This window comes from Salmo salar, chromosome 01 (genome assembly GCF_965601325.2).
Source record: "Salmo salar chromosome 01, fSalSal1, whole genome shotgun sequence".
NCBI lineage: Eukaryota > Metazoa > Chordata > Actinopteri > Salmoniformes > Salmonidae > Salmo > Salmo salar.
This window is the reverse complement of record NC_138291.1, coordinates 69,913,523-70,057,701: the sequence shown is the minus strand read 5'-3', so window position 1 is coordinate 70,057,701 and position 144,179 is coordinate 69,913,523. Positions and strand designations below refer to the sequence as shown.

Here is a 144,179-nt window from a genome sequence, read left to right as displayed (position 1 = left end):
AAGTATAATGCCAGTTGTGGAAACCTAGTGAGTGCAGCAGCCCCAAATGCCTGTGTAATGTATTGATTGAAATGACCATGCTGTAACATGGTCAGCATGTTTCAACCAGCCTTTATGGTGTTTCCCAGTCACGTAGAGATCCTTAAACTTACTTTACTCACATTCATACCAAGTACATGCCACAGAAATACAGTTGCAGGCAAATATATTGGCACCCTTGTTTCCCAGTCATCTCTACGTGACTGGGAAACATCATAAAGGCTGGTGGAAACATGCTGACCATGTTACAGCATGGTCATTTCAATCAATACATTTCAATCAACACTCCAGAACAGTCCAGTGTTTCATCTTGAACCATTCCAGGGTGCTTTTGATGTGTGCTTGGGGTTGTTGTCCTGTTGGAAGACCCACAACCTTCAACAGACAGTTTTCTGACACTGGGTTGAACATTGCACTCCAAAACACCTTGATAATCTTCTGATTTCATGATGTATTGCACACGTTCAAGAGGCAGCAAATCAACCCAAGAGCATTATCTAACCTACATGCTTGATTGTAGGGAGGGTCTTCTTTTCTTTGAATGCTTCATTTGGTCATTGGTAAACCTGTATTTATTTAATTTTTTTACCCCTTTTTCTCCCCAATTTCATGGTATCCAATTGGTAGGGCTGGGCGATATGGCCAAAATAAACTCAGCAAAAAAAGAAACGTCCTCTCACTGTGAACTGCGTTCATTTTCAGCAACCTTAACCTTAACATGTGTAAATATTTGTATGAACATAAGATTCAACAACTGAGACATAAACTGAACAAGTTCGACAGACTAACAGAAATTGATTGTGTCCCTGAACAAAGGGGGGGGTCAACATCAAAAGTAAGTCAGTATCTGGTGTGGCCACCAGCTGCATTAAGTACTGCAGTGCATCTACTCCTCGTGGACTGCACTAGATCTGTCAGTTCTTGCTGTGAGATGTTACCCCACTCTTCCACCAAGGCACCTGCAAGTTCCTCACCTTCCGATCCAACAGGCCCCAGACGTGCTCAATGGGATTGAGATCCGGGCTCTTTGCTGGCCATGGCAGAACACTGACATTCCTGTCTTGCAGGAAATCACCCACAGAACAAGCATTATGGCTGGTGGCATTGTCATGCTGGAGGGTCATGTCAGGATGAGCCTGCAGGAAGGGTACCACATGAGGGAGGATGTCTTCCCTGTAACGCACAGCGTTGCGATTGCCTGCAATGACAACAAGCTCAGTCCGATGATGCTGTGACACACCGCCCCAGACCGTGATGGACCCTCCACCTCCAAATCGATCCCGCTCCAGAGTACAGGCCTCGGTGTAACGCTCATTCCTTTGACGATTAAACGCGAATCCGACCATCACCCCTGGTGAGACAAAACCGCAACTCGTCAGTGAAGAGCACTTTTTGCCAGTCCTGTCTGGTCAAGCGCCAGTGGGTTTGTTCCCATAGGCGACGTTGTTGCCGGTGATGTCTGGTGAGGACCTGCCTTACAACAGGCCTGCAAGCCCTCAGTCCAGCCTCTCTCAGCCTGTCTGAGCACTGATGGAGGGATTGTGCGTTCCTGGTGTTACTCGGGCAGTTGTTGTTGCCATCCTGTACCTGTCCCGCAGGTGTGATGTTCGGAAGTACCGATCCTGTGCAGGTGTTGTTACACGTGGTCTGCCACTGCCAGGACAATCAGCTGTCTGTCCTGTCTCCCTGTAGCGCTGTCTTCGGCGTCTCACAGTACAGACATTGCAATTTATTTCCCTTGCCACATCTGCAGTCCTCATGCCTCCTTGCAGCATGCCTAAGGCACGTTCACGCAGATGAGCAGGGACCCTGGGCATCTTTCTTTTGGTGTTTTTCAGAGTCAGTAGCCTCTTTAGTGTCCTAAGTTTTCATAGCTGTGACCTTAATTGCCAACCGTCTGTAAGCTGTTAGTGTCTTAACGACAGTTACACAGGTGCATACTCATTAATTGTTTATGGTTCATTGAACAAGCATGGGAAACAGTGTTTAAACCCTTTACAATGAAGATCTGTGAAGTTATTTGGATTTATTCTTGAAAGACAGGGTCCTGAAAAAGGGATGCTTATTTTTTTGCTGAGTTTATTATATCACAGTATTTTTATTGTTTTTACAAATTGGACGGTATGACTGTATTTGACGGTATTTTTAGTTTTTGAATAATAAAAGTTCTACATTTGTTTTATGAGTAGTGAGTGATCCTTGGGTGGCAACACATAGATTCTAAGTGATTTCAATGAGTCTTTCTCCATTCTGATTGTTTTATACTGTTCATTTCAACTTCAACCAAAACAAATTTCAGCACTTTTTAATAATTTCTGCATTTCCTGCACTCAATTGCAGTGGTGGAAATAGTACCCAATTGTCATACTTCAGTAAAAAATAAAGATACGTTAATAGAAAATTACTCAAGTGAAAGTCACCCAGTAAAATACTACTTGAGTAAAAGTCAAAGTATTTGGTTTTAAATATACTTTAGTGTCAAAAGTAAATGTAATTGATAAAATGTTCTTAAGGATCAAAAGTAAAAATTATATAAATAATTTCAAATTCCTTATATTAAGCAAACTAGATGGCACCATTTTCTTGTTTTTATTTATTTACGGAAAGCCAGGGGCACACTCCAACACTCAGACATAATTTACAAACAAAGCATTTTTGTTTAGTGAGTCCTCCAGATCAGAGGCAGTAGATGACCAGGGATTTTCTCTTGACAAGTGTGTGAATTGGACCATTTTCCTGTCCTGCTAAGCATTAAAAATGTAACGAGTACTTTTAGGTGTCAGGGAATATGAATGGAGTAACAACTACAGTATTTTATTTAGGAATCTAGTGAAGTAAAAGTTGTGAAAAATAAAATAGTAAAGTACAGATACCAAAAAAAAAAAACTTAAAGAAAATACTTTCAAGTACTACTTAAGTACTTTACACCACCGCTCAATTGAGGTAATTTCCCCACTGCCACGTAGGGCTGCACGATATGGGCAAATGATCTAGGACTTATTTTTAACCAAATGTTGCAATTGCAATTTGACTTGCGATTTTGAGCAAACTGTTGGAATCATGGAAATAGAATGACTATTCTAATTCTATAGTTAGAATATAATAGGGGGCACTTTAAATACAGTGTTTGAGATGACAATGAATTAAAATGCCAGGGAGGCGTTATTGTGACGGGTAGAAACTAAAGTGTTGATACGTGTTTCCTAGGGGACCCTATAAACGTTGGCTACATTGCATGTTTTCTCTTAGCTACTTCATGTAGCTAACATATTCTTGCTTTGCATATTGCTCTTTGATTTCGAATATACTGTTGCACAAACGAAATGCTGATTTAGGTCTACACCATCACTGGCATTATCAGGCTGTATTAGCTAGCTACGTTTGCACTTAGTACATTTATTAGCTAGTTAACTAGCTATTAGCATTAGCGGCTAACAATTAGCATCTCACGAGATTTAGGGCAACTTGCTAAGAAAAGACAAACTAGCTGTTTGCTGATGTAAGAAACACAAACTAATAGTGTCATTATAGAACACTAGTGGATTTATATTAAGAAGCAAAGTGAAAACAGTATTGTTGTCAACAACATTGTTGCATGTGCTGCATTGACCATGCAGACTGAACGCAACGTCTTATGGTTGAACATCAAATGCGCTCCTTGAGTGACAGGGGGTGTGACTAGGTCTGTGTGGAAAGTGGCATGGAGAGAGATGACTCAAGTAACGTTAGCGAAGTAAACTATAAAAATTGACATTACACATTGCGTATCACATTCAATAAACCAAACATTCAAATACCGGTATAGAAGGTAAAGTAAAAACCCAAACCGGTCCCTGCATCAATACCGGTATATCATAAAATACGGTATACCGCCCAGCCCTACCAATTGGTAGTTAGTCTTGTCTCATCGCTGCAACTCCGTATGGACTCGGAAGAGGCGAAGGTTTACAGCCGTGTGTCCTCCGAAACCCAACCAAGCCGCACTGCTTCTAACCAGGCCGGTCATTGGTAAACCTAAGAAGACCCCACTGCTGAAGGAGACACAAGAAAGCCTGATTTGAACTTTTCAAAAACCCACCTTAACAAGCCTAAATCCTGGGGGAAATGTTCTGTGGACTAATGAAACAAAATTAGAGCTCTTTGGCAATACAGATCAGCGCTGTGTTTACTGATGACCAAATTAAGTGTTCAATGAAAAGAACACTCCCTACAATCAAACATGGGGGAGGTTCGATATTGGTGTGGCCTTGATTTGCTGCCTCTGGTACTGGGAGCCTTGAACCTGTGGAAGACATCCATTAAATCAGCAGATTAGCAAGCTGTTTTGGAGTGCAATGTTGAGTCTGATGTTTAACCTAGTGTCCAAAAACGGAGTCTCCATTGAAGGTTGTCTGTCTTAGAACAAGACAACCCAAACACACATCAAAAAGGAATGTTTCAATAAGAGGTTTTGGAGTGGCCAGCGAAGAGTCCAGATCTGAATCACATCCATAACCTATGGCAATAGCTGAAAACAGAAGTTGGAGTCATCCTTTAATAATTGAAGAATTAGAGCAGTTTGCTGTGGGCAAAATTGCCAGTTAAAAGGTGCAACAAGCTCATTGAGTGTCTGCAGTTATCTTGGCCAAAGGCTGTTCAACCAAGTACAAGCTCCGGGGTGCCAATAAGTTTGTCCATGCGATTTGTCTAAATAAAAAATGTAAACTTAGGTTTACAAAAATACAATTGGTTCTGCAATGTTGAAAATCCAATATCAAGGTGAGGGGACCAAACTTTCTTTTATTTTTTATTTTTTCAATTTGAACTTATTTTTTAAGAAATAGGGAATTGTTCAACAGAAGTGCAAGGGTGCCAATATATTTTGCTACAACTGTACATGGAATTCAGAGACATAAAATACATTACAAACTAAATGGTTTTGTCTTCTTCCAGGTCTGTCATACGGTAGTCACACAGTTGGGTTCACTCCCCCGGCCACTCTGTCCAGAGCCGCCATCTCCCACTTCAACGCCCCAGCCCTGCACATCCACGGAGGATCCTCCCACGGCGTAGCAGTGAGTCTGCTTCACTCCTATCAGACCACCAGTGGGCATCTGAACTAGCAAAACTAAGCTATATAATCTGCACCAGGAAAAATAATGGGGATGATTTGTAGATGGATGAATGCCAGTTATTCTCTAAAATGGCGCAGACAGCATTATCAGATGGTACTAACACAAAAAGTCCCGGATCTAGATATCATGGGAGTGTGGTCGTGTACATTGATCCTTGCTGAGATGTAGCAATAGTGAAGAATGGATCTCCTACCAATACCATGGAGAAGGGCTGGTGTAAGTGGGCCATTCATTATTATGGTGGGCCATTCATCTTCATGACTATCTTATCTGGGTCACATCTTAATTTGTTTGGTACAGTATAAAGCTCCTGTGTCTGTCATCTTACATGACTAGCCTTGATGGTATTCCACGTATGCTAGTTTTATTTGTCTCCCCCCCCCCCCCCCAAGTATTCTGAGAAATAAATTGTTGTTGAACATAAGACTGTAAAAACACTGGGAAATCAGCTCCAAGTTATCTTCCCACACATAATAGAGAGTCGCGTGATCATATAGCAAGGTTTGAAATAATTGTTTTAGTCAAATATTATATCTGTTTGGGATTCTTGCAATCTACAAATTATTTGTAATTATGTTCTGGACCCCCTCTGATCATGCGCTCAAGAAAAAATTGTCCCGCTGCTGAATGTAGTTGATGATCCCCGGACTATATGAATGTTCTATCAAATGAGGTCTTTTCAATAAACGTGCCAGGAGTCAGTCTGAGCCAGCAGATTTGTATGGTGTACAGGGTTTTTTTCTGTATCAAAAAGGGGCATAGGTGGTGGGCGTGGTAATGGGTGAGGTCTGCGCAGCTGAATTTCTCGATGGCGGAGTAGAGAATTGTTCGCATTTTAAAGTTAATTTAATGCAATTCTACATATTCTGCCATGAGCTAAGAGAATGTTGCCCTTTTTAAAGCTAATTTCCTGCAATTCTATGCATTTTAACATTGGCTAATGCTGTGTTCTTATGCTCAAACATAATAACAATCAATACTGCTAAATTCATTGCTTGTGGAATTGAAGAATGCTCTTAATTTAAAACTTGTATTTCAGTTCTCACATCGTTTGGCACCTCCCTGCCTGTGTTTAATTGTCCTCCCAGTGCCTGTTATCAACTCAGGAGGTCCTCTCCCAGTGCCAGCAGGGTGGTAATGACTGTGGTGGCGGCAGGGATCAGCCCAATCTGACACAGCTCCCTGTGACCTGTGTCTCCCGTTCAACCACTCATTACCACAGGCTTTAGGAAATTCCATTCCCTCTCACTTTCCTGTTACCGCTGTTCGGGTCACTCTGTCCCATCATTCATTCCATTGCTGCGCAAAATGACCTGGGAGCAGCCTAAGGCAATATGGATTAGCCTATTAATTGCAAATTGGCACTGAAATATACCCAAGCTCTGAGTACTGAGTAGAACATTTTGTAATTACATCAGTGACTGTCTTCTGCAGAAGCCTCCGGCTCCATGTCAACATCCATCCAATTGGCGACCAGATTTTCATGCAAATATTCAAGAATCTGCATTAACAAAATATGCACATTTTCCCACCAGTGGTGTTTCCATTAAATGGATTTGTTGCGGATAATAATCAGTGCGTGATGCTGTAGTGCACACACAATTTACTTTTTCGCTTATGCTTTCATGTACAGAATAAAAATCTTAAGTTCAATATGTTTCCATCGCATTTTCAACTCTACCAATAGTTTTGTCCAAAAACTGGTCCCGTGTGGCTCAGTTGGTAGAGCATGGTGTTTGCAATGCCAGGGTTGTGGGTTCGATTCCCACGGGGGACCAGTACGGGGAAAAAATGTATGAAATGTATGCATTCACTACTGTAAGTCGCTCTGGATAAGAGCGTCTGCTAAATGACTAAAATGTAACTGTTGCGTTAAATATCAAATGTGCTCCCTCTGGTTTTAGCAGGTGCGCTCTAGCCAACAGCTCGCATATACAGTGGGGGAAGGCTAGTCTACATGATGAGATTATTATGGATAACAGCGAGAAAATTTATATTTGTCAAACAACAGTGAATGATCGATCATCATGTCACCAGAATACGACCCTCAATATTTATTGGAAAGGAGCATCAAGATCACTGTGCACTTTCACCGCCCTGTGAAGTTAATTTATTTCATCTGTAGCCTAATAAACTGCATGGTTTTCCGAGTTGTAGTGGGAGGACCACACAACATATCATCGCGTGACTCCAAGTTTACTTTGATATGATGTTTGTTCTATCAATATTTGCGCGTAAAGGCATTTCTCGCATAATTCATTTTACAATCACAAAAAGATCCCACCATGTCGAACGAACAAATTCTGTCGGCATTTATAAAATTGTACCGAAATTCCTGTTTCTATCACAGCTGCCGTGATTTTTTACATTTTTATATACGGTAGGACTTTACTTGCATAAACTGTGGATGGAAATGTGGGAGCCTAGTGTCTCTGTAAAGTGAAGCCATTCCCTGTGGTTATGGAGACCAGTTAAGTAACACTGATTTCCTGTGTCTGACTGGCTGCTGGGAGAAGTCACAGGAGTTCACCCTCCTTTCATCAGGTACCAACCAGGTCCACACTCAGGGTTGAAACAGTTTTCAGCTCAGAGATGACTTTGTGAGCTGAACACTCTGCTTCTTTTCAGTGACTTGCGATTGCCCTTTGAAAAAGTGACACAAGCACTCTTTTTTTTGTGTGTTTCCATGGTAACATTGAGTGCTCCAGAGATGAGCATTACTTTTTTTGTCAGCATGTGCCTCTGTGTGCCTCTGAAGTGTGTTGGTTTCTGGGTAGCAGCCGTCATTAGAGATCCTAGAGCTCATCAGTAGTAAGTGGTGGTGACAAGGTGCATCAGGCCAGCCACCCAGACACTCATCAAAGCCAGGGTGTATTCGCCAGCGCTTTGTCACCAGCAGTATTTGTTTCTAACTCGCCAATGCTCACGCAAGAAGGGGAACTGTTTACGGAAAGGTAATTGAAGGTGTTCGATTTAAAATAGAAACTTTTTGAGAAGGGGTGTTTTTTTTTATGAGAATTGACGTGACTGAGTGTTTCTTATCGCCCTCTGTCTTCCCTCTTTTCTTCGAAACAGAGGCCCTCCCCGAGAAGAAGCACCAGCCCAGACAAATTCAAACGTCCGACACCGCCGCCCTCCCCCAACACGCAGCCAGGGGCGCAGCCTCTGCACCCGCTCCCCCCGCCAGCCCAGCCGATGGTCCAGTCCATGTCCTCTCCTGCAGCTATGTCGCAGCATGCAGCGCATCCCCCCTCCCAGCCTTAACATGTGCTATGCCATGCTACACTACTTCGACAACCAGGGAGTTGAAACCCCACAGAGCAAGTTTCTATGAGCCGGCAGAAGACCTGAAGCAACATGGGGCGTTCTAAGGAATTTACTGACTTTAACTGCGCTTCTGGGATTTGTAGGCTGATATCTGTTCACCTTGTCTTGTACATGTTTGTTTTTTGCTTGGAACTGTTGACGATTGGAATTATTGTGGCGCTAACAACCAACACGTATGGTAACAAAGTCTTGTAGTGGTGTTTGTCGGCTGGATGTGTTGGATCCCTTCCATGTCTGCAATACCACATTCCAACTGCAGTAATGTGCACACCCCACCCTCTTGTTCAAAAGCAACTTAAGCAATTGCATCCCAGTAAGAATCGCTTAAGTAGGTAAGATGTATTGAAAAAGAAAGCTCAGCTTTAGGAGTAACCCAGATATAGGGCATTGATGATGGGAGGGAGCTAGCGCAAAGATATGTTGACTTTTTGATTCTGAAAGACACTGCTTGCCACACTGCTCGTTTAAAAAAGAAAAAAAAAAGAAAAAAGATGGACACTGGTACATAAACCACAGATAAATGTTGGCTTTTGAGGTATTCAAATGTAGTCTGAGGTGTTCCAATATATGTAGTCATGTACTCTTGCGTCTCTTTCTCTCTCTTCCACAGCTCTATCTCTGGTGTGGTTATAAAAGATTTTGTCATCCCTATGGAAATTCCTCATCAGACAAAAACGTAATGCTCTTTACACTAAATATACTGATAACATTCAAAATGAATGGTACTGTTGAATGACATTTCTATGTATGATTAAAAGCTCTTGAGAAGATGATTCTAATTTTAGTGTGTTGTACTTTGTTTTTACAATATGTGGCAACTGACTGTTGGTAATGTTTTCAGTTCTACTGGAGGTTGTCATGTGTGAACCAGTGAAAGACTGACAGTGTTTATCCTTCATTCTGCTTTATTTTTTATTTGAATACCAGCATTGAATACACACATAACCGTGGCTTATCTGAAGCATGCACTGTTCTGTAAAATCATGTGTTCCAGTCACACTTGTTTTTGGCATAAGCCTGAGCTGAACTTCACACAAGTTACGCAAGATGAACTTTTGACACTAATAAAGTAATTGACTGGAAATTATATGTTCAAAGGTGTGAATGTGTTATTGTGTCTGTGTAATGTCCTTAATGTCTTGCCCTTTGATTTCCATGATGGTTTCCAGATCAAAGTCCTAAAAACACACCCTCACTTCCAACATTCCAGTGTTTTCTTGGTGGCAGAGAACCTAGGCAATTAAATCTTACTCTGGCTTCAGCCAAATGCTATCCTACTCTGGCGAGGAACTATGTTATTCCCAATATCAGAACCACTTCAGACTGTTCAGTAATCCCCTTTCCTCTTTTAGCCGCTGTGCGTGTGATACTAGCTACATAAAAATAGCCTTGCCCGGCTTTCTCCTGTTACCCCTTAACACCCTGAACTGATGTTAATCTAGCTTCAGAAATATTTCATTTTAAGCAGCTCTCTCAATAGCTCACCTCTCGCCCCTGGCTGTGCGCCCATAACCAAACGTCAAGTCCACTTGGTTCGGACTGGTTCAAGCCAGTCAGGAGAGCGGCTTTTCATGACTCCACTCACCAGGGAGATTACTGTGATAAACATTTATGTCATTACAATAACCCCAAGAACTGGGTGGGAACTTGATCCTACAGAAATGTAGGCCTCAGGTCAGGGGTAGACCGGAGAGACTGACTCACACATTTAGGCCAAAAGAACAACCATTAAAACAATGTATGCGATAGCCATGTTGATATGATAGACACCTCTGTGTAATTTTTCATCATACAGCATGCTGTTGCAGAGCTAAGCAACTCAAACTAATCCAAGCAGGAATCCAGATTGGACTCTGAAAGGAGCCATGCTGTGAGACTCTGTGCCCTTTAATCTGGGGCTCTCGGAACCTGGTGGCAGAGCAAACACTGGCGTTTATTCAACTGTGGGGCGGCTCTTTTTTTCAACAGACCCTCCTACCCTGATTGGTTTCATGCAACTGAACAGCTGGTTGCTGCTCTTGAGGTCTCTGTTGGTGTGAATGTGGACAGATGATGCTGCGAGAAAGAGAAAATATTTAGCCTCCCTAAAGGTGTCAGTCTTGGACATCTTCCCAGAGCTGCTGGGAGATGTGTGTTAGTATGTTTTCCAACTAAAGTAATGAGGCATACATTTGCTGAAATATCATTCACCACTTCCCCTTTGACTTTTTGAAGGTCATGTCAGCAGCATAGTGGAGTTCTCCATAGCTGGTTTGGTCTAACATTGGTAGGCTACATCATGTCCAGAACAAACGCACATATAGTGCATTCGGAAAGTATTCAGACCCCTTGTATTTTTTCCACATTTCGTTATGTTACAGCCTTATTCTAAAATTGATTAAATTGCTTTTTTTCCTCATCAATCTACACGCAATACCGCATAATGACAAAGCAAAAATATGTTTTTAGACATTCTTGCAAATGTTTTAAAAATAAAAAACATCGCATTTACATCAGCATTCAGACCATTTACTCAGTACTTTGTTGAAGCCCCTTTGGCAGCGATTACAGCCTGTAGTCTTCTTGGGTATAACGCTACAAGCTTGGGACACCTGTATTTGGGGAGTTTCTTCCATTCTTCTCTGCAGATCCCCTCAAGCTTTGTCAGGTTGGATGGGGAGCGTCTCTGAAAAGCTATTTTCAGTTCTCTCCAGAGATGTTCAATAGGGTTAAAGTCCGGGCTCTTGCTGGGCCACTCAAGGACATTCAGAGACTTGTCCTGAAGCCACTGCATTGTCTTGGCTGTGTGCTTAGGGTCGTTGTCCTGTTGGAAGGTGAACCTTTGCCTGAGTGCTCTGGAGCAGGTTTTCATCAATGATCTCTCTACTTGGCTCTGTCCCTCGATCCTGACTAGTCAGCCAATCCCTGCAGCTGAAAAACATCCCCACATCCCCAGAACCTCCGTCCCAGTCTCAAATCTCTCGAAGACTGAAACAGGTTTCCCTCAAGAATATCCCTGTATTTAGCGCCATCCATCATTCCTTCAATTCTGACCAGTTTCCCAGTCCCTGCCGATGAAAAACATCCCCACAGCATGATACTGCCACCACCATGCTTCACTGTGGGGATGATGTTCTCGGTGTGATGAGAGGTGTTGGGTTTGTGCCAGCCATAGCGTTTTCCTTGATGGCCAAAATGCTCAATTTTAGTCTCATCTGACCAGAGTACCTTGTTCCATATGTTTGGGGAGTCTCCCACATGCCTTTTGGTGAACAGCAAATGTGTTTTCTTATTGTTTTCTTTAAGCAATGGCTTTTTTCTGGCCAGTCTTCCGTAAAGACCAGCTCTGTCGAGTGTACGGCTTAAAGTGGTCCTATGGAAAGATACTCCAATCTCCACTGTGGAGCTTTGCAGCTCCTTCAGGGTTATGTTTGGTCTCTGTGTTGCCTCTCTGATTAATGCCCTCCTTGCCTGGTCCGTGAGTTTTGGTGGGCGGCCCTCTCTTGGCAGGTTTGTTGTGGTGCCATATTCTTTCCATAAAAAAAAAAAAAAAAAGATTTAATGGTGCTCCGTGGGATGTTCAAAGTTTCTGATATTTTTTTATAACCCAACCCTGATCTGTATTTCTCCACAACTTTGTCCCTGACCTGTTTGGAGAGCTCCTTGGTCTTCATGGTGCCGCTTGCTTGGTGGTGCCCCTTGCTTAGTGGTGTTGCAGACTCTGGGGCCTTTCAGAACAGGTGTATATATACTGAGATCATGTGACACTTAAATAAAGGTCACCTGTGTGCAATCTAACTAATTATGTGACTTCTGAAGGTAATTGGTTGCACCAGATCTTTTTTAGGGGCTTCAAAGGGGGTGAATACATATACACGCACCACTTTTCCGTAGTTTATTTGTATTGCATTTTTTGAAACAAGTAATTTTTTTCATTTCACTTCACCAATTTGGACTATTTTGTGTATGTCCATTACATGAAATCCAAGTAAAATCTATTTAAATTACAGGTTGTAATGCAACAAAATAGGAAAAATGCCAAGGGGGATGAATACCTTTGCAAGGCACTGTACCTTGTCACAACACAACTGATTGGCTCGAACACATTAAGTAGGAAAGAAATTCCACAAATTAACTTTTAATAAGGCACACCTGTTAATTGAAATGCATTCCAGGTGACTACCTCATGAAGCTGGTTGAGAGAATGCTAAGAGTGTGCAAAGATATCAAGGCAAAGGGTGGCTACTTTGAAGAATCTCAAATATAAAGTATATTTTGATGTGTTTAACACTGTTTTGGTTACTACATGATTCCATATGTGTAATTTCATAGTTTTGATGTAATCACTATTATTCAGTATTAAAAAATAATGAGTAGGTGTGTCCAAACGTTTGACTGGTACTGTATGTAGCTATTTCTGTTTTTCATACCACAAATATCAAGTCCTTATATACTGTATATGGCCCATATGCAGGCTTGGGTAGGTTAGTTTCTAAATGTAATCAGTTACCTGTCCACATTTTTTTTATCAGTAACGTACCTTTGGGATTTCTCAAACTAAGTAATGGAATCTGATTACTTTTTTTATTTTACTAGGCAAGTCAGTTAAGAACAAATTCTTATTTTCAATGATGGCCTAGGAACAGTGGGTTAACTGCCTGTTCAGGGGCAGAACGACAGATTTTGTTAGCTCGGGGATTTGAATTAGCAACCTTTTTTACGGTTGCTAGTCCAGTACTCTAACCACTAGGCTACCCTGCCGCCCCGCTTTTAAGAGGCCTTAGGATACAAAAAGCAAACTTGCTCTTTTTTTCAACACTTACTTGAATGTCATTGATAAAGCAGAAAGGTTTAATGTATTTTTGTGTCCAACATCTTTTCTGAATTTAAAACTAATCCAAGAAGGAATCATCGAGGTTTTCATAAGTACACTCCATGACGAAAAGTATGTGGACACCTGCTTGTCGAAGATCTTTTTCCAAAATCATAAGCATTAATATGGAGTTGGTCCCCCTTCGCTGCTATAACAGCCTCCACTCTTCTGGGAAGGCTTTCCACTAGATTTTTGGAATATCCCTGGGGTGACTTGCTTCCATCCAGACACAAGAGCATTAGTGAGGTTGGGCACTGACGTTGGGCGATTAGTCCTGGCTCGCAGTCGGCATTCCAATTCATCCCAAAGGTCTTCGATGGGGTTGAGGTCAGGGCTATGTGCAGGCCAGTCAAGTTCTTCCACACCGATCTCTACAAAACATTTCTGTATGGACCTTGCTTTGTGCACGGGTGCATTGTCATGCTGAAACAGGAAAGCCCTTCCCCAAACTGCTGCCACAAAGTTGGAAGCATAGAATCATCTAGAATGTCATTGTATGCTGTAGCGTTCAGTTTTCCCTTCTCTGGAACCATTAAAAACAGCCCCAGACCATCATTCCTCTTCCACCAAACTTTACAGTTGGCACTATGAATTCGGGCAGGTTGCGTTCTCCTATCATCCGCCAAACCCAGATTCATCTGTCAGACTGAATGTTTTGTAGAGATCGGTGTGGAAGAATTTGACTGGCTTGCACATAGCCCTGACCTCAACCCCATCGAAGACCTTTGGGATGAATTGGAACGCCGACTGCGAGCCAGGACTAACCGCCCAACATCAGTGCCCAACCTCACTAATGCTCTTGTTTCTGGGGCGGCAGCGTAGCCTAGTGGTTAGAGCGTTGGATTAATAACCGAAAGGTTGCAAGTTTGAATCCCCGAGCTGACAAGGTACAAATCTGTTGTTCTGCCCCTGAACAAGGCAGTTAACCCACTGTTCCTAGGCTGTCATTGAAAATAAGAATTTGTTCTTAACTGACTTGCCTAGTTAAATAAAGGTAAAATATAAATAAAGTGTTTCCAGAGTCCAATGGCGGTGAGCTTTATGACACTCCAGCTGACGCTTGGCATTCCGCATGATCTTAGGCTTGTGTGCAGCTGCTCAGCCATGGAAACCCATTTCATGAAGCTCCCGACGAAGAGTTCTTGTGCTGACGTTGCTTCCAGAGAACTCAGTAGTGAGTGTTGCAACTGAGGACAGACGATTTTTACGCGCTTCAGCGGTCCCATTCTGTGAGCTTGTGTGGCCTACCACTTCACGGCTGAGCCGTTGTTGCTCCTAGACGTATTTACTCCACAATAACAGTACTTACAGTTGACCGGGGAATCTCTAGCAGGGCAGCAATTTGACGAACTGACTTGTTTGAAAGGTGGCATCCTATGACGGTGCCATGTTGAACGCCACTGAGCTCTTCAGTAAGGCCACTCTACTGATAATGTTAATCTATGGAGATTGCATGGCTGTGTGCTCGATTTTATACACCTGTCAGCAACAGGTGTGGCTGAAATTGCCGAATACACTCATTTGAAGGGGTGTCCACATACTGTTGTATATATAGTGTATCTGTAATCTGTTTTTTAAAAAAAATTGCAGATAATGTAACTGATTACAGTTTGTTTTTTTGCAATTTCAGATTACATGTAACTGATCAGATGTAATCAGTCTGCCCATATGTAAGGACTTAATATATATATATAGTGCATTCAGAAAGTATTCACACCCCTTCACTATTTCCACATTTTATTAGTTACAGCCTTATTCTAAAATGGATTTTAAAAATTGTATCTATCTACCCATAATGACAAAGCAAAAACATTTTTTCTTTTAGAAAGGTTTGCTAATTTATAAACAATAAAAAACAGATACCTTATTTACATAAGTATTCAGACCCTTTACTTTGAAACTCTAAATTTAGCTCAGGTGCATCATGGTTCCATTGATCATCCTTGAGATGTTTCTACAACTTGATTGGAGTCCACCTGTGGCAAATTCAATTGATTGGACATGATTTGGAAAGTCACACACCTATCTATATAAGGTCCCACAGTTGAAAGTCCATGTCAGAGCAAAAACCAAGTGATGAGGTCAAAGGAATTGTCTGTAGAGCTCAGAGAGAGACAGGATTGTGTCGAGGCTAAGGTATGGGGAAGGGTACTAAAACATTTCTCCAGCATTGAAGGTCCCCAAGAACACAGTGGCCTCCATCAGTCTTAAATGGAAGAAGTTTGAAACCACCAAGACTCTTCCTAGAGCTGGCCGCCCGACCAAACTGAGCAATTGGGGGAGAAGGGCCTTGGTCAGGGAGGTGACCAAGAACCCCACACACTCTGACAGAGCTCCAGAGTTCCTCTGTGGAGATGGGAGAACCTTCTAGAAGGACAACCATCTCTGCAGCACTCCACCAATCAGGCCTTTATGTTAGAGCCACTCACCAGTAAAAGGCAATTGACAACCAGCTTGGAGTTTTCCAAAAGACACCTGAAGGACAAGATTCTCTGGTCTGATGAAACCAAGATTGAACTCTTTGGCCTGAATGCCAAGCGTCACGTCTGGAGGAAACCTGGCACCATCCCTACGGTGAAGCATGGTGGTGGCAGCATCATGCTGTGGGGATGTTTTTCCATCGGCAGGGGCTGGGAGACTAGTCAGGTTCGAGGGAAAGATGAGCGGAGCAAAGTACAGAGAGATCCTTGACGAAAACTTGCTCCAGAGCGCTCAGGACCTCAGACTGGTGCGAAAATTCACTTTCAAACAGGACAACGACCCTAAGCACACAGTTAAGACAACGCAGGAGTGGCTTCCGGACAAGTCTATGAATGTCCTTGAGTAGCCCAGCCAGAGCCGGACTTGAACCCGATTGAACATCTCTAGAGAGACCTGAAAATAGCTGTGCAGCGAAACTCCCCATCCAACCTGACAGATCATGAGAGGATCTGCAGAGAAGAATGGGAGAAACTCCACAAATACAGGTGTGCCAAGCTTGTAGTGTCATACCCAAGAAGACTAGAGGCTGTAATCGCTGCCAAATGGGCTTCAACAAAGTATTGCGTAAAGGGTCTGAATACTTACGTAAAAAAAAAATTATGTTTTTGCTTTGTCATTATGGGGTATTGTGTGTAGTGATGACAAAAAAAACAATTGAATACATTTTAGAATAAGGCTGTAATGTATCAAAATGTAGAAAAAGTCAAGGGGTCTGAATAATTACCGAATACACTGTATCTGCGTTTCTATTAACCTGGTTACCAGTCTGTTTCTGCTAACATTAAACTCCTTGTAGTCTGTGTTAGATGCCAAACATGCATATTACACGGAGTACAAGGTGTAGAATAGCTAAACAGACTGGTACCCAGGCTATGTTTGTATGATATGGGTAATGTAACCATCAATATTTCTCCATTCATACCTATAGGCTAGTCAGAGATCAATATTTGAGTATAACATGATTTTATTTTATTTGATTATTGCTGAATAGAACTACATAAAATATATATTTTAAAGCTTTATTGAACTCATTGATATAGTTTATTAAGTCAGTACAGTTAGCTCTTTCAGGAAACCCTGGTCAGAAGTAACATACTGTATCATTGCAATACCATAGAAGAATGCAATTAACTGTATTTCACACTCTGTGGTTCCCTCTCTTTTCAAGAAGGGGATTACGAATTCCAAGTCGTCCTGTAAGATCTCTCAGAGTTTGACTGTGGGAAACTGTATCCAAATTCCTTGGGAACATTGGGTACCACAGTGTGAAAAACCCTGCCTGTCCTTTCCTCAGTCCCGGACTCAGAAATAATAAAACAATTTCTCCAAAAGTACAGAACAGAAGGGCATGATCTGTCAGACATGAAAGGCATAGCTCCACTCTTCCCAAATTCCTCAGGAGTCAGGACTGTATTAACTATAAATCTGATAAATACAGTTGCTCTATAACACAGAATGGAGCTGTAAGCCTACTGGCCTCTGATGTGGTACAATAGTTGCACTATTGTGCATTCAATTCGTAGTGAGCTAAGGAAAGCATTTTCTCTTGAAGGACAATAAAATATACAGATATCATAAGGTGAATGCACCAATTTGTAAGTCGCTCTGGATAAGAGCGTCTGCTAAATGACGTAAATGTAAATGTAAGTCGGAAGTTTACGTACACCTTAGCCAAATACATTTAAACTCAGTTTTTCACAATTCCTCTCATTTAATCCTAGTAAAAATGCCCTGTTTTAGGTCAGTTATGATCACCATTTTATTTTAAGAATGTGAAATAATAGTAGAGAGAATGATTTATTTCAGCTTTTATTTCTTTCAGCACATTCCCAGTGGGTCAGAAGTTTACATACACTCAATTAGTATTTGGTAGCATTGCCTTTATATTGTTTAACTTGGGTCAAAGGTTTTGGGTAGCCTTCCACAAGCTTCCCACAATAAGTTGGGTAAATGTTGGCCCATGCCTCCTGACAGAGCTGGTGTAACTGAGTCAGGTTGGTAGGCCTCCTTGCTCGCACATGCTTTTTCAGTTCTGCCCTCAAATCTTCTATAGGGTTGAGGTCAGGGCTTTGTGATGGCCACTCCAATACCTTGAATTTGTTATCCTTAAGCCATTTTGCCACAACTTTGGAAGTATGCTTGGGGTCATGGTCCATTTGGAAGAGCCCTTTGCGACCAAGCTTTAACTTCCTGACTGATGTCTTGAGATGTTGCTTCAATATATCCACATAATTTTAATTCCTAATGATGCCATCTATTTTGTGAAGTGCACCAGTCCCTCCTGCAGCAAAGCACCCCCACAACATGATGCTGCCACCCCGTGCTTCACGGTTGGGATGGGTGTTCTTCGGCTTGCAAGCATCCCCCTTTTTCCTCCAAACATAACGATGATCACTATGGCCAAACAGTTCTATTTTGTTTCATCAGACCAGAGGACATTTCTCCAAAAAGTACGATCTTTGTCCCCATGTGCAGTTGGACACCGTAGTCTGGCTTTTTTATGGCGGTTTTGGAGCAGTGGCTTCTTCCTTGCTGAGCGGCCTTTCAGGTTATGTCGATATAGGACTCGTTTTACTGTGGATATTTATACTTTTGTACCTGTTTCCTCCAGCATCTTCACAAGGTCCTTTGCCGTTGTTCTGGGATTGATTCGCACTTTTCGCACCAAAGTATGTTAATCTCTAGGAGACAGAACGCGTCTCCTTCCTGAGCGGTATGACGGCTGCGTGGTCCCATGGTGTTTATACCTGCGTACTATTGTTTATACAGGTGAACGTGGTACCTTGAGGGGTTTGGAAATTGCTCCCAAGAATGATCCAGAGTTGTGGAGGTCTATAATATTTTTCTGAGGTCTTGGCTGATTCATTTTAATTTTCCCATGATGTCAAGCAAAGAGGCACTGAGTTTGAAGATAGGCCTTGAAATACATTCACAGGTACACCTCCAATTGAGTCAAATTATGTCAATTAGCCTATCAGAAGCTTCTAAAGCCATCATTTTCTGGGATTTTCCAAGCTGTTTAAAGGCTCAGTCAACTTAGTGTATGTAAACTTCTGACCCACGGGAATTGTGATACAGTGAATTATAAGTGAAATAATCTGTCTGTAAACAATTGTGGGAAAAATTACTTGTGTCATGCACAAAGTAGATGTCCTAACCGACTTGCCAAAACTATAGTTTGTTATCAAGACATTTTTGGAGTGTTGAAACCGAGTTTTAATGACTCCAACCTAAGTGTATGTAAACTTCTGACTTCAACTGTAATTGTCATGAATCAAATGTAATGTAGTTGCTTGCAATTAAGTTCAAACATCTAAAGTTACATTTGAAGTACACCGCATGTCAATCTAAATGATTTACATAACTTTAGAGTGTCTCTGCTGGTCAAATTAGCTGGATGTTGCTTTTTTTACCTGAAGCAAATTACTCCATTCAGGTGTGAGGCTGGTCCACTGTGTGGAGGAAATCCCCATCAGGTAATCTATTGATATAATGTTGATGGTAAGGGCAAGAAATAGTCTTCAACCAATAAAACAGCCTACAATAAAATTGCATTCCCCATAATTTAAAAAAAATCACTGGGTTATATGGCAGCTAAGAGAAATAAAAAAGCGACGACATTTTAAAAAGCCCAGTTTGGCAACCTGGACCACCTACATGTAACATGGTCAATTTAAATCCAGAAAACAAATCTGTATGATATGTTGCATTTCATATGGTATGTATTAATTTGTGGCTGTCCATCATCCATTTCATATGTTAAACTACGAATTGCAATATGTTACGAATTGCAATTCGCACAATTTGTTGCGAATTTGCAAAACTTATGTTAGTTAGGGTTAGATTAAAAACCTCAGGACGGTAGCTCTACAGGAACAGGGTTGGAAAGCTTTTGCTCTAGTCTATGAGATCAGGCTGAGTAGGCCTATGTAACCTATTGTAGGCCTATGGCAATATGATGTAGCCTAGGGCTATAATGACGATATGATGTTGTTGATGTATTACACAAAGAAGCTGGATGTGGAGTTGGGCTGGCATGGTTACACGTGTTCTGCGGTTGTGAGGCCGGTTGGACGTACTGCCAAATTCTCTAAAACAACTTTGGTGGCGACTTATGGTGGAGAAATTAACATTACATTTTCTGGCAACAGCTCTGGTGGATGTTCCTACAGTCAGCATGCCAATTGCACACTCCCTCAAAACTTGAGACATCTGTGCAATTGAGTTGTGTGAAAAAAATGCATATTTTAGAGTGGCCTTTTATTGTCCCCAACAATGAGATGATTGTGGACTACAGGAAATGGAGGACCGAGCACACCCCATTCTCATCGACAGGGCTGTAATGGAGCAGGTTGAGAGCTTCAAGTTCCTTGGTGTCCACATCACCAAGCACACCAAGACAGTCGTGAAGAGGGCACGACAAAACCTTTTCCCCCTCTGGAGACTGAAAAGATTTGGCATGGGTCCTCAGATCCTCAAAAGGTTCTACAGCTGCACCATCGAGAGCATACTGACTGGTTGCATCACTGCCTGTTATGGCAACTGCTCAGCCTCCGACCGCAAGGCACTACAGAGGGTAGTGCGTACGGCTCAGTACATCACTGGGGCCAAGCTTCCTGCCATCCAGGACATCTATACCAGGCAGTGTCAGAGGAAGGCCCTAACAATTGTCAAAAACTCCAACTCTGTTCTCTTTGCTACCGCACAGCAAGCAGTACCGGTGCACCTGTGTAATGATAATGCTGTTTAATTAGCTTCTTGATATGCCACACCTGTCAGGTGGATGGATTATCTTGGCAAAGGAGAAATGCTCACTAACAGATGTAAACAAATGTGTGCCATTTTTGGGGGGAGAAATAAGCTTTTTGTGCATATGGAACATTTCTGGGATCTTTTATTTCAGCTCATGAAACATGGGACCAACACTTTACATGTTGTGTTTATATTTTTGTTCAGGATAAAATGTGTGAGCTACAGTTCATCTCAAAGTACATCCCCATCCAACCTGGCCTCAGAGCATTTTGTATTATTCTGTACGTAAATCCGAGACACTGGATTTAGTATAACATGTTACATTTCGTATGGTATGTATTCATTTATGAACGTCCATCACTCATTTCGTACATTTCGAATTATATGTTACGAATTTGCTAAACATACAATATGTTACGAATTTTCAAAACGTACAGTATGTTAAGAATTTGCTAAATGTATGATATGTTACGAATTTTCAAAATATGCAATATGTTAACAATTTTGGAAGAATTTACAATATGTTCCAAATTTGAAAAAAGTTGGATATGTAATGAAGCTAGCTGGCTAACATTAGCTAGGCTAGGGATTAAGGTTAGGGGAAGGGCTAACTGAAAGGTTTAAGGTTAGGGTTAGCTAAAAGGGTTAGGGGAAGGGTTAGCTGAAATGCTAAAGTTGTCCTTGATGAGATTTGAACTTGCAACTGTAGCGGGTTTCTTATGCACCACAGGAGAACCAAGAAATCAAGAGCGACACCACGGCTGTCTTTTAGGCTTTTATGTTGATCTGCAATAGTATTGTGAAAAGACAGGACAGGAACACATCAGTCTCCATTGCACCACCTGACAAGTTGTTCTTTCTCTCTCAGTGTTTTCTCAGACTCTCACAATCACACTCATACATAAAGCCATAATGTATAGTATAAAATAATAACCAGTCCTTAATACAAAGAATGTATAATCTTAATTCTTAGACAATAGAACCATACCTGCAATAGTATTGTGAAAAGACAGGACAGGAACACATCAGTCTCCAATGCACCACCTGACAAGTTGTTCTACACAGGAGCATGAAGAAAGGTAAAATACATATCCTGTCTTACATCCCCAATACATTGCTAGGTGCTTTCAGTGTTGATAGTAGCAAAATACAACAACTCATGTACAAAACCACTGCAACACAAACAAGTTACAACGTAAAATCGCCTTAGAGGGCAAAAACTACATCCCCCATAATGCTACACCATCACTAGTTGGCAGCTCAGCTAGCCGTCTGCATCACAGAAAGAAAGGCATGCTAGCTAGCAACACTGAAAGCACTCTGTAACTATATTAATAACAACAATAAAACTCTGAAAGTTACGTGTTTCGATAGTCTCACATCCCCTTATAACAATATCTACAGCATTAACCTTGGGACGTTTTATTTATTTCACGTTACGGACTTCTACAAAGGAGTAATCTGCAACCCGTACCTTTCTCTCTCAGTGTTTTCTCAGACTGAGGAGAGCGGGAGCTATGGGTAGTACCAGGGTGTTAGTAGGTGACGTAAGCACCCAGATAAAATAAAATAAATTTAATGAAACAAAACCTGAAGAAATTAACATCATTCAGCTACTGTAGCTGCCTACCTAACATCAACAGGCATCACCAGTAGCGCAACAATTAAAATTAGAAACCAAAAGTAAAGTTCCTGGCGATCATAGCGATCTGACTCCCCCCTTCTGTCTGAACTTGGAATATTCCTGTTCGCGGGCTTTGGCCACTGACCCTCAACCTGATTGTTCTGTTCTGCGTTGTGTACTATTCTAATAATTTGAAGTTTGCTGGAATAACCATTTTAACTCTACTACACAACCTTGGTTACTTGACGTTCACATTATAAGTCCACCCCTCCACCCTGACCAACCACCCTACCTTCGATTTTGCCTTAAGCAACAATGTCATATGTAACCATATCAAATGTAACCTATCATATTCATTTGAGTGTACCGGATGTACGTTCACTATGTTATGTCAAGTCTATGAGACCAGGCTTTATCACCATCAGGTTCCAGCGGCCACACGCGCTCCGTGCAAATTGATGTTAGGCTACTTGCCAACAAGTAACCGGTTCTGACTGGACCAGACGCAATATTAACAATGTTCCCGGTAAATATTGCTCAGACTTCACACTCAGGGATCACTGGCAAAATAACTTCCTTCTGCGCTAACTCCGGAGGATCCCTTTACTTGTCGTTTAGACTGTGTCTATTATGTATAGATTAAAGTGCATATATAAAACTTGTATTCACTGTAAAGAGAAAAGAAACAGCTATTTTTCATTTGCGATAACAAATAATTTCTCCGTTTAGTTTTTACAAATTCAAAGATGTTTTTACACTATTTGTGAAGAAACATTCAATCTGATTTGACTTGAAATACTTTGAAGCGCTTTCTGATCATCACAGGTAGGCTAATTACAAATGTTAACTTGTATAATTGATAGGCTAATCGATAGCCTATGCATGCAGTTGAAGAACATGTCCCCCACCCCACCTATGTCCACTATTATCACGATGCATACAATGTAGTCTATCATTATTCAATTGATGGGCCTATTATCAAAAAGAAGAAAACGTATCCGTATTCAGTTGCGTATAGTCTGTGGCAGTGTGTACTGTACGCTCTCTAGCTCCACACAGTCGCACATGATGAAGATGAAGCAGAGTTTCCTCAACGTTGGTAGCACACAAATCCGGACCAGCAAAAACAGCTTTGAACCGGTTTGGTCTCCGGCAACAAAGCTATAGGCTATAAAACGAATACTGTGCGCGTAGCTAATGCTGCTGGGGGACCCGGGTCTGCCTCACCGGACCTCAGATATAGCCTAGCGGGCGCTCGGCATCAGCCTGTGTTGTCGTATATATTTTTTTCGATTTCGATTCAATACATAGTTATTATCGGGATACCAACCATCCTTCATGGCAACTCCCTGTAGGCAAACGCGCACGTATCCTGCAGTTGCATGTTGTGCTTGTGGCTGTTATTTTTTTTATGTTGTTGAGGTAAGTCGCATGTATTTCCTTATGTTAATAAAATAACAATCGTCTACTATAGCACAACATTATAACATAGTAGGGCTATGGCTAAATACAGCGTCATATATGTTGTAGGCTATGTAATGGGTGATTAAGTGCCAACGAATATCTCGTAAATGCAAGCAAAAAACATTGTTTAATAAAGAAAATATCTAGCTATGTGTAGTTGGCACAGTGTTCCACCATATAATGATGTTTATTGAAAATTGATAGATGCGCAACTTTTGTCGCGCTCCTTGTTTTTAAAAACAGGAAGAGAGAGAGAGAGGATGCTGCAGTAGTGCACCGACAGCTCAATTTGTTCTCTGGAACAAATTATTCATCAAAGATAAAAACATGTTTCCGTCAGCACAGGAAACAGGGTGCGCCTCTAAAAGTTCAGTTTTTCGTGCCAGAACTTAGACAAAGGGCAGGTTAATTAAAGTAGGCAGTCCAGACACCAAACTCCCCTCCTTCAAGGTGTGGTCTGCGAGGGCACAAAACAGGCAGCGCAGGATGGGAAGGTTGCACTCTGTTTAGGAAGTACAGTAAAACAGGTGACCTGCCTTGTAGACCAGGCAAGAGCAGCATCAACATCAAGACATGAGTGTGCGTTTGGCATGTATCTACTACTTTAGAACTCAACTTATGACATGTATCTCTTCCTTGATCATGATCCCTGTTTCCAAACTTGCATGTGATTTATTTTGTCTGTATTCTCGTGCATTTGGTCAATTGCTTGTCTATTGCGCTTGTTTTTAAAACTTTTTGCTCTTTTTCTGTTTTCCCCAGGAACCCTCCCTGTTGAAGTTGTAAGATCCAAGCAGACAGCATGAGTCCTCATACCTCAAAGAAAGCGCTGGATGGAGGTTGGGGATGGGTGATCATTGTGGCCTGCTTCATGGCCCAGTTCCTGGCCTACGGCTCCCCCCAGTCGGTGGGCGTCCTGTACCCAGAGTGGCTCCACGCCTTCCAGGAGGGGAAAGGCATGACGGCATGGGTTGGCTCCTTGGTCTCTGGAGTGGGACTCATAGCCAGTGAGTATTCTCCGAACACCTTTGTTTAGATACTGTATAGGTATAGGCTAATGCTCTCATCCAAAGACAGAGCTCACTGTGCTTTACTGCAGAATTCTGTATTTTATAAAATGTAGATTTTTTTAACATTCATTTATTCAACTCAGCATCTGAACATCTGTTTAAGAATTCCATATTGATTTACTTGGCATGGCTATGAATTGATATGCTTAGCAGCATGTCAGTGGTTAGACCTGAATTTACTTATCTATGCACTTTACAGTTGCAGCTACATTGTCTCCTTTAGAGTCTCACCTAGTATGCACCTGTTGCATAATTAATGATGTCACTGATACAGAACCAGACAAAAGAATGGTCCAATGTCTCCATAAACACATACAGTGATGTGGCATTATGGGTAAAGTAACAGACCAGTTTTTATCTAACCAAGTTATCTTGTTTGGAGGGCAGAGTGGCACATACGATGGGAAAATAAGTATTTTACCTGGTACATATCAACAGTTGTGAAAGTGCAGTGCTGACTTGTTCTAAGTAGATGAAGAAAACTGCAATATTGGTGGCACTTTGGTGCGCTTAGTTGAGGTTATTGGTTGATAAGTAATTTACATTTATATCATTTAGCAGACGCTCTTATCCAGAGCGACTTAGGAACTAAGGGCACAGTCAGATTTTTCCCCTCACCGACTAAGGGATTCGAACCAGCGACCTATCGTTTAGTGGCCCAACGCTCTTGAACGCTAGGCTACCTGCCGCCCCACAGTCAGCCCTGTCATACCTGCAGAAGGAGCCCTTAAGTAGCTGTGACCATACAGAGAGTGTGTGTGGGAAAGAGAAAATGATAATAGGAAATATACATTTACATTTACGTCATTTAGCAGACGCTCTTATCCAGAGCGACTTACAAAGCTTTCAACAGTTTCATTCATTTGGAATGACCAGGGGACACAGGAGGACAGTTCACTGCATGTCTGCAAGCTGTATTCATAGATCAGAGAGATCACGGTCTTGGTTTACATTTACCGCCAGGCTAAGCCTCCCTTCACTTTGTCGCCTTTCCAGAGGTCAGTGAAATGTCATGACTAGACAGATTGCTCCCAGTACACGTGTGGGAATTGGCAGCTGGGCTATGCAGCCTTATACCGTGGGCTGTTTTAACTGGTGGTGAAACGGAAAGGAGGTGGAGACAGGGTTCAACAAGACGTGATTGGCTATTCTTTACGCACACCCTTGGGTTGTCAGTGGTCTGATTAGTAATTCAATATGTCTCCGCACAACAAGTGACGTGCATAATAAGGACGGTCACATTTAAGACTCAGGTTATCACCACCATCTGTCTCCTCTATCCAAAGTTTGACTGATTCACTGTACTAAAACAAAATAGTCAATTCAATGTGCATCAGACACACAAGGACCTATACATACAGTGCAGTGTATAGCTTTGGAAACTAAATGGATTGGGCTGCATTTGACTTGGCACAATGCTAGGAAATCATAGCAGTCTTTAATGAGTTGGCAGCAGATTACGGGTTAGTGAGGTGATACCGTCTCAGGCCCGACGCCAGGATAAAGTGACTAAGGGGGCAGTTGAAATCGGTGAGAGGGCAAAACATTTTTATATTGAATTCTGCCTGTATCGAGCTATACTACAAACAAAGTTTGAATGCCGAGACTCAGACCATTGATTGAGTGCTTTTGAAGTGACAGGCTACAGATTTCGTGCCAACTTATCTCTGCCAAGTACCCCTGACTGCAGTGTGCAGTTCTGGGCTGGGCTCAATGTGGGCAGAGTCAAACATTTGACCCCACCCACCTGTTTCTTTGTTGTTGTTGTCCATCTGAGGGTTGACAGTCACACACTGAATACAAACACGTTTGTGCAAGGCACACGTTAAATACAAACGCATTTCATTTTTGAAGATCGTAAGAAATATTATATAAGGTGGTACCAGAACATGTTGTAACACTTTTTGCTTGATGCTATGAGACAAGCCACTGATATTGTTGCAGTGAACAGACTTGTAATGTCATGTAATGTTAAAATTGTTGATAAATGTTATATTATTTCAATGTGTATATACACACAGTTACTACCTATCCTTATTTATAATGCGATTTACTTTCCTCATTAGAATGGAGACAGACTATACCATATAGACAAGCTGAATGTGCTTTGCACATTAAGTTATACCAGCTCCAGTAAAGAGATCAGAGACTCGGGTGACTTCTATGTCATCTTTACTAAACACAATTAACAATTGAAACAATTAACACAGCAGACAAAAACAAGGTTTGACCACTCCTCAAAAATGGCTTCACTCCTGCTCCTCAAGAGGCAAAGACAGTCATTTTCTTGTTGTCAACTGCCTCCACATAGAACATCTCATAATCTCTCTGTAACATGAATGGTTCCTTGAGGAGAATATTTTCCTCTTCATCCAGGCCATCATACAACTGTAGTTCTTTAAGCGGTCTTCCCAGTCCATCCCAATTACACCAGGGAAGGAAACAGTGCCTTTAAACGTTTGGCGTTCTCACCACCTTGCTGCCTCTAGGGTGTCCCTTAGAAGAACATCTGATTCATTGAAGAATAAATATTAATATTGGGCGATCAAGACAAAATTACACCCCACTTTCATGCAAACAAAAGCCACTATTACTAAAGGGGTTTTCAGTGTTATCTATAACTACTCAACAAGTCATCACAACTGTTATATCTTGCCATGCATCAAGCCTTCAGCATCACACACAGTAGACTACATACCCAGTTCACAACTCCCAGTGCATTTTGTTTTCAGTATCGTCTAGAAAGAAAAACAGATTGTGGTCATTAAGTAATGTAAGGGAACCTCTAGGGATGTCTGTACAAGAATGCACCTTACTTTAGCTAATAGCCTATACAGTACCTGATCCTGCAGAGCGGGATGCTGATGTGACATGCTGTGACTTCTTGGGGGGGTGCGCGTCTTCAACATCATCCTGAAATATTGGAGGGGGGGGGGGGGGTGTTTAAGTCTTTAAACATTGGTTTAAGATTATACCACTCATCATATGACACCTACCTGTGGTGCGTTTTGTTTTTGCAGCCTTTTTTCATCTTTCAACCTCTCTTCTTCAGACCTGAATGACACATTCAATATATTCAGGTCAGCCTGGCTATAGTGAAACAAGTGACTTTAAGGATGCTAATGAAACGTTTTTATAATGTTCAAGACTTACGGCATTGGAAAGTTCTGCAGGAGAACTAGGCACCACCAACATTTTTAAATCTACCAATGATCAACAACCAACTTGACAGAGCTTGAACAATGAAAAAAATAATGTGCAAATATTGTAAAATCCAGGTGTGCAAAGCTCTTAGAGACTTACCCAGAAAGTCACAGCTGTAATCGCTGCCAAATGTGATTCGAAACATGTATTGACTCTTATCTAATCAAGATATTAGTTATTTTTTTATTACACTTTTATTTTTTTTTACATTTCTTCCACTTTGACATTTGAGTATTTTGTGTAGATCGTTGAAAAAAATGACAAATATTTTAATCCTACTTTGTAAAACAACAAAATGTGGAAAAAGTAAGGGGGCGTGAATACTTTCTGAAGGCACTGTAAGATATATTTCTGTAACTCGGTGTGCTTTTAAATTCGATATGGTGTGAGGATGATGACGAACGAGCATCACAGGCTGTCCTTTTGCCTGACCCTTTACCTCTGCTGAGGTGTCTAATAATTAGCTAGTGCCGCTTTCAGGCTTAAGGGGACCACGTTGTAAACATATGAGGAGAACGAATAGGGTCCCAAGCCTAGCCAACAACATGCCTATGATAGAGACTTAGGAACAGAGACGAACACTGTCCTATATAGGGAGTGATAAGGTCAAAATAATATCAGGGCAGAAAAGGGGACCATGTCACATGGTTAAAGTTGATACATCACGTTTTCCTGCCATGAAATAGTCCAACATGTACGGTACACCTTGACCGGTATCACTTTCCTTTTTGCTGCTTTTGTATTGTTTAGGAAAGCCATCTTTTGCTAACACCACATGCATCCTGAATGCACCATATTAATTCCATCATGCGTCTTTTTTTTGTGTCGTCATCTCATTTTTGCTACTCCCTAACTCACTGAGTCTATTCAACAATGTACCCTCAACTCTCCCACACACACACACTGAATTCACACTTCCTCTCTGCCCTATTTTCTCCCCTAGGTCCTGTCTGCAGTGCCTGTGTGGATAACTTTGGGGCGCGCCCTGTGACTATCTTCAGTGGGGTCATGGTGGCAGGGGGCCTGATGCTCAGTGCCTTCGCCCCAAACGTCCAGTTCCTCATCTTCTCTTACGGGATTGTCGTCGGTAAGTGAGAAGCTCGTAAATGGTCTTTTTTCTGCTGAAGCAAGTCTGCGGTTTGTGTGATCCACTATTAGATATAGGATTAGCCTTGCAAGTGTGAGAACAATTATAGGAAGTTGCTTGTTTACTCTGTGGTTTTGTTGGAAGTGAATTGTGTTTTTAACTCATCATTACATAAAAATATTACACAGTTAAGCAATAACACAAGTCAATGATAGATAAGACACATAAGAATTGAATAGGTTAATGTCTATGCTCCAGCACACATGCACTGTGAGGGTATATGTAGAATGTATTCAGAGATATAAAAATAGGGTAGAGTCGGATTTGCCATGTGACTGATGCCTCCCCCAAACAGTTTGAATGCACCCATCGTAGCTCATTATCTAACACCCAGTGACAGCTGTGCCATGCTAAGGGGGAAAGAGACCAATAGACGGCCACTGCCTGTGGCATTGGCCTGAGAGAGAGGCCATGCATATTTGAAGAAAGGTGTCTATTTTTAGACCATCCCTTAAACGTGACACATGTATGGCTCAGTACTCTCTCATCACTTTTCTGCCCAGTCATCCTTTGCTGATGAAATTACTGTTGGGGTGATTTTACACTAAACAAAAGTAATTTGTATGGTTAATATGTAACATATTTATCACATAACAGATTTTAAACATGGTGAATTTACTGTATGTTATTACATGACTAAGATGGCCTTACACAAGTCCCACAGTTTCACATTAATGTACACAGTTTACTGTGCAAGGCTTTGCTCAGAACATTAAATGTCTTCTTCAACATGGTAAAAATAAGGTACTGTAGCTACATGCTCCTCTAAAATGTGCTAATGAAAATACCTCTGTTGTTTTTGTTGTCCACAGGTCTTGGCTGCGGTCTTGTCTATGCTGCCACATTGACCATCACCTGTCAGTACTTTGACAAGAGACGTGGCCTCGCCCTCGGCATAGTCACCACAGGTACTTCAGCCCCCCTCTTCGCTCACTGGGTTCACACCAAGTCTCCATGCTCAGTTCTTTCATGTTTCAGAAGCTGGAAGTCTTGGAATGCCAAGGTAAACATTCTAGTCTAGAAACACTGTAGCCTTGTGATTAGGGAAGTGGACTGGTGACAAGAAGAACACTGGTAATACAACACAGTTCTGGGGCATTCTGTGTTTGTCCCCTTGAGGGAGGGTAGCTTTAGGCAATGATGTTCCACTAAGCAAGGCTTTTATTAAATGAATATTAATGAATGTCTAAGGGCTTATTCTTGGAATGTCAACACTAAATCGTTCCCTTCTCATTTAGGCACAAGTGTGGGAGGGTTCCTCTATGCCACGACTCAGAATGAGCTGATTGTTCTCTTTGGCCTGGAAGGCTGTCTGCTGATCATCGGGGCCTTGGCCCTCAACCTCATGGCCTGTGCCGGCTTCATGAGGCCCCTGAACATGCCTGGCTACTACCTCAAACAGAAGGCTGCTCTGGAGCGCACAAAGGAGCAGCTCTTCAAGAAACCGCCTGCTGACGACCTCAAGACCACACCGGGCACTGGCGAGAAAAACCTGGCGGTCAAGGATCACCTGATCACCATCGACGCCAAAGACATCACCACACCTGACAACAAAGGGGAGTTCATGGCAGGTTTAGCCATTGTGAAAATTATCAAGAAGAAGCGTCAGGCTTACTCAAAGTACATGCACTCCACGGCTGACTTCCTGCATGACAGAAACTTCATGGCCCTCTGCATAGCTATATTCCTGTTCAGCCTAGGAGCCTTCCCTCCGGTCCTCTTCATGGAGGACGTGGCCCAGAGTGAGGGCCTCATCGACGAGGTCAGAATCATCCCCCTGGTCTCTATTGTAGCCATCACTACCGGTGTGGGCAAGCTGACCCTGGGCATGCTAGCAGACATAAGGTGGATCAACAGTGTGTTCCTGTACGCCTTCACCCTGCTGGGGACCGGGACGGCCCTTCTCCTCATCCCCATCTCCAAGAGCTACGTAGGCCTGCAGGTCCTCTCAGCTGTGGTGGGCTTCTTCTCTGGGAACTGGTCCCTAACGTCATACATCACTACCAAGATCGTGGGCCTGGACAAACTGACCCAAGCCCATGGGATCCTCATGTTCTTTGGTGGATTTGGGATCATGCTTGGGCCCCCTGTTGTTGGTAAGAAAGATCCCACTTCTGACACCATTGGTCAACATTGCTGAGTGTGTGTGGTCCACATTTACAGTTGTTAGGTTAGAGCTTGTACAGGTTCATATTCATGCTTTTACAGAAAATATGTCCATATGTCAAAACATTTTTACAGATGATGTAATCTTAATGTGTGAGTGAGAATGTGGAACTCAGGATGTTGGCCATTAGCTAGTCTTTTGCTGACTCATATTGTCGAGAGATTTTGCTGAAATTGTTGTTTTTTTCCTCTCCTCTTCTTCCTGTTCCAGGGTGGTTCTTTGACTGGACCCAGTCCTATGACCTGGCCTTCTACTTCAGTGGAGGCTCTGTGCTCCTGGGTGGAGTCACACTCTTTCTGTGTGCTCTGCCCTGCTGGGACAAAAAGAAGGCTGACATCGACAGGCCCGACATTCAGTACGCCAGCAACTGTGACAAAGTTGCCTCTGTAGCCTGAACACTAACTTTCACATCGACCTTGCTCTCAGCGATTTTTGCTGATAAGCTCTATACCCTTCAAGAGGTTTCTTTTTCCCTGGTGCCAGATTTCACAGATGTGTACCTGAGAAGAGCTTTGAAGTAGGCCTTTTCTGTACATCTTTATTGTGTTTTTAAGACTTCTTACATTAAACTACAGAATTTTGAAAGATGCCTATGTTGAACATTTTAATAATGGCCTCATTTTAAGAGGCCTATTCAACAAAATTGTTTCTAAACAAATTAATACAATAGATTATGTTTACTTAGAATAAATGTTGTTTTTTACATTTCTGGATCTTTACTTGGGTCAAATGGAAAAGGCATTTTCTTCTGGTGACCCTGTGGAGAAATACAAACCAACAATGGCCTGTGAAGATGTTGGTTGAAAACACAAAAGGCTGTTCAAATATCTCAGCATATTGAAATGTATAACCATGTAAAATTTAAATTCAAAAGAATTTCCCAGGTATTTACTGGAAAAATACAGGGATTGGAAAAAAACGAGGGAATGCACTTTAATGTACTCTTTTCAATTCTAGCCGCACAAACTTTTTGTTTCTATCTTACCAAAGCACCAGGATGGTGGACGCCTGTCAACACATTATGCCTGATGAATACAAGTCTTGCTTTTTAAGTTCATTGGCATTGTACTGTATTTTACTTGTACTGTCCAAACTTTTTTTGTTTGAGTTAAGGAGGTACTAAACACCTCACTTTGTCTTAACCGAACTAAGAACTTGCTGAATAATATTCTGTGCAAATACCAGAGACTGTACAGGAATAAGGTCCAGTTCCTTAAACTAGTTTATTGGTTCTTTGTGGCATGACCCCTTTCCTGCATTTGTTCACCAGGCTGGTCCTATTCATAATGTTTTAATGTGTTTTTTGCGTCTGTGCATGTTTTTGTACATTTTTTTTTGTACTATATTTTGTACGTTTCTTCAACTCTTTCAATGTTTATAAGCAACTTTGTATACATTTATGCACTGAACCAGTCCCAGATATGCATTGTATGTAAAGATGTCATTCATTATTGCCATTATGATTTTGTTAACAAATATAATTGTAATACCTGCTTTGTTAGTCACTTGAAGATCCCATTTAAAAAGTTAAATAAACCACAACATATTTCAGTTTATATTCTTCCTCAAATCTAAGACTACTGGGATATTGTTTTATTCTTAGTCAAGCTTCTTTGTAAAAGTATTTACAGGGTTGAAATGAAATACAAAATATCTGCGATCCAAAAAGGTTAGAAACAGTAGAACTGTCACTTTATATGATGTTGATCCACTCTGTCTTATTCTTTTTTTAATGTCAGTGTTACAGTATTTATGTTTGCAATATTTCGCTCTTTCTATTTTGTTATTTTCAACAAAAAAGTTCCAATAAATGAAATTCAATATTGTGATTCTAGATGTTTTTTAATGCTTGTCTGACTAACATAAAATATGATTCACTGAAGACCTTTCTTCTTGACTTCAACACATGTGGCGAACATTTTGGTGGTATTTAGAGAGTGAGCACATATGTAAACTCTAGACATTCCTTGGAAAGTTTGACCTAATTCAGTCCTTTGGCAGTGCAACATCCTCCTAGGGATGGACCAAAATGTACAGAATGGTTGCCTGGAAGGAAATGGGGGAGGGACATGCTTTTATATTTCAGACAAGGGGAGGGTTTAGTCTTTTTTCAAATCTAGTCCGGGGGAGGGTCATGTAATTTGTAATGAATAAAATGTTTATAATTCTCAGTGTTTTAGAATTAGTTGCTTATTAGGCTATATATATTGAGGTGTGCCCAATGCCGCCCCCCATCTCTGATTCTCCGCTGGGAACGCAATATCATATGTGCCTATAGGATATTTAATGTGATCTCAATCAAATGATCCATACATAGCCTTGGCTGTATATAGGCTTTAAAGTGCGTGCTCCGAGTAGCACAGAGCAAAGTAATATTTCTTGCTGGGATGGTGTAAATACAACTAGGTTGCATTACACAGCAGTGGCTATTCCAACCCTGAGCCCCGGTCTGCTCTGTTCTGTTCTTGCTGATCAAAGAACATTTGTGTGTGCTGCCTAACCAATGGCTGTGCTGTGTAGACCTATGGCAGCAGTTCAGGAGGAGAGTCAACAGCTTCTTCCCAAAAATATTTTAGGCCTAGTAAAAAAAAACAGCACTATCTTGCTCATGGACTAGCCTATAGCCTGTGTACTATAGAGCCACAGTGGTGGTGTCATAATACCCATAAAACCTAGCGGTCAAACAGGAAAATGGTTCCAATCATTTTTCCACCATTCATTTTTCCCATAGGGAATTTAAGAAAACCTCAATAAGGGCTGTGTTTTGTGTAGACTTACCCTGGCATGATGTTTTGATAACCACGTAAATCTCTCTGGGACAAGGTGACCTTTATCAATATCTTCACCTGTATGGTAGAGAAACAATTGGAATCATTTCCTTGTTTGACCGCTAGGATTTATGGGTATTATAACTCATACTGTGGTACTCTATTCAGTTTGAGAAGGAGAGGCTTAGATGAAAAGGAGGACCTGAGGTCAACTGTAATAGCATGTTACTACTGTAATTGATTTTATTCAAAACAACATGTTTCTTGCCAATTATGCATTTCTCATAGTTAATGAATTTACAATAATCCAGATTCTACGTACTTACATTGTGGTGCTGAAACTTGAAGCAGCAGCTGCAGCCAATCAATCGGAAATGACAGCTCATGGTGCTGAAAGTAGGCAAATTTGAGTAGGCATAATTCATTTCAAGCTTCTTAATTTTAATTAGACTACAAACAAAGGTGCTTTTTGTTGGAGCCTATTTCTTCTTATTTAATACTTAAGAAATGGGTCTATATACCTGTTTGACGAGGCTGATATATCTGTCACGGTTGTCGTAGGATGAAGGAGCGAACCAAAGCGCAGCGTGTGTATCGTTCCACATTTTCTTTATTAAACTGTGAAACTATGCAATACATACAAATAAACAAAACACCGTGACGAAGCATTACAACATACACTTACTCAAAAAAACAATCTCCCACAAACCCAGGTGGGAAAAACAACTACTTAAGTATGATCTCCAATTAGAAACAACGATGACCAGCTGCCTCTAATTGGAGATCATCCCAAAAAATCACAACATAGAAATACAAAACTAGAACATAACAACATAGAAAATCTAAACTTGAAAAAAAAAACTGTATTAGAAAAAAAACCTGTCACGCCCTGGCCTACTCTACCATAGAAAATAACAGCTTTCTATGGTCAGGAAGTGACAATATCCATAGATTTGTCAGTCTATTCCTCCACCCACCATGCACTCTTTAAATAGCCTACCTCTGTGTCAGTGAGGGGCTGTTGAGTTAAAACAGGGACTCAAATTGAGGGTGTATGAGAAGGCATGCTATAGGCCTAACTTTTTTTAAAGAAAATGGCAAAAAGCAGAGGCCTACCCCTTGTTAGTTTTAGATTTTGAAGAAAATAAAACGATCCGATTATATAAAGTGATCTATAACAGCGCTTTGGTCTGCGATGCTTTATGCTAGTGTAACCGGTGTGTAACCGACACAAACAGTACAACGTTTCAGTTTAGGAGAAAACTGACTACAGTCTGACTGGGACAGAAAATGTAATGCATCCTCCGAAGAATCCCCATAGTTACAGTATGCCTACTTGTCACATGACAAACAAGTAAACATAGAAGTCTAATTAGCTAGCCAATGCCCACAGTGAAAGGTCTGATTTCGTCTGATGTTAGTGTAAAGCTATATTTCTTAAATGTATGTGCATATCGACACGCGCGGGTGATGGAAAACATATGTAACGTTAATTGAAGAGGCCTTCCAAGAAGAAAAACTATGTGTAGAAATGGAGTGTTGCTGTTTGCTGACTTGATGGGAGTAAGCGCCTCGATATCTCTTCGTGTACAGTTTAGTAATGTACAGTGCAATTCTACAGCGCAATTCAGTATTGAATATAGCTTGTTAGTGAATGAACGACAGGCAAGCAAAAACTGAATTTTCAGTGCATGCATCACCCGAACAGCATCAGCTGTTGCACATTGCAGGAAATATAGTAAAGTTTGTGAAATTTTCACAATTTTCCCATTGAGCAGACAGCAGTAACCCAGAGAGATTATGCTTCTTTGGGCTAGGGGGCAGTATTTTGATGTCTGGATGACAAGCGTGCTCAAAGTAAACTGCCTGTTACTCAGGCCCAGAAGCTAGGATATGCATATAATTGGTAGATTTGGATAGAAAACACTCGGAAGTTTTTAAATCTGTTAAAATGATGTCTGTGAGTGAGATTTTGTTTATGTGAGTGGTTTTCCATTGAAAGCCTACTGACTATATAATGGGTTCAGGCCCAGATTGCAGTTCCTATGGCTTCCACTAGATGTCAACAGTCTTTAGACCTGGTTTCAGGCTTGTTTTCTGAAAAATGAAGAAGAATGAGACCTTTTGGTCAGGGGACTATGGAATCATGCAGTACTGGTTTGTGCGTGTGACTGTGAGCATGCTCTTCGTTGTTTTTCCTTTCTATTGAATACGCTATTGTCCGGTTGAAATATTATAGATTATTTAGGTAATTGACAACCTGAGGATTAATTATAAACATCGTTTGACATGTTTCAACGAACTTTATCGGTACTATTAGGATGTATTTGTCTGCATGTTTTGACCGCCTTTGAGCTAGTGAATTACTGAACAAAACGTGCCAACAAAACAGAGTTTTTGGGATATAAAGAGAGACTTTATCGAACCAAACGGTCATTTATTGTGGAGCTGGGACCCTTGTGATTGCAACCAGATGAAGATCTTCAAAGGTAAGTGATTCATTTTATCGCTATTTCTGACTTTCGTGACTCCTCTACTTGGTTGGAAAATGTTTGTATGCTTTTGTAAGCGGGGCGCTGTCAGATAATCGCATGGTATGCTTTCGCCGTAAAGCCTTTTTGAAATCTGACAAAGCGGCTGGATTAACAAGAAGTTTATCTTTTAACCGATGTATAGCACTTGTATTTTCGTGAATGTTTATTATTACTATTTCTGCAATTTGAATTTGGCGCTCTGCAATTTCACCGGATCTTGTCGAGGTGGGTCGCTAGCGGCACGCCTTGCCCAAAGAGGTTTTAACATGGCTGTTGATTTGAAGAAAGTTACAATTTAGGGAATTACAACTGTGGCATACCTGACTTGGTTCTCAGCCTGACAGGTATGGAATTATGCTTTGAAATATGGGCAACTTAGTCATGCACAGATTTTATCACTCAGTTATCAACTGTATATTAAGCCATATACAGTTCCTTCAGAAAGCATTCACACCTGTTGACTTTTCCACATTTTGTTGTGTTACAAAGTGGGATTAAAATGTCATTTTTTTGTCAACGATCTACACAAAATACTCAAATGTCAAAGTGGAACAAAAATATAGTCAAACATTTCTAAAAAAAAATGCATGAAAAATAATATATCTTGATTAGATAAGTATTCAACCCCTTGAGTCAGTAGATGTTAGAATCACCCTTGGCAGTCTCTAAGAGCTTTCCACACCTGGAATTGTAACATTTGCCCATTATTCTTTATAAAATTCTTCAATCTCTTTCAAATTGGTTGTTGATCATTGGTAGATAACCATTTTCATGTCTTGCCGTAAATTTGAAAGTAAATTAAAGTCAAAACTGCAACTCAACCCCTCGGGAACATTCACTGTCTTCTTGCTAAGCAACTCCAGTGTAGATTTGGCCTTGTGTTTTAAGTTATTGTCCTGCGTAAAGGTGAATTCATCTCCCAGTGTCATGACTTCCGCCGAAGTCGGCTCCTCTCCTTGTTTGGGCAGCGTTCAGCGGTCCGAACAAGCAGGTACCCCGGTCCGAGGGGTCGAGGAGAGCGTCCGAGAACACTTGGCGATGCTGTAACATCTCGGCGCCACGATGGATCGCGTTGTCCAGACCATGGAATGCTGGGAGAGGCAGGGAGTCTCTCCAGCGCCTCGACCAGCACAACCGGGGTTACCACTACCCGTCCCTCCTGTTTCCGGTCCCAGTGGGATGCGTCTCGCCCTTCCCAGGGAGTATGATGGGACGGCAGCACAGTGCCAGGGGTTCCTCTTACAACTGGACCTATACCTGGCCACCGTTCACCCGGCTCCCTCGGGAAGGGAGAGAGTGTCCGCCCTCATCTCGTGCCTCTCGGGGAGAGCTCTGGAGTGGGCAAACACCGTGTGGGGAGAAGGAGATGCGGCGTTGGACCACTTTGAGGAGTTCGCCTGCCGCTTCTGGGCAGTTTTTTGGGCTGTTTACAGATGGGCTATCTACAGGTGCAGTGATCTGTGAGCTGCTCTGACAGCTGGTGCTTAAAGCTAGTGAGGGAAATATGAGTCTCCAGCTTCAGTGATTTTTGCTGTTCGTTCCAGTCATTGGCAGCAGAGAACTGGAAGGAAAGGCGACCAAAGGAGGTATTGGCTTTGGGGGTGACCAGAGAGATATACCTGCTGGAGCGAGTGCTACGAGTGGGTGCTGCTATGGTGACCAGTGAGCTGAGATAAGGCGGGGCTTTACCTAGCAGAGACTTCTAGATAACCTGTAGCCAGTGGGTTTGGCGACGAGTATGAAGCGAGGGCCAACCAACGAGAGCGTACAGGTCACAGTGGTGGGTGGTGTATGGGGCTTTGGTGACAAAACGGATGGCACTGTGATAGACTGCATCCAATTTGTTGAGTAGAGTGTTGGAGGCTATTTTATAGATGACATCGCCGTGGTCGAGGATCGGTAGGATGGTCAGTTTTACGAGGGGATGTTTGGCAGCATGAGTGAAGGATGCTTTGTTGCGATATAAGAAGCCGATTCTAGATTTAATTTTGGATTGTAGATGCTTAATGTGCGTCTGGAAAGAGAGTTTACAGTCTAACCAGACACCTAGGTATTAGTAGTTGTCCACGTATTCTAAGTCAGAGCCGTCCAGAGTAGTGATGCTGGACGGGCGGACAGGTGCTGGCAGGGATCGATTGAATAGCATGCATTTAGTTTTACTTGCATTTAAGAGCAGTTGGAGGCCACGGAAGGAGAGTTGTATGGCATTGAAGCGCATCTGGAGGTTAGTTACCACAGTGTCCAAAGAAGGACCAGAAGTATAGAGAATAGTGTCATCTGTGTAGAGGTGGATCAGAGAATCACCAGCAGCAAGAGCGACATCATTGATGTATACAGAGAAGAGAGTTGGCCCACGAATTGAACCCTGTGGCACCCCCATAGAGACTGCCAGAGAAGTAGTTGGTTAACCAGGCGAGACAATCATTTGAGAAACCAAGGCTGTCGAGTCTGCCAATAAGAATGTGGGGATTGACAGAGCCGAAAGCCTTTTCCAGGTCGATGAATACGGCTGCACAGTAATGTCTCTTATCGATGGCGGTTATGATATCGTTTAGAACCTTGAGCGTGGCTGAGGTGCACCCATGACCAGCTCTGAAACCAGATTTCATAGGGAAGAAGGTACGGTGGGATTTGAAATGGTCGGTAATCTGTTTGTTAACTTGGCTTTCGAAGAGCTTAGAAAGACAGGGTAGGATAGATATAGGTCTGTAGCAGTTTGGGTCTAGAGTGTCACCCCCTTTGAAGAGGGGGATGACCACGGCAGCTTTCCTATCTTTGGGAATCTCAGACGATACGAAATAGAGGTTGAACAGGCTAGTAATAGGGGTTGCAACAATTTCGGCAGACAATTTTAGAAAGAGAGGGTCCAGATTGTCTAGCCCAGCTGATTTGTAGGGGTCCAGATTTTGCAGCTCTTTCAGAACATCAGCTATCTGGATTTGGGTGAAGGAGAAATGGTGGGGGCTTGGACGGGTTGCTGTGGAGGGTGCCGGGCAGTTGACCGGGGTAGCGGTAGCCAGGTGGAAAGCATGGCCAGCCGTAGAGAAATGCTTATTGAAATTCTCAATTATAGTGGATTTATTGGTGGTAACAGTGTTTCCTATCCTCAGAGCAGTGGGCAGCTGGGAGGGGAATTCTTATTCTCCATGGACTTTACAGTGTCCCAGAACTTTTTTGAGTTTGTACTACAGGATGCAAATTTCTGTTTGAAAAAGCTAGCCTTAGCTGTCCTAACTGCCTGTGTATATTTGTTCCTAACTTCCCTGAAAAGTTGCATATCACGGGGGCTATTCGATGCTAATGCAGAACGCCACAGGATGTTTTTGTGCTGGTCAAGGGCAGACAGGTCTGGAGTGAACCAAGGACTATATCTATTCCTGGTTCAATTTTTTTTGAATGGAGCATTCTTGTTTAAGATGGTAAGGAAGGCACTTTTAAAGAATAACCAGGCATCCTCTACTGACTGGATGAGGTCAATGTCATTCCAGGATACCCCGGCCAGGTCGATTAGAAAGGCCTGCTCGCAGAAGTGTTTTTGGGAGCGTTTGACAGTGATGAGGGGTGGTCGTTTGATTGCAGACCCATTACGGATGCAGGCAATGAGGCAGTGATTGCTGAGATCTTGATTGAAAACAGCAGAGGTGTATTTGGAGGGCGAGTTAGTTAGGATGATATCTATGAGGGTGCCTGTGTTTACGGATTTGGGGTTGTACCTGGTAGGTTCATTGATCATTTGTGTGAGATTGAGGGCATCAAGCTTAGATTTTAGGATGGCCGGGGTGTTAAGCATGTCCCAGTTTAGGTCACCTAGTAGCACGAGCTCAGAAGATAGATGGGGGGCAATCAATTCACATATGGTGTCGAGGGCACATCTGGGGGCAGAGGGTGGTCTATAGCAAGTGGCAACACTAATTTGTAAACATTTCGAAAACATAATTACATATTATGGGGTATTGTGTGTGTATACCAGTGACACAACATCTCAATTGAATCCATTTCAAAATCAGGCTGTAACACAAAAAAATGGAAAAAGTCAAGGGGTGTGAATAATTTCTGAAAGCACTGTAGATTGAATCCAGGTTACAGTTTCCGTATGAAATGTGTGTTTCTGCTAACCTATAGCTGACATAAGGGGTGAGAGGCAGAATGTTAATCGATCACAGTATAACCTTTGGTCCCCACAAACATGCTTCCCACCATTGTCTGCAAATTTTGCTTCATGATGTGGGTTAAAGAACTCGCAATATGCAACACTTGTGTTTACATGCACCTCAACCACTAGTTTGAAAATAAGATTATGGCATGTTAGGACCTCTATATCTGTCGGTGTCAGAGGAAGGCCCAGAAAATTGCCAAGACTTCAGCCATCCAAGCCATAAACTGTTCACTCTGCTACCGCCTGGAAAACGGTACCAGAGCATCGGTTCTCGGACCAACAGGCTCCGAGACAGCTTCTACCCACAAGCCATAAAAATGCTAAATAGCCATAAGACTACTAAATAGTTCATTAAATGTTAACCCGAACTAAAAAAGTGGCCTCTCACAGCTAATCAAATCACAAATCAGCCTGTGGAGAACCTGGCCTCAGTCTTTGGACCCTGTATATTTAAGTGAGTCATTGCCAATGCCAACCCTATTCATCATATAATAAATCAACCCAGAGACATATTCAGGTCACTCTACAAAGATGAAATTATCAGTCACAATAGCTGTCTTAATAAAAGAGACTTAAACATTCTTACACTGTTTTTGATAGGTTAGTAACCTACACAACTGCAGTCCTAGTTGAGGTAAACATTAGTGTATAATAATTAAACATGAGTGCCAGTTCCAATCCTCCCAATTGCGCAATTGGTAACTGGAAGTGTTGTTGGGGAGTTGGAAGAGTTGTGGAGTGGGGCGATAGAGCAGGACAGGCGATGGATGACAGAAGTTCTAGTACAGCTGTACCTCTCCTATTTACAGAGCTCTGCCGTCTGTGTAAACAAACATGACCCCCGGAGATCTTCCTGTCCTGTCATGCCTCTGCCCCGACGCAGTGGAAAGACTTATTTATATCAGTTAACGTCCCCCCTTTCCCTCCCCACTCTCCCCTCCTTCCTCTCCTACGTCTGTCTGAGTACTGGAAATAAGAGGGATGTGTCTGGCCAGCAGAGTTTGTTGTCAAAGTGTACATTTTGCCAAGCAAAATAAAATTACAGCTGATTGAAGTAGGGAGGGAAATGAGGAGGAAAGGGAGGTGTGTATGAAGTCCTGGCCAGACATCCTGCACTGTCTACCTGCCAGGGCGGGACTGTTAAGAAAAAGGCAGAGAGAAAGAGCAGGAGAAGAGGAGACAGGAAAGCAGGAGCAGTTTAGCGACATGACCTGCACCTGCTTCGGCTCAACACAAACAAACCTTATAAATACCCTAATGTTTCACATTCTCTTCCCTCCATGTACCGTTTACTCTTTACAGTGCCGTACGGTATGGTTCCGCTGGACCTGAGCTCCCCAAAAAATACACAAACAGATGGCAACAGCAAAAACATTATGAGAAAAACAAAAACACACCGAAATAGAAAATGTTTCCACATAAATGTATGAAGATGTTTCCGGCATTCAAGTTCTGGAAAGGTCGGACGAGCTAATCATCTCTGAAATGTAAGGCAAGTGGATGCTATTAAAAGGACTTGTTTTTTGGATATGAAAGGTCACAGTCAGAACTTGGAACTTAGACGACGTGTATACTGTTTAGCCATCAGCGTACATTGACACAGAGGCTTTATTCAAGGTCAATGGAAGGTCATTAGTCAAAACAATAATGGCCCAAGCCGGCTGCCCTGCGGTACACCACACTCAACTGAATTTGCATTAGAGGGGCTTCCATTAAAGAAAACCCTATGTGTTCTATTAGATTGGTAACTCTCAATCCATGATAAGACAGAGAATGCAAATCCATAACACTTATGTTTTTCAGCAATAGGTTATGATCAATGATATCAAAAGCTGCGCTGAATTGTAACAGCTCCCACAATCTTCTTATTATCAATTTCTTTCAGCCAATCATCAGTAATTTGTGTCAGTGCTGAGCATGTTGAGTGGTCTTCCCTATAAACATGCTGAAAGTCTATTGTTAATTTGTTTTCTGTCAAATTACATCGTAAACTCAGCAAAAAAAAGAAAAGTCCCTTTTTCAGGACCCTGTCTTTCAAAGATAATTTGTAAAAATCCAAATAACTTCACAGATCTTCATTGTAAAGGGTTTAAACACTATTTCCCATGCTTGTTCAAGGAACCATAAACAATTAATGAACATGCACCTGTGGAACGTTCGTTAAGACGCTAACAGCTTACAGACGGTAGGCAATTAAGGTCACAGTTATGAAAACTTAGGACACTAAAGAGGCCTTTCTACTACTCTGAAAAACACCAAAAGAAAGAATCCCAGGGTCCCTGCTCATCTGCGTGAACGTGCCTTAGGCATGCTGCAAGGAGGCATGAGGACTGCAGATGTGGCCAGGGAAATAAATTGCAATGTCTGTACTGTGAGACGTTTAAGACCGCACTACAGGGAGACAGGACGGACAGCTGATCATCCTCTCAGCGGCAGACCACGAGTAAAAACACCTGCACAGGATCGGTACATCCGAACATCACACCTGCGGGACAGGTACAGGATGGCAACAACAACTGCTCGAGTTACACCAGGAATGCACAATCCCTCCATCAGTGCTCAGATTGTCCGCAATAGGCTGAGAGAGGCGGGACTGAGGGCTTGTAGGCCTGTTGTAAGGCAGGTCCTCACCAGACATCACCGGCAACAACATCGCCTATGGGCACAAACCCAACGTCACTGGGCCAGACAGGACTGGAAAAAGGTGCTCTTCAATGACCAGTCGTGGTTATGTCTCACCAGGGGTGATGGTCGGATTCGTGTTTATCGTCGAAGGAATGAGCGTTACACCCAGGCCTGTACTCTGGAGCGGGATCGATTTGGAGGTGGAGGGTCCGTCATGGTCTGGGGGGGTGGGTTGCAGCATCATTGGACTGAGATTGTTGTCAGGGCTAGGGCCATTCCCCCCAGAAATGTCCGGGAACTTGCAGGTGCCTTGGTGGAAGAATGGGGTAACATCTCATTGCAAGAACTGGCTAATCTGGTGCAGTCCATGAGGAGGAGATGCACTGCAGTAATTAATGCAGCAGATACTGACTGTTACTTTTGATTTTAACCCCCCCCCCCCCCCCCCTCTTTGTTCAGGGACACATTATTCCATTTCTGTTAGTCACATGTCTGTGGAACTTGTTCAGTTTATGTCGCAGTTGTTGAATCTTGTTATGTTCATACAAATATTTACACATGTTAATTTTGCTGAAAATAAAGCAGTTGACAGTGAGGTGTTAGGTTCTTATTTTTCAGGGTAAATATCCCACGGACGCTAGAGAAGCTTTAACCAAGTTTATTCTTCCCAAAGGTTCTGTACAGCTGAAAACAGACAGCAAAAGATTTGGGACTTCACAGTTTATATGCATCCTACTTAAGACACTCCCCTTTCTCTCCAATCCTTACATTTTATGGCTCTACAGGAAGCTAATAAAGAGGGTAACAGGATTCCAAACATTTATTATTCTCTTAAGAGAATCTGTCCTCACCTCCTGACCTCAACCCCGCTTTCATCCAATACACAGATGTCCATCTGTCTCCCCCGTATCAACACATCGCTCTCCTCTCCTCCATCAAACACATTCCAAAGCCTTCTGTCTTTCTTCTGAGAACCATTCACTTCTAACATAACTCAGTCTCTTTCATTTCCTATCATTCATTTAATATCTCAATGTTCAAAGTTTAGCCGATTCCAACAAAGGGGACATATTTTTTAAATTAGTTTATTTGGTCGAACATGATTGTTTAACATTTTTTGCTAATCACCGATAACAGGCAAATTGGTCAGCTGTTTGAACCATTTAAAGGGTACTTTGCTATTATTGGGTAGTAGAATGGCCTTTGCCTCCCTCCAGGCCTGAATGCACACACACTGTCTTCTAGGCTTAAATTGAACATGTGGCAAATAGGAGTTGCAATGTATTCCGTTACCAACCTCAGTAATTTACCATCCACGTTGTCAGTACCAGATGGTTTGTCCGTATTTATAGATAGCAATAATTTTCCCCTCTTCCACAGAAATGTTGTAGAATTCAAAACTACAGTGCTTGTCTTTCATTATTTGGTCTGTTATGCATGAATATGAAGGCTCGGCGTTTTGTTGTTTGCACGTCATGCCTAAGTTTGCCAATCTTGTCAACAAAAAAGTTATTAAAGTGGTTGGCAATATCAAAGAGTTTTGTTATGAACAAGCCATCTGCCTCAATGAAGGATGGAGTTGAGTTAGCTTTTTTTGCCTTGAATTTCATTTATGGTACTCCAGAGCTTTTTACTATCATTCTTTATATAATTTATCTTTGTTCCATCGTATAGTTTCATGGTATGTTCACACTATTCTTGTGGACAGAGGGAAAAATTACCAGTTTTAAATACATTTTCTGCAATTCTAAACATTATGCCATTGTGCTACTAGAACATTTTGGAATTTTAAAGCTAATTTCTTGCAATTCTACAAACTTTCCACATCTTATGTGTGTTCATATGGTACCTCATCCTGACCAAATTCCAGAAATAAAATAATAGCGTTCTCACCTTGTCTTTATCATGAAATTCTTTGTGGGTGCTGTTCAGATGAACTTTGAGGTTGGTTGGGTTTTTCCCTTTTATCTCTGTTCCACACACACTGCCATCTTCTGAAACTACAATACATTTGCTTTTGTCCATTCCAGCAGTGTACTCAAAATAATCTCATGAGGAGCTTTGCCTTTTGCGCCTGACTACTGTTGGTGTTGGGTTTGCTGCCGCCATTGCTCACACCTATGGTTTAGGCTCATGCTCTGCGCTCACCCTTGGATTTCTTCTCTGTTAGCTAGTGATAGTGATACAGAAGCTAGGCCTATTTGAAACATTGCCATTTACCCGCCAGATTCAGAAGCTTGAAAACCCCATTAGAAAAAGGGCTTGAAAATCCCATTAGATTTATGCCCAAAGTTTAGAAGTTTCATTTTTAGTTTGTTTTGCAGTCAAATATAATAGTTTCAGTATAGTTTTAATTTTAGAAATGTTTTTCTTAATTATTTTACTTCAGTTAACTAAATAGTTTTTACAATTTTAGTTTTTATTACATTTTTGTTTACTTTAATAACCTTGGTGCAAACACTTTTCATTGCAAACTGCAGTACATGTTGAATTTCACTAGGGGGAACCATTAAGTATATTCACATGAAGCTTACCTAGGTTCATTCCCCTTTTATTTTTTTATAAAAAAATATATATAACACCTTGCGGGCTGACGCAGAATTCTATGGCACGTTATTTAATTGTCAGCCATTGTTACCATTAATGCTAGTTAGTGCTAGTTTGACCACCAGAGGGCTTCTTTGAGAAGCATTTGATAGCCTTCAATATTGGCTGTACTAGAGAATTTAAAACCCTTTTTTTTGTAAGAACATTGTATATGGGATTGATTTTAAGAAATGTAGCTTAATTAATTAGATTCATATTATAGTGTTTCTATTCCAAGAAAAAATGAAAAACGAAACCATCAGGGTTTTTCTTTTTAGGAGAATATGGCGCTGTACAACGTGATGGTCGGGAATAGGCTACAGTACTGAGAGCATAACATTTCCACACTCTAATTGTAGTCTAACCAATACCCAAATGGAGATTCAGTGAAAATAAAAATCTCATTGATTTATCAAGACCAGACCCCATGCTTGTCTCAGTGCAGTGCGAAACGACGCTGTAACAGTTGACCAAAAGTTGCTTCAAATCCTATTGCTTCTAACTTCAATATGCTTTCTAAATAAATAAGACCTACATCACTTTTAACAGCACATTACTCAACACTAGTGAGACTCATGTCGCCTCTGGAAGTCCTACAGTATATTGAAAAATATTCTTTCAATGACGTGACTCTCCGCCAATAATTCGATTTAGAGAATCGGAAGATTCTAAATTTATATCTTAGGGGCATTTTTCTATAGGGCAAATCTGATCTGTGAGAATATCTACGGGGCTTTTATATAATTTTAAATGAATTAATAATAATAATCGCTTTGTTGAAAAAATGACAATATTTTGGAGATGATTTCGTTTTCAAATAACCTAAAGTGAGCGAGAAAAAGGCCATTGAACACGTGGTGAGACATTCTTACTAATTTCTAAATAAGGCCAGTTTGTTATTTAGAATGATTTATATCTGTTTTTAGAGGGAGAGAAACCAAAAGCCCAACATCGCCTCATGGGTCTCCCGGTCGTGGACGGCATGGGAATCAAACCAGCATCCGTAGTAACAAAGTTTGCACTGTGATGCAGTGTCTTAGACCGCTGCGCCACTCGGGAGGCCCCATCTGCAAAGTTTTTTTAATGCTGATCAATTGCCTTGCACAAAGTATCAAAATACAAAGAGGTGTTGGCAAGAGTCTATTGTCCTGCTAATAGCCCATAACGGTCTATTATAATACATGGTGTCCAGGTCAGGATAACCAAAACATTTCTTTATTAAAGACTTGTTTTGATCCAAAGCCATGAATGAGTGAGTCACTCAGCTTTATGTAGGTGCCGGGGCTATATGACTGCACCATCAACTTGATTATTCAGCAGACATCACTTGCTTATATTCAGTCAACACATATATCTTAAGCATATCATGGAATGTAATTGAACATTTTAGTTTCTCTTAGAATAAAAACCTTAGTGTAACACAGTTTTAGTAAGTAATACTGACGAGTAGAAACAAAAAAAGAAGTGTATTTCTCAGGGTGTGCGCGTGCAGGACAGAGGAATAGTAATTCTTACACTATTCTTACACACACCTTCATCTTCATCATTCAGTTTATTGAAATTCAATTTTGAAGTCGTGCAAAATTATCAGTTTCGATTTGGTTTATGTCGCCCATTCATTGTCAGTTAGAGACACAGTAGCGCCTTGGGACCCAAAAGCATAATCAGTGCTCTAACTCCCCTTTGTGTTGGTCTGGAGCAATGAAGTGGTGACGCAGAGTACCGTACTAAACCACAAATTACCTCTAAATCCCGCAGCATAATCTCAAAAACATTTAGTTGAGCAACCACTGTAGCAACACATGACAACAACATGGTAGCAACACAAGATGGCAGCAGCACAACATGGTAGCAGCACAAAACATGGTACAAACATTATTGGGCACAGACAACAGCACAAAGGCAAGAAGGTAGAGACAACAATACACCTTGCAGGGCCAGCGTTATTGACGGGCCTTAGGGGGCCTGGCCTGGCCTGCCCTACTGTACCTCCTTGCCTGTTCAAATAAAATATTGAAATATTGATCATTTATTTGACCAAGATGCACGCTGACAGAAAGACGCATCAATCTCAGTTAAAGCATCTGAGTGAGTGAAACAGCACCCATCTGGCTCAGTATGTGTACACCATGGATCTGATGCTGTCTGGACCAAAAGAGTATGGCATGTCTTACTATTTCTGTCCAGACAGCATCAGATACAGTACATACAGACGGGCGTTGTTTCACTCACTTTGATGCTTTCTCCAATGATATAGTTTCATCAGAGAGGAAGAGGTGAAGCGAGAGGGCTCACCTTCGCCAAAATCTGTCCAGGGTAAGCCCAATGCTTTTCTATGGGAATAATATGCAGACCTAACCTTGTCGCCTGCCTTCCCACCTTTGGGACAAAGACTCCCATTGTTAGGGCGGAGACATGAGCATCTCATCATTATATACTGATCTCTGGTTTCACCCTCTTGCGAATTGGGAAGGAAAGTTGGCCGGTGCACTGTTAGGATGGTTGATTGCCCTAAAGTAAATTGATGTTTCGCCAAAATTATATAATTACTCCTGTGTAAATAAAATCATTCAAAATACTTTAGCTTATTTAAAAAAATAGCTGTGGATTGTTTCAAATCACAAGTGTGTTTGGGAAGCCCGCAATTTGGGTAGTGTGCATGGCATAGGTCTAGCTGATTGAGTTGTGGCTGTCAGTGAAAAGTGTCTAAAATATGTGTGAAGATAATGTGTCTTGAGTATAATGTAAAATGTTGCATCAAGGAGAAGGGGAGGTGGGTATGGCGAAGATATGGTGTGTCTGTAGAATGCATGCATATGAAGGAAAGTTCCCTTTTTGTCAATGTCTTATTTCTGATTGTCTTAACACATTTTTTCTTCGCCTCACAAATCAACAAAGTGTTTTTTTAACATCCATTGCGAATGATAGTTCCTCAGTATTTGAAAAATCTTTCAACACTCCCGGCCTCGATAATCATCAAGCCTCGGTGTGAAAGGGCAAAATATGATATAATGATCCCATATATCCATTGGAAAGCGCTTTCTGTCCTGAGCTCACTGGCGCAGGAAACTTTGAGGGCCCGGAATAGGCTAGTTGATACAATGTTGCAAGTTAGTTAGTGACTGCTTCGGGCCAGATCCTGTTGAACTTCACTAGCAATAGCTCAAGACAGATAGAAAGGGAGGCAGACAGGCTGAGAAGACATGAATGCGACTGAAAGAACCTGAATATTCGTCAGGATATTTTCTACAGTTTTGGATCACGGTGTATCAATGTGTCCATATGGCAGAGGCTAGTGCTAATAGTTTAATTTTAACTTTTAGATTTTTATCATTTGACTTCAAATTTGTATGATTAACCACGCGACAACATTATTAGGCTATTGAAATTAAACTGTTCCACAAAATGTGCATATTAAAATAATCATAACGGGCACACAGATTGGTAGAAAAAAGGGTAGGATAAAATGGAAGCTTCCCCAAACTTAAAACTCAGGAGCTGCCTATGATCTTTACAATTACACCCATTAAAAAAATTGTGGACGTTGCTAGCGCCTGCACACATAGGTGGTCCCGTGAAAAAAAAAACGGGCCGCCTATGGAAAGCAAATGCCCGTCCAACTGATTTGTTCTGGCGCCGGATCTGTCCCCTTGTGTTGTTTACAGTTATGAAGTTTACAGTATCGATATTGAATTGCATAGAGAAGCGAATCACATTTCATAGTAACGGTGTGAATGAAATAGTTGTAAATGGAATGCAATCACTGTTAGAACTCAGTCTTGATTTCCTCTGATCAGCACAGTATTTTACTGAAAACATTTGTATTGATGTTTCGTCTCCCTCCCCCTGTACAGTGTTCCATCAGAGCCCAGGATGTTGGAGAAGAAGAGTGTGTGTGTGTAATTCCCTGTTGCTCCACCTCCTGAGGCACCAATCTGTCATCTTTATCCGTCCCCCAGATCTCCAACACACCCCTCCTAGCCGGGACACCCAGTCACCACTCCTCTCAGCCCTGTCCGACTTTGAGGTGAGACATGTTATAATGAATAAAGTTTTTGTTATTCTTTTGTTTTATCCTCTTATGTTTGTTGTGTAGTAAATATTTCAGTTTTTATTTTCATTGGTGTTTTTGTTTTTTGTGAAGCACGTGTCGCATTTCATGTCTGAAATGTGCTGTATATATAAAGCTTGCTTTGATTCCCTTCCCACAGTGATTTGCACTGTGCATCTCTCCCTGGCGTCTGAGGATAGGCTTACAGAGGTTCATAATGTCCTGAGTTTTCACTAAATGGACCATGGTCCTGACCCTGAAAATATTATGTAATGTGCTGTAGATGTATTCCATCTGATAGTTCTAATCTAACCTTTATTCAGATTCACATGCTGTTGTCTTTAAGAAATGACAGGATATCCTGCTTCCCTTGACCCCTGTGGTGGGTTTCATGATGCATCATTCTACCCCAGTGAACTCCATTTACTTTGCAGCAGCACATACAGTGCCCTCCTGAATTATTGGCACCCTAAGTAAATACTGTATGAACAAAAAAGGCTGTGAAAAAATGGCATTGTTGTTTATCAGCTTGATCTTACACTAAAAATGTCAACCTTTAATTGAGTTAAAATGTTAAAAAAAAAGAATGGCATCAAGAAATAATGATTTTATTCAAAAACATACGTGTCACATTTATTGGCACCAATAGAAATTCTTACGAACAAAATCGAATTAATGTATTTTCGATTAAGATTTTACTTTCTAAAGTTCATCTGAGTCTTTGGGAACTATTACGTTGTCATCCATGACTTCCTGTTTCACTGGGGTGTACATATGAGGTGACACACAGGCTAAACTCCCTTTCTCATCCATCAACATGGGAAAGGCCAGAGAACACGCAAATGAAATTAGACAAAAGGTTGTTGACCTTCACAAATCAGGCAATGGCTATAAAAGCATAGGTCATTTAAGTTGTGTAGCTATCTCCACTTATTAAAAAATGTAAAACAACTGAAGCTGTGATGAACCTTCCTGGAAGAGGACACACTTTTATTTGACCCCAAAGCACAGTGAGAAGGATGGTTCAAGTGGCAAAAAATATGCAGAAGTTGGTTACACCTTGGGGTCATCAAGTCTCCAAAACTACAATTAGATGCCACCTCCATGCCAACAAGTTATTGGGAAGGGTTGCTAGAAGAAAGCCTCTTCTGACACCAAACCACGAACATAAGCGCCTGGAGTTTGCTGTCATTGGAACTTTGACTGGAATCAGGTTCTATGGTCTGACGAGACTAAAATATAGCTTTTTGGCAACAAAAAAACAGAGGTGGGTTTGGCGTAAAAAGAGCCATGGTCATGCAGAAAATAACCTAATCCCCACAGTGAAATATGGTGGTGGATCTGTGATGTTGTGGGGCTGTTTTACTTCCAAAGGCCATGGGAACCTTGTTAGGATACATTACATCATGGACTACATTATCAAGCACCAAGAGATTTTAGGATCAGAAAAACAGTCAGTCTGGTGTGACCACCATTTGCCTCATGCAGTGTGACATCTCCTTCGCATATAGTTGATCAGGCTGTTGATTGTGGCCTGTGGAATGTTGTCTCTCTCCTCTTCAATGGCTGTGTGAAGTTGCTGGATATTGGCGGGAACTGGAACACGCTGTTGTCCACGTCGATCCAGACTATTCCAAACATGCTCAATGGGTTACATGTCTGGTGAGTATGCAGGCCATGGAAGAACTGGGACATTTATTGCTTCAAGGTATTGTATACAGATCCTTGCAACATGGGGCCGTGCATTATCATGCTGAATCATGAGGTGATGGCGGCTGATGAATGGCATGACAGTGGGCCTCAGGATCTCGTCACGGTATCTCTGTGCATTTAAATGGCCATCGATAAAAATGTAATTGTGTTTGTTGTCCGTAGCTTATGCCTGCCCATACCATAACCCCACCGCCACCATGGGGCACTCTGTTCACAACATTGACATCAGCAAACACGCTGTCTGCCATCTGCCCGGTACAGTTGAAACCGGGATTAATCCGTGAAGAGCACATTTCTCCAGTGTATCAGTGGCTATTGAAGGTGAGTATTTGCCCACTGAAGTTGGTTACGACGCCAAACTGCAGTCAGGTCAAGACCCTGGTAAGGACGATGAGCACACAGATGAGCTTCCCTGAGAGGGTTTTTGACTGTGCAGAACATCTTCGGTTGTTCAAACCAACAGTTTCATCAGCTGTCCGGGTTGCTGATCTCAGACGATCTTGCAGGTGAAAAAGCCAGATGTGGAGGTCCTGGGCTGGCGTGGTTACACGTGGTCTGCAGTTGTGAGGCCGGTTGGACATACTGCCAAATTCTCAAAAACGACATTGGAGGCGGTTTATGGTAGTGACATGAACATTCAATTCTCTGGCAACCGCTCTGATGGAGATTCCTACAGTCAGCATGCCGATTGCACGCTTCCTCAAAACTTGAGACATCTGTGGCATTGTGTTGTGTGACAAAATTGAACATTTTAGAGTGGCCATTTATTGTCCTCAGCACAAGGTGCACCTGTGCAATGATCATGCTGTTTTATCAGCTTCTTGATATGCCACACCTGTCAGGTGGATGGATTATTTTGGCAAAGGAGAAATGCTCACTAACAGGGATGTAAACAAATTTGAGCACACAATTTGAGAGAAATACACTTTGTGCGTCTGGAAAATGTCTGGCCTATTTTATTTAAGCTCAGATGCAACAATTTACATGTTGCATTTATATTTTTGTTCAGTATAGTTGCTGATAACTTCTTTATTGAAGAAAAACAAACTTACTATGACTGATATGTGGTTGTCCCACCTAGCTATCTTAAGATGAATGCACTATGTCGCTGTGGCCAAAAGCATCTGCTAAATGACCACATTTTTTATGGGAATTATATTTGACATTTTAGTTATGTAGCAGATGCTCTTATCCAGAGCGACTTACAGGAGCAATTACACATGCATTGCTCAAGGGCACATTGACCGAATTTTTGACCTAGTCGGCTCGGGGATTCGAACCAGCGACCTTTCAGTTATTTGCCCGACGTTCTTAACCGCAAGTCACCTTGCCGCCACTAAATCTAAAATGTTTGATAGCATAGTAAGGCTGAAGCATCTTATAAATGTATTGTGGTATCTGCGGTAAGAGATATTGGGGAGTAACGTGTCATTGTTGTTCTGGTTGTAGCAAAGACGGGGGGGGGACACAGCACCCACAGAGACCTCTGGTCTCTTACGGCCAACACACCCAGCAAGGCATGGACTCCATCCAACCTGAACAGGTGCAGTCCCCTGCATGGTATCACCTGACAGTCTCTGAAAGAGCCCATATGGGAACCATTAGAGAGGTGGAATAATATTAAAGCATTCAGCAACAACAAAAGTGGTTATATGTTGAGAATGTCTACACAAGGCCAACATATACTCAGTATGTACAAAATTCCTCTCTAAATGGTCATGCCAGGAATGTACACTTGTGCAGTAATGTATGGCACAATCATGCAACATTCTCTATTCAGTGTTCTGGATCATTCAGTCACATGTCAGGTTATGCAGTAAATTAAAGCTTATAGCTTGTAAAGATCACACCTCTTAGAACATATAATTGGTGATCACTTGTCAGCTGAATCTCAAGCATTGTTATTAGCAATAACTGTAAACAAGCATTTCTGAACTTTGACCTGACCTGAATGCACACTACGAACTGTTAACATTTTTTTTATCAGCCTTTTATGAAGTTATGATTCAATTTATGAGGACTTGTCCCAGTTCAGTTATGTACATTATGTAATTTCATGATTGTTTTGATAACTTTATTAGTGCAGTGTCTGCAGAAACCGAAGCCACTCCTGACCCGTTGTGTGTGTGCGCCTGTGTGTGTGTGAGTGTGTGTGGATGTTAGGCTTTAGTTTCCTGGATGTTATCACCAAGCTTGTTATGATGTCTGATGAGCAATCTGACATTGTGGCCACATAAACTCAGTGAAACATGTGTGTGGTGTCAGTTGACTTGCTCTGACGTTCATTACAGAACATTTTAGAAATCCCTGAACAGATTCTCTTCTTGTTAAAAATCCCTGAATAGATTATCTCCTTGTTAATAGATAGTCATGCACAAATATAAGATGATAGTCAGGAATTAAGGACACTCCCTGCAGGGATGGGAGTACTGCCTCTGTCTGGACAGCTGTACTGTTCCAAGACTCAAGACATACAGTAAGTTAGCCACAATGTGTCCCATTATTAGAATCCCAGACAGTCAGTCCTCAAGTCCACGTCACTGTGGTAGCTGAAAGTGACACGGCACTCTGTGCAGTTCCAAAAACCAAGAGTGTGCAAAGCTATCATCAAGGCAATGGGTCACTACTTTGAGGAATCTGAAATATAAAATATATTTTGATTTGTTTAACACTTTTTTTGGTTACTACATGATTCCATATGGGTTATTTCATAGTTTTGATGTCTTCACTATTATTCTACAATGTAGACAATAGTAAAAATAAAGAAAAACCCTTGAATGAGTAGGTGTGCTTCACCGTAGGGATGGTGCCAGGTTTCCTCCAGACATGACACTTGGCATTCAGGCCAAAGTGTTCAATCTTGGTTTCATCAGACCAGAGAATCTTGTTTCTCATAGTCAGACTCTGTCATGTGCCTTTTACTGAGGAGTGGCGGGTAAACAAAGTCAGAGTAGTCAATCCCGTCCACACCTGCGCTGGCCAACTGGTCGCCAGAGCCCTGCTCAGTGAAGAGGATCTGGCCACTCTACCATAAAGGCCTGATAGGTGGAGTGCTGCAGAGATGGTTTTCCTTCTGGAAGGTTTTTCCATCTCCACAGAGGAACTCTGGAGCTCTATCAGAGTGACCATCGGGTCCTTGGTCACCTCCCTGACCAAGGCCCTTCTCCCCTGATTGCTCAGTTTGGCCGGGCAGCCAGCTCTAGGAAGAAGAGTCTTGGTGGTTCCAAACTTCTTTCATTTAAGACTGATGGAGGCCGATGTGTTCTTGAGGACCTTCAATGATGCAGAAATGTTTTGGTATCCTTCCCCAGATCTGCGCCTTGATACAATCCTGTCTCCGAGCTCTACGGACATTTCCTTTGACCTCATGGCTTGGTTTTTGCTTTGACATACACTGTTAAATGTGGGACCTTATATAGACAGGTGTGTGCCTTTCCAAATCATGTCCAATCAATTACATTTGCCAAGATGTGGACTCCAATCAAGTTCTAGAAACATCTAAAGGATGATCAATGGAAACAGGATGCACCTGAGCTCAATTTCGACTCTCATAGCAAAGGGTCTGAATACTTTTTTCAATTTTAAATTTGTATAAATTTGCTAGAATTTCTAAAAACCTGTTTTTGCTTTGTCATTATGGGGTATTGTGTGTAGATTGATGAGGAAAAAAGTAATTCAATCCATTTTAGAATACGGCTGTAACGTAACAAAATGTGGAAAAAGGGAAGGGGTCTGAATATTTTCCGAACGCACTTTAAATATGAAGTCTTTACCTAATGACTGTTGGCTTCAGTTTTTGTGAGAAATCTTTTTGTGCTACAACACATTTATTTATGCAACTTTATAATAACTCCATGTTAATAAAGCATTTATAATGGATTAGTAAATAGTTGAATCATTTATTAATCATTACTTCCACATTTGTAAATGCTACTAACCTAGTTATTCACACGCTTCGGAGGTGGAACCTAAATGAGAATTTACTCTCTAGGACAGGAATTACTGTACGTCGAAATAGGGGCGGCTCGGTGGGGGCCTTTTAAAGGTTATACATGTAACATTCTACCTCAATCACATCAGTAGTAAAGAAGGAATAAAAATCCACTAGAGAAAAACGGTCCGGTCCGGAATCAATGGCTATATATAATTAATTTAAAAGTCCTCAAATGGATGAGGCAATCACATATCATGTACTGCTGGAATGTCTGCCAATGGCATGCACATCTTTTTGTGAGAGATTACACTGGTCACTCAAAACATTTATAAAGTATTTAAAAAGTGTAAATAGACCACATTTTAGATGGTGCCACACAAAAAGACTTAACTATAAACCAAGTAAATTGTTTATAAGGACCAATATTAAACGTCTTATGTATGGAGTAATGATTAATAAATGATAAATAAAATATTTACAAATCCATTATAAATGCTTTATTACGTAGAGTTATTATAAAGTGCTACCCATTTATTTGACATTTCGAGAGCTTGGGACTATAAGGTTCTATCTGTATTTTTGTCCAAGTTTTGTTATTGCTCTCTACCTATATAGTACTCTAAATACCCCAATTCATGTTGTTAAGATTAAAAGAATACTAGATAAAATTGCGGACACCATTCAAACCAATGAGGGTTCTGAACTTTTAAAGCCAATTTTATCAGAATAATATTTTTGAAGATAGACCCTTATAGTCCCAAGCTCTCGACCACTGCCACCTGCCACCCTCTGACTGGTTGGGGATCAGGTTGTCAAAGGACAACTTAGAGTCAGACAACACCGTCTGGATCTAGCTGGAATGACTCAGAGCTGGTGTTTGTGCTTGCTTGCTTGTTTGTGTGTGTGTGTGTGTGTGTGTGTGTGTGTGTGTGTGTGTGTGTGTGTGTGTGTGTGTGTGTGTGTGTGTGTGTGTGTGTGTGTGTGTGTGTGTGTGTGTGTGTGTGTGTGTGTGTGTGTGTGTGTAATTCCTATTGGCAAATTAGAGGATTTCACAGATGCCCTTCATTACACTGCGGAGAGGGATTTTATAAATAGACAAAACATGTGGCAAATAAGATGTGATGATGTGGATTTATGCCCACTCGACACGAACCCAAAGACTGTCTAATCTACCACCAGGCCCTTTCTTTAGAATAGCGCATTCTATTTCCCTTATGCATTTATTTCTAGAAGGTATTTTTGTATAATCTGTTCCACACATATACAAATGCATTTAATGCTGCTATTAACTGTCTTTAGCCTATGAGTGAAATGTTGTTTCGGTACACAGAATCATCGTAACACTCATGAGTTAGAAACTCTGATTCATTCTGTTAATGCTGTCCTTTGTTCATTCTTCCCACATTGTGACTGAGCTCCATGTGTCCTATCTTGCCTGTCATTTGGGCTGTGTTTTAGGAGCGAGCACGCCTTTGCACATTGCAATATGTTACTGGGTTGCCATCATTCGCCGATTCTATTCATGTAAGATGTGCCCAATTTAAAGTGTACATGAAAGTGTACATGTATACCAAATAAAAATATAAACGCAACATGTAAAGTGTTGGTTCCATGTTTCATGAGCTGAAGTAAAATAGCCCAAGAATGTTGCACATGCACAAAAAGCGTATTTCTCTAAAATGTTGTGCACAAATTTGTTTACATCCCTGTTAGTGAACATTTCTCCTTTGCCAAGATAATTCATACATCTGACAGGTGTGGCATATCAAGAAGCTGATTAAACAGCATGATCAGTACACAGGTGCACCTTGTGCTGGGGACATTAAAAGGCCATTCTAAAATGTTCAGTTCAGTTTTGTCACACAACACAATGCCACAGATGTGTCAAGCAATTGGCATACTGACTGCTGGTATGTCCCCCAGAACTGTTGCCAGAGAATTGAATGTTCATTTCTCTACCATAAGCCGCCTCCATCATTTTAGAGAATTTGGCAGTACATCCAACGGGCCTCACAACTGCAGATCACATGTCACCATGCAAGTCCAGGACTTTGGCATCCGGCTTCTTAACCTGCGGGATCGTATGAGACCAGCCACCTGGAAGCTGATAAAACTGAGGAGTATTTCGGTCTGTAAAAAAGCCTTTTTATGGGGAAAAACTTAATTCTGATTGGCTGGACCTGGCTCCCCAGTGGGTGGGCCTGGCTCCCAAGTGGGTGGGCTCCCAGGCTCAACCATGGCTGCGCCCCTGCCCAGTCATGTGAAATCTATAGATTAGGGCCTAATGAATTTATTTCAATTGACTGATTCCTTATATGAACTGTAACTCAGTAAAATCGTTGAAATTGTTGCATGTTGTGTGTATTTTTGTTTATATTTTATGTTCAATATATGTAATTGGGTAATTATGAGGAGGACAGTTTAATTTCTATACCTGTTATGTGGTTACTTGTCATTGGACAAGTAACTATGTCCCAGGGAGGGGCTTAGAGAATATACAGTTGAAGGTTTACATACACCTTAGCCTAATACATTTAAACTCAGTTTTTCACAATTCCTGACATTTAATCCTAGTAAAAATTCCCTGTCTTAGGTCAATTAGGATCACCACTTTATTTTAAGAATGTGAAATGTCAGAATAATAGTGGAGAGAATGATTGATTTATTTCAGCTTTTATTTATTTCATCACATTCCCAGTGGGTCAGAAGTTTACATACACTAAATTAGTATTTGGTAGCATTGCCTTTAAATTGTTTAACATGGGTCAAACGTTTCGGGTGGCCTTCCACAAGCTTCCCACAGTAAGTTGGGTGAATTTGGCCTAATCTTCCTGACAGAGCTGGTGTAACTGAGTCAGGTTTATAGGCCTCCTTGCTCGCACACACTTTTTCAGTTCTGCCCACAAATCTTCTATTGGATTGAGGTCAGGGTTTTGTGATGGCCACTCCAATACCTTGACTTTGTTGTCCTTAAGCCATTTTGCCACAACTTTGGAAGTATGCTTGGGGTCATTGTCCATTTGGAAGACCCATTTGCGACCAAGCTTTAACTTCCTGACTGATGTCTTGAGATGTTGCTTCAATATATCCACATAATTTTAATTCCTCATGATGCCATCTATTTTGTGAAGTGCACCAGTCCTTCCTGCAGCAAAGCACCCCCACAACATGATGCTGCCACCCCCGTGCTTCACGGTTGGGATGGTGTTCTTTGGCTTGCAAGCCTCCCCCTTTTTCCTCCAAACATAACGATGGCCGTTATTGCCAAACAGTTCTATTTTTGTTTCATCAGACCAGAGGACATTTCTCCAAAAATACGATCTTTGTCCCTATGTGCAGTTTCAAGCCGTAGTCTGGCTTTTTTATGGCGGTTTTGGAGCAGTGGCTTCTTCCTTGCTGAGCGGCCTTTCAGGTTATGTTGATATAAGACTCGTTTTACTCTGGATATAGATACTTTTGTACATGTTTCCTCCAGCATCTTCACAAGGTCCTTTGCTATTATTCTGAGATTGATTTGCACTTTTCATACCAAAGTATGTTAATCTCTAGGAGACAGAACTCGTCTCCTTCCTGAGCGGTTTAACAGCTGCGTGGTCCCATGGTGTTTGTAGTTGCGTACTATTGTTTGTACAGATGAACGTGGTACCTTCAGGCGATTGGAAATTGCTGCCAAGGATGAACCAGACTTGTGGAGGTCTACAATTGTTTTTCTGAGGTCTTGGCTGATTTCTTTTGATTTTCCCATGATGTCAAGCAAAGAGGCACTGAGTTTGAAGGTAGGCCTTGAAATACATCGACTCAAATTATGTCAATTAGCCTATCAGAAGATTCTAAAGCCATGACATCATTTTCTGGAATTTGGGAGTGGGATCAGTGGACCGTTCCTCGGTGTCATGGAGACGAGACAGTGCGTCAGCCTTAGTGTTCCTGGAACCTGGGACGTACGAGATCGTAAACCGAAATCTCGTAAAGAACATCGCCCACCTGGCTTGATGAGGGTTCAATCTCCTCGCCGCCCGGATGTACTCCAGGTTACGGTGGTCGGTCCAGATGAGAAAAGGGTGTCGCGTCCCCTCAAGCCAATGTCTCCACACCTTCAGGGCTTTTACCACAGCCAGCAACTCCCTGTCCCCCACATCATAGTTACACTCCGCCGGGCTCAGCTTCTTAGAGAAGAAAGCACAGAGGCGAAGCTTCGGGGGCGCGCCCGAGCGCTGTGATAGCAAGGCTCCCACCCCAGCCTCGGATGCGTCCACCTCCACTATGAATGTCAAAGAGGGATCCGGGTGCGCCAGCACTGGATCATTGATAAACAGAGCCTTCAGCTGACTAAAAGCCAAGTACGCCTCCGCCGACCACCGCAATCGCACCGGACCCCCCTTCATCAGTGAGGTAATGGGAGCCGCCACCTGCCCAAAGCCCCGGATAAACCTCCGGTAATTGGCAAACCCCAAGAACCGCTACACCTCCTTCACCGTGGTGGGAGTCGGCCATTTACGCACGGAAGAAATGCGGTCACATTCCATCACCACCCCGGATGTGGAAATGCGATACCCAAGGAAATAGACGGCCTGTTTGAAGAACTCACATTTCTCAGCCTTGACGTATAGGTCACTCTCCACCAGTCGCCCAAGCACTTTGCGCACCAGAGACACATGCGCGGGTGGGGGAGTAGATCAGAATGTCATCGATGTACACCACCACACCCTGATCTGGCAGGTCCCGGAGAATCTCGTCCACAAAGGATTGAAAGACGGTGGGAGCATTCTTTAACCCATACGGCATGACGAGGTACTCATAATGGCCAGATGTGGTACTAAATGCAGTTTTCCACTCGTCCCCATCTCGGATACGCACCAAATTGTACGCGCTCCTGAGATCCTGTTTTGTGAAGAAGCGCGCCCCGTGAAATGACTCCACCGCCGTGGCAATGAGAGGTAGCGGGTAACTGAAACCCACTGTGATGGAATTTAGACCTCTATAGTCAATGCACGGGCGCAACCCCCCCCCCCCCCCCCCCTTTTTCTTCATGAAAAAGAAGCTCGAGGAGACGGGTGATTTGGATGGCCGAATGTATCCCTGCCTCAAGGACTCAGTGACGTATGTTTCCATAGCCACTGTCTCCTCCTGAGACAGAGGATACACGTGACTCCTGGGAAGTACAGCGTTCACCTGGAGGTTTATCGCACAGTCTCCTTGACGATGAGGTGGTAATTGAGTCGCCTTCGTTTTACTGAAGGCGATAGCCAAATCGGCATACTCTGAGGGAATGTGCACGGTGGAGACTTGGTCTGGACTCTCCACCATCGTCACACCGATGGAAACCCCTATACAGTGGGGGAAAAAAGTATTTGATCCCCTGCTGATTTTGTACGTTTGCCAACTGATAAAGAAAGGATCAGTCTATAATTTTAATGGTAGGCTTATTTGAACAGTGAGAGACAGAATAACAACAAAAATATCCAGAAAAACGCATGTCAAAAATGTTTTAAATTGATTTGCATTTTAATGAGGGAAATAAGTATTTGACCCCCTCTCAATCAGAAAGATTTCTGGCTCCCAGGTGTCCTTTTATATAGGTAACGAGCTGAGATTAGGAGCACACTCTTAGAGGGAGTGCTCCTAACCACAGCTTGTTACCTGTAAAAAAGACACCTGTCCACAGAAGCAATCCATCAATCAGATTCCAAACTCTCCACCATGGCCAAGACCAAAGAGCTCTCTAAGGATGTCAGAGACAAGATTGTAGACCTACACAGGGCTGGAATGGGCTACAAGACCATCGCCAAGCAGCTTGGTGAGAAGGTGACAACATTTGGTGCGATTATTCGCAGATGGAAGAAACACAAAAGAACTGTCAATATCCCTCGGCCTGGGGCTCCATGCAAGATCTCACCTCGTGGGGTTACAATGATCATGAGAACGGTGAGGAATCAGCCCAGAACTACACGGGAGGATCTTGTCAATGATCTCAAGGCAACTGGGACCATAGTCGACAAGAAAACAATTGGTAACACACTACGCCGTGAAGGGCTGAAATCCTGCAGCGCCCGCAAGGTCCCCCTCCTCAAGAATACATATACATGCCCGTCTGAAGTTTGCCAATGAACATCTGAATGATTCAGAGGACAACTGGTGAAAGTGTTGTGGTCAGATGAGACCAAAATGGAGCTCTTTGGCATCAACTCAACTCGCCGTGCTTGGAGGAGGAATGCTGCCTATGACCCCAAGAACACCATCTCCACCATCAAACATGGAGGTGGAAACATTATGCTTTGGGGGTGTCTTTCTGCTAAGGAGACAGGACAACTTCACCGCATCAAAGGGACGATGGATGGGGCCATGTACCGTCAAATCTTGGGTGAGAACCTCCTTCCCTCAGCCAGGGCATTGAAAATGGGTCGTGGATGGGTATTCCAGCATGACAATGACCCAAAACACACGGCCAAGGCAACAAAGGAGTGGCTCAAGAAGAAACACATTAAGGTCCTGGAGTGGCCTAGCCAGTCTCCAGACCTTAATCCCATAGAAAATCTGTGGAAGGAGCTGAAGGTTCGAGTTGCCAAACGTCAGCCTCGAAACCTTAATGACTTGGAGAATATCTGCAAAGAGGAGTGGGACAAAATCCCTCCTGAGATGTGTGCAAACCTGGTGGCCAACTACAAGAAACCTCTGACCTCTGTGATTGCCAACAAAGGTTTTGCTACCATATAACATTTTTGACATGCGTTTTTCTGGATTTTTTTGTTGTTATTCTGTCTCTCACTGTTCAAATAAACCTACCATTAAAACTGATAATTTCTTTGTAAGTGGGCAAACGTACAAAATCAACAGGGGATCAAATACTTTTTCCCCCCACTGTACATCTGCCCGAGCTCTCCCTCGACCACCCCTTTAGAGCCCTCTGTCTCCACGAAATCTTAGGGTTGTGAGTGGCTTGACAGGGGATCCGTAACACCACCGGAAATTCCGGGGAATCAATAATAAAGAGACTGTTACTCTCCTTATGGCCCCCCCCCCCCCGCATTACCATGACCAGTGGCACAATAACCTCCCTGACCAGCCCTGACCCTAGTGGTCGACTGTCTAAGGCGTGCACGGTGAATGGTTGGTCTAATTGAACCAGGGGAATCCCTAACTTACTGGCGACCCCACGGTCCATAAAACTCCCCGCCGCGCCTGAATCGACTAGCACCTTAAGCCGAGAGTGAGGGGAAAATTCAGGAAAGGAACCTAACTCATACATATGACTGACAGGGGGCTCTGGGTGAGACTGGTGCCGACTCACCTGAGATGTCGAAGGAGTGCTCTGCCTGCCGTCTGGACTCCCGGGCGAGCTCCTCCAGCACCGGTCGGCAGTGTGCCCTCTGCGACCACAGTGGGTGCAGGAGAGGGCTCCCCCTCCAATCCTCCTGGCTGCAGCCCCCCCTATCTCCATAGGCGTGGGAGCAGGAGGGTTAGGAGGTGGAACGAGCAGGGCCCGGTTCGGACGCCCGCGGGCGGCCAGCAGGTTGTCCAGTCGGATGGACATATCTATCAGCTGGTCCAGGGTGCTTGTTGTGTCCCGACAAGCTAGCTCCCGGCAGACGTCCTCCCTGAAACTACAATGGTAGTGGTCTATCAAGGCCCTCTCATTCCACCCCGCTCCAGCCGCCAGAGTCCGGAACTCCAAAGCAAAGGATGATCGAACACTGCACGGAAGCGGCGGGTGAACTCCGAGTAGTGGTCCCTGGCCGAGTCCGTACTGTCCCAAACTGCGTTGGCCCAGGCCAGGGCTCTACCCGTGAGACACGAGACGAGGACGCTGACACTCTCCTCTCCCGAGGGAGGAGGACGGACGGTCGCCAGGTACAACTCCAACTGGAATAGGAAACCCTTACACCCAGCGGTTGTCTCATCGTACTCCCTCGGGGGCGCGAGTTTAACCCCACTGGAACCGGGTGACGTCGGCGCTGGTGGTGGCACTGGCTGTTGAGCAGCCACGTTCGACAGGGTGGGAGCGCTTCTGTCCAGGCTCTCCAGGCACGCCAAGACTTGGTCCATGGCGTTGCCCAAACGATGCAGGATGGCGGAGTGTTGAGCCACCCTCTCCTCCATGGACGGTGTCGACGCTGCGGCTCCTGCTGACTCCATAAGTGGTGCGTGATTCTGTCAGTGTTCACCAGGAAACAGGAGGGTCGAAGTCAGACTCAGGAGAGTCAAGTCCGTGAACACACGAAAAATATTTATTAGATATCCACACGTTGCCCAGAAAACAGGTAAGGCAGGGCAAGGCAAAACAAATGCCCAAAACAAACAGCCCGCACGCAGCTTAGGGACGCAGCCCAAAACATGGGAAAAAAAACACCTATACCTCAAACACGTAACACCTGACAACAAACAATCACGCACACAGCACACACTACACAGAACGACTAAATACCCCCCCCCCCCCCCCCACTAATGAACTAATAAGAAACAGGTGCCAACTTCCGTCGATGTTGTGACAGCAGGCTGGTTGAGCCAGGTACACACCCAACCTATGGAAGCTACAGCGTAATCAAGTTTTTGGCTTAGTGCTGTTTGTTATTTTGTTTGAGTAGTAAGTCTATCGTCTATCCGGTTTGTCTTATTCGTTGCCAGCTGTTGCAAATTGAACACTGAAAATACAAATGGACATCTTTGCACCAGAACCTTCTGGCTCCTTCTGAATAACTGCCCTTAAGATCGCATCTCTATGTTAACTATTTCACAGATGTCAACCTTGTTTTCCTTTGTTTTAGACCTCGCTGTATGTTTTCGTTCCGAGCATAGTCATTTGCATAATAATGATGTGTCTAAATATGTGGACACTTCCTTCTTGGCAGCTCACTGAGCTCAGTATGTAGTCTGAATCCTATCTATCAAATATCTCTAAGATAATCTCTCTATAGACTAGATATTGAGACATGTCTTATCTCTTCTGTCCCTTGTGACATTGCATTGAGGGTGGTACTCAGTGGAGATTTTTCTGAGGGTCTGGATAAGAGGTGGTTCTCTCTCTCTCTCTGACAGCTGACCTACTTCCACCTGGGTTTCAAAGCTCCCATTGGCTGACCCTGAGCAGCACATAAAATCAAATCAAATTTTATTGGTCACATACACATGGTTAGCAGATGTTAATGCGAGTGTAGCGAAATGCTTGTGCTTCTAGTTCCAACAGTGCAGTAATATCTAACAAGTAAGTGAAATTGCTAAGCCCGCTCGGAGGTGAGTGAGCCATCCTGTGAAGACTGTCAAGGTTCCAGTACTCTACTATGCCCTCAGGGTGCCAGTCTAATTTGCATTGGTGTCATTGCGCCTACCCTTCTTGTTTGTCCATAGTGAACGCTGTACATCAAGTGTAATCAGCTGGTTGGTTGGTCTTGGTTGAGTGTCCCAAATGTTCTCCTGTCTTCTATGCTTCAGCTTCTCAGACTAGCTACAGTCATTTGCAAGTAAGGGTTGACTATTTACACTGAATAAAACTTGTTTGATTGCATGTTATAAAATACATGTAATCTGAAGTGTGATTTTACACTGCATTCCAAAAAATTGCTTTGTTAATTACTGTCCTATTTTTAGATTAGAGTAGACGACTGTTCTTGAAAATGTTGTAGGATGCTTACTAGACATTCTAGTAGTATTTCTACCAGTGGAGTCTGACTTCACCTCATTCAACTCATTTGAGTTGCAAAACAGGTGCAAGGTGCATGCATTGCAGAAATCAGTGGAGGCTGGTGGGAGAAGCTATAGGAGGATGGGCTCATTGTAAAGGCTGGAATGGAATGAATGGAACGGTATCAAACGCATCATGCTTGAACTTGTTACTCAAATTTGCACAATGTATATTATTTTGGCCATTGGAGGAATAGGAATAGGGGACAATAATGAGCAATATGTCCTCCAACTAAACAAAAATATTACTCATACCTTTTACATTGTACTTGTATTATATCCCCATCTCTGTAGTCCTGAGACCTTGTACCTTGGCTCGGACATCACTGGCCACACACAGCACCTGATCCCAGACCTATTGGAGGATTTGTGGATGGCGAACCTGGCTGTGTTCTCAGCTGCTCCGCTGATCCTAGATCAGCTGGGGAGCCTAGCCAACAGGGTGAGGAGGATCCTGGATGTCCCAGGGAAAGATGGGTCTCTCTGGGGTGCTGTGGGTCGTCCTTCAATACTTCCCGAGCTTTCCTCTCTTTGTCCCCGGGGGGTGGGAGATGACGTCAGTTAGTCACCCTGCTCCATATGACCTCTGCATCTGTTCACTTACTTAACATGCAGTTTATTTATTTATGTCTGCTTCATTGGGATGTCCTTATTGAGAAGTTCAAGGTGATCCACCCCAACCTGCCTGCTCAAGTCTCGGGTCATAATAGTAGATGACAGGCTTTTTGAAAAAGTATTGAAGAATGCAGTTCAGCTTGTATATATCTTCCTGAGCAGGACAAGGTCACAACAGGAGGAAGACCCAGTCACCTCCTTCAGCGTAAAGGAGGAAGAGGACAAAGAGGAGGAGAGAGGCCCCTTTAGCCATCTGTGGACTCATGGACCACAATAAAGAAGACTATTACCAGGTGATCTTTCTCTCTCCATCTCTCTCTCTCACTCGCAAACATCACTTTTCTCATTAACAATGCAAAACACAATTGTCACAATATGATGATTCACCCTCAGCTCAACGCACTGTAAGTGTGTATGTGTCTGTATTCAGTGATAGCCTAGATGTTAACATCATCATACATCGAGAGCTATTTCTAAACCACCATGTTTATTGTGACATGCAACGCGGGCCCCTATGAAGAAGTTGTCAGATAAAAATGAAAAAAGCTAATGAGCAGAAGATATGTTTGTTAAAATATATGAATTGGTCTCAATAGTTGAATTGCAGCAATAATTGATGTCAGTATTCACAAAGTACAGCATGGTACAGTATGTTTCAATTGATGAGTCGGTGTATGCAGAGTCTATTGATGAAGATATTGTATGTATTGAGTTTTAGGACATAAGGGATCCTGAGCGCTCCAGGTGTGTGTCAGTGAGCTGGCAGGTCCAGAACCCCCAGGGGCCCACGTTGCATGTCACAAAACTCAACTCCATGCTGAAGGAAGTTTCTGATTCAGTTAAGCAGAGACTAGAGGTCTTCACGGGTCCAAATAGTTGATTCATGTTTCTTGAAAAGTATGGAATTCAGCAAACCAAGAAATGCACGCTACTACAGATGACAAATATGAACTCTGTTGGTGGAGTTCATCCAAAACTTCCTTCACCATGGAGTTGAGTTAAGTCAGCTACCCAGAACCAAGACTTGCTTACAGACAGGCTTTTAGGGAAGACTCAGTTTAATTTTTGTCAACAGAGATATTACTATACTTTCATGATAGCAAGGGCTAAGGGAGTAAGTTATTTTCATAATGATTCAGGAAACAAAGCATGTATTCTCTCACTGCTGGATATGGCCTATGCCAACAGTCCCATCAAAGTCTTCTCTAATCTCTCGTATAGAATAGTAAAAATATATTTTTTAAACCAATCACATTTCAATGCTCCACTCTGTTTTAATTGGTGTGCTTTGAAAGAAGCCTTAACTGAACAACATTTTCAACTTCATGGAAAACAAACAAAAAATGCCAGCAGCAACAGCCACAGAACGGTGGCAACTCTGCTGCTAGTGTTAGTGGTTCTGTAATGGCGAGGAGAGATCAAATTGGCGGCTGTACTGATCCTTCTGCTGCTCTTCTGGCCAGATCCAAATGTAGCATCTTGGATTTGGACTGAAACAATCTTTAGGCTGAAAACCTCTGCCATGAGGTACAGAGGCCTGAAAGACACAACAACCTTTTTGATATCCCTACAGTAGCAACTTGAACATGAGAGCAGACACCTGAATGATGGGGTTAACAGTTTTGTTAGGTGAGATAAGGGCAGTGGAAGGTAGGCCCCTAATGGCAGGTAATCCAAGACTGATTTGCTCTCACCATGTGACCTTGGCTCTTTGCTCTCTCGAACAGCCTGATTACCCACAGCAAGAGGTGGGCAGGGTCTTGGTCTGGTCTCTGGGTCACCAGGACAAGCTCAGGGCTGGTGCCAATCCGGACCATGGCCAGGGGCTGGTCCAGGTAAAGGAACAGAAAATACATTCTGGCCAGACAGAGATGCACAAGGAACATGTCAATTTCTGTCTGTCTGTGTCCTGCCTGCCTGCCTGCCTGCCTGCCTGCCTGCCTGCCTGCCTGTCTGTCTGTCTGTCTGTCTGTCTGTCTGTCTGTCTGTCTGTCTGTCTGTCTGTCTGTCTGTCTGTCTGTCTGTCTGTCTGTCTGTCTGTCTGTCTGTCTGTCTGTAATACAACAGCAAAAACATGTTAATATATGAGTGTTATAAACAGCCCAGAATAGAACCGTTCACTTCAGCTCTCATATTAGATGGTGAGTCATTAATTGCATTCCAATCAGGGGCAATGGTTTCATTTTAGATATGGGTAATTTTTATTGACACTGCAGTATTGATTTTAATATTTTGTAAAGTGGAATACATTTGCATTGGCTAAATGCTAGTGTGTGCTTTCATACAGGTTAGCATGTGTGTGTGCACGTGCGTGTGTGTGAGTAACAGCCCCCTCCCTTTCCTCTGTCTCCTGTCTGACGCACACAGTTTTTTTAATGAATGAACAGCGAGAGAGAGGGGCTATAGCCTCAGTAAATCATGATGTCAAACGAAACTGAATGAGCCCCCCTTTACCCTCTATCCCCCAGACTACCCCATATTTATCCATCAAAACCGATTTTATCCTAGTACGGACGCTCACAGAACAACCCATGTCAACCCCCTACTGCGGCTCACACTGAGCTAACAACGTCAGCCTTCCTGCTCTCCAATTAGAATGCTCAGCCTCACAACGTTACCACGGAGACCCCCCCCCCCCCCCATCATATTCCCACACGCATGGTTTTCCCGAATGTTTCCCTGACGCTATGAATAATCCATGTGGAGGTGAGTCGGAGCAGCAGAAGCATCACTGGGAACGCAGACAGACCGGAAAAACGGGGAAAACACAGATATGTGCAGACACACATGGATTCTACTGAATCACTAACAGTGATACTATGAGAATTACAGAACACAGGGATTTCACCGTTCTGAGGAAGCTGAGTATGCCGTCACACACACAGGGATCTAACTAATGGGATCACATGTGGATCCAGGTTTGAGGAAACCTAGGGGAGAGCAGAACCGAGACAAGACCCATTATGTGACTGCTAACGTCATGTCTTACGCCACCCTTTTATAACTGAGGTGTGGGGCACACGGACACAACACAAGATCACTTTCCCTAAGGACAAGCCCTCTTAACGGCCATCATCAGGATTTTGCCACCCACCTTCTTCAACCTCTCCACCCCAGACAGGGAATCTGCACCCCTGTTTTACCTTCTCCAGACCCCTAATTCTGAAGACATGTTCTGCTTCTGTTTCCAGAGCCCCTCCCTGAAGCAGCAAGCCCTGGAGGCTGAGGTGTGCACCTCGCCCCCCGGAACCCCCCAGGAGGACCTGGAACTCCCCCCTTCTACCAATGACTACAAGAGCCTAACCCCATCTCTCCAATCCCTCCCAAAACAGGACCAGGACATCATCAGCACTTCACTGACAGGTAGGAGAACAGCACCTTCCCTATCCCTCCTTTTCTTTTCTCTTCCTCCTCTCCTATCTCTCTCAACCCTCGTCTCCTCGTTAGCAAATTGGTTATTCTTGTACTGTGTGATATCTTGTACACTATGATTGATATTTAGTGCTTTTTTTGTGAATCAATCATATGTCTCTTCATCTGTCTTTTGTTTAGTGGATAATATAAGCTCTTATCAGTGTTAGCTTTGGGTGGGTATGTCTCATGCTTGCTTATCAAGTCACGATGCGCCAGGATGCTATAGAGATACAGTAGGAGCAGTGTGTGTATAAGGGCAGATATCTTTTGAGTATGTTCTGGATATGAAGTGAAGTTAGTTGTTTTTGACTAGTAGGACAGGTGCACAACTACACCACTAGCTTTGTTATAGTTTCAAACCTGTTAGTCTTCATTTCATTTCTGTACTTTGACCCCGTTGTTTCTCTCCCTCCACCCTCTGCTCTCTGTCAGAAGCCAGTCCGGTCCAGAGGGCCACCGTGTCTCTCTCTGAGGGGAGTAGCAGTGAGTGTCTGCTGACCCCTGGTCCTAGTCCTCTCCTCCAGCGCCTCGCGGCTGGTGACTGTCCCATACCGTCCCCCCGCTGCCACAACCTCAGCCAGGGCCAGCGCTTCAACACAGACCCGGAAACAGCCCCATCCCCACCCTGCTCACAATACATCAGGATGTAAGAGACTGTGTTCAAGTGTTGTGTGTTTGTGTTCGGTTTTTGTGTGTGCATTCGGATGGAGAGAGTATGTAGCTTTGTGTGTCCAAGGTTTATGCGTGTTAAGTGTGTGTTGTGTATTAGTGGGTGTGTCTTGGAAGCGTATGTGATGGATAAATGTGGAAACTTACCATTCTAGCTCTCCCTCCCTCACAAGGGCTCACTACACAGTCAGGACTGAACCAGCAGAGGGAGCTATCAAGACCCCATCAGTCACAATGCTAAACAGACACATCCAGAACCTGAGGAAGAGGATCAGACATTTTGAGGAGCGCTTTGAGCAAGAGAGACACTACAGGGTGAGACAGTAAAACCATCAAACATCAACGTTTATTTACAACCATATTATAGCCCAGAGGCCAACCTTTTAGTTTCTGAATAAATCCATGATTTGACTGATGAGAGCTTTAGTACAGAGTGTCTCATAAAGACAAAGCCCACTCGACACAAACTGCCGAGAAATGTTGTATCAACATAATTTGTCAACATATTGTGACGTGAAATCTGTGTGGAAAATAAATTGCATTTGAAAAAAGTAATCAACCTCAACTGTTGTTTTGATGGTGAAATTTCAACCACAGGATTATGTGTCATCATGGTAACCACATTTCAACATAGACAACCCTTGTATAAAATATGTTGAATTTGTACCATTAAAACAACATCAGATCTTCTACTATCAGAGGAAAAAAACTATAGGGTGGGCAGCACCTCCTACTGGAAAATGTATCTATAGCTACCCTTTGGTCTCCCATCCAGGATTTTAACTAAGACCAACCCTGCTTAGCTATTTTTCAGACTATTACCAATGTGCTATCTTGAGAATAAATATTGAGAGAGCTCCACTTAAAAATTAAATAGATTCATTGTTGCTATCGAAGTCATTCCAGTGTAGTTTTAACAGAGCAAATGAAATGTCACTATACTTTATCACTCATATCATCAATGATACTATTTAGGCCTATATAGATACCATTTGCAAAGTCATCAACACCTATTGTTTCAATTCAACCCAACTAAAAATAGACAATACAACAGGCCTAGGGTTTCAAGCTCTGGTTGATTTCAAATGAAATTATATTTAGTGATATTGAATTGTGTTTAGTTGTCAACACAACCGAATATCAACATTTGAAGGAGATGGATCTTCTGCTTGGATAGTTCTATGCCACTGACTTAGTCTGACTTTAATTACAGTTTTTCTGCAAAATAATAATTGATATGTTTGATTCACGTCTCCATCCCAACCAAAAATGTAACTTAAAGAATAGGACTAAATCAAATCAAACATTATTTAAGTGCATTTATATTTTGATTTGATTTAGTCCTATTCTTTACTTAGATTTGTTTGGGTTGAGATGAAGACGTGAATACAACATATCACAAATACTGTAGCTAACCTCTCACAGTTACAATAAAAGGGGAAGTTAGCATTTTTGGGGGTGTATGATATTTGTGCGTCTAACTTCCTCACTCATCATTATTCACAAATCATTCAGGATTATCTGTAATCATGGTAACATTCACATGAATGTAGAAGTGTTTACAAACATATTCTTATTTACAATAAAAGTGACTCCAAAATGTCACAATACATGATTTACCATTCATATCTATTGGGCACAAAATAATCTGAAACCCAACCAAAACAAACAGCAAATGCATCCAACAAATTTGTAGAGTCACAAGCTTGATGAAGCCATTGTGTGTTATGAATATGGGACCAAATACTTAACCTTTTACTAGTTTAATACACATATAAGTGCATTTCTCCCAATACTTTTGGTCCCCTAAAATGGGAGGACTGTGTACAAAACGTGTTGTAATTTCTAAACGGTTCACCCGATATGGATGAAAATACCCTCAAATTAACGCTGACAGTCTGCACTTTAACCTCATAGTCATGGTATCATTTGTATCTGTCATGTGTGAATGTTGCTGTTTATATGTTTACAATATATATCTTTATCTTATCCGATTTGCCACAACTGAAGTTCTTTCTGGAAAGAAATGTGCAATTCAATAACACATTGTAAATTCAACTAACTTTTGTCTATCTTTTTGAGTGGGTGAATATAGGTTGTATCAAGGTCTCAGCCAAATATTACCCAATTATCCACATTGAAACATCCTGGTGTGCCCAGTGGGAGGAATGTATTTCCTCCTGCTGAGTCAAAGAATCAAGGCCACAGACGGTCATATCTCCTCTCCCTCTTCCAGGCCAGTTTAGACTGGTTCAAACCGCTCTCTCTCTCACCAGACTCGACTTCCGTTTCCTTTTCTAAAGTGCCAACTCAGCCCAGTACCAGCTGCACACAGCCTTAGGAAAAAGTTGATGGTTTGGGAACAGAATAATCCAACTCAAAGAGTTCTCCTACTGGATGTTTTCCCACATTACACTTCTGTGTTTTCTAGTGCTGTAGTTCTCGTTCCAGTGGAACACACGCATTTAGTGTAGCGCCACCTAGTGTTTATGGACTGATAATAATGATAGGATATATTTTGTCATATATGAATGTACCTCTTTCTACGTGTCCTATATTCATGAGGTTTGTGTTGTTTTTCTGTGGCAGCCAGCATACAATGATAAGACTGCCCACCCAGAAATGTCTAGACTGATGCGAGACCTCACTAAGTCTCGGAAGCAGCTCAAAGGTAAGTCCTTGACTTGTTGCAATCAGATGTTTTTTTTTTTTTAACTGTGTGAACTGCAGCTGAAGTGAAAGAATGTAACACCTAGACACCACCTTGGTGGCTGTATAATGTATCATTATTATTTGTAAGGAAATGTTCATAATTATTTATGCCATTAAAAAATATATATATTTGGGGAGGAGGGACATTTATTCTGAATCTATATTGATATTTGTATGAGTGTTCTATATTGTCAAATGGAACGTCTTTGTATGTGTAGAGCTGAAGCTGAAACAGTGTGTGGAGGGGCTCAGAGAGCAGCAGAGAGGATGCAACACAGCTACATGCAGGTCCACCAGAGACCCCCAGGGGGCGATGGAGCACTACCAGAACAGTAACAACAAACCCTCACTGAAGGAGACCGTCGATAGCCTGAACAAGAGAATGATGGAGAAACGACAGGAGGGACTGCCAGATAACATCAAGGTAAAACTACACATCGTGAATTACCAGGTAATGCGATGGAAATGTACATAGTTATGAAAGGACCTATTCTCATACCAAGATTACACTTGATTAGTTGAGTGTGTTATACTGTCAGTGTAACTCTGCTATGGTCTATTACTCTTTGGTTTGGCCTTGTGTCTGACTGTATTGCCACTGGTTGGTTCCTGGTCCAGGAGATGACCCTGGCTCAGATGGCTGTGGAGAAGGTCACCCTGCAGAAGTGTCTGCTCCACTTTGAGAGCCTGCATGGACGACCGGTAAGGCTGCCCAGTGTGCCTTGTAAATGTCTGTTTTTGTGTAGCTTCTGAATGAGTAGCCGTAATGTTTAATAGTATTCTTTTATTTTTTTACTGTGTATGTGTGTGTGTTTTCAGAGCACCAGGCAGGAGAAGACTCTGATGAAGCCTTTCTATGATCGCTACCGCCAGGTCAAACAGCAGCTCCTGTGTTCCTCCACCACCATCCCCTTCATCACCACCATAGTAAGTCTCTCTCACACACATACACACACACACACACACACACACACACACACACACACACAAGTAGTTTGGGGGTGGGGTTGTGTGAGGAGATGTGGCTTTTGTTGTTGATGAAATAGCGCAGTGCAGCTGCCTTAACTAAACAAGTAATCAGGTGTGTTGTGCTGGGAGAGCTCCCTAGCTTTTTTCAATTTGAGAATACACAGAAAAATGTATTCTCATCAATTCTAAAATAAATTATATTTAATTACCACAAAAATTGCATGAAACTGATAGAATGACAAACCAAATAAATATCTAGGCTACAGCAGCCTACAGGTAGGTAAATGGTGGTTATGGTGGTTTATATTCTCTCTGGCGAATGATGAAGAACTGTAGGCTACATGTGTGCAATGCAGAGGCCCATTGGAGGCATGTCAACTTCAGAACATAACAAATAAAAAATCATCACCTGTCTGCCTTGATGTTCATGAAACTCCACCAACCTGCTCTTGCGCAGTGGAACCCAGAATGATACAGTGCATTCGGAAAGAATTCAGACCCTTTGACTTTTTCCACATTTTGTTACATTACAGCCGTATTCTAAACTGGATTAAAATGTTTTTTTCCCCCTCATTAATCTACACACAATACCCCATAATGACAAAGCAAAAACAGTTTTGTAGAACATTTTGCAAATGTATTAAAAATAAAAAACTGAAACATCACATTTACAAAAGTATTCAGGCCCTTTACTCAGTACTTTCACCGCATTCTTATCGGCAGACTCAATAGCCTTGGTTTCTCAAATGACTGCCTCGCCTGGTTCACCAGCTACTTTTCAGATAGAGTTCAGTGTGTCAAATCGGAGGGCCTGTTGTTCGGACCTCTGGAAGTCTCTATGGGGTGCCACAGGGTTCAATTCTTGAGCCGACTCTTTTCTCTGTATATATCAATGATGTCGCTCTTGCTGCTGGTGATTCTCTGATCCACCTCTACGCAGATGACACCATTCTGTATAAATCTAGCCCTTCTTTGGATGCTGTGTTAACAAACCTCCAAACGTGCTACAATGCCATGCAACACTCCTTCCGTGGCCTCCAACTGCTTTTAAATGCAAGTAAAACTAAATGCATGCTCTTCAACTGATTGCTGCCCGCGCCCGCCCACCCGACTAGCATCATTACTCTGGACGGTTCTGACTTAGAATATGTGGACAACTACAAATAGATAGGTGTCTGGTTAGACTGTAAACTCTCCTTCCAGACTCACATTAAGCATCTCCAATCCAAAATGAAATATAGAATTGGCTTCCTATTTCGCAACAAAGCCTCCTTCACTCATGCTGCCAAACATAACCTCGTAAAACTGACTATCCTACCGATCCTTGACTTTGGCGATGTCATTTACAAAATAGCTTCCAAAACATCAGCAAACTGGATGTAGTCTATCACAGTGCCATCCGTTTTGTCACCAAAGCCCCATATCAAATCAAATCAAATCAAATGTATTTATATAGCCCTTCGTACATCAGCTGATATCTCAAAGTGCTGTACAGAAACCCAGCCTAAAACCCCAAACAGCAAGCAATGCACGTGAAAGAAGCACGGTGGCTAGGAAAAACTCCCTAGGAAAAACTCCCTAGAAAGGCCAAAACCAAGGAAGAAACCTAGAGGAACCAGGCTATGAGGGGTGGCCAGTCCTCTTCTGGCTGTGCCGGGTGGATATTATAACAGAACATGGTCAAGATGTTAAAATGTTCATAAATGACCAGCATGGTCAAATAATAATAATCATAGTAGTTGTCGAGGGTGCAACAAGCACGTCCGGTGAACAGGTCAGGGTTCCATAGCCGCAGGCAGAACAGTTGAAACTGGAGCAGCAGCATGGCCAGGTGGACTGGGGACAGCAAGGAGTCATCATGCCAGGTAGTCCTGAGGCATGGTCCTAGGGCTCAGGTCCTCCGAGAGAAAGAAAGAAAGAGAGAAAGAGAGAATTAGAGAGAGCATATTTAAATTCACACAGGACACCGGATAAGACAAGAGAAATACTCCAGATGTAACAGACTGACCCTAGCCCCCCGACACATAAACTACTGCAGCATAAATACTGGAGGCTGAGACAGGAGGGATCAGAAGACACTGTGGCCCAATCCGATGATACCCCTGGACAGGACCAAACAGGCAGGATATAACCCCACCCACTTTGCCAAAGCACAGCCCCCACACCACTAGAGGGATGTCTCCAACCACCAACTTACCGTCCTAAGACAAGGCCGAGTATAGCCCACAAAGATCTCCGCCACGGCACAACCCAAGGGGGGGCGCCAACCCAGACAGGAAGACCACGTCAGTGACTCAACCCACTCAAGTGACGCACCCCTCCCATGGGCGGCATGGAAGAACACCAATAAGCCAGTGACTCAGCCCCTGTAATAGGGTTAGAGGCAGAGAATCCCAGTGGAGAGAGGGGAACCGGCAAGGCAGAGACAGCAAGGGCGGTTCGTTGCTCCAGCCTTTCCGTTCACCTTCACACTCCTGGGCCAGACTATACTTAATCATAGGACCTACTGAAGGGATAAGTCTTCAGTAAAGACTTAAAGGTTGAGACTGAGTCTGCGTCTCTCACATGGGTAGGCAGACCATTCCATAAAAATGGAGCTCTATAGGAGAAAGCCCTACCTCCAGCCGTTTGCTTAGAAATTCTAGGGACAATTAGGAGGCCTGCGTCTTGTGACCGTAGCGTACGTGTAGGTATGTACGGCAGGACCAAATCGGAAAGATAGGTAGGAGGAAGCCCATGTAATGCTTTGTAGGTTAGCAGTAAAACCTTGAAATCAGCCCTTGCCTTAACCTCTCTAGGATAGGTGGCACCAAATCGTCCCACCTACGTAACAGCCAGTGTAATCCCGTGGCGCGTTATTCAAAAACCTTAGAAATGAAAAAATTTCAATTTTTCAAACATATGACTATTTTACACCATTATTAAGACAAGACTCTCGTTAATCTAACCACACTGTCCGATTTCAAAAAGGCTTTACAACGAAAGCAAAACATTAGATTATGTCAGCAGAGTACCCAGCCAGAAATAATCAGACACCCATTTTTCAAGCTAGCATATAATGTCACATAAACCCAAACCACAGCTAAATGCAGCACTAACCTTTGATGATCTTCATCAGATGACAACCCTAGGACATTATGTTATACAATACATGCATGTTTTGTTCAATCAAGTTCATATTTATATCAAAAACCAGCTTTTTACATTAGCATGTGACTAGCATGTGACTAGCATTCCCACCGAACACTGCCGGTGAATTTACTAAATTACTCAAGATAAACGTTCACAAAAAGCATAACAATTATTTTAAGAATTATAGATACAGAACTCCTCTATGCACTCGATATGTCCGATTTTAAAATAGCTTTTCGGTGAAAGCACATTTTGCAATATTCTCAGTAGATAGCCCGGCATCACAGGGCTAGCTATTTAGACACCCAGCAAGTTTAGCACTCAGAAACGTCACATTTACTATAAGAAAAATGTTATTACCTTTGCTGTCTTCGTCAGAATGCACTCCCAGGACTTCTACTTCAATAACAAATGTTGGTTTGGTTCAAAATAATCCATAGTTATATCCAAACAGCGGCGTTTTGTTCGTGCGTTCAAGACACTATCCGAAAGGGTAAATAAGGGTGACGAGCATGGCGCAATTCGTGACAAAAAAATTCTAAATATTCCATTACCGTACTTCGAAGCATGTCAACCGCTGTTTAAAATCCATTTTTATGCAATTTTTCTCGTAAAAAAGCGATAATACTCCGACCGGGAATCTGCATTTAGGTAAACAGAGGAAAGAAAATAAAGCATTCGGTCAACTCGGGCACGCGCCTAAGCCCACAGTACTCTGAGCGGCCACTTGCCAAACGCGATAATGTGTTTCAGCCAGAGCCTGCCTCGATATCCTTCAGCTTTTTCCCGGGCTCTGAGAGCCTATGGGAGTCGTAGGAAGTGTCACGTTATTGCAAAGATCCTAAATCTTCAATAAAAAGAGCCCAGATGAAACACAACTTGTCAGACAGTCCACTTCCTGCATGGAATCTTCTCAGGTTTTGGCCTGCCATATGAGTTCTGTTACACTCACAGACACCATTCAAACAGTTTTAGAAACTTTAGGGTGTTTTCTATCCAAAGCCAATAATTATATGCATATTCTAGTTACTGAGCAGGAGTAGTAACCAGATTAAATCGGGTACGTTTTTTATCCAGCCGTGTCAATACTGCCCCCTAGCCCTAACAGGTTAACAGGAAGCCAGTGTAGGGAGGCTAGCACTGGAGTAATATGATCAAATTTTTGGGTTCTAGTCAGGATTCTAGCAGCCGTATTTAGCACTAACTGAAGTTTGTTTAGTGCTTTATCCGGGTAGCCGGAAAGTAGAGCATTGCAGTAGTCCAGCCTAGAAGTAACAAAAGCATGGATACATTTTTCTATGTCATTTTTGGACAGAAAGTTTCTGATTTTTGCAATGTTACGTATATGGAAAAAAGCTGTCCTTGAAACAGTCTTGATATGTTCTTCAAAAGAGAGATCAGGGTCCAGAGTAACGCCGAGGTCCTTCATAGTTTTATTTGAGACGACTGTACAACCATCCAAATTAATTGTCAGATTCAACAGAAGATCTCTTTGTTTCTTGGGACCTAGAACAAGCATCTCTGTTTTGTCCGAGTTTAAAAGTAGAAAGTTTGCAGCCATCCACTTCTTTATGTCTGAAACACAGGCTTCTAGCGAGGGCAATTTTGGGGCTTCACCATGTTTCATTGAAATGTACAGCTGTGTGTCGTCCGCATAGCAGTGAAATTTAACGTTATGTTTTCGAATGACATCCCCAAGAGGTAAAATATATAGTGAAAACAATAGTGGTCCTAAAACGGAACCTTGAGGAACACCGACATTTACAATTGATTTGTCAGAGGACAAACCATTCACAGAGACAAACTGATATCTTTCCGACAGATAAGATCTAAACCAGGCCAGAACTTGTCCATGTAGACCAATTTGGGTTTCCAATCTCTCCAAAAGATTGTGGTGGTCGATGGTATCAAAAGCGGCACTAAGATCTAGGAGCACGAGGACAGGTGCAGAGCCTCAGTCTGACGTCATTAAAAGGTCATTTACCACCTTCACAAGTGCAGTCTCAGTGCTATGATGGGGTCTAAAACCAGACTGAAGCGTTTCGTATACATTGTTTGACTTCTGGAAGGCAGTGAGTTGCTGCGCAATTGCTTTTTGGACGCTTCGATATAGGCCGATAGTTTTTTATAATTTCTGGGTCAAGATTCGGCTTTTTCTAGAGAGGCTTTATTACTGCCACTTTTAGTGAGCTTGGTACACATCCGGTGGATAGAGAGCCGTTTATTATGTTCAACATAGGAGGGCCGAGCACAGGAAGCAGCTCTTTCAGTAGTTTAATTGGAATAGGGTCCAGTATGCAGCTTGAGGGTTTAGAGGCCATGATTATTTTCATCATTGTGTCAAGAGATATAGTACTACATCAACATTTTAGTCATTTAGCAGACGCTCTTATCCAGAGCGATTTACAGTAGTGAATGCATACATTTCATTTCATACATTTTTTTTTTTTTTTCCTGTGCTGGCCCCCCGTGGGAATCGAACCCACAACCCTGGCGTTGCAAACACCATGCTCTACCAACTGAGCTACAGGGAAGGCTAAAACACTTTAGTATCTCCCTTGATCCTAGGTCCTGGCAGAGTTGTGCAGACTCAGGACAATGGAGCTTTGGAGGAATATGCAGATTTAAAGAGGAGTCCGTAATTTGCTTTCTAATGATCATGATCTTTTCCTCAAAGAAGTTCATACATTTATTACTGCTAAAGTGAAAGCCATCCTCCATTTGCGAATGCTGCTTTTTAGTTAGCTTTGCGACAGTATCAAAAAGAAATTTCGGATTGTTCTTATTTTCCTCAATTAAGTTGGAAAAATAGGATGATCGAGCAGCAGTGAGGGCTCTTCGATACTGCACGGTACTGTCTTTCCAAGCTAGTCGGAAGACTTCCAGTTTGGTGTGGCGCCATTTCCGTTCCAATTTTCTGGAAGCTTGCTTCAGAGCTCGTGTATTTTCTGTATACCAGGGAGCTAGTTTCTTATGACAGATGTTTTTAGTTTTTAGGGGTGCAACTGCATCTAGGGTATTGCGCAAGGTTAAATTGAGTTCCTCGGTTAGGTGCTTAACTGACTTTTGTCCTCTGACGTCCTTGGGTAGGCAGAGGGAGTCTGGAAGGGCATCAAGGAATCTTTGGGTTGTCTGAGAATTTATAGCACGACTTTTTTAATGCTCCTTGGTTGGGTCTGAACAGATTATTTGTTGCAATTGCAAACGCAATAAAATGGTGGTCCGATAATCGAGGATTATGAGGAAAAACATTAAGATCCACAACATTTATTCCATGGGACAAAACTAGGTCCAGAGTATGACTGTGGCAGTGAGTAGGTCCAGAGACATGTTGGACAAAACCCACTGAGTCGATGATTGCTCCGAAAGCCTTTTGGAGTGGGTCTGTGGACTTTTCCATGTGAATGTTAAAGTCACCAAAAATTTGAATATTATCTGCTATGACTACAAGGTCCGATAGGAATTCAGGGAACTCAGTGAGGAACACTGCATATGGCCCAGGAGGCCTGTAAACAGTAGCTACAAAAAGTGATTGAGTAGGCTGCATAGATTTCATGACTAGAAGCTCAAAAGACGAAAACGTCATTGTTGTTTTTTTGTAAATTGAAATTTGCTATCGTAAATGTTAGCAACACCTCCGCCTTTTCCGGATGAACGGGGGGTATGGTCACTAGTGTTACCAGGGGGTGAGGCCTCATTTAACACAGTAAATTCATCAGGCTTAAGCCATGTTTCAGTCAGGCCAATCACATCAAGATTATGATCAGTGATTAGTTCATTGACTATAACTGCCTTGGAAGTGAGGGATCTAACATTAAGTAACCCAATTTTGAAATGTGAGGTATCACAATCTCTTTCAATAATGGCAGGAATGGAGGAGGTCTTTATACTAATGAGATTGCTAAAGCGAACACCGCCATCTTTAATTTTGCCCAACCTAGATCGAGGCACAGACATGGTCTCAATGGGGAAAGCTGAGCTGACCACACTGACTGTGCTAGTGGCAGACTCCACTAAGCTGGCAGGCTGGCTAACAGCCTGCTGCCTGGCCTGCACCCTATTTCATTGTGGAGCTAGAGGAGTTATGTTCGTAGATAAGATGAGAGCACCCCTCCAGCTAGGATGGAGTCCGTCACTCCTCAACAGGCCAGGCTTGGTCCTGTTTGTGGGTGAGTCCCAGAAAGAGGGCCAATTATCTACAAATTCTATCTTTTGGGAGGGGCAGAACACAGTTTTCAACCAGCGATTGAGTTGTGAGACTCTGCTGTAGAGCTCATCACTCCCCCTAACTGGGAGGGGGCCAGAGACAATTAATCGATGCCGACACATCTTTCTAGCTGATTTACACGCTGAAGCTATGTTGCGCTTGGTGACCTCTGACTGTTTCATCCTAACATCGTTGGTGCCGACGTGGATAACAATATCTCTATACTCTCTACACTCGCCAGTTTTAGCTTTAGCCAGCACCGTCTTTAGATTAGCCTTAACGTCGGTAGCCCTGCCCCCTGGTAAACAGTGTATGATCGCTGGATGATTCGTTTTAAGTCTAATACTGCGGGTAATGGAGTCGCCAATGACTAGGGTTTTCAATTTGTCAGAGCTAATGGTGGGAGCCTTCGGCGTCTCAGACCCCACAACGGGAGGAGTAGAGACCAGAGAAGTTTCGGCCTCCGACTCCGACTCGCTTAATGGGGAGAACCGGTTGAAAGTTTCTGTCGGCTGAATAAGCGACACCGGTTGAGCATTCCTACAGCGTTTCCCTCCAGAAGCCATGAGAAAGTTGTCCGGCTGCGGGGACCGTGCGAGGGGGTTTAAACTAACGTTACTATCTGTACTTACTGGTGGCACAGACGCTGTTTCATCCTTTCCTACACTGAAATTACCCTTGCCTAACGATTGCGTCTGAAGCTGGGCTTGCAGCACAGCTATCCTTGCCGTAAGGCGATCGTTCTCCTGTATATTATAAGTACAACGACTGCAATTAGAAGGCATCATGTTAATGTTACTTAGCTTCGTCTGTTTGAAGTCCTGACGAACCATGTCCAGATAAAACCTCCGGGGTGAAAAAGTTGAATGAGTGAGGGAAAAACTAAAAATATACGGTAATGAAAAAGTAAAAACCGTGAGATAGTCATGTAGCAAAGTAAGATCGGCAACAAAACGCACAGCAGCACATAAACATGCTCTCGTTGGCTGGCCTCGCTACAGATTCGTCGCCAAACCCACTGGCTCCAGGTCATCTATAAGTCTTTGCTAGGTAAAGCCCCACCTTATCTCAACTCACTGGTCACCATAGCAACACTCACACGTAGGACGCACTCCAGCAGGTATATTTCACTGGTCATCCCCAAAGCCAACACTTACTTTGGCCGAATTTACTTCCAGTTCTCTGTTGCCAATGACTGGAACGAATTGCAAAAATCACTGAAGCTGGAGACTTATATCTCCCTCTCTAACTTTAAGCATCAGCTGTCAGAGCAGCTTACCGATCACTATACCTGTACACAGCCAATTTGTAAATAGCACACCCAACTACCTCATCCCCATATTGTTATTTATCTTCTTGCTCTTTTGCACCCCAGTATCTGTACTTGCACATCATCATCTGCACATCTATCACTCCAGTGTTAACGCTAAATTGTAATTATTTCACCTCTATAAGCCTTACCTCCCTACTCTTCTACATTTGCACACGCTGTACATAGATTTTTTCTATTGTGTTATTGACTGTACGTTGTCGCACTGATTTGCTTTATCTTAGCCTGGTCGCAGTTGTAAATGAGAACTTGTTCTCAACTGGCCTACCTGGTTAAATAAAGTTGAAATAAATACAAATAAATAAAACTTTGTTAAAGCACCTTTGGCAGCGATTACAGCCTCGAGTCTTCTTGGGTATGAGACTACAAGCTTGGCACACCAGTATTTTGGTAGTTTCTCCCATTCTTCTCTGCAGATCCCCTGAAGCTCTGTCAGGTTGGATAGGGAGCGTTGCTGTACAGCTATTTTCAGTTCTCTCCAGAGATGTTCGATCGGGTTCAAGTTCTGGCTGGGCCACTCAAGGACATTCAGAGACTTGTCCCGAAGCCACTCCTGCGTTGTCTTGGCTGTGTGCTTAAGGTCGTTGTCCTGTTGAAAGTTGGACCTTTGCCCCAGTCTGAGGTCCTGAGCACTCTGGTGCAGGTTTTCATCAAGGATCTCTCTATACTTTGCTCCGTTCATCTTTCCCTCGATCTTGACTAGTCTCTCAGTACCTGCCGCTGAAAAACATCCCTACAGCATGATGCTGCCACCACCATGCTTCATCTTAGGGATGGTGCCAGGTTTCCTCCAGACGTGACGCTTGGCATTCAGGCCAAAGAGTTCAATCTTGGTTTCATCAGACCAGAGAATCTTGTTTCTCATGATCTGAGAGTCCTTTAGGTGCCTTTTGGCAAACTCCAAGCAGGCTGTCATTTGCCTTTTACTGAGGAGTGGCTTCCGTCTGGTCACTCTATCATAAAGGTCTGATTGGTGGAGTGCTGCCGAGATGGTTGTCTTTCTGCAAGGTTCTCCCATCTCCACAGAGGAATTCTGAAGCTCTGTCAGAGTGACCATCGGGTTCTTGGTCACCTTCCTGACCAAGGCCCTTCTTCCTCGATTTCTCAGTTTGGCAGGGCTGCCAGCTCTAGGAATAGCCTTGGTGGTTCCAAACTTCTTCCATTGAAGTATGATGGAGGCCTCTGTGTTCTTGGGACCTTCAATGCTGCAGAATTTGTTTGGTACCCTTCCCCAGATCTGTGCCTCGACACAATCCTGTCTTGGAGCTCTACGGACAATTTCTTCGACCTCATGGCTTGGTTTTTGTTCTGACATGCACTGTCAACTGTGGGACTTTATATAGACAGGTGTGTGCCTTTCCAAATCATGTCCAAATCATGTCCAATCAATAGAATTGTCCACAGGTGGACTCCATTCAAGTTGTAGAAACATCTAAAGGATGATCAATGGAAACAGGATGCACCTGAGCTCAATTTCGAGTATCATAGCAAAGGGTCTGAATACTTATGTAAATTAGGTATTTCTGTTTTTTTACTTTTAATAAATTAGCAAAAATGTCTAAAAACCTGTTTTGACTTTGTCATTATGGGGTATTGTGTGTAGATTGATGAGGGAAAAAAATATTTAATCCATTTAAGAGTAAGGCCGTAAAGTCACAAAATGTAGAAAATGTCAAGGGGTCTGAATACTTTCTGAATGCACTGTATGTGACCACTTGGTTACAGCAACACCGTTGTGCCGAGGACACCCAAACCAGAGTGGCACCGTAAAGCCCAAGAGCCTGACCCTCTCTGGATGTTGCTTTAGCCTTGCTTGGGATCTTTAGCCTATGTTGACTATTGGTTGAGACACAGGGCCTGTTAGGGTAGGCTATGTCATGGTGGGAAATTGGAAATGTGAATTAGGCCAAGTTGGAGGTAATAATGCATTTAGGTTTATTGCATCTCAATATACACTGCTCAAAAAATAAAGGGAACACTAAAATAACACATCCTAGATCTGAATGAATGAAATAATCTTATTAAATACTTTTTTCTTTACATAGTTGAATGTGCTGACAACAAAATCACACAAAAATAATCAATGGAAATCCAATTTATCAACCCATGGAGGTCTGGATTTGGAGTCACACTCAAAATTAAAGTGGAAAACCACACTACAGGCTGATCCAACTTTGATGTAATGTCCTTAAAACAAGTTAAAATGAGGCTCAGTAGTGTGTGTGGCCTCCACGTGCCTGTATGACCTCCCTACAACGCCTGGGCATGCTGATGAGGTGGTGGATGGTCTCCTGAGGGATCTCCTCCCAGACCTGGACTAAAGCATCCGCCAACTCCTGGACAGTCTGTGGTGCAACGTGGCGTTGGTGGATGGAGCGAGACATGATGTCCCAGATGTGCTCAATTGGATTCAGGTCTGGGGAACGGGCTGGCCAGTCCATAGCATCAATGCCTTCCTCTTGCAGGAACTGCTGACACACTCCAGCCACATGAGGTCTAGCATTGTCTTGCATTAGGAGGAACCCAGGGCCAACCACACCAGCATATGGTCTCACAAGGGGTCTGAGGATCTCATCTCGGTACCTAATGGCAGTCAGGCTACCTCTGGCGAGCACATGGAGGGCTGTGCGGCCCCCCAAAGAAATGCCACCCCACACCATGACTGACCCACCGCCAAACCGGTCATGCTGGAAGATGTTGCAGGCAGCAGAACGTTCTCCATGGCGTCTCCAGACTCTGTCACGTCTGTCACATGTGCTCAGTGTGAACCTGCTTTCATCTGTGAAGAGCACAGGGCGCCAGTGGTGAATTTGCCAATCTTGGTGTTCTCTGGCAAATGCCAAACGTCCTGCACGGTGTTGGGCTGTAAGCACAACCCCCACCTGTGGACGTCGGGCCCTCATACCACCCTCATGTAGTCTGTTTCTGACCGTTTGAGCAGACACATGCACATTTGTGGCCTGCTGGAGGTCATTTTGCAGGGCTCTGGCAGTGCTCCTCCTGCTCCTCCTTGCACAAAGGCGGAGGTAGCGGTCCTGCTGCTGGGTTGTTGCCCTCCTACGGCCTCCTCCACGTCTCCTGATGTACTGGCCTGTCTCCTGGTAGCGCCTCCATGCTCTGGACACTACGTTGACAGACACAGCAAACCTTCTTGCCACAGCTCGCATTGATGTGCCATCCTGGATCAGCTGCACTACCTGAGCCACTTGTGTGTGTTGTAGACTCCGTTTCATGCTACCACTAGAGTGAAAGCACCACCGGCATTCAAAAGTGACCAAAACATAGGCCAGGAAGCATAGGAACTGAGAAGTGGTCTGTGGTCACCACCTGCAGAACCACTCCTTTATTGGGGGTGTCTTGCTAATTGCCTATAATTTCCACAGCATGTGAAATTTATTGTCAATCAGTGTTGCTTCCGAAGTGGACAGTTTGATTTCACAGAAGTGTGATTGACTTGGAGTTACATTGTGTTGTTTAAGTGTTCCCTTTATTTTTTTGAGCAGTATAGTTTGAGATGCATGAATACACCACACCAAAATCTTGATTGTATGGCCGTTTTTAGACACACTTCTTGCAATTCTACGTAGTAATGATTTATGGTCACTACTTGGTCAATTGATTTGATGATTAAATCTCTGCAAATAAATTATATGAATTGATAGTTCAGCCGTCTGTTTTCTATTCTTCTATAATAGAGTAAACATGTGTTCAAGACAATCAAATCAATGTTTATTTAGCGTTGTCCTTTTACAACCACGAAGAGCGCTCCAATCATTTACCACAACACTTATCAAGATCTGTTAGTCCTACTCATCATTAGTATTATTATTATTATAAATTATCACATCTCACAATGGTGTTCATTTAGTAAAGTTAGATCAAAGATGAATCAATGTCTTGTATTTTATATAGCTGAACCGAGTCACATAGCAGGCCTTTAACGTTACTGTTACACCAAAAACTAGAGGTCGACCGATTATGATTTTTCAATGCCGATACCGATTATTGGAAGACCAAAAAAGCCAATGCCGATTAATCGGCCGATTTTATTTGTTTATTTGTAATAATGACAATTACAACAATACTGAATGAACACTTATTTTAACTTAATATAATACATCAATAAAATCAATTTAGCCTCAAATAAATTATGAAACATGTTCAATTTGGTTTAAATAATACAAAAACAAAGTGTTGGAGAAGAAAGTAAAAGTGCAATATCTGCCATGTAAAAAAAGCTAATGTTTAAGTTCCTTGCTCAGAACATGAGAACATATGAAAGCTGGTGGTTTCTTTTAACATGAGTCTTCAATATTCCCAGGTAAGATGTTTTAGGTTGTAGTTATTATAGGAATTATAGGACTATTTCTCTCTATACGATTTGTATTTCATATACCTTTGACTATTGGATGTTCTTATAGGCACTTTAGTATTGCCAGTGTAACAGTATATCTTCCGTCCCTCTCCTCGCTCCTACCTGGGCTCAAACCAGGAACACATCGACAACAGCCACCCTCGAAGCAGCGTTACCCATGTAGAGCAAGGGAAACAACTACTCCAAGACTCAGAGCAAGTGACATTTGAAACGCTATTAGCACGCACCCGGCTAACTAGCTAGCCATTTCACATCGGTTACACCAGCCTAATCTTGGGAGTTGACAGGCTTGAAGTCATAAACAGTGCAATGCATTGCGAACGGCTGTTTGAATGAATGCTTATGAGCCTGCTGCTGCCTACCATCGCTCAGTCAGACTGCTCTATCAAATCATAGACTTAATTATAACATAATAACACACAGAAATACGAGCCTTAGGTCATTAATATGGTCGATTCCGGAAACTATCATCTCAAAACAAAACGTTTTTCCTATCAGTGAAATACGGAACCGTTCCCTATTTTATCTAACGGGTGGCATCCCTAAGTCTAAATATTCCTGTTACATTGCACAACCTTCAATGTTATGTCATAATTACGTAAAATTCTGGGAAATTAGTTCGCAACGAGCCAGGCGGCCCAAACTGTTGCATATACCCTGACTGCGTGCAATGAATGCAAAATGACCCAATTTCACCTGGTTAATATTGCCTGCTAACCTGGATTTCTTTTAGCTAAATATGCAGGTTTAAAAATATATTCTTCTGTATATTGATTTTAAGAAAGACATTGATGTTTATGGTTAGGTATAGTCGTGCAACGATTGTGCTTTTTTCGCAAATGCGCTTTTGTTAAATCATCCCCCGTTTGGTGAAGTCGCCTGTCTTTGTTAGGAAGAAATAATCTTCACAGTTCGCAACGAGCCAGGCGGCCCAAACTGCTGGATATACCCTGACTCTGTTTGCAAGAGAAGTGACACATTTTCCCTAGTTAAAAGAAATTCATGTTAGCAGGCAATATTAACTAAATATGCAGGTTTAAAAATATATACCTGTGTATTGATTTTAAGAAAGGCATTGATGTTTATGGTTGGAGCAACGTGTACCTAAGCGATTATATGCAACGCAGGACAGGCTAGATAAACTAGTAATATCATCAACCATGTGTAGTTAACTAGTGATTATGATTGATTGATTGTTTTTTATAAGTTTAATGCTAGCTAGCAACTTACCTTGGCTTCTTACTGCATTCGCGTAACAGGCAGGTTCCTCGTGGAGTGCAATGTAAAGCAGGTGGTCAGAGTGTTGGACTAGTTAACCGTAAGGTTGCAAGATTGAATCCCCGAGCTGACAAGGTAAAAATCTGTCGTTCTGCCCCTGAACAAGGCAGTTAACCCACCGTTCCTAGGCCGTCATTGAAAATAAGAATGTGTTCTTAACTGACTTGCCGAGTTAAATAAAGGTAAAAAAAAAAATAAACAATCGGCCAAATCGGCGTCCAAAAACTTGAAATCGGCCCTAATTAATCGGCCATTCCGATTAATCGGTCGACCTCTACCAAAAACACCTACCGTTGAAGTCGGAAGTTTACATACACCTTAGCCAAATACATTTAAACTCCGTTTTTCACAATTCCTGACATTTAATCCTAGTAAAAATTCCCTGTCTTAGGGCAGTTAGGATCACCACTTTATTTTAAGAATGTGAAATGTCAGAATATTTATTTCAGCTTTTATTTCTTTCATCACATTCCCAGTGGGTCAGAAGTTTACATACACTCAATTAGTATTTGGTAGCATTGCCCTTAAATTGTTTATCTTGGGTCAAATGTGTCGGGTAGTCTTCCACAAGCTTCCCACAATAAGTTGGGTGAATTATGGCCCCTTCCTCCTGACAGAGCTGGTGTAACGGAGTCAGGTTTATAGGCCTCCTTGCTCACACACGCTTTTTCAGTTCTGCCCACAAATGTTCTATAGGATTGAGGTCAGGGCTTTGTGATGGCCACTCCAATACCTTGAATTTATTGTCCTTAAGCCATTTTGCCACAACTTTGGAAGTATGCTTGGGGTCATTGTCCATTTGGAAGACCCATTTGCGACCAAGCTTTAACTTTATGTCACGCTTGTCGTCGGTTAAAGAGGACCAAAACGCAGCAGGTATGTGAATGCTCATCTCAACGTTTTAATGAATACAAAATGAACACCAAAATAACAAACAGAAATAACGATCGACTGACAGTCTGCAAGGCACAAGGCTAACACAGAACAATCACCCACAAATAACAAACACAAACACACCCTAATATATGGGACTCTCAATCAAAGGCAGATAGACAACACCTGCCTTCAACTGAGAGTCCCAACCCCAATTAACCAAACATAGAAACAGACATACTAGACTAAACATAGAATACCTGAAAACCAAACAGTGCCCAAAAACCCCGGAATACTTAAACCAAATGCCCCTTCAACAAAACACACCACCCCGAACCACATAAAACGAATACCCTCTGCCACGTCCTGACCAAACTACAATACCAATTAACCTTATACTGGCCAGGACGTGACACTTTATGACTGATGTCTTGAGATGTTGCTTCAATATATCCACATCATTTTCCATCATCATGATGCCATCTATTTTGTGAAGTGCACCAGTCCTTCCTGCAGCAAAGCACCCCCACAACATGATGCTGCCACCCCCGTGCTTCACAGTTGGGATGGTGTTCTTCGGCTTGCAAGCCTCCTGTCACGTCCTGACCAGTATTAAGCATTATTTGTTGTTGTAGTTTGGTCAGGACGTGGCAGAGGGTATTTATTTTATGTGGTTCGGGGTGGTGGTGTATGTAGTAGGGTGTTTGATTGATTATTTCCGGGTTTTGGTCTATGTTCTATGTTTTGTATTTCTATGTCCTTTCTGGTTTGTTGTATTTCTATGTTTAGGTTGATGGGGGGTTGGACTCTCAATTGGAGGCAGGTGATTTCTCGTTGCCTCTAATTGAGAGTCCTATACATGGGTAATTGTTTGGTTTGGTGTTGTGGGAGATTGTTTCTTGTTTTGCTGAGTGTGCCTGACAAGACTGTCTAGTTCGTTTGTGTTTTGTATACGTGTTTGTTTTGGTTTTTTCCTTCTTTCCCTAATAAAAGAAGATGAGTATTCATGTCCCTGCTGCGTTTTGGTCCTCTCCTTACGACAACCGTGACACCTCCCCCTTTTTCCTCCAAACATAACGATGGTCATTATGGCCAAACAGTTCTATTTTTGTTTCATCAGACCAGAGAAAATTTCTCCAAAAATACGATCTTTGTCCCCATGTGCAGTTTCAAACCGTAGTCTGGCTTTTTTTGGCGGTTTTGGAGCAGTGGCTTCTTCCTTGCTGAGCGGCCTTTCAGGTTATGTCGATAAAGGACTTGTTTTACTGTGAATATAGATACTTTTGTACCTGTTTCCTCCAGCATCTTCACAAGGTCCTTTGCTATTGTTCTGGGATTGATTTGCACTTTTCGCACCAAAGTACGTTCATCTCTAGGAGACAGAACGCGTCTCCTTCCTGAGCGGTATGATGGCTGCGTTGTCCCATGGTGTTTATACTTGCGTACTATTGTTTGTACAGATGAAAGTGGTACCTTGTGACTTGTGAAGGTCTACAAATGTTTTTCTGATGTCTTGGCTGATTTATTTTCCTATGATGTCAAGCAAAGAGGCACTAAGTTTGAAGGTAGGCCTTGAAATACATCCACAGGTACACTTCCAATTGACTCAAATGATGTCAATTAGTCTATCAGAAGCTTCTAAACCATGACATAATTTTCTGGAATTTTCCAAGCTGTTTAAAGACACAGTCAACTTAGTGTATGTAAACGTCTGACCCACTGGAATTGTGATTCAGTGAATTATAAATTAAATAATCTGTGTTTAAACAATTGTTGGAAAAATGACTTGTGTCATGCACAAAGTAGATGTCCTAACCGACTTGCCAAACTATAGTTTGTTAACAAGAAATTTGTGGAGTGGTTGAAAAATGGGTTGAAATGACTCCAACCGAAGTGTATGTAAACTTCCGACTTCAACTGTATATGTCACGTCTGCTCCCTCTCTTGGGGCTAGGGGGCAGTATTGAGAATTTTGAAAAAAATATGTGCCCATTTTTAACTGCCTCCTACACCAACTCAGAAGCTAGGATATGCATATTATTAACAGATTTTGATAGAAAACAATCTGAATTTTATAAAACTGTTTGAATGGTGTCTGTAAGTATAACAAAACTCATATGGCAGGCAAAAACCTGAGAAAAATACAAGCAGGAAATGAGAATTTTGTGGCTGTACTATTTTCGAGTCATTGCTAATAGATCACACAGTGACAAAGGATTCATTTCGCACTTCCTACGGCTTCCACTAGATGTCAACAATCTTTATAAAGTTGTTTGAAGCGTCTATGATGAACAGATACCGGATGACAAGGAAGAGAAGTTGACGTCCCTGGGATGTCGTCACTTCATTATTGCGCGCACCTGCGCGTTCATGTGAGTTCATGTGAGGCGAGACATTTTTCAAAATGTTTTTCAAGACACAGGAGAGGTCGGGTTGAAATATTACTGATGTTTCACGTTAAAAATGTCCCTAAAGATTGATGCTAAACAACGTTTGACATGTTTGAACGAACGTAAATAGATTTTTTTCAAACTTTTTGTCGTGACTCCCCCCCCCCCCCTACATTTTGAGCCTACTGAACGCGCTAACAACATGGAACAACTTGGAGTTATTTGGACATAAATTATGAACTTTGTCGAAAGAAACCACATTTGTTGTGGACCTGGGATTCCTGGAAGTGCCTTCTGATGAAGATAATCAAAGGTAAGGGATTATTTATAATAGTATTATTGATTTTAGACAGTTACAAGATGGTGCTAACCTGTATATCCTAGCCTATTGTTCTTAGCATAGCACCCCGTTTATCGCAAAGTGTGATTTCCCAGTAAAGTTATTTTGAAATCTGGCAATGCGGTAGCATTTACGAGATGTTAATCTATAAATCTTTGAATGACAATATTATAATTTACCAATGTTTTCGAATAGTAATTTTGTAAATTGTAACGCCGATTCACCGGAAGCATTTGAGGGAGAAAAAAAATCTGAATTTCACCGCCACTGTAAAATGCTGTTTTTGGATATAAATATGAACTTGATGGAACAAAAAATGCATGTATTGTATAACATAATGTCCTAGGAGTGTCATCTGATGAAGATTGTCAAAGGTTAGTGCATAATTTTAGCTGGATTTCTGCTTTTGGTGACGCCTGTCTTTGAATTGACAAAACATTACACACAGCTATTTTCAATGTACTCTCCTAACATAACCTAACTTTATGCTTCCGCCGTAAAGCCTCTTTGAAATCGGACAATGTGGTTGGATTTAGGAGATGTTTATCTTTCAAAAGGTGAAAAATAGTTGATTGTTTGAGAAATTGAAATTATTAGATTCTTGCAGTTTTGAATTTCCCGCCATGGTATCTTGTCAATAAATCCCGTTAGCGGGATCAGAGTGGGAAGGGGTCCTCTAGAGGCTAAAGGCAATGTCAACTTAGTGTATGTAAACTTCTGACCCACTGGAATTGTGATACAGTGAAATAATCTGTCTGTAATCAATTGTTGAAAAAATTACTTGTGTCATGCACAAAGTAGATGTCCTAACCGACTTGCCAAAACTATAGTTTGTTAACAAGAAATTTGTGGAGTGGTTGAAAAACGAGTTTTAATGACTCCAACCTAAGTGTATGTAAACTCCCGACTTCAACTGCAATTTCGAATGAGATTGTAGGATGGTTAGCTTAAGCTGAATAGTAAAATAAATAGTATAATGCGTCACTATGCAGAGCCACTATGCAGGATATATGCTTTGATTGGAACAAAATACAAGAAAGGATTAATAGTTTGTTAACGTCATCTTGTATAATTTGTTCACGAAACAGTAATTCAAGAAGATTGAGATGCATTGGCTATTCCCATGAAACTGATTGAGATCAATCAAATGATTGGCATGGAGATGCAGTTTCACTGGTAAACCTTGAATAATTTTAATTCACGATTGACAGTGATGATGGCCTATTTAGAAATTAGGTATGCCTAACTTGGTGTTTGAGGGTATTAAAAATATTATATTTTCTTGAGACAATAAGTGTGGGCATAGGCGAACGTTGCAATTGGAGGATGCATTTTAGGCATCATTTTTTATAACAGGGCTCTCCAACCCTGTTCCTGGAGTACTACCATCCTGTAGGTTTTCATTTCAACCCTAATTTAGCGCACCTGATTCTAATAATTAGCTGGTTGATAAGATTAATCGAGTTAGTTACATCTGGGGTTGTAGTGAAACCCTACAGGACGGTAGCACTTCAGGAACAGGGCTGAAGTGCAAACTTTCATTGAGGAAATGTTGACGTCATTTACATCTTTTTTTGCGCTCCCTCATCTAAAAAATAATGGCAATACACCACTGCAAGTAAGATCTTTGGTAGGTCTGTAACCGGTGGTGTCTGTATGTGTTCCCTGCTGGCTTCATCCATCTGAGCAGAAACCAAAATGCAACCGCCCCATTATGAACAGGGTAATAAAGGACCTAGAATGACAGCACCATGGACAACTCCTCCATTCACCTGCTATTTTGATCTGCCACTGACCACGTTTTAGCATTCTTCCCTATTTACATTGTCGTAGCCTACACTTGGATTAGTCTACACTGTAATTCATTAAACTGGACTGGATTATTTATCGCACCAGCATTGCAATCCAATGCATTCACGATTTATGCAATAAACTGAGATCTATTGCTGTGTTTTACATTTGGGCTACGCTATAGAAGGCTATATCGGTCCCCTAACACAGGAATAATAAAGGCCCAGTGCTCCACTTTTGTGAAAGATTTAAAAAATAATAATAATAAATGATATACAGTACCAGTCAAGTTTGGACACACCAACTCATTCAAGGGTTTTTCTATATTCCATAACACATATTGAATAATGTAGTAACCAAAGAAGTGTTAGACAAATCAAAATATATTTGATATTTGTGAATCTTCAAAGTAGCCACCCTTTGCCTTGGTGACAGCTTTGCACACTTGGAATTCTCTCAACCAGCTTCATGAGGAATTATTTTCCAACAGTCTTGAAGGAGTTCCCACATATGCTGAGCACTTGTTGATAGCTTTTTCTTCACTCTGTTGTCCAACTCATCCCAAACCATCTCAATTGGGTTGAGGTTGGGTGATTGTGGAGGCTAGGTCATCTGATGCAGCACTCCATCACTCTCCTTCTTGGTCAAATAGTCCTTACACACCTTGAGGTGTGTTGGGTCATTGTCCTGTTGAAACACAAATGATAGTCCCACTAAGCCCAAACCAGATGGGATGGCGTATTGCTGCAGAATGCTGTGGTAGCCATGCAGGTTAAGTGTACCGTGAATTCTAAATAAATCACAGACAGTGTCACCACAAAGCATCCCCACACCCTCACACCTCCTCCTCCATGCTTCATGGTGGGAACCACATATGCGGAGATCATCCGTTCACCTACTCTGCGTCTCACAAAGACATGGCGGTTGGAACTAAACATCTCAAATTTGGACTCATCAGACCAAAGGACAGATTTCCACCAGTGTAATATCCATTGCTCGTGTTTCTTGGCCCAAGCAAGTCTCTTCTTCTTATTGGTGTCCTTTAGTAGTGGTTTCTTCGACTATAAAGGCCTGATTCACGCAGTCTCCTCTTTGATGTTGAGATGTGGCTGTTACTTGAACTCTGTGAAGCATTTTTTTGGGCTGCAATTTCTGAGGCTGGTAACTAATGAACTTATCCTCTGCAGCAGAGGTAACTCTGGGTTTTCCTTTCTTGTGGCGGTCCTCATGAGAGTCAGTTTCATCATAGCGCTTGATGGTTTTAGCGACTGCACTTGAAGAAACTTTCAAAGTTCTTGAAATTGACTGACCTTCATGTCTTAAATTAATGATGGACTGTCATTTCTTTTTGCTTATTTGAGCTGTTCTTGCCATAATATGGACTTGGTGTTTTACCAAATAGGGCTATCTTCTGTATACCACCCCTACCTTGTCACAACACAACTGATTGGCTCAAATATATTAAGAAGGAAAGAAATTCCACAAATTAACTTAACAAGGCACACGTGTTAATTGAAATAGATTCCAGGTGACTACCTCATGAAGCTGGTTGAGAGAATGCCAAGTGTGTGCAAAACTGTCATCAGGCAAAGGGTGGCTACTTTGAAGAATTTGTTTATCACTTTTTGGTTACTACATAATTCCATATTTGTTATTTCATAGTTTTGATGTCTTCACTATTAGTCTACAGCCTCTGTGCTCTGATTCCCTACAGGTGGAAGAGGAGTGTTCTGATGAAGAGTATGTGAAGGACAGCCCCTGGCTACCTCATACAGCGTTGCACTGTGTGTCAGAAGAGTCACTGTGTCTACCGCATAACGAGGTAGCCAACACACCTCTCGTGTCACCTCTGGAGGAGATCAAAAGTCTACAGCCACCCAGCGTCACCACAGCAACACTGCACGAGGCATCAAGGTATGCCCCTGGTTAACTTCTCTTGCTAGTGCATAGAGATTCATTTGGGAGTGAGGCCTTGCTGTATGTATTCTTGTCTCACTCCTCTCTGTGACCCCTCCTACTGTACTGTAGATCAGAGTTACTGGAGCAGCTGAGGGTGACACGAGCAGAGAAGAAGAGACTCCATTCAGTACTCCGAGACTTTGAGGACCACTTCTACACACAGACCGGCAGGTAAGACTCGTTACACTTCACTGTTTGCTTTTTCTTTAATTTTCTTTTAACAAACTGGAACATTTGGTATCCATAGTTCAACAATGCCTTGTGAAAAATAAAATAAAACATCCACTAAAAGAATTCAGCAGAATGCTACAACAGCGTGATGCACACTCACGTTAATACGACACAAATAAGTACTTAGGAGAGAGACGGAGAGATAGAGAACTGCTCTGAACGACATGTAAAGGTAATTTCCGATTGAGCCGACATAAGCAGCGTTTACCATGAATGCATTCTCCACTTAAGCGGGAACATTGCCATTAAATTTCAATCACGCTGTAAAGCTGAATTTCCGTGATGCAGATTGAATAGAGCCCTAAAATACAATGCTTTAATTACAATACTCACTGTACAATGTTATCTGAATAAGGCAACACAAGGACTATACCAGTAAAGGAAGCTGCAGCTTGTCTAAAATGTTAAGTTAGTATTTTTCTCTTCCTCGTCTTTAAAGGAATGCCCAGAAAGAGGACCGCGGGCCCATGGCAGAGGAGTACTGCGAGTACAAGAACCTAAAAGCTAAACTCCACTTACTGGAAGCCCTGCTCAGTAAACAGGATACTTAGAAGACTGTCTAAGCCTCCTTCACAGTGGGACTTTTATTTTGAAACACTTTTTTACTCATTTATAGGACCTTTAGTTTCTGAACAATTTTCAAAGTGAAATACCGGTACTTCTTGTCATGTTTCATGTCATGGTTACATGGTGATGCACTTTAAATTACTTTGATGTTGACTGACTCTCACTTTGGTTAAGAGTGATGGCAAGATGATTCAAGAGTTGCTGGGTGACATCCAGAATTTTTTTGTCCCTTAACAAGTACTTTGTTATTTATAATAACAAATGATATTTTATGCAACTGATGTAGCGAGTGTAACAGTTTAATTTTAAGGAAACAAAGAGAACAAATATAACGCAGTTGATGTTAGATACACGTTATCAATTTCTAAGATATTTTATGACACTATTGTTACTTGCATTTTCTTCTCGCAAAACTATTCTCGGTATAACAGGTGGTGTACTATGTTCAAATGTGGCACTTTGAAAAGTGCAATCTTGGCAAGGAGGATATGTCATCCAAATATACAATCCGACAATCCTGTAGAATGTTTGTGTATGTCAATCAGTTTTTAGTCCCACATTGTACTATGATATGTATTAGTTAATAGTTGACATGATGCATTGTGGTAATTCAAGTTATACATTACCTTGAAAAAAAAAATGTGTGAATGTTGGCATAGGGCAAGTTACTCCCGCAGTCAAATGTGTTTTTCATCCCAAAATGCCATTCTTTACTATTATCAGATCTCTTGACATTGTGCACTTCTGGTTTCTATATATATCAGTAAAAAATACATATTTTCACATTTACTTTGCTAAACACAGTTTATGGTTTCATTATAACTAGAATAAATAAAACATAACAATGTAGTTGACAGCATCATGCTCTTAAAGGTTACCAAGTAGTAGTTACCAAGTTGATCTCAGAGTTAATTTGCTTTTTAGTGGCTGTTGCATTAGTATTGTTATTCTACAGCAAGTTATTTCCATTTGTGTTACCTTTGGCATAAAGATGATGACACTGTACCAGTCTCTGCCAATAGAGGGAGGGAGGTATGGAGTAACTTGGATCTGTTTGATATGAAACCAAACTAACACCTTCCAGAAGAGACAGAAAAAGAGGAACACAACCACCTGTCTACCTGGACTGAAGTGAACAGAAAGGTCAAAGGGAGAAGGAGATGTTTGAAAAACAACAGGAGGGAAAATCTATGAGAAAAGCTGTGCGAATAAATGCAGGCAACAATGATTGTTTGGTTAGAACATTTAAAGGGATCAGTCAGTTAATTGGCCAGTGTTGGCTAGCCGATTTGGATGATGCTGACAAAGGGTTGTTAGGGTCCCACACTTAAGCTGTAGATCTTTCAGTTGGGGCTCCTCCCTCTTTTGCATTGTTTCTCTTCTGATGGGGTTGACGGGTGGCTGGAATAGAGTTCCACACTTTTGGGAGGGTGGTCCTTTGAGGATGTAAAGGGTTATGGATGATGTGTTTTGTTTATGTTTGTGTGTGTATGCTATTGGATTGTGAATTCTAGCACCGCACCCTGTTGTTACATTTCTTTAACAGTCTGGGTCCCTCTTTTGCACTGTTCTTCTTTTGGGAGGGTGGTTCTTTGTGGATATAGAGGTGTGTAAAGGTTGGGGTTGCATGTGTGTGTAGCACAGGTCCAGTCCAGTCTCCCACTAGCGTCCCACGCTGATGTTGCAGGTCTTGCAGCTGGGGTCCTTCTTGGCGTTGACAGTAGAAAGGCTCATAAGCTGGTGCCCGCTGATCTCTGACACCGTGCCCAGTGCCAGGTCCACGGGCTCCGTGTAAATCACCTCCAGGATCACATCCTGGGCGTGCTGGAACACCAGCGCCCCGTCGCCCGCCTCCTCGTCCACCGTGCACGTCAGGAAGTGGTTGTTGGTGACGTCGAGCGCTTGCAGCCTTGCCTTACAGAAGTCATCGCCGGGCGAGCCCTGTGGGGCCAGCACCAGTATGACGTAGTGGTAGGCTGTATACATGCAGTAGAAGTCCCCGAAGTAGAGATTAGTCTTGGGGTTGAACAGGGTCTCAGCCTGGATCTCAAAGCGTGTGCGGCCGTAGGGGGAATCCTGGGGGGGCTTGCCTGTGTTGAACTCTGTGTTGCAGCTGAAGTAGAGGCCCTCCAGCTTTCCGCTGATAGGTGAGCCGTGGCTTCCACTGTTGTCCTTCACTGCTGGCAGCATGCGGTTCCCATGCACCTCCCTGGAGAGGAAACATGGACAACTGTCTGAGTATTCACTATACTATAGATTACAATGCATCATCAATACAACCAGGGATTAGGGTAGTAATTGGATCCTATCAAAAGCTTGTCAATGTGTCTCTTGATAATGCAAACAAGTTCTCAGAAAGGCTCCATTTTGGAAACAATGAGTAAAAAGACAGATCTAGGGCTCGATTCAATCCATATCATAAAAATTCAGTGTTTCTTGCGCGATTCAAATTTCATGGTAATTTCAGATTTAAGCCGACATATGCTGTGTTTACCGAATGCAGTCTCCTTAAAATGTATATCTCGCTGTAGCTCAGATCTTCAGCACAACGGATTGAATCGAGCCCCTGGTAAATGTAATCTAGGGCTGAATTCAATTCTGATCACAGAAGTATCACGGGAGATCTGCATTATAGCTCAATTTAAATTTAAAGCCAATGTTCCTGCGTTCGCGGATACTGCATTCACAGTAAACACTGCATATGTCAGCTCAATTGACAATACCTTTACATTTTAACACAGATCTTCCACGATACATCCGTGATACGGATAGAATCCAGCCCCTGGTTAATGCAAATTGCTCCTCAGTTTTCTGCTTGGTAAACAGACACCTTCCTTTGCACTAGACAGAACTCAGAAAAAACAACAGACACACGGATTGTATTCGGTGTCACATCCTGACCAGCAGAGGGAGCAATTGGATTAGTTTTGGTCAGGATGTGGCAGGGTTTTTGTGTGTGTGTGTGAATGGTTGTTGGTGATTAGGACTCCCAATTGAAGGCAGGTGTGTTGAGTTGCCTTTGATTGGGTGTCCTATATAGGAGTGTGTGTTTTTCTTTGGGGTTGTGGGTAATTGTTTCTTGTTTAGTGTGGTTGCACCTGACAGGACTGTTGGCTGTCAGTGTTCTTGTATAGTGTTTGTTCTAATTAAATTGAAGGATGAATACTAACTCTGCTGCATTTTGGTCCATTTCTGAAGACAGCTGTGACAGAATTACCCACCAAACCAGGACCAAGCAGCAGAGGAACGAGGAGCAAGGATGGACGTGGGCAGAGCTAAGGAGGAGCGTTTCCAGGGCGATGGAAGAGTTTAGTAAACTCGAGAGGCAGCCCCAATAACTTTTTTGGGGGGGGCACAAGGGCAGTTTTGCGGGGCAAGAATGGAGCCCCAGGCCAGCTCCCCGCACTAGCATGGAGGTGCGTGTCTTCAGGCTGGCACGTCCAGTACCAGCCCGCCAGTGGGCCCGACTGCCCCTCCGGGTCTGCCAGAGTGGCCCGACTGCCCTCCGGGTCTGCCAGAGTGGCCCGACTGCCCTCCGGGTCTGCCAGAGTGGCCCGACTGCCCCTCCAGGTCTGCCAGAGTGGCCCGACTGCCCTCCGGGTCTGCCAGAGTGGCCCGACTGCCCTCCGGGTCTGCCAGAGTGGCCCGACTGCCCTCCGGGTCTACCAGAGTGGCCCGACTGCCCTCCGGGTCTACCAGAGTGGCCCGCCTGTCCTCCGGCCCAGCCCGAGTGGCCCGCCTGTCCTCCGGCCCAGCCCGAGTGGCCCGCCTGTCCTCCGGCCCAGCCCGAGTGGCCCGCCTGTCCTCCGGCCCAGCCCGAGTGGCCCGCCTGTCCTCCGGCCCAGCTCGAGTGGCCCGCCTGTCCTCCGGCCCAGCCCGAGTGGCCCGCCTGTCCTCCGGCCCAGCCCGAGTGGCCCGCCTGTCCTCCGGCCCAGCCCGAGTGGCCCGCCTGTCCTCCGGCCCAGCCCGAGTGGCCCGCCTGTCCTCCGGCCCAGCCCGAGTGGCCCACCTGTCCTCCGGCCCAGCCCGAGTGGTCCGTCCGCCAGGGTCAGCTCGAGTGGCCCATCTGCCCGGTGCAGCTATCGGCGCCACCAAAGTGGACGACGCCGAAGGTGGAGCAAGGTTTACGTCCCGCACCTGAGCCACCTCCAGGATAGGTGGGTTGGGGAGGGAGGGTGTAGCACAGTGCCGTCGTTGACGGCAGCCACCCTCCCTTCCCTCCCTTATTGTTTAGGGGTTATTGTTTATTGGTTTTGTTGGGGTATTGGGGATTTTTTGTTGTGTTTTCTTTTTGTAAGGTGCATTACGGGGTCTGCACCTTGAGGGGGGGTACTGTCACATCCTGACCAGCAGAGGGAGCAATTGGATTAGTTTTGGTCAGGATGTGGCAGGGTTTTTGTGTGTGTGTGTGAATGGTTGTTGGTGATTAGGACTCCCAATTGAAGGCAGGTGTGTTGAGTTGCCTTTGATTGGGAGTACTATATAGGAGTGTGTGTTTTTCTTTGGGGTTGTGGGTAATTGTTTCTTGTTTAGTGTGGTTGCACCTGACAGGACTGTTGGCTGTCAGTGTCCTTGTTTTTGTTCTTGTATAGTGTTCGTTCTAATTAAATTGAAGGATGAATACTAACTCTGCTGCATTTTGGTCCATTTCTGAAGACAGCTGTGACATTCGGAAAGATCTCTGGATGCCAACAAATTAATAGTAGAAACTTGAAAAAAGCACAGTGCTTCTGAGGAACGTATAAATTGGCAGTCAGATCTCCTATGATGCAAATACGAGCTCCAAATGCTTCAATTATTGGTGTAATTACATTGGTAACACTTTAAAAGGTTATCATGATAACCATAATTGTCTCTGTCATGGTAATTATCAAATTATTCAGGTCCCACCCGGGTCTTCATAGCAAAGGCCTCATTTTACGGTCCTTCACCATGCTACACCACAGAGAAATGAAAATAAGAGAAGATAAAACTAGAGAGCAGAAAGATCTCTTAACTCCCCCTCCAAAAAAATACATATTCACTTAAGACACATCAGCAAACATTTTAAAACACAACAGACTCATCTCCTCTCGGTCTCATTCACTCCGTTTCTCTCTCTCTCTCTATCTTGCTTTCCAGTCATGTTAGTCTGCCAGGTGTTTGCTACACACTCTGATTCCTCTTTCTTCAGAATATACTTTAAAAGGCTTTGCTTCTCCGAGCACAATGCTTTCTCTTCATTTATTCCAGTAATTACAGCAGTAGGTTTGAAATTATTTGGAAAAATTAATCCAAGTCCAATGCATGTGGTCATTGGGAAGGTAATTTGTTCCAGCATATACGCAAATGGAAAACATTTTTTTTGTTTTGTTTTTTACTTAGCTTGTGTAAGCTGCTGTTTTGTAAAATAGTAATTTGGAGGTTTTGTGACCATGTTACTCTTCTAGTTCAGAATGCAGAAAAAAACTACAAGTAAATAGATTTCAGAACTGTTATGTTACTGAACTATAATCTGCTAACCCGGGTACTTTATTTTTTGTATAATGCAATGTAGCAGAGTTTATGAATGGATTTGGAGAACTAATACGATTCCTGTCAACACTTTTTTGCAATAATACCCTTCTGCTGAGCTTGGGCAACTTTAATGAGGGCCACAAAAAATCAGAACTCATCGTGAGGGGCCACAGTGGCTCACGGGTCTGCATACCCACACATGCAGTCAGAGCTGGCCTTAGCCTTTTGGGGACCTTGCAAGCAAAACATTTTAGCGGCCCCCCTCTTAACAGTGGAGAGAAAAAAACAATTTAGAGTTAATTTCCTGCAATTCTACGCATTTTGCCATGGGGAGGAGAGAAGATTTTGCAACTTTATAACTCATTTAATGCAGTTCTATTCATTTTGCAGTTTTTAATATGATATCTGAGTGACAGTAACAAAGAAAATCAATGGGGGCCCCTGGTCGGTAATTCGAACATGATTACTACAAGTTTAGATATACAGTATGGCTAAACTAACTTACCAATCAAAAATGGATTTGGTGACATGGGCTAATTTAGTGACTGTCAGTGACATAACAATAAAAAAAACGCTGATTCACAATCAAATTTCAATTGTACCATTTTTGGGGTAGGGGGATTGATCCATGGGCCTACAAAAGGGGGGGCTGCTAGTTGCCCACCCCTAACTCCCCAAATACAGAACTAGCCCTACACATGCAGATATCTTTTGTTGTTGTACTTCTACCCCCTTTTCTCCCCAATTGGTAGTTACAGTCTTGTCCCATCACTGCAACTCCACTACGGACTCGGGAGAGGCGAATGTCGAAAGCCATGGGTCCTCCAAAACACAACCCTGCCAAGCTGCATGGCTTCTTGACACACTGCTCGCTGAACCCGGAAGCCAGCTGGCGACCGAAGTCAGCTAGCATGCGCTCAGCCCACCACAAGGAGTCACTAGAGCGAGATGAGACAAGGAAATCCCGGCCGGCCAAACCCTCCCCTATCCCGGACGACACTGGGCCAATTGTGCGCCGCCTCATGGTCTCCCGGTCACAGCCGGCTGTGACACAGGCTGGGATCGAACCCGGGTCTGTAGTAACACCTCAAGCACTGGGATGCAGTGCCTTAGACAGCTGTGCCACTCGGGAGTCCCCTGCACATGCAGATCTGAGCATATAAAAAAATGCTTCAAACCATAACATCTGGACCCTTTCCCTTGAGCTTAGAAGAAAGCATCTGACAATTTCAGTTGAAAGGGAAGGTGGTATTAGCAAAGATCATGTGCATCCCTATTTATCTCCATATTACGTGATTCCGCTTGAAAAATGTTACATACAGTATCATAACATCAGAATAAATTTGCTGGTTGTTGTGCAGACATACGTACTTGGCCTGGTCAAAGTACTCTTTGTTCTGGTTCCTGTAGAACACAGAGAAGCGCAGCATCCTCCCTGCGATGACCTCAGCTTTCTCCAGCAGTTGGGTTAGATGCACCGTGGAATAATCTGGAAACAGGGGTTCGGATTAGCCATTAGACAAATATAACATGTTCATCATATAAAAGGCAGAAGGTTTTAGGGATATATATTTTAAAAATCCATGTATCAAAAAGCTTTGTTTCCCTGCCCCTCTTCTGCCCCTTGCCTCACCGGCGGTGGTGAACTCTATGATCTCGCTCCACTCTGACACAGCGTAGTCTCCATCAGTCTGTTTGGAAGCTGTCTGGACGGCCACAGTGTACTCGGTACGCGGGCTGAGGAACCAGTGACCCCTCACCGTCATGGGCAGAGGAACCGCCTTCGCCACCAGCTTAGTGGGGACATCCTGGACGGGGACACAGACAGAGTGCTTACACGTAACATACACAAAGCTTACAACTCTACACACAAACTCTGCATTAACACATTGTTCACTGTTCAGCTGCACAAGCAACATATCATATGTATCAATGGCAGTAGGGGCCTCCTTATTATTGATATATATATACTTTAATGCCACATACACACCAAAACAGAAACTCAGCATAAATACACTTCTCAGTGTTAAGCTGCTCAAACGACACATGTATAGACTGTAGCGTTCCCTTATGCCCATCTCCTCAAAATGTATTCACTGTATACTATGGAGCCTAGTATTATACTTCCTATCTCCTCCATCTATGCATTAGCTGCAGGACATTGATTGGGCCCGCACACCCTGCAGTATTACACCAGCCCCTGTGTAGCGACAACAGCAGTACATTAATGCACAACATCGTCCCTGCATGCTGTAATGATAATAACTGCATGCGGTCTATATTCACACAGAGAATGGGAAGAAAAACACTTCCTTTAGGGGGGCTTTTATGGTCACTACACCCATAATGTGAGCTGGGAGACTGATGAAATAGGTCTGTAAGATTTTACATTAGATCTATTCGATTAATGGCTCAAACAGCAGCCATCTTGTGCAATTAGTCTCTGCTAGCATTATGTGATATTGTTACTGCTAGTAGAGTACACGGTTATCTGGTGTTAGAGAGTGTGTGGGAGTGTCAGTTCTGAGCACTGGTAAAAGGTTACACCTGATACACTTCTTGTTTGGAATAGAAAGGTTACGATGTGGGTAGATACTGGTTGGTGTTCTAGCTCTAACTAAATTACTTGCCTCATCATGTAGAAATAATTTGATAGACAACTTCCCACTCTAGGGAGTTTTTCCCTAGCCACTGTGCTTCTGCCTCTGCATTGCTCACTTTTTGGGGTTTTAGGCCAGGTATCTAAAGCACTTTGTGACTAATGCTGATGTGAAAAGGGCTTTATAAAATAAAGGAGATTGATTGATTGTATTACAGAATTAGGAAATGTCTGAGCTATTCCTTTGAAATAGCCTAGTTGTTGTTGTTGTGTGTGTGAAAGATTACCTTGTGTTTGAACTTGTTGGAATTCTTGTTCTCCTTCTTATTGAGGTCAATGAAGTAGTGAGTGATGCGCTCCTTGACACGGGGCTCCATGTCCCAGCAAATCTTGAAAGAGTCACATGTGATGTTGCTGATCTTGATGTTCTGAGGGACAGGAAGCTCCTCCATCTCTACGATGCCACTGTCCTGGGATTTATTACCTGTGGCTCAGGGACAAAGGGAGTGGTTAGGCTTTAATGCTTTCACATTTTACTTAACTACTGACATTTATTTTTTTGAGACAGCAAATACATCAGATATGGCTGGCCCTACAGTCCCCTGCACTATAGGGTGCACTTCCAGCACTCAGCTGCCTCTGTGCTCTGTGGAGCACTTACCATAAAGCAGGGAGCTCCAGCGTGTATCTGTTGTCATGGCAATGCTGCAATCTCTTCAGATTACAAGCACATACAGTATTAAATATTTCAAATGCTGGTGATTATCGTGACTCAACCCAACACAGATGGATCTCTTAATAAAGCCTTGCTTTCTTTCTTTCATGGGGGACATTTTTATTTTGTCACAAAGAAAATGTAAGTAGGAGATGCTCTGATAAACCTTTCAGTCAGGGTCTGTCAGACCATGTTCTAGTCCAGCACAGGTGTGCGTGGCAAGGATTGGATACATTTATAATTTCCTAATTAAATGTATTGTCAGACACTTTTTGGTGCTATGTTTGTGTTTATGAAAATGTAATAACATAAATACTTCTATATTTCTTAATTCCATTCTTTAGTATGTATTGTTAGATATTACTGCACTGTTGGAGCTAGGAACACACGCATTTCGCTACACCCACAATAACATCTGCTAAATACTGTGTGTATGTGACCAATAATACTTGATTTGATGTGCATGCGCACACTCTCCCTCTCTTATACACACACACACACACACACACACACACACACACACACACACACACACACACACACACACACACACACACACACACACACACACACACACACACACACACACACACACACACACACACACACACACACACACACACAAATACAAATAGCCCTATACACCAAAACTAGTGAGTGAATAAGAGCTTTGTGACATGGCCATGAGCTTAGCATCCACTACACACAAAAAAGAAACACTCTTGGCATGGCAACAATATGTTTTCTGTGCAAGCTCTAAATACAATAACTAGATGCAAGAATGTGGAATTCTGGGGTAATGCACAGGAAACAATAAACAATGGGAAAAGCAGCAGACCATGGAACTCCTATCTCTGACCATGAGCTCTGAGGCTGGATGATAATTGAGTATTTCCACAAATTGGGTCAGGTTTTTCTCCCTATACACACACACCATGGGTGAAACATGTTATATTGACCATTTATATGGAGTATTTACAATAATGTCAAATGAATCATTTATACTGAGGTTATTGAACTAGGCATGAAAAAATGTGTTTCTGCCAAGGGCCACCTTTCAACCCAGGTCATCTGTTCTGTGCTAAACAAACTTCTGCCAAGCCAGTTGAAGAGTAGATATTTTCCTGAAAAGTAGCATATTGCAATAAAACTTAGACACACTACTGGGACAACATACTCCCATGACAAATGAAAGCAGGGGGGTGTAACTCACAATAACCCTTGTAGAAACAATTGTCTATTTTTCCTATAGGCCCCACCCACTTGTGTCCTAAAGAGTGTTTAGCTGATTAACAGGAACAGTGATCTTCACCTCACAGAGAGGTCTCCTTTCCTTAGTGCCTAAGCAGCTCAATAAAATAATGTACAGTAGTACCAAACAAAATGAATGAACCTGCCCCTAGGTAGAGTAAAGTAGCGACAGGTTGTAGACGTAGCAAAGTGGGTGGCAGGTAGCCTAGCGGTTAGAGCGTTGGGCCAGAAGTCGCTGGTTTGAATACTTGAGCCAACAAGGTGAAAAATCTGTTGGTGTCCTTCACCATGGCACTTACAGACTCAAACATGGAGAGGTTGAACATGTCAGTGAAGACACCTGCCAGTTGGTCAGCGCATGCTGGGAGTACACGTCCTGGTAATCCGTCTGGCCCTGCGGCCTTGTGAATGTTGACCTGTCCTTCTGGACAGATTGGAGAGGTGGGTTGGCCTCCAGTCCAGTTCTAAATTGGTTTAGGACCTATTTAAAATCGGTCAAGAGTTTTGTCACCCTTGGTGAACATAACTCAGAGAAAATAGATATCAAGTGGCGTTCCACAAGGTTAGATTTTGGGCCCGGTACTGTTCAGTATTATATATGTTACCCCTTGGCAGCGTTATCAGAAAGCACAGCAGTGATTTTTACTGCTACGCAGATGAAACATAACTTTGCATTTCTGTGTCATCCGAGGATTCTAAATCTATCTTTTCTATTGCCTCTTGGGAGAGGCTGCTGACATCAACCTTGTTGCTACTGATTCTTCACTCTTCTCTGTCACTGCAGCCTGACTGACTGCTCTGTATTGGCCTGGCTCATCAGCTGTGTTACAGATGCCTGATCCATCTATTGACTAAGATCATGAGTGCTTTCAGAAAATGTACTGTAGCCTATCTATAGGCTGCTCACATACACTTGTTGAGGGATACACAATGAATGGTCATATACAAACGCATTCCTTAAAGCATAGATAAGTAGAACGCTGAGCTGTAGTCAATGACTAGCATTCTCACATAGGTGTTCCTTTGTCCAGGTGTGAAAGGGCAGTGTGGAGTGCAATAGAGATTGCATCGTATGTGGAGCTGTTGGTGCGGTATGCAAATTTGGGTGGGTCTAAGGCTTCTGGGATAATGGTGTTGATGTGAGCCATGACCAGCCTTTCAAAGCATTTCATGGCTACAGACGTGAGTGCTACGCGTCAGTAGTCATTTAGGCAGGTTACCTTAGTGTTCTTGGGAAAATGGACAATGTTGGTATTACAGACTTAGCTCGTCAGCTGTTTACACTAATGCCACCTCATTAACCTGCAAATAGATGCATTACACTGACACAGGCATGGTATGCCTGACTAATGCAGCCAATGTTTGCCCACATAACAGCCTTACACACTGCTTTAGTTAAAATAATCTAATCACATATACTGTGAAAACGGAGCCGGAGGGGAGGGCTGCCATGCTATTTTGTTTGTTTTTTTGCGTTGTTCGTAACTTGTTTTGTACATAATGTTCCTGCTACTGTCTCTTATGACCGAAAAGATCTTCTGGACATCATAACTGGGATTACTCACCTCAAATTGGACAAAGAGTTCTTCTTCATTGAGTCGGACGGGAGGGATATACTACTATAGACACCCGACCAGGCCCAGATCCCCGTGATTCGCTGGAAAAGGAAACGGAGGTTTCGCTGAAGGAGATCAGGGTGCCTTGTGATGATCAGGTGACGAGTGGCTAATCTGCCCTTGCCTTCCATCCTGTTAGCTAACGTTCAATCGCTGGAAAATAATTGGGACGAACTGAAAGCACGTATATCCTACCAACAGGACATTTAAAACTGTAATATCTTATGTTTCACCGAGTTGTGGCTGAACGACGATATTAAGAACATACAACTGGTGGGTTATACACTCCATCGGCAAGACAGAACAGCAGCCTCCAGTAAAATATGGGGCGGGGGCCTAAGCATATTTGTAAACAATATTTGGTGCATGATATCTAAGGAAGTCTCAAGGTTTTGCTCACCTGAAGTAGAGTATCTCATGATAAGCTGTAGATCACACTATCTACCTAGAGAGTTTTCATCTGTATTTTTTGTAGCTGTCTACATACCACCACATACCGAGGCTGGCACTAAAACCACACTCAATGAGCTGTTTTCCGCCATAAGCAAACAGGAAAACACTCATCCAGAGGCGACACTCCTAGTGGCCGGGGACTTCAATGCAGGGAAACTTAAATCAGTTTTACCTCGTTTCTATCGGCATGTTAATTGTGCAACCAGAGGAAAAAAAACTCTAGACCACCTTTACTTCACACACAGAGACGCGAACAAAGCTCTCACTCGCCCTCCATTTGGCAAATCTGACCATAACTCTGTCCTCCTGATTCCTGCTTACAAGCAAAAATTAAAACAGGAAGCACCAGTGACTCGGTCTATAAAAAAGTGGTCAGATGAAGCAGATGTTAAACTACAGAACTGTTTTGCTAGCACAGACTGGAATATAGGGATGCATGATATATCGATGAACATATCGGAATCGGACGATATTAGCTAAAAATGCAAACATCGGTCTCGGCCGATGTCTAGTTTAACGCCGATGGGCAAAACCAAAGTCAAAGCTGACGTGCATACCTACAGTATATAACGTAGGTACATGACGTAACGATGTCATATAAAATGTTGCGCTATACGTGCAACACAGCATTCCTAAACTAGCCCACAATGTCTGCTGTGTGGATCGAGCCGTCAACAAGTCAAGCAGTCATTTGAAAGAGTAACAACATTTCAACGAGACAACGCAAAGGCGAAATCCATTAATGCCAAGATAATGGCTTTCATTGACCTTGACAATCAACCGTTCTCTGTCGTGGGTGATGTTGGCTTTCGCCGACTGGTCAAGCACCGGTTAACACTACCAAGTGCGCTATTTTTCTGATGTTGCCCTACCGGAGTTACACAGTAATAGCGTCACTGCTATTAACTTCATGACATACATACTATGGAACGCCGTTTGGGTCTTTGCATGTCAAAAAAGATACAGTAGCTCTGTCAAAGCTGTACAAAAAAGTCTGCAAACAAGCAAACATCCGCCATGAACGATGTGTTTACAATACCGTGTTGGTAATATAGGATAATTTGTTCGACCGCAACTTATGGGGTAGCTAGCTTTAGCTTGGTACCTAGCTAGAACCAATACAACCAGCCTGAAAACAATGACCAGTAGAAACTGCAGTAATTTTCATTATTCTTAGTAATGATTTTGGAATCCTTGTAAGTATTAGCTAGGTTAGCCACTTGTTGTTAGCCTATTAAAATTTAAATTCAGTTCATGAAAATAAATAGCTGGCCAGCTACCTAACCCTGTTTCCCAAAGCTAACATTATAAGCAGCCAGCTAGCTTCATCTGGCTAGTGAGGCTCGACCGGACCGGGTTATGTGTTGTGAAGCTAGCCACAATAAGGATTAGGCACAATAGCAGAATTTGCGGTTTGCGTTCAAAATAAAAGTATGTCATTGACAGTGATGCAAATAAATACAAATAGTAGAATTATGCCATACCTTTATTTTGAAGGCTAACCACAAAGTCCACTATTGTGGCTAATCCTTATTTTGGTCTGTCTGTGTGGTGTGTGTGTGTGTGTGTGTGTGTGTGTGTGTGTGTGTGTGTGTGTGTGTGTGTGTGTGGTGTGTGTGTGTGGTGTGTGTGTGTGTGTGTGTGTGTGTGTGAACCTTTATTTAACTAGGCAAGTCAGTTAAGAACAAATTCTTATTTACAATGATGGCCTACCCCGGCTTACCCTGACACTGGGCCAATTGTGCACCGCCCTATGGTGGGACTCTAGTGACGCCTCTGGCACTGAGATGCAGTGCCTTATACCGCTGCATCCATGTGTGTGTGTTAACTATTTAACTGTACTAGAATGCTTAAAAGGACGCTCATTTTTTTATATCGGTTATCGGTACTGGGATTTTGGCAAGGAAAATATGAGATATCGGAATCGGCCAAAAAATGTCATATCGGTGCATCACTACTGGAATATGTTCCGTGATTCTTCCGATGGCATTGAGGAGTACACCACATCAGTCACTGGCTTTATAAATAAGTGCATCGAGGACGTCGTCCCCAAAGTAACCGTACGTACATACCCCAACCAGAAGGGTAGAGCTGCCGGTTTCAAGAGCGGGACTCTAACCTGGAAGCTTATAAGAAATCCCGCTATGCCCTCCGATGAACCATCAAGCAGGCAAAGCGTCAATACAGGACTAAGATCGAATCGTACTACACCGGCTTCGACGCTTGTCGGATGTGGCAGGGCTTGCAAACTATTACAGACTACAAAGGGAAGCACAGACGAGAGCTGCCCAGTGACATGAGCCTACCAGACGAGCTAAATAACTTCTATGCTCGCTTCGAGGCAAGTAACACTGAAACATGCATGAGAGCATCAGCTGTTCCAGACAACTATGTGATCACGCTCTCTGCAGCCGATGGGAGTAAGACCTTTAAACAGGCCGCAGGACGTGTACTGTGAGCATGTGCTGACCAACTGGCAAGTGTCTTCACTGACATTTTCAACCTCTCCCTGTATGAGTCTGTAATACCAACATGTTTCAAGCAGACCACCATAGTCCCTGTGCCCAAGGACACTAAGGTAACCTGCCTAAATGACTACCGACCTGTAGCACTCATGTCTGTAGCCATGAAATGCTTTGAGGCTGGTCATGGCTCACATCAACACCATTATCCCAGAAACCCTAGACCCACTCCAATTTGCATACCGCATCAACAGATCCACAGATGATGCAATCCGTATTGCACTCCACGCTGCCCTTTCCTACCTGGACAAAAGGAACACTTATGTGAGAATGCTATTCATTGACTACAGCTCAGCGTTGAACACCATAGCGCCCTCAAAGCTCATCAATAAGCTAAGGACCCTGGGACTAAACACCTCCCTCTGCAACTGGATCCTGGACTTCCTGACAGGCCGCCCACAAGTGGTAAGGGTAGGTAGCAGCACATCCGCTACGCTGATCCTCAACACAGGGGCCCCTCAGGGGTCAGTCACTTCTTGTACTCCTTGTTCACTCATGACTGCTCGGCAAGGCAAGTTCTTTGGCGTCCACATCACCAACAAACTAACATGGTCCAAGCACACCAAGACAGTCGTGAAGAGGGCACGACAAAACCTATTCCCTCTCAGGAGACTGAAAAGATTTGCCATGGGTCCTCAGATCCTCAAAAGATTTTACAGCTGCCTCATCGGGAGCATCCTGATGGGTTGCATCACTGCCTGTTATGGCAACTGCTCGGCCTACGATCGCAAGGCACTACAGAGGGTAGATCGTAGAGCCCAGTACATCACCGGGGTCAAGTTCCTGCCATCCAGGACCTCTATACCAGGTGGTGTCAGAGGAAGGCCCTAAAAATTGTCAAAGACTCCTGCCACCCTAGTCATAGACTGTTCTCTCTGCTACCACACAGCAAGCGGTACCAGAGCTCCAAGTCTAGGTCCAAGAGGCTTATAAACAGCTTCTACCCCCAAGCCATAAGACTCCTGAACAGCAAATCAAATGTCTACCCAGAGTATTTGCATTGCACCCCCCCTCCCCCCCCCCCATATGCTGCTGCTACTCTGTTATTATCTATGCATAGTCACTTTAATAACTCTCCTTACATGTACATATTACCTAAATTACCTCGATACCGGTTCCCTCGCACATTGACTCTTTACCGGTACCCCCTGTATATAGCCCCGCTGTTGTTATTTACTGCTGCGCTTTAATTATGTGATATTCTTATCTCTTACTTTTTTTTGTATTTTCTTAAAACTGCATTGTTGGTTAAGGGTTTGTAAGTAAGCATTTCACTGTAAGGTCTTCACCTGTTGTATTTGATTTGATTTGATTTCTTTCCAGCAGCATTTACACAAATCTATCTAGTGGGCAATGTCTCACTAACTATAAACTTTAATCATTTCACCTCCAGATTAATGCAAAAATGTAGCTAACAAGCTCGGGCCTGTTAGCTAGCTAGCCATGCACTATCGAAGCACTTGCACAGGTACACATCTGCATAGCTACTTGAATTAGCTAGGCCGTTAATGAGAAGTGCAGTAATTTACCCCGCAGCTAGCAAGCTTGTGGCACAATCATGTTCATAGCAAAAAACTTTGGCATTCAATAACATTGATCCGGAAAGCTAAGGGAGTCCACGTTGTTTATTACAATCAAATCAAGCTTTATTTATATCGCACATTTCAGACATGAATGCAACGCAATGTGCTTCACAGGAAAAAACTAATAAACTATGAAAATACATACAGAAATATTTACTACACAACAAACATAAGAGGATAAAAAACAGAAGAATAACAATAAAAACTGAAAGACTAAAAAAGCACTAAGGAAAAGCAAAGCTAAAAAGGTGTGTTTTAAGATCTCTTTTAAATATGTCCACAGTCCCCCCCCCCTTCTCTGAGGGGGGGGGGACAACATAATAACAAAAGGCTGCCTCCATGCCTCTTGGTCCTAGGCTTTGGGATAATTAAAAGGCCAGTGCCAGAGGACCTGAGGGACCTACTGGGTACATAACTTTTGTGGATTGATTTAAAAACCAATAGGAGGATCTTAAAAGTAATTATAAAACTCACAGGCAGCTAGTGCAGAGACTTTAAAACCGGTGTAATATGTGCTCTCCGTTTGGTCTTGGTCAGTACCCGTGCTGCAGCATTCTGTGTGTTTTGCAGTTGACCAATGGCCGTCTTGGGTAGACCAGACACGAAAGCATTATAGTAGTAATAAAAGCATGGGTGAGTCTCTCTGTATCAGCCTGAGATAGAAATATATTTTGGTCACATTCCTAATGTGTGATTCAAAATTTGAGTTCAGAATCTAAAATGACACCAGGGTTTTTTACCTGGTGCTTTATCTTTATTGCCCATGAATTAAAATGTGCGGCCAGATTTTCTCTGTGCTTTGGCTCCAATAATAAGTACCTCGTCTTGTCTTGATTTAGCTGGAGGAAGTTGTGAGCTATCCAAGTATTTAACTCACTAATACAGTATAATTTATCTGTGGAGCTAAAATACTCTGATGACACAGAAATGTAAGGTTGTGTATCATCTGCGTAGCAGTGAAAATCAATGCTGTGCTTTCTGATAACGCTCCCAAGGGGCAACATATATAAACTGAACAGTACCGGACCCAAAATCTAACCTTGTGGAACGCCACATGTGATATCTATTTTCTCTGAGTTATGTTCACCAAGGGTGACAAAAAAAACGATTAACCGGTTAAATAGGTCCTAAACCAATTTAGAACTGGACGAAACCAATTTAGAACTGGATGGAGAGGCGTACATTGGCGTACAGAGGCCCATTTTCAGCAACCATCACTATTGTGTTCCAATGGCACGTTGTGTTAGCTAATCCAGGTTTATCATTTTAAAAGGCTAATTGATCATTAGAAAACCCTTTTACAATTATGTTAGCACAGCTGAAAACTGTTCTGATTAAAGAAGCAATAGAACTGGCCTTCTTTAGACTAGTTGAGTATCTGGAGAGTCGGGATTTGTGGGTTCGACTACAGGCTCAACATGTCCAGAAACAAGAAATAAACAAGAAACTGAAGATCTCAGTTGGGGTGTGAGTAGATCTGGAGAGAGATGGACCAGGCTGCCTATCTACCTCCAACAGGCAAGAGGAGCCATTAATCAAGCTTAAAACCTTCTGGTTATGTCATGGGCAGAGGGGTGTGAAGTCTTCCACCATTGAGGATTTCTATCCACCTGGGGATACCTGCCCAAATGAGGTGGCCCTGCCCAGGTAAAGAGACCCATAAGTGCAACAAGATAGGCTACACTGTCTAGGATTTCTTCAGAACCACAAATAATAGACCTGCCTATCTTGGCTGATAACTGTATATAGCCTTACTACTGTTATTTTACTGCTGCTCTGTAATTATTATTATTATTATTTTACTTTACGTATTCGGTGCATGTGAATAATACGATTTGATTATATCGCATAGTATGCATTTGTTGAAGCTCAATTTTAAATTAAAAACTCCCTACCATCATGTCTAAGCCAATGTGACGCCAATGTTGATAAACATTTGCAAATAAATTTGGAGGTACACAACACACTACCCGCCTCTCATTACCGCGAACCACTATACCGGATCTTTGACAGGGTCGTTAGCATTAGGGTTGTTCAATGTTTTGTCCAAACCTAGCTCATATTCTAAACATTGGATTAAAACCAGGCTACTGCGTCCATTAGGTGACCATTTATATTTAGATCCATTTGGACAGAATAAGTTTGTAGGTGCAACAGATTTTATTACATTCACAATTTACCGCTCACATGCACATTTTTGCCTAGTAAAAACCAATGATGTGCCGAATATGCAATATCAGGTAGCTAGGTATATTTCGCTATGGAAGGTTTTCCATATGGCTGAAGTCATCTGCGTAAACTGTTGACCTGTACACTTGCGTGTAATCAGAGCACAAACTAATAAATTAGCTAACGTCCTTGGCTGCTATTACGGGCCCGTTAGATTCACCGAACTTTGGGGACACTGCCACGCTACTAATGTATAATACATGCAAACACCAGAACAGACGTGTCGCTGTTAGAAGATCCAGAGAAAATTCTAGCCCTTACCTTATGCATTAATTCAGTACACTCCCTTCTGTCAATGCAATTTCCTTGTCATTATAGTCCACATTTGCGCTGACTCTGATCAACAGTGTCACGTTACCTTTCAATGTGTTTCCGAAAAGCTGAAGTCGCCATACACAAGTAAAAAGCAGCAGGGTTGCTCAAGAAGCATCCAGGTAACGTTAAAACAACGCCATCATTGCTTGCTTGCGCGACCTGTGCGCAAGTCAAAATAAAGCGCCTTGCTTGCTAACTTGGTTGCCTATGTGATAAAATTGTTTTTAAAACTGTTTTCAACATATCAACTGTTCCTTAAAAAAACATGTTTTACCAAACAAGATAAATAAAAGTTCAATCAGTACTTTGTGAATGAACCAACATATTTTGGAATGGACAGCTTGGTAGGCCACCAAGCTGGCCATTTAAATAGTGTCAAATTGAAGTATCTGGGATTTGAAAGACATTGACCATTCTCTTTCGTCTATAGTTTTTGACACCCGCTCCCCTTCCAGACACCGGCGCATGCACACACTGCGTGTGCGTATTTTTTTTTTATGTATTAGACGTATGTAAAATAGCCTTTGGGTTCATTAGGCATCGTTGAGTTGTAAGGAACAGGGAGTGTGACGTGTACTAGTAGTTGTGCGCGCGTCTTGCTACTACGGAGGAGAGAACAGTGGCGAGACCAGCTCTCAAACTCTCAAGACGACGTTGCCCTCGTTCATCAGATGCACGCCATCCCTAATGCACGCCATCACAAATGCATGCGATAAATTGCACAGGTTGTAAACGTTTCTCCTTTTCAGACGCAACTTTCTGTCGTTTGAGAAGCTATGACTTACGCTTATTCATATGCACACAGTACATCGCACACTATCAGTAGCACTTATGTATGTTTTGTTCCAAATCTGTGAGTACTCCCATCTGTTTTCATATTTATACATTTGGGAATGTGTTTTTTTCCTGGAGTCTGACAGCTGTGTACAGCTTTATTAAGAACATTGGTACCTAAAGGATTTAGAGCACCTATCCAATGTCAGATTTATAAGAATGTATTCTTAAAAGTGTTTTGTACTTGTTGAATTAGTTTGTATTTTACAGGTGTTTCTCAGCAGTTTGTCAATTGTAACAGTGTTTGTATCAGCACCTACCAAAATTGCTATTGATGAGCTGAAGGGTTATGCAGGCTTTTTTTTGTTCAAGCCCAGTGCTACCACACCTGATTTCACTGCTCAGCTATTCATCAATACCTCAGCTGTTCATCAAGACCTTATATAGTAGGTGTGGTAGACCTGGGCTTGAACAGGAGAGCCTGCATAACCCTGTAGCCCCCCGAGATATAATGGCCATCCCTGAATTGTATGTACAAAGTTTACTGATGAATGTACATTGCTCAAAAATGGTCCACCTCTGAGGAGCCTCCACTTGATAAAACAGGACCATGTTTGCAAAAAAGTGTTTCTGAGCTTATGTCAATATTACATAGGTAAGCTAACGGTTACAGAAATAAAAAATGCAGACAGGCTCCGTAGACCTATCTATATGAGTGGCTGTCGAACACACCACCTGTTACCACCTGTTATGTTGTGACTAAAATTGGGTAATGCCTTAGTGTGGGGTGGGAAGAATGCAATACATTACCTTGTATGTGGTACAAATCACATTATTATGGGAGCACCTCTAAGAGTATTAGGCAGTTTGAGAAGGTGCTGTTTGAGAAGGTTTGAATCCTAAGCAACCTGCCTACACATTGTTTGATGGACTGGACTCTATACTGTAGCAGGACTGTATACTGTAGCTACTGTAGTAGGTCAAAGCTGTGAGCTGGAAAACCTTGGTAGAGCATGTGTGAAGTACACATTGCGGTGCTCATGTGAATTTATTTTATTTTTCGGCTTCAGACCAATGGCTACTTCTCACTTAAAATAGGCCTATAACATACGTTTTGTGTAAGTTTGTGATCAGCAGCATGCTCTGTCTATCAGTCTATACATCAGGAAGAGGCATTACTCATCTAATTTCTATCTTCCCTGTGTCTCTCTCTGTCTTATCAGGGGCAATATGTATTTCCTGTCGCCTCATGCCACCGGCCCAGACACACTACTTTGCGCTTTTGGAAATCCAAGACCCTGTCTGCCTCCTGCTGTGGGTCATCAGGTTCATGAAGAGAGTGAGCGATCACATGGTGAGAGCACATCTGTCAATAAATGGGTAGTTCATTTCCTGTCTTGACCTGTTGCTTAGCATCTGACTTTTTTTGTTTCAGGTGTTCTTCATGGATAGTAATAAAGGCATGGTGGGGTAAGCAGAACCAAGGGATGGGTACACCTGCCTGTTCTCTCTTTTTTTGCTATCGGAAGAACCACTACTCACCGCCGATGCTCCACCTTCATTCTATGGATGTGATTGATGAGGGATTGATCACAACAAAACAATGAATGTTCAATGCTCGGCTATGTTTTATTAGGTGTGCCATTAAAATATTAAATTGAGCAAACTTTTGTTATTAATAGTGAACACTGAACACAAACAGACAATAGAAAATAAAACAATGTATGAGTCATAGAAAGTTTGCCTCGCATTAATGGAGCTGTTGGCCTGTTTGGCCCAGGCCTTGTGATACTGTAGATGCGTATGAGTCAGACAGGACTGCTTTTCAGGGTATCATAGGTCTTCCAAGCTAACATAGTGTGATGACGATCCTTGCCTAAGGCCTAGAATGTGTTGGCTCACATAACTAACACCAAGCAATAGTCACAGACAATTCAAGTTCAAGGCCTGTTCCATTAGATAGGCTTCAAGGTCATTGTTGTCAATATGCCCATTAGGTAATGGAGGCTGTGAGGTATAGCCCTGACAGACTTATGGTAAGCTAACATAGTGAGTATAATCAGGGTAAATGTTAGGTCATTAAAAATACATTTACCAATGAGCTCATCAAACCCAAAAGAAAGGAAGCGGTGGAAAACAGAATTATGCCTGGGTGGGAGACAGGGAGCCCATGGAAGTACATACTGTATACATTATTTGCATTTCTGAAATGGCATGTAATATATTCCAACTTAATTTCAGAGGATTAGAAATGAGCCTTGTCATACTGCAGGCTCTAAGCCAGCTGTCTGGTGTGTAAAGACACTGAGCTCACAGTTATGTAACTAGCTTATTCACACAATCCCATGGGTGCAGTAGGGTGTTTATCCTTTTGTCACATTTTGAAATAGAAACATTGGCATGATACAGGTCTGACTTAAATCTGCATTGGCGTTTTTATGCAGTTGCTTTCCTAATGAAATGTGTGTGTGCTCTGTAAATAACAGATTTTGTAAATATAGTACATAAACATTGGCATCGCAGGTTTCATTCAATGATTGAATTCATGCCTTACAATCTCATCATTTACGAGCTACAGTAGGTACAGGGAGAGCCAGGAAGCATGGCCAAGAATCGCAGTTTGCTGCAAATGTGTCCTTAACCTTCTCAAATGAAACTAATCGAGTTTAATTTCATTTGAGCACTAGGGTGAAGTTAAACAAAATCAATATCAACCTAGTTAACACACATGGCGTGTCTTGTGACTTGAGTGATGGAGTTTTCCTGAGTGTCGACATGACCCATAGGCTATGAATACAAATTCGAAGCATTTGGAAATCTGAATGCTGTTGGAAATCCGTAGGTGCTGCCTAGGACCATTTGTTTTTGGTCCATTCTTACTCTAAAAGACTCCAACACAACACTACAAACACCAAGTGGGATTCAGGGCAGGCCTTTGAAAATCACTGTTTTGTCCTTATACACTGGCAAGAGAGCACAAGCTGAGAGTGAAAGACGTTGCCAGAGAAATAACATCCTACTAGTAGCGAAACACAAAGCTCTGTTCATACAGCTCCATACAGTTACTGTGTGTTACCTATTACTCCAATCACAGGGTAATTGATCAACAAAGAAAACAATAACATAGAAACAAAGAGAAAAAACAATGTCTAAGAATTCTGAGTGATGGACTAAATAAAACCATGTATATCACAAAATAATTCAACTGTAAATATAACCAGCTGTCATAACAAATTAATTCAATCCAAAATGTTTTTTGGGGAAGGACGATAAGAGCGTTCATTCTTAACTTGTCAAAAAATAGATGTGTCATTGTGTTTCATTAGCATAATAATTTGTTAATGACACCAGAGTGAAATGAAATTAGGTCTATGTTAAATCCCTCAACAGAATACTTTGGCTTAAAAATCAATCCATTATGGAACTTTTTACATAGCATTGTTGAAATACATAATTTATCATTTTGATCAAGAATATCTTTTTACCTAAATAACCATTTTGATTTCAACATAATTTTGTCCTCCAACTAGGTTACACATTCTGTTCACAAGAAAGGGTTAAATCCACAGAGAGCTCTAAGAGCAGTGTCTGGTCTGGATGAGGTGGACAGCAGCAGTGTAACTGACATGGATTACTCTTCCTGCCAGACACACTCATGGGTCAACTGCCCACACAAAATATGGTCTCTCTGAGTTGTCAGAGAGCTAGGATAATGAATCAAATCACCTCTTTGATATGATTTGCATACACCACTGGTATGGTATCGAGAGTATGATTGATCTCTATTGATCTCTCCATTTCCTCATAAAGTTCCTGGAGTTATCGCTTAAAAGGTTTCTCTATTATTTCCACTGGCTTTTAGGGGTTTTGAGTCTAAGCCTCTCTTGTTAGTACATTGTAGAAAAACAATTGGCAACAGGCCTGAGCTAAAGTTTGGTAAAATTGGGCTCTTGGGGAGGGGCTTTATTGTTACTGTTCATTTAGTTGTTGCTACTGCAAGACAGATGGTAGGCTCAATTCACACACCCGGCCTGTATCCGACAGTGAGGCGGGCTCTGATGGTGTCACAGCTGGAATGGGGGATGGCGGTTGGGAGGTCTCTCAGAAAACTGACGCAGTACTTGGTTAAATGAATGTCACCCATCCATCATGGACCTTCCAGTACCCTTCCCTGAACCTTAGACACTGTCACTAGCTGGCTAATACTCGGCACTCTACCCTGCACCTTAGAGACTGCTGTAATATTTACATAGAGTCATTGAACACTAGCCACTTTAATAATGTTTACATACTGTTTTACCCACTTTATTTGTATATACTGTATTATAGTCATGGCTTATCCAGATATCTACTGCTGTACAGACCTTTTCTATTCACCTACTGCCCATACTGTCTATACACGCCATTCACATATGTACAATATACTATATATTTATATACCTAATTTTCTGCAATTCTATACATTTTGCCATGTGGTTTTGTACTGTCTATTTAAATACTGTTTTCTCAACAAAGTTCATTCTAATATTTATATTACTGTACATTGTATTTTAGTTACACTGTTTATACACACTGCATATTTATTTATATACTGGATTCTTGACATAGCTCACTCTAATATACACTGAGTGTACAAAACATTAAGAACATCTGCTAATTCAATGACATAGACTGACCAGGTGGATCCAGGTGAAAGCTATGATCCCTTATTGATGTCACAAGTGAAATCCACTTCAATCAGTGTAGATGAAGGGGAGGAGACAGGTTAAAGAAGGATTTTTAAACCTTGAGTCAATTGAGACATGGATAGTGTATGTTTGCCAATCAAATCAAATCAAATGTTATTTGTCACATGCTCCGAATACAACAGGTGTAGTCCTTACAGTGAAAAGCTTACTTACAAGCCCTTAACCAGCAATGCAGTTTTAAGAAAATACATTAAAAAGTAAGAGATAAGAATAACAAATAATTAAAGAGCAGCAGTAAATAACAATAGCGGGGCTATATACAGGGGGTACCGGTACAGAGTCAATGTGCGGGGGCACCCTGTATCGAGGGAATTTAGGTAATATGTACATGTAGGTAGAGTTATTAATGTGACTATGCATAGATAATAACAGAGATTAGCAGCAACGTAGAATGGGGGGGGGGGGGGCAATGCAAATAGTCTGTGTAGGCATTTGATTAGATGTTCAGGAGTCTTATGGCTTGGGGGTAGATGTCATGGATCCCTCCGGAACTTTCATTACGCACACCTGTCCCCTATTCCCACTGATTAGTACTTGTATAAGTGTGCCCTTTGGTTTCCATTGGGCTGTCGATTATTGTTACAATGTCCGTTGGTCGTGTTAGTACCTGTGCTATGTTGTTTTGGCTTTCGTGCCACGTATATTGTGCAGATGATTATGGGTCTCGTCCCGTGTGATAATCATTAATTCGAGGTACTCCTTGCTCTTTTGTTTGGGTTTCTCCCCTGTGTTTTGTATTCGTGTTTGTTTGGTCTTCGTCCACGTGCCTTTACACGGCACGCTGTAATTTGGGAAATAAAACCCCCTATTACGCATTCCTGTGCAGTCTCCCAACCACTTCATACCAACGTGACAGAATAATCAACCCTTTTGGGAGACAGTGGGAATGGCCCGTCCAACGACGCTACGACTGGTCCGTCCAGCACCGCCGCAACTTCGGCAGCTGCAACTGGGCCGTCCGAGGTCGCTACAACGGGTCCGTCCAATGACGCAACTTCTGCAGCTGCAACTGGCCTGTCCGACACCACTACAACCAGTCCATCCGACACCACTGCAACTGGTCCATCCGACACAGCCGCAACTTTGGCAGCGGCAACTGGCCCGTCCGACGACGCAACTTCGGCAGCTGGATCGGGTCCTGATTGACCTGCACTGCATTACTGTGATCGCCCCCGAGGCCGGTGTCGTTGCGCTGCTAATGCAACGCGTCAGTGGGGTACTGTCACGGATCCCTCCGGTTCTTTCATTACGCACACCTGTCCCCTATTCCCACTGATTAGAACTTGTATAAGTGTGCCCTTTGGTTTCCATTGGGCTGTTGCTTATTGTTACAGTGTCCGTTGGTGCGTGTGAGTACCTGTGCTGTGTGTTTTGGGCTTTTGTGCCCTTGTGGATTGCGCAGATGATTATGGGTCTTGTCCCATGTATTAATAATTGTGCGCATGTGTTATTTATTCGAGGTTCTCCTCGCTATTTTGTTTGGGTTTCAACCCTGTGTTTTGTATAGCTTTTGTTTGGTCTTCGTCCCCGTGCCTTTACACAGCACGCTGTAATTTGGGTACAATAAAAACCCTTATAACGCATTCCTGCGTCTGTCTCTCGAATCATTTATACCAATGTGACAGTAGAAGTTGTTTAGAAGCCTTCTTGGACCTAGACTTGGCGCTCCGGTACCACTTGCCGTGTGGTAGCAGAGAGAACAGTCTATGACAAGGGTGGCTGGAGTCTTTGACAATTTTTAGGGCCCTCTTATGACAGCACCTGGTATGAAGGTCCTGGATGGCGGGAAACTTGGTCCCTGTGATGTACTGGGCTGTACGCACTACCTTCTGTAGTGCCTTGCGGTTGGAGGTCGAGCAGTTGCCATACCATGCAGTGATGCAACCCGTCAGGATGCTCTCAATGGTGCAGCTGTAAAACCTTTTGAGGATCTGAGGACCCATGCCAAATCTTTTCAGTCTCCTGAGGGGGTATAGGTTTTGTCATGCCCTCTTCACAACTGTCTTGGTGTGCTTGGACCATGTTAGTTTGTTGGTGATGTGGACGCCAAGGAACTTGAAGCTCTCAACCTGCTCCACTACAGCCCCGTTGATGAGAATGGGGATGTGTGCGGTCCTCTTTTTCCTGTAGTCCACAATCATCTCCTTTGTCTTGATCGCGTTGAGGGAGAGGTTGTTGTTCTTGCACCACACGGTCAGGTCTCTGACCTCCTCCCTATAGGCTGTCTCATCGTTGTCGGTGATCAGGCCTACCACTGTTGTGTCATCAGCAAACTTAATGATGGTGGTGGAGTCGTGCATGGCCGGGCAGTCTTGAGTACAGGAGGTGACAGAGGGGACAGGGAGTACAGGAGGGGACAGAGTACACACCCCTGAGGGGTGACCGTGTTGAGGATCAGCGTGGCGGATGTGTTGTTACCTACCCTTACCACCTGGGGGCGGCCCGTTAGGAAGTCCAGGATCCAGTTGCAGAGGGAGGTGTTTAGTCCCAGGGTCCTTAGCTTCATGATGAGCTTTGAAGGAACTATGGTGTTGAACGATGAGCTGTAGTCAATGAATAGCATTTTCACATAGGTGTTCCTTTTGTCCAGGGGTGAAAGGGCAGTGTGGAGTCAAATAGAGATTGCATCATCTGTGGATCTGTTGGGACGGTATGCAAATTGGAGTGGGTCTAGGGTTTCTGGGATAATGGTGTTGATGTGAGCCATGACCAACCTTTCAAAGCATTTCATGGCTAGAGACGTGAGTGCTATGGGCCAGTAGTCATTTAGGCAGGTTACCTTAGTGTTCTTGGCCACAGGGACTATGGTGGTCTGCTTGAAACATGTTGTTATTACAGACTCTGACAGGGAGAGGTTGAAAATGTCAGTGAAGACACTTGCCAGTTGGTCAGCGCATGCTCGGAGTACACGTTCTGGTAATTCGTCTGCCCCTGCGGCCTTGTGAATGTTGACTTGTTTAAAGGTCTTACACACATCGGCTGCGGACAGCGTGATCACACAGTTGTCCGGAACAGCTGATGCTCTCAAGCATGTTTCAGTGTTACTTGCCTCGAAGCGAGCATAGAAGTTATTTAGCTCGTCTGGTAGGCTCGTGTCACTGGGTAGCTCTCGGCTATGCTTCCCTTTGTAGTCTATAATAGTTTGCAAGCCCTGCAACATCCCACGAGCGTCGGAGTTAGTATAGTACGATTCGATCTTAATGGTTTGTCGGAGGGCAGAGTGGGATTTCTTATAAGCTTCCGGGTTAGAGTCCCGCACCTTGAACGCAGCAGCTCTACCCTTTAGCTCAGTGCGAATGTCACCTGTAATCCATGGCTTCTGTTTGGGGTATGTACATACAGTCACTGTGGGGACGACATCATCGATGCACTTATTGATGAAGCCAGTGACTGATGTGGTGTACTCCTCAATGCCATCGGAAGAATCCCAGAACATATTCCAGTCTCTGCTAGCAAAACAGTCTTGTAGTTTAGCATCTGCTTCATCTGACTACTTTTTTATAGACCGAGTCACTGGTGCTTCCTGCTTTAATTTTTGTTTGTCAGCAGGAATCAGGAGGTTAGAATTATGGTCAGATTTACCAAAAGGAGGGCAAGGTAGAGCTTTGTACATGTCTCTCTGTGTGGAGTAAAGGTGGTCTAGAGTTTTTTTCCCTCTGGTTGCACATTTAACATGCTGATAGGTTAAACTGGTTTAAGTTTCCCTGCATTAAAGTCCCCGGCCACTAGGAGTGTCGCCTCTGGATGAGCGTTTTCTTGTTTGCTTATGGCGGTATACAGCTCATTGAGTGCGGTTTTAGTGCCAGCATCAGTTTGTGGTGGTATGTAGACAGCTACAAAAAATATAGATGAAAACTCTCTCGGTAGATAGTGTGGTCTACAGCTTATCATGAGATATTCTACCTCAGGCGAACAAAACCTCAAGACTCCTTTAGATATCATGCACCAGCTGTTGTTTACAAATATGCATAGGCCCCCGCCCCGTGTCTTACCAGAGGCAGCTGTTCTATCCTGCCGATAGTGTATAACCCGTCAGCTGTATGTTATTAATGTCGTTGTTCAGCCACGACTCGGTGAAACATAAGATATTACAGTATTTAATGTCCTGTTGGCAGGATATACATGCTTTCAGTTCGTCCCATTTATTTTCCAGCGATTGAACATTAGCTAACAGTATTGATGGCAAAGGCAGATTAGCCACTCGTCGCCTGATCCTCACAAGGCACCCTGATCTCTTTCCACTAAATCTCAGTTTCTTTCTCCAGCGAATGATGGGGATGAGGGCCTGTTTGGAGTATATCCTTCCCGTCCGACTCGTTAAAGAAAAATTCTTCGTCCAATTCAAGGTGAGTAATCGCTGTTCTGATGTCCAGAAGCTATTTTCGGTCATAAGAAACTGTAGCAGCAACATTATGTACAAAATAAGTTACAATGCGAAAAAAACAAAGAGCCAATAAAACGGCAGCCATCCCCTCCGGCGCCATCATTCAGAGGGTATAGGCAAGCCAAAAAATGAAAGTGCCTTTGAACAGTGTATGGTAGCAGGTGTACTGATTTTTTTTACATTTTAATAATTTAGCAGACACTCTTATCCAGAGCAACTTACAGTAGTGAATGCATACATTTTATTTTTATTTCATGCAATTATTTTGTACTGGCCCTCCGTGGGAATCGAACCCATAACCCTGCACACACCATGCTCTACCAACTGAGCCACAGGGAAGACTGTTTTTGTGTCAAGAACTGTAACACTGCTGGGTTTTTCACGCTCAACAGTTTCCTGTGTGTATCAAGAAAGGTCCACCACCCAAAAGACATCCAGCCAATTTGACACAACTGTGGGAAGCATTGGAGTCAACATGGGCCAGCATCCCTGTGGAATGCTTTCGACACCTGGTACAGTCCATGCCCTGACAGATTGAGGCTGTTCTGAGGGCAAAATGGGGGGACTGACAAACAATTTGTTAGTTCGACATGATGGGATCTTTTTGTGTCGGTAAAATGTATTATGTGAGAAATGGCAGTGGAAACGCCTTTGTGCACATATATGGATATAATAACCATCATATCAAAGTTAACTTGGGAGTCACCTGAATATAAACTCAGCATAAAAAGAAACGTCGCATTTTCATGACCCTGTCTTTCAAAGATAATTCATACAAAATCCAAATAAATTCGCACATCATCATTGTAAAGGGTTTACACACTATTTCCCATGCTTGTTCAATGAACCATAAACAACTAATGAACATGCACCTGTGGAACGGTCGTTAAGACACTAACAGCTTACAGACGGTTGGCAATTAAGGTCACAGCTATGAAAACTTAGGACACTAAAGAGGCCTTTCTACTGACTCTGAAAAACACCAAATGAAAGATGCCCAGGGTCCCTGCTCATCTGCGTGAACGTGCCGTAGGCATGCTGCAAGGAGGCATGAGGACTGCAGATGTGGCCAGGGCAATAAATTGCAATATCCGTACTGTGAGACGCCTAAGACAGCGCTACAAGGAGACAGGACGGACAGCTGATCATCCTCGCAGTGGCAGACCACGTGTAGGCTGAGAAAGGCTAGACGTAGGGCTTGTAGGCACGTTGTAAGGCAGGTCCTCACCAGACATCACCGGCAACAACGTCACCTATGGGCACAAACCCACCGTCGCTGGACCAGACAGGACTGGCAAAAAGTGCTCTTCACTGACGAGTTGCGGTTTTGTCTCACCAGGAGTGATGGTCAGATTCGCGTTTATCGTCGAAGGAATGAGCGTTGCACCAAACCTGTACTCTGGAGCGGGATCGATTTGGAGGTGGAGGGTCCGTCATGGTCTGGGGCGGTGTGTCACAGCATCATCAGACTGAGCTTGTTGTCATTGCAGGCTATCTCAACGTTGTGCGTTACAAGACATCCTCCTCCCTCATGTGGTACCCTTCCTGCAGGCTCATCCTGACATGACCCTCCAGCATGACAATGCCACCAGCCATACTGCTCATTCTGTGCGTGATTTCCTGCAAGACAGGAACGTCAGTGTTCTGCCATGGCCAGCGAAGAGCCCGGATCTCAATCCCATTGAGCACGTCTGGGACCTGTTGGATCGGAGGGTGAGGGCCATTCCCCCCAGAAATGTCCGGGAACTTGCAGGTGCCTTGGTGGAAGAGTGGGGTAACATTTCACAGCAAGAACTGTCAAATCTGGTGCAGTCCACATGGAGGAGATGCCACACCAGATAGTGACTGTTACTTTTGATTTTGACTCCCCCTTTGTTCAGGGATACATTATTCCATTTCTGTTAGTCACATGTCTGTGGAACTTGTTCAGTTTATGTCTCAGTTGTTGAATCTTGCTATGTTCATACAAATATTTACACGTTAAGTTTGCTGAAAATAAACGCAGTTGACATTGAGAGGATGTTTCTTTTTTTGCTGAGTTCATGTAGTGTGGTTCGTCCTCCTACTACGACTCGGAAAACCATGCAGTTTATTAGGCAACAGATTCAATAAGTCATCAACTTCACAGGGTGGTGAAAGTGCACTTGATGTTGATGTTTGGCTGCCGTTTGAAAATTAAAATAATATCGCATCATGTAGGTAGCCTACCCGCACTGTATCTGCGAGCTGTTGGCTAGAGCGCACGTGCCAAGACCAGAGTGGGCACGTTTGTGACAAAACCATCATAGCGTTGAAAATGTGATGGAAACCCTTTTAACTAGCATTTTTCATTCGGTACAGATAAATGTAACCACAAAAGTCATTTTTCTGTGTACTATGTCATCATGCAAAGACTTTTATCCACAATAAATCAGTTTGCTGGAAACACATCTCTGGTGGTAAAATGTGCATATTGTTTAGTGCAGATTTTAGAATATTCCCATGAAAATCTGGATAGAAACCTAGCTACTGTTGAAGTGCTATTTGGGTTGTTAATTGGAGTCGTTCTGATATTTCTTGATTTTTGTATTATTGTTTTATTGGATTTTTTGTGTACTTGTATAGACATTTCATTGCATTGTTAAGAGCTAGTAACAAACATTTTGCTGCATCCACTATAACATCTGCAAAACTGTGTAAGCGAGCAATAAACTTTGATTCTATCAAATCAAATGTTATTGGTCACATATACATATTTAGCAGATGTTAATACAGGTGTAGCGCAATGTTTGAGTTCTTATCTCCAACAGTGCAGTAGAATCTAACAGTTCACAACAATACACAAATCTAAAAGTAAAAGAATGGAATAAAGAAATATATAAATATTAGGACGAACAACGTCGGAGTGTCATTGATTAAAATACAGTAGAATAGAATAAAGTATATACATATGAGATGAGTAAAGCAGAAATAACACACAAAGAAAACGAAATACTGCAAAGTTGCTTAGTAGCTAGAAGCAGAGCTGTCATGTCTGTCTGCACCATCTTGCCAACATTGTAACTAAACTGAACTGGTAACCACTGGACATAGACGTGATACATGTATATTGAGATTAGTCCTGGTTGGCACACATTTGAAGTGTGGCTGAATTTCTTATACAGTTTTTAAATAGGATGTCTGTCTTAAACACTAAAATTGTAATGGGTCCTTCAAATGTTGTCAGTTCCAGTCATTTTATTTCTCTATGCAGTTCCCAGAGCTATTCTTGAGACAGAGGGGAAAGGCTCAGTCACATGTGCCTTCTCAATGCTGAAAACCACCACCACTTCATACACATCACAATGCGAAAATATTGATGGGCCTCTGACAAAGCCATTTTCTATTTTTAGACAGGTTTGTGACACTGAAATTAACATTAAATTAGCAATTTTATAAATACATTGGAGAAAATCCAATACATTTCCAAGAGAACTAAATGTATAGTATTCCTAGACAGCAAACAATTCCTTAAAGGGCACAGTCCCTACATTTTGACAAGCCTAGCGGCGTAAAAAGTAAAACACAGAGAACATTAATTTGTCACATGCGCCGAATACAACAGGTGTAAACCTTAACCAACAATACAGTTCTAAGAAAATGCCAAAAAATACCTAAAAATTAAAAAAGTAACAGATAAGAAAAACAAATAATTAAAGAGCAACAATAAATAACAATAGCGGGGCTATATACAGGTGGTACCGGTACAGAGTCAATGTGTCAATGTGCGGGGGCACCGGTGTCGAGGTAGTTGAGGTAATTATGTACATGCAGGTAGGGTTATTAAAGTGGCTATACATAGATGATAACAGAGATTAGCAGCAGCATAGAATGTGTGTGTGTGTGTGTGGGGGGGGGGGGGTGCAAATAGTCTGGGTAGCCATTTGATTAGCTGTTCAGGAGTCTTATGGCTTGTTTAGAAGCCTCTTGGACCTAGACTTGGCGCTCCGGTACCGCTTGCCGTGCGGTAGCAGAGTGACCCGTCTGACTAGGGTGGCTGGAGTCTTTGACAACTTTTAGGGCCTTCCTCTGACACCTACATGTGAAGTTGAGGTAAACTGTCTGTGGTGTTAGTGAGAATGCATTTTCAGGAGATAATCCTGTCCTACACTTGATTTATTCTAAAAACGTGGTTTAAACTGATTTCATGTTTAGATGGGCTGTCCAGTAGGCATGGTTTTATTATTATCATGATGTTGGACCTATCATCAATGACACTGGATCAGATATATTGCAATCTACATACAAATAGGAGTGCTCAACCCCAAAACACACACAGATGGTCATAGGCTACATCAAGCATCATCAAAGCTAGTGAACAAATCAGCCTGTCTTGGGAAAGGAGCTTCATACTCAACATACAATTATAATGTTTGGTAAAGAATGCAGGCGCTTTTTATAACCCTGTCATTTCATTTCCCCTCAGGATCTGTAAAGTAATGACAGAGATTGTTGTGCTGTTGTACTACAAACAGTGGGCAGCTCAAGCACACTTATCCCTTATTTACCCAGTATTGACTGACAAATTGGAGAGTGCTTGTTTGCTGCAAAGGGGCCAATACAAGCCCAGTAAACCCACAGTACAAAGCACAGAGCTGGCACCAACAGCACATCCATAAGAAAGTTCAGCCTATACCATTACTAAAATTAGAGTTTTAAAATCAGGCCAGAGTTGTAAGGGGATATAAAGAGCATCCCACTACATTAAATTATGGCCAGCCGCCCCAGGAAATGAGAAATAGAACCAGGGGTACAATTGGTGCACTGTGTTGGCAGGGTCTAACTGCCCTGCTTGTGTGGCCTAATGAAGACCACCATTGACTGGTTAGGACCTAGACAACAGCCCCTATGTACAAATCAAAAGACACATTATCAAGCTCAGTTTAAGCATTCACTTTCAACATCTTTCTAAATGCACATCTGTAATATTTCTGTGACTAGGCCGTAGATTATAGTTTGTTGATTATTGTCTTGCAATAAAATGTCCAGTGCATTTGGAAAGTATTCAGACCCCTTGACTTTTTCCACATTTTGCTACGTTACAGACTTATTCTAAAATTGATTAAATAATTTTTTTCTTCTTCAATTTACAGACAATACCCCATAATGACAAAGCAAAAACAGGTTTTTAGAAATGTTTGCTAATTTATTACAAATAAAAAACTGAAATATCACATTTACATAAGTATTCAGACCCTGTACTCATTCATTTGTTGAAGCACCTTTACCACAGGTGGACTTAAATACTCTCAAATACTCTCCTGAAAATTGCTGTGCAGAGACGCTCCCCATCCAACCTGACAGAGCTTGAGAGGATCTGCAGCGTCATACCCAAGAAGACTTAATGCTGTAATTGCTTCGTAATGACAATTACATTTACATTTAAGTCATTTAGCAGACGCTCTTATCCAGAGCGACTTACAAATTGGTGCATTCACCTTATGATATCCAGTGGAACAACCACTTTACAATTACACCATTGAGTGTTCTTTTCATTATGTACATGTGATATTTTAGCGATTACAGCATCTAGTCTTCCTAGGAATGACGCTACATGCTTGGCACACCTGTATTTGGGGAGTTTTTCCCATTCTTCTCTGCAGATCCTCTCAAGCTCTGTCAGGTTGGATGGGGAGCGTCGCTCCACAGCTATTTTTATGTCTCTCCAGAGATGCTCGATTAGGTTCAAGTCCCGGCTCTGGCTGGGCCACTCAAGGACATTCGGAGACTTGCCCCGAAGCTATTGCTGTGCTGTCTTGGCTGTGTGTTTAGGGTTGCTGTCCTGTTGGAAGGGGAACCTTCACCCAAGTCTGAGGTCCTGAGCACTCTGGAGCAGGTTTCCATCAAGGATCTCCATGTACTTTGCTCCATTCATCTTTGCCTCGATCCTGACTAGTCTCCCAGTCCCTGCCACTGAAAAACATCCCCACTGCATGATGCTGCCACCACCATGCTTCACCGTAGGGATGGTGCCAGGTTTCCTCCAGATGTGATGCTTGACATTCAGGCCAAAGAGTTCAATCTTTGTTTCATCAGACCAGAGAATCTTGTTTCTCATTGTCTGAGAGTCATTAGGTTCCTTTTGGCAAACTCCAAGCAGGCTGTCATGTGCCTTTTACTGAGGAGTGGCTTCCGTCTGGGCACTCTACAATAAAGGCCTGATTGTAGGAGTTCTGCAGAGATTGTTGTCCTTCTGGAAGTTTCTCCCATCTACACAGTGGAACTCTAGAGCTCTGTCAGAGTGACCATCGGGTTCTTGGTCACCTTCCTGACCAAGGCTCTTCTCCCCCGATTGCTCAGTTTGGCCGAGCGACCAGCTCTAGGAAGAGCTTTGGTGGTTCCAAACATCTTCTATTTAGGAATGGAGGCCACTGTGTTCTTGGGGACCTTCAACGCTGCAGACATTTTTTGGTACCCTTCCCCAGATCTGTGCCTTCACACAATCCTGTCTCTGAGCTCTACGGACAATTCCTTCGACCTCATGGCTTGGTTTTTGCTCCGACATGCACTGTCAACTGTAGGACCTTATATAGACACGTGTGTGCCTTTCCATATCATGTCCAAGGAATTGAATTTACCACAGGTGGAATCCAATCAAGTTGTAGAAACATCTCAAGGATGATCAATGGAAACAGGATGCACCTGAGCTCAATTTCGAATCTAATAGGAAAGGGTCTGAATACCTATGTAAATAAGCTATTTCTGTTTTTAATTTTTTTTTATAAATTTGCAAAAATGTCTAAAAACCTGTTTTCGCTTTGTCATTATGGGGTATTGTGTGTAGATTGCTGAGGATTTTTTTTTATTTAAATCAATTTTAGAATAAGGCTGTAACGCAACAAAATGTGAAAAAAGTCAAGGGGTCTGAATACTTTCCAAAAGCACTGTAATGCAATAAAGCACTGAGTATGTGTCATCAGCGTATTATGTAACAAATGAATTTGTCCATGTTCTCTCACTCTATTGTAAAATTATCTGAGTAATTAGAGTGAAGGGTGTGGATGCTCCATCTTTAGCTTTGTTTATACCTGGCACATCTTTGGTCCTGATTTTGTCCACATTCTGATTATGCCCACATTTTCAGATATGCATCTACACCTGGTATTAAAATGTGTCTCTTATCCATCGACTGTTTCCACATTGTGACCAGATTTCCTGGTCCCTCCCTGTATGCAAATTATTTCATCGATATTCTTTCAAAATAATATTCATTTATTTATTTTAAGCCACTTATTGATGTCATAAGTCAATGGTACCACCTGTCAATGATTTTAGAAGATGGATAGTGATGATTTAAATATTTTCACTGTCCAGAGCCATCTACAATTGTGAGATAACCAGACACAATGTTTGCCTGACTACCTCCAGAGGGGGCAAGTAGATCTGATCACAATCTGATCACAATGTGTCTTTTGAACATCCACACCTGTCTACAAATGTGGGCACAATTAGGACAAAGGACACATGTTAACACCAGGTATAAACGGGGCTTCTGTCTGCAGATGGGTGCAGCCATCTTTGAGCCCAGTCCCCCAGTGATGATGACTTGCTATTTTTTCATTCTGATCAGCCAACATAGGCTATACATCGAAAGAGTAGCCTAGACTGGGGCTAGCAACAGCTGGTCTCCATTTGCATGTATTTCTCAAAACTATCTTAATGTTGCAAATGTTTTAATAGGCCTAATATCGAAATGTAAACTTCAACAAAACCTTTTAATGATCAAGACCATAATGTTTTAACCATTGTACAGTGATTCCTCTGTTGCATACCAAAAGAGTTATATTTTCAAAATGAAGCTGAATTCTCAAAGATAGTAGCTTTTCTTAGTCAGAGCATGTTAAATAATGCAGTTCAAATCTATCTTTGTATCGGCTTGTGGATGTGGTTTCTGACTTAAAACAGCTGTAACTGTAGGCTACTTCAATATATAGTATATATGTGTAATGTCAAGCTTTGTTCAGAGCTGCACCAGGCATGAATTACGTTAGTGTTCCCTATTCATTGAAACCTGTGCAAAAGCGATCCATCGGCTGCTGTCCACTTCCATGGTTCTGAAATGGTCAAACCCCATTTTCCTGAAATGCCATCATGTGGAATTTATGCCCGTTTCATAGTGAAAACCCTAAATGCATATGATGCATATATAAGATAGGTTATGTGAGGAAAATGCATTGATGCCCTCAGCTATTCCGCGCACGCAGCAGCGCACCAGTCGCCGTCCAAATCGGATTAACTGTAAACCTGCCGTATTATTACATTTTCATCATAAAATAAGGGACAAACAGAAACCCTAGCCACTATTTGGACCCTTATTCAGTCATTCTGGCACCACTATATATGGCTAGTAGAGCCCACTAGCGTGGCTGTAATCTTTCATTAACTGATGGAAGGGAATATTCTAACGCACACAAAATGAAATTGGTGGAGTGGATGGGGGTGATCCATGGAATTTCAACGCCTGGGCTACATGACAATCCAAAATGCAGCTTATTGTGCGCTTACCCTCTCGCTCGCATAACTGTATACCGTCCAAGCTGAGGTTCTTTATCATGCCCTCACACGGACTCATCGGGCTGGTTAAGTTGTGTCCCAATCTTGGAACCTCCATTTCTACAACAGAGCCGGATGCCTCTCCTGGTATCGGTGGAATTTCGCTCGTTTTGCCGCAGGACTTGGTCCCTTCACATTCGATCAAGAAAGAGAGAGATAGAGTTACCGGTTCCCAGCCCCTTCGCTCCCTCGCAGCATCTCTCTCCAGCGTGGTGGGGCTGAAGGCGCGTCAGCAAATCGTCACGAGCGCATAGCACACTGCCGATTTGACGCTGCAACGTGAGAGGCATACATACTGCGAAGATATGCCAGTCCTTATAATGTATTGTCTATATTACACTTTTCTACTCAATAGGTCCCAGGCGCGCGCTATCGTCCATGTAAGCCACAAGTGTTTCCCCTATTCTGCCGCAGGACAGTGGAACATGAATACCGGAGATTGAGCAACAATTTATGTAGCCCAACTACAGTACCCCTTCCACCCCCACCGGTTTAACAAAATGTTAACCTATATACACATTGTTTATTTTGCGTTTCGTTTCTGCTAACGTCATCCAAACAAGATGGTCCATAGGCCTATTGCCTTATTTAGAGATCTCTGCGCGTCTCGCGCTCTCCACAGGAGCGCAGGTGCAAGTGGCCCACGAATTAATGAAGCGGGAACGACCCATCTCACCTTTCATAACAAGAAGAATAATGTATTTTAAACAGCTGTGGCTTATCTCTGCCACAATCCTTTAGCCATGGGCCTTTTCTTGAGTCTAACAGTGACACAGAAAGTCAATTCACATGCGGGATTTCACAGATGGCTTCATTCTAAATGTATGAAAGACTACAAACTATAAATGTATTTATCCATGAAATTGCCTTGAGATGATTAATACTGACCTCCCAGTTAGTCCTCTGTCTCTCTGTCTGTCTCTCTGTCTGTCTGTCTGTCGCAGTTATCTCTCCCCACACCCAGTCAATCACTCCGCCACAATGACAGGATCGTCCAAACATGAGGGTCAAACCAAACCCACAGACAAAACAATGAATGACCATTCCTTTTATGTCAAATATTTATTCAGTGCTGAAGCAAAACGAAATATGCTATTGGCAATACGATTAAAATGGAACAATATGATAATATTTAATTCCAATAGAAAACGGGATGCCCTCCCACTGGGCACAGACTTCAGTTCAATGTCTAATTTTGATTTACATTTGGTTGAGTTGTCAACTAATCTTGAATTCAACTTGAAATCATCAAATGTCATCATGTCATTGGTTTTAGGTTAAAAGTTAATGAAAAAAAAGTGGAAATGGCTTAATGTTGATTACTTTTTGCAAATCTAATCATTTTCCCACATTGATTCAACGAAACCACGACGATTCAACCAGCTTCAGTCGACATTAGCGCAACATTGGAGTGACGAGGTGTTACTCTACATTTCACCATTGTTTTGAGCGTCTCAGGGTATTTGGACAAATATGTGTGTTATCTTTTCAGCAGGCCGACACTCTGTCTGCGACTGCACCAAAAGGACTACCGAGTCATCATGCTGAGAAGGCAGAGGCAGTTACTAACTGCTGCGTATATGTGATTTAATACACTTGGAAATAGGAAATCCCTAAGCCCGCCTGTATAGACACACGCAGGCACGAACAAAAGGACGCGCAAGTGCTTGTAAACACGCGCGCGCACACACACACACACACACAACATGACAAATGCAAATTCCTGCAGCATATTCAATGTCAACTAAGAATGTGTTGCTGTTCATATTAGGCTACGTGTCTTTATCAGTGTGCTACTTCATTTTGGTCCAATACAGGGCAAATAGGAAGACGCCTCCATACAGATATGGTACTGGTGCTCCCTGTATATAGCTTCATCCTCTTGTGTTATTATTTTTTTGTCTTAAAAAAAACTGCATAGTTGGGAAAGGGTGAATTGAACATCCTTAAGACATTAATCACCTTGGCATTTCAAATGCAGCACACTAATGAGATTCTAACACTAAAATTGTATTTGTCAATGGCGCTGAATACATCTCCGTCTTGTCGTTTGTCGTTATCCGACTGGCCGGTGTTGCCCGGAGTTCATTCGCCAGGGGAGCCATCTCCTGCCTCTCGTCCCCCATCTGAAAGCGGAGTCAAATGAGCACAGCAAGAGGAGCATGGAAATCAACAATGGTCGCATGTCACGAGCTGTGGAAGCAGTGGCGGAACTAGAGTTTTATACATTGGGTGGCCAGGGGGTGGCCAAGGCTACTTCAGGGGGTCCATAGACCATGACAGAAAATGAGTGTGCAACCCTAACCTGGCATCTAAGGAGCATGAATGAATCCCATGATTGCTGATTAGAGGTAGAAGTGATAATTCACTTAACCCAGAGTTCTTCAATGTGGCAAATAGTGTGGTACAAAAGGGTTACTTCACTAGAATTCTTTAACATACTACTGCAGCTCAATTTCTTTCTCTCTCTCTCTTGCACACACACACACACACACGCACACACACACACACACACACACACACACACACACACACACACACACACACACACACACACACACACACACACACACACACACACACACACACACACACACACACACACACACACACACACACAGCACTGTACTCACATACTGGAGAGACTTGGGTCACTCTGTTTTCATGAATATATAATCTGGGTGAACAACCTAAATATTTTCAGAAAATAAAGCTCAAGCACCAAGAAGATAAGATAGCATTTGTGTGTTACATAAGTTGCATAGGTTATTTACAAATAATTAAATTAAAAAAAAAAAAAAAAACTGCAATTTGTCATACCAGGTATCAAGCAGAAATGGACTTGAAAAACCAAACATTTTTTTGGTGCCCATAAATATTACAAACTTACAGTATCATATTTATGCTCATATATACACTACTGTTCAAAAGTTTGGGGTCACTTAGAAATGTCCTTGTTTTTGAAAGAATAGCCCATTTTTTGTCCATTAAAATATCATCAAATTGACCAAAAATACAATGTAGACATTGTTAATGTTGTAAATGACTATTGTAGCTGGAAACGGCTGATTTTTTTAATGGAATATCTACATAGGCGTACAGAGGCCCATTATCAGCAACCATCATTCCCATGTTCCAATGACAAGTTGTGTTAGCTAATCTAAGTTGATCATTTTAAAATGCTAATTGATCATTAGAAAACCATTTTGCAATTATGTTAGCACAGCTGAAAACTGTTGTGCTGATTAAAGAAGCAATAAAACTGTCCTTCTTTAGACTAGTTGAGTATCTAGAGCATCAGCATTTGTGGGTTCGATTACAGGCTCAAAATGGCTAGAAACAAATAACCTTCTTCTGAAACTTATCAGTCTATTCTTGTTCTGAGAAATGAAGGCTATTCCATGCGAGAAATTGCCAAGAAACTGAAGATCTCGTACAACGCTGTGTACTACTCCCTTCACAGAACAGCGCAAACTGTCTCTAACTAGAATAGAAAGAGGAGTGGAAGGCCCCAGTGCACAACTGAGCAAGAAGACAAGTACATTAGATTGTCTAGTTTGAGAAACAGACGCTTCACAAGTTCTCAACTGGCAGCTTCATTAAATAGTACCCGCAAACAGCAGTCTTAACGTCGACAATGAAGAGGTGACTCCGGATGCTGATGCTCCTGATGCTCCTGACTGACTAGCCTCAGGTAGGGAGCTGCTCTGGGGCCCGGTGGTGATGCAAGGGCTGGGGTCTGTTTGCACCTGATCTGCCTGTTTGTGCTTCTTTAAAAATAAGTCTGATATCTTTCCCTTTCTTTTCATATTTAATTGACCCTATGCAAAAATAAGACAGTCTATGGTTACATCGAAGCATCCAATTACCCACATTTTAGTCCAATCTCAATCTTAATTACAAATCCCCATTATCATAAGTGTACCTTAAAATCAAACCAGCCTAAGTTACTAGTTAGATCATGGCTAGCCCTACTCTGCAGTAAGTAACTTTGCTAGTTATAATTTCTTACACCTTTATGATAGCAAACAGGCTATCTGCAAATTGTGGTAATCTTTAGAGTAACGTTAACAGATTGATAATAACAATTGTTCGTTTTGAGTTCAAGTATGAAAATCTAACTGACTTAATGGATTTCAAGTTACTGAATGTTAACTTGCTGAACACTGACAGCTGTAGCCTACTAGTTACCCCACATTAGCTAAACATTCGTATACTGTAACTTACGACACTGCACTGTATATGCGTGTATTACTAGCACAGATGTAAACATAATGTTAGGCTAAATTGGGAACCGATCTCTCTTATCTGATTAACTGTGTGTTAATGGAGCCTAAGGTCTAACTTTAACTTACACAGCGACTCTACTTTCGTAAATGTTGTTCAGGAATCCTAAACCCGATGCTAAACCTTAAAACTTACTTCAAATATGACGCTTTCGCTGATTGTGAAAAGAGCTTGTGGAGCTGTGGAAACACTCTCTTCTTCTTCTGTATGTTCTTCTTATTCTTCTTCTTCTGTATCTCACAACCAACGTTAATATTCTCTCTACCTTGTCCTCGATTTGAAAACATGAAAATAAATGATTCTTTCAACAAGAGGTGAAATGAGATGTCAAACAGAATCAAACTGCCAGTAGCGAATAATATTTTGGGGTGGCACCCGGGGTGGCCAATCAGATGTCAGGGGTGTCCAGTGCCACCCCGGACACCCCTCTGGCTCCGCTCCTGCATGGAAGCTGAAGACAGCAGCCTGCTGCAAAGCAGCCTACTCTCCCAACGAGAGGCCCGGAGCGGATACAAACAACAAATAGTTTTGCCACCCTGGATCCTGATCTTCCTGCACCTTCGTTGCTGTGGCTACTCCTACGACTTCCCCTACGATTTCAAACTTGACGTCTGTAACCTTCCGTCCCTGCTCTGGATCGAGAGGGGCTTCTCCATCTATCGGAGGCCTGCACCATCCTGTGGGAGTGGGCGGATTCCATCGTCCTTCTCGCCAGCCGTGATTTTGGGCAGCTCCATGGTAAGAAATGTGACTGTTCCTGGTGCAAATACAATGTCCTATCCCGGAGCTTGAGTAAATTACATCACTAAGCTGCTCCCAAATGTATACTACACCAGGACATGGACATCAATTCTATCGTAGTCCATGTGGGTTTTAATGACATCATGAAGGGCAGCTCTGAACAGTTGAAACTGGATTTAAAAGAGTTGATTGACTCTCTGCGAGACACTAATAAAATACCCATTATATCTGGCCCTGCGCCCTCTCTGAATCGTGACATTGAACACTTTAGCAGTATTCTTTCTCTTCACAACTGGCAATGGGATTATTGCATCTCAATGGGTGTAACTTTTGTTGACAATTTCAATTCCTTTTGGAGGATGGGATCCACCCAAGACATTTGGGTGCCTAGATCCTTTAACATCATTATAAGGCTTCGTTGAGACGATGAGTTATCAATTGCCCAGCTCAGTTAATCCCTACCATTGTGTCGCTGAGTCATCATAATGCTTTAGCAAATGTACATTATACCAGGGGTATTGATAGACACAATGTAAGTAACCTAATGTATGTCCCTCTAACTGCCCTGACAATGCTGCCTATTGTATGCAGCAATCATGTGTCTATGAACCAGATGTATGCTATTAGCACTGAGGCAGTGTGCCCTAGTAGGAAGTCCACTGTGTGCAGCTCACCCTGCACTAACATAAATAACATGAGAATATCTACTTCTGCTAAGCTTCCCAGTAAAGCAATGAAAACAAGCAAGCATCCCTGAAAAGTGCTCAAAATAGCCCACGTTTTCATATGTAGCTTAAGAAACAGGGTTCATGAAATGAATAACTTGCTAGTAACAGATGACATTCATATTCTATCTCTGAAATTCACTTAGACAATACATTTGATGATACAGTGGTGACAATACAAGGTTATAACATTTACAGAAAATACAGAAATGCCAGTGGTGGAGGTGTGCTGTTTATATTCAGAACCACATTCCTGTAAAGATTAGAGAGGATCTCATGTTAAATACTGTTGAAGTACTATGGCTACATATTCATCTGCTCCACCTAAAGCCCCTTCTTGTGGGAAGCTGCTACAGACCACAAAGTGCTACCCGTCAGTATCTGGATAACATGTGTGAAATGCTTGATAATATATGTGATATCAACAGAGCGGTATATTTTCTGGGTGATTTAAATATTGACTGGCTTTTTATCAAGCTGCCCACTCAAGAAAAAGCTTCAAACTGTAACCAGTGCCTGCAACCTGGTTCAGGTTATCTGTCAACCTACCAGAGTAGTTACAAACAGCACAGGAATGAAATCATCAACATGTATTGATCACATCTTTACTAATACTGCAGAAATGTGCTTGAAAGCAGTATCCTGATCTATCAGATGTAGTGATCACAGTATAGTAGCCATATCTAGGAAAACCAAAGTTCCAAAGGCTGGGCCTAATATAGTTTATAAGAGGTCATACAGTAAGTTTTGTAGTGATTATTATGTTGCTGAAGTAAATAATATGTGTTGGTCTGTGGTGTGTAATGAGGAGCAAACAGACGATGAACTTGACACATTTATGAAATTGCTTATCCCAGTTACTAATAAGCATGCACCCATGTGGATTGATGAGGAATTGACAAATTGTATGGTTGAGAGGGATGAGGCAAAAGGAATGGCAAATAAGTCTGGCTGGACAACCGATTGGCAAACATACTGCAAATTGAGAAATTATTTACACCATTTAGCAGATGCTCTGGATGACTTACAGTAGTGAATGCATACATTTCATACATTTTTTTTCCCCCCGTACTGGTCCCCCGTGGGAATCGAACCCACAACCCTGGTGTTGTAAACACCATGCTCTACCAACTGAGCCACACGGGACCTGTGTGTGAATAAACAATTATGTGAATAAACAATACAAAGAAGAAGAAACTACACTATGAAACAAAGATAAATGACATGAAGAATGATAATAAAAAGCTTTGGAGCACCTTCAATGAAATTTTGGTAAAAAATGCAAACTCAGCTCCATCATTCATTGAATCAGATGGCTCATTCATTACAAAACTGACTGATATTGCCAACTATTTAAATAATTTTTTCATTGGCAAGATTAGCAAACTTAGGCATGACATGCCAGCAACAAATGCTGACACTACACATCCAAGTATATCTGACCAAATTATGAAAGACAAGAATTGTAATTTTGAATTCCGTAAAGTGAGTGTGGAAGAGGTGAAAAAAATGATTGTTGTCTATCAACAATGACAAGCCACCGGGGTCTGACAACTTGGATGGAAAATTACTGAGGATAATAGCGGATGATATTGCCACTCCTATTTGCCATATCTTCAATTTAAGCCTACTAGAAAGTGTGTGCCCTCCGGCCTGGAAGAAAAAGTCATTCCGCTCCCTAAGAATAGTAAAGCCCCCTTCAGTGGCTAAAATAGCCGACCAATCATCCTGTCACCAACCCTTAGTAAAGTTGTTGACATTTTTTTATTTGACCAGATACAATGCTATTTTACAGTTAACAAATTGATGATAGACTTTCAGCACTCTTTTAGGGAAGGACATTCAACAAGCACAACACTTACGCAAATGACTGATGATTGGCTGAGAGAAATTGATGCTAAAAATATTGTGGGGGATGTTTGTTAGACTTTAGTGCGGCTTTTGACATTATCGATAATAGTCTGCTGCTGGAAAAACGTATCTGTTATGGCTTTACATCCCCTGCTATATTGTGGATAAAGAGTTACCTGTCTAACAGAACACATAGGGTGTTCTTTAATCCAGGTAGAATAAGGAATTCCCCAATGCAGCTGTCTAGACCCCTTACTTTTTTCGATCTTTACTAACGACATGCCACTAGCTTTGGGTAAAGTTAGTCCTAAATATTTAAAAAATGAAAACCCTAAACTTCAACTAAATCTTGTAATAAATTAATGTGGAAATTTAGCAAGTTGGAGTGACTAAACTGCTTGGAGTAACCCTGGATTGTAAACTGTCATGGTCAAAACATATTGATACAACAGTAGCTAAGATGGGGAGAAGTCAGTCTATAATAAAGCACTGCTCTACCTAAACAGCACTATCAACAAGGCAGGTCCTACAGGCTCTAGTTTTGTCGCACCTGGACTACTGTTCAGTCGTGTGGTCAGGTGCCACAAAGAGGGACTTAGGATAGGGCAGCACAGCTGGCCCTTGAATGTACACAGGGAGCAAACATTACATGTTAATCTCTCCTTGATAAGGTAGAGGAGAGATTGACTTCATCACTACTTCTGTTTGTGAGAGATATTGACATGTTGAAAGCACCGAGCTGTCTGTTTATACGACTAGTACACAGCTCAGACACCCATGCAATCCCCACAAGACATGCCACAAGAGGTCTCTTCATAGTCCCCAAGTCCAGGACAGACTATGAGAGTACTACATAGAGCCATGACTACATGGAACTCTATTCCACATCAGGTAACTGATGCAAGCAGTAGAATCCAATTTAAAAAACAGATAAAATATACCTTATGGAACAGCAGGGACTGTGAAGCAACACAAACATAGGCACAGACACATGCAAACACACACATGATAACATACGTACACATACACATGGATTTTATGTTGTACATATGAGGTAGTGGAGTATGGGCCTGACAGCACACACTTACTGTGTTGTGAATTCTGTAATGAATGTCATGTTTTTAAAATGGTATAGCTGCCTTGGCAGCAGCGAATGGGAATCCATAATGAATACAAATACAATATTCTATTCAGCCGCATGTGACAAATAACATTTTATTTGATTTTGAGTTAGAATCTGATCAGTGTGCTCTGTTTGGAATGCCATGGTGATTAAGGTCATATAGCAGCACCGTATATGATGAGTGTGTGTGTATGTGTGTGTACGTACAGTATGTAGTGTATGTTTGTTTGTGTGTGTGGGTTCGTGTGAGTGTCAGTGTAGTGAGTGTGTGGATAGAGTCGTGTGAGTATGCATAGGGTCAGTGCAAAATGGGGTCAATGCAGATAGTCTGTGTAACCATTCGATAACAAATTCCGCAGTCTTATGGCTTGGGGATAGAAGCTGTCTTGGAGCCTGTTGGTCCCGAAGACCCGATGCCCCGGTAACGCTTGCCGGACACTAGCAGGGAGAACACTCTATGGCTTGGGTGGCTGAAGTCTTTGGCAATTTTTTGGGCCTTCCTCTTACATCTCCTGTTGTAGAGGTCCTGGATGGCAGGGAGCTCGGCCTCAGTGATGTACTGGGCCGTCCGGACCACCCTCTGTAACGCTTTGCGGTCGAGGGCGGTGCAGTTGCCATACCAAGGCCAGTGCTCACTTTCAGTAGTGAGATTTCCTGGCCAAAAATATATCTCACAAAAATTGAAGGTCAATATGTTTATTGCTTTCTCTAAAGCTATTTGTATGACAAAAGATACCAGAGCAATAATACTCTCAAACCAAGCTATTAAACCAAATATAACCAAATACACACAGTATGTTTTATAAAGTCTGGAAACTGTTACAGTATAATGTAAAATGTAGACCTACCACAATAGCCTCTGGATTGTAGACAACATGAGTCGTTTCTGTGTATGTTTGCACACAGTGTTATATCAGGCCAGTGTTGGAGAGACAGACTTGGTAATGACCCTCTGTCGTGTTATTACAGTGCTTTGATTAACAGAGAAAACAGATTAAGACAGCATCTGTTTTGGATGGTCTGTTTACAGTCCAATTTAATGTAATTAACTGAAAGGTAATCCATATACAGTCATCACACAGCCATTATAACCTCTATAACCTCTACAACCTCTATAACCTCGACTAGCTAACTAACAGGAATATAAATTATAACATGATTATTACCTCTATCATTTTCCTCACTTACAATTTGAGCATTATCTCTGTGCTTATCTGGTTCTAGGGAGGAGGAAGATAAGGATAACTGATTCTGTATCCCTTCTCCCCCTCCCATGCTCAACCCTAGGGGGAGTCACCCTGCATTAGCATCAGAGCCCGCCTTGGGAGGGGATGTCGCTGCGCCTTCCGCACTGATCTGTGGCCATACCAGTCCATTTCTCTACTTCCCCTCTCTTCTCATTGCAAAGGCTCTTACTAAATGCACACATGCGGCCCATTTGTGTGTGTGTGTGTGTGTGTGTGTGTGTGTGTGTGTGTGTGTGTGTGGTGTGTGTGTGTGTGATGTCTTCATACTGTATTGGCAGTTTCCTCATATTGCTCACTCTGTTGCACTTAGATCACAGAGCCCACGTGAGACCAAGGTGAGAGATTGAAGGAGAGAGAGGAGAAAAACACACAGGGGGAAAAGGGAGTGATTTGACAAGCCAAAATAAAATTAAAATAAATTTACTACAGATTGAAGGGTGTATGTGTGCGTGTTGGCTTTAGGCAGCCTGACATGGGTAGTTTAATGGGGGAGTGTGACCTTTATAGACCAGTGTTGGTATGTGTATTCAATGTGTATCTAAACATGTATGTGTCTATGGACTCCTTTAGTTGCCATCTAATCTACAACTCTCATCTTGGTCTCATCTGGACCAGAGAGCTAATTTGGCCTTTCACAGCCACTGTGGAGATTGGCAGAAACCCAGTAGCAGTCCTCTTATAGGGCTTAACACTTATCTTACTAATGACTGCCCCCCTGGGGTGAACACTGGACATGCAATGGTGTCACAGTCGTCATGGGCCGCTGAAATCTCTGACTTCCGACTTCAGCGCGTTCAAGACAACTAGGAACTTT

The 144,179-nt window shown here is 42.5% G+C and overlaps 4 protein-coding genes and 1 non-coding gene across 8 annotated transcripts in view; 3 read left to right on the top strand and 2 right to left on the bottom strand.

Moving 5' to 3' along the window:
• The window catches only part of LOC100380754 (coiled-coil domain-containing protein 6), a 23,581-nt gene extending 14,014 nt beyond the window's left edge, over nt 1–9,567 (top strand). Inside the window, exons 8-9 of the mRNA XM_014205023.3 lie at nt 4,972–5,093; nt 8,229–9,567. Coding sequence (XP_014060498.1) covers nt 4,972–5,093; nt 8,229–8,417 — 311 coding nt within the window. The 3' untranslated portion in view covers nt 8,418–9,567. The remainder of the gene's footprint in view (nt 1–4,971; nt 5,094–8,228) is intronic.
• Nucleotides 9,568–22,621: 13,054 nt separating this feature from the next.
• On the top strand, nt 22,622–33,070 carry mot9 (Monocarboxylate transporter 9). 4 transcript variants are annotated; one of them, XM_014201312.3, is made up of 6 exons: nt 22,622–22,715; nt 24,416–24,660; nt 28,871–29,014; nt 29,887–29,982; nt 30,313–31,170; nt 31,452–33,070. In XM_014201312.3, the coding sequence occupies exons 2-6, from the start codon at nt 24,456–24,458 to the stop codon at nt 31,634–31,636; spliced, it is 1,488 nt and encodes a 495-aa protein (XP_014056787.1). In that variant the 5' UTR covers nt 22,622–22,715; nt 24,416–24,455; the 3' UTR covers nt 31,637–33,070. The 4 variants fall into 4 exon arrangements, with proteins under 4 accessions (XP_014056787.1, XP_014056779.1, XP_014056769.1 ...); XM_014201304.3 differs by lacking the exon at nt 22,622–22,715 and adding an exon at nt 22,723–23,014; XM_014201294.3 differs by lacking the exon at nt 22,622–22,715 and adding an exon at nt 23,023–23,611.
• Nucleotides 33,071–66,030: 32,960 nt separating this feature from the next.
• fam13c (family with sequence similarity 13 member C) lies at nt 66,031–96,918 on the top strand. Its single transcript, XM_045721392.2, has 11 exons — nt 66,031–66,191; nt 69,090–69,261; nt 69,745–69,958; nt 70,155–70,296; nt 72,571–72,652; nt 72,912–73,117; nt 73,312–73,395; nt 73,513–73,620; nt 95,093–95,292; nt 95,407–95,508; nt 96,008–96,918. Exons 1-11 carry the CDS (start codon nt 66,162–66,164, stop codon nt 96,117–96,119), a joined length of 1,452 nt encoding a protein of 483 aa, XP_045577348.1. The 5' UTR covers nt 66,031–66,161; the 3' UTR covers nt 96,120–96,918.
• On the bottom strand, nt 95,530–133,634 carry phyhiplb (phytanoyl-CoA 2-hydroxylase interacting protein-like b). Its single transcript, XM_014204983.3, has 5 exons — nt 133,344–133,634; nt 104,518–104,714; nt 103,265–103,439; nt 103,003–103,120; nt 95,530–98,344 (listed from the first exon to the last, which is right to left on the bottom strand). The coding sequence occupies exons 1-5, from the start codon at nt 133,447–133,449 to the stop codon at nt 97,798–97,800; spliced, it is 1,143 nt and encodes a 380-aa protein (XP_014060458.1). The 5' UTR covers nt 133,450–133,634; the 3' UTR covers nt 95,530–97,797.
• A 6,582-nt stretch (nt 133,635–140,216) lies between these two features.
• trnav-uac (transfer RNA valine (anticodon UAC)) lies at nt 140,217–140,292 on the bottom strand. Its single transcript has one exon. It is a non-coding gene; the product is annotated as a tRNA-Val (tRNA).
• Between the last annotated feature and the right edge of the window lie 3,887 nt (nt 140,293–144,179).

What these genes read in the sequence shown, in the direction of transcription:
- phyhiplb (XM_014204983.3), bottom strand. Translation starts at nt 133,449, where the DNA reads ATGGAGGTTCCAAGATTGGGACACAACTTAACCAGCCCGATGAGTCCG. An exon ending in CCAACAAGTTCAAACACAAG is followed by an intron (nt 103,440 to 104,517) that starts GTAATCTTTCAC and finishes GTCCCCGTCCAG; the next exon opens with GATGTCCCCACTAAGCTGGT. An exon ending in CATAGAGTTCACCACCGCCG is followed by an intron (nt 103,121 to 103,264) that starts GTGAGGCAAGGG and finishes CCCTGTTTCCAG; the next exon opens with ATTATTCCACGGTGCATCTA.
- mot9 (XM_014201312.3), top strand. Translation starts at nt 24,456, where the DNA reads ATGAGTCCTCATACCTCAAAGAAAGCGCTGGATGGAGGTTGGGGATGG. An exon ending in CTCTTACGGGATTGTCGTCG is followed by an intron (nt 29,015 to 29,886) that starts GTAAGTGAGAAG and finishes TGTTGTCCACAG; the next exon opens with GTCTTGGCTGCGGTCTTGTC. An exon ending in GCTTGGGCCCCCTGTTGTTG is followed by an intron (nt 31,171 to 31,451) that starts GTAAGAAAGATC and finishes TTCCTGTTCCAG; the next exon opens with GGTGGTTCTTTGACTGGACC.
- fam13c (XM_045721392.2), top strand. Translation starts at nt 66,162, where the DNA reads ATGGACCACAATAAAGAAGACTATTACCAG. An exon ending in TGCTCACAATACATCAGGAT is followed by an intron (nt 69,959 to 70,154) that starts GTAAGAGACTGT and finishes CTCCCTCACAAG; the next exon opens with GGCTCACTACACAGTCAGGA. An exon ending in TTCTACACACAGACCGGCAG is followed by an intron (nt 95,509 to 96,007) that starts GTAAGACTCGTT and finishes TCGTCTTTAAAG; the next exon opens with GAATGCCCAGAAAGAGGACC.